General features: G+C 51.6%; 4 protein-coding genes and 1 non-coding gene across 9 annotated transcripts; 3 read left to right on the top strand and 2 right to left on the bottom strand.

Annotated features, from left to right (window-relative positions):
• Positions 1-15,520: 15,520 nt before the first annotated feature.
• On the bottom strand, positions 15,521-34,681 carry RPL3 (ribosomal protein L3). 2 transcript variants are annotated; one of them, XM_064454079.1, is made up of 10 exons: positions 34,674-34,681; positions 21,557-21,749; positions 20,796-20,964; positions 19,760-19,895; positions 18,404-18,590; positions 17,829-17,989; positions 17,503-17,604; positions 16,915-17,010; positions 16,318-16,437; positions 15,521-15,629 (listed from the first exon to the last, which is right to left on the bottom strand). In XM_064454079.1, the coding sequence occupies exons 1-10, from the start codon at positions 34,674-34,676 to the stop codon at positions 15,585-15,587; spliced, it is 1,212 nt and encodes a 403-aa protein (XP_064310149.1). In that variant the 5' UTR covers positions 34,677-34,681; the 3' UTR covers positions 15,521-15,584. The 2 variants fall into 2 exon arrangements, with proteins under 2 accessions (XP_064310149.1, XP_064310159.1); XM_064454089.1 differs by lacking the exon at positions 34,674-34,681 and adding an exon at positions 23,095-23,117.
• On the bottom strand, positions 18,196-18,287 carry LOC135311680 (small nucleolar RNA U83B). The gene has a single exon (XR_010371293.1). It is a non-coding gene; the product is annotated as a small nucleolar RNA U83B (small nucleolar RNA).
• On the top strand, positions 26,560-46,133 carry SYNGR1 (synaptogyrin 1). 3 transcript variants are annotated; one of them, XM_064454112.1, is made up of 4 exons: positions 26,560-26,823; positions 38,379-38,616; positions 40,054-40,199; positions 43,046-46,133. In XM_064454112.1, the coding sequence occupies exons 1-4, from the start codon at positions 26,725-26,727 to the stop codon at positions 43,196-43,198; spliced, it is 636 nt and encodes a 211-aa protein (XP_064310182.1). In that variant the 5' UTR covers positions 26,560-26,724; the 3' UTR covers positions 43,199-46,133. The 3 variants fall into 3 exon arrangements, with proteins under 3 accessions (XP_064310182.1, XP_064310172.1, XP_064310190.1); XM_064454102.1 differs by having other exon boundaries at positions 26,561-26,823; positions 42,980-46,133; XM_064454120.1 differs by having other exon boundaries at positions 26,563-26,823; positions 41,709-43,116.
• Positions 46,134-53,133: 7,000 nt separating this feature from the next.
• On the top strand, positions 53,134-62,044 carry TAB1 (TGF-beta activated kinase 1 (MAP3K7) binding protein 1). The gene is made up of 11 exons (XM_064454066.1): positions 53,134-53,259; positions 54,081-54,217; positions 54,410-54,563; positions 55,194-55,280; positions 55,814-55,952; positions 56,435-56,548; positions 58,877-58,988; positions 59,097-59,241; positions 59,642-59,864; positions 60,152-60,308; positions 61,349-62,044. The coding sequence occupies exons 1-11, from the start codon at positions 53,227-53,229 to the stop codon at positions 61,554-61,556; spliced, it is 1,509 nt and encodes a 502-aa protein (XP_064310136.1). The 5' UTR covers positions 53,134-53,226; the 3' UTR covers positions 61,557-62,044.
• A 22,822-nt stretch (positions 62,045-84,866) lies between these two features.
• On the top strand, positions 84,867-103,374 carry MGAT3 (beta-1,4-mannosyl-glycoprotein 4-beta-N-acetylglucosaminyltransferase). Of its 2 annotated transcripts, none has more exons than XM_064454044.1 (2): positions 84,867-85,123; positions 101,809-103,374. In XM_064454044.1, the coding sequence occupies exon 2, from the start codon at positions 101,810-101,812 to the stop codon at positions 103,316-103,318; it is 1,509 nt and encodes a 502-aa protein (XP_064310114.1). In that variant the 5' UTR covers positions 84,867-85,123; position 101,809; the 3' UTR covers positions 103,319-103,374. The 2 variants fall into 2 exon arrangements, with proteins under 2 accessions (XP_064310114.1, XP_064310123.1); XM_064454053.1 differs by lacking the exon at positions 84,867-85,123 and adding an exon at positions 100,492-100,712.
• The last annotated feature ends 1,679 nt before the right edge of the window (positions 103,375-105,053 follow it).

Raw genomic sequence — 105,053 nt, 5'->3', positions numbered from 1 at the left:
CCTGAGGGCTTCCGGCGTGGCAGAAAAACAGTAGGAAGGGCAAACATTCCCTGAGGAGTGATGAGGAATAACCACCGGAGAACAAGGGTTTCCCTGCCGCATTGTGTGCCTCCACATCTGGGAATCTCATCAAGCCCACGTGACAGAGTGAGCTCATAGCCAGGGTGGGAAGGCAAACCCCCAGGCTTTGTCCGCCCTGAAGTCCCCTGCAGCCATTGCTATGGCTCCCTGTTGTGCTGCCAACACTGGTAGCTGAGTTACTACTGCCTTGTCCCACCATAAGTGGGTTGGGGGTCCTCAGCAAGCATGCTCTTGAAGGTACAGACACACTTTCAATAGTACCAGTCACCTCCCTGCCACAGCATGCCCCGTGCCAACACCTCTAGAGACCAAGTGCTATGGGGCAAGTGGGGTGAGAGAGCACCCAGGAGAGAAGAAAGAAGGGAGAAAAAGGAAGAAGGTATGGTTGAGGGCAGAGGAGATGGTGGCCCAGGCAAAGGAAGCTGGATCCAGCCAGGGAAAGCTTGGGGCTGGGTTTTGGAGAAGTAGGTGAGATGGAGGTGGAACCATTGTTAATGAATACTGTATGCGACCTGGCAATTGAGATAGAGTGTACAGCAAGATTAGAGGTCATGGAAAGTGTATTACAAGCTCTGCATTGCTTTTAGTCACTGGAGACTGTTGGAAAAACAAGCAGGAAGGCAGCACAATGGGTCCCCCAGCTACGGACATCTCAGCACACATTTGAAAGACAATGGAGAAAACTATTAACTCCAAGAGTCCTCTATCCTGTCTCCAGTAAGATGCATGCCTTGTTTTGCCTGGCTAGGAACTAGGGATCAAACGGACAATGCCAATTAAAAAAAAAAATCTCTTAGAAATTTCTTCAGGGGAAAAAGGGGGTGGGGAGAGGGGAAAGATGACGCAGCTGCCAGGATTAAGCACAGCCTAAACTGGGCCTTCAGCAGATGTTGACTCACAAGGGAAAGCAGGTTTGCACCTAGCCTGTCCTGTTGCTGTGGGATCCCTCAGTCCTAGATAAGGGGTGCTTTGTTTTGTGGACGTGGTCTGGCTACTGGTTCCCACAATTCCCCAAGTGCTGATGGCCTGCCAGGCCTGCAGAGGTGTCCCACCTGGCCACTGAGACCTGCAATCAGTGACTTGGTCTGCAAACACCATGTCTCCATCCCAGCAGAGACGAGGGCTAGAAATCCAAGCGCTGTAGAGGAGAGGGCACTTCGGGGAGCAAGGGCCTCGGTAGCTCAGAAGTGCCCAGCTCCCACAGAGCTGCAGCCAGCTGGCCATGCTGGGGGGTCCGTGTCTCATCTTCCCCCCCCCAGACAGGAGGACAGCCAGGGGGGTCAGGCACTGGGGATCAGCGCAGAGGGTGCTGGGGACCTGCAGCCCCTCTTCTTCCTCTGGCACTCGGCCTTGGCTGAAAGGACAAGATCAGGAGCATCCTTGCTTGAGATCTCTCCAAAGGTCTCTCCAGGAGGAAAATTTGCAGCCTGTCACCTGTCTTAATTAGATAGATTATCTAATTAAATTGCTCTTTCATTGGTATTCCTCTTTCTGGTAACAGATGGTGGCTTCCTTTCCCAGGAACCGGGAAAGCTGTGCATCTCTCCTCATGTTCTGCCACATCCCCACTCATGACCACATCCCCCCCTCTTTGGATAACCATTGACAGTTCACGGGGCTCTGCTGAGGATTTTAATGTTCAAACAGTGACATTTGTCTGACAGATGAGTGGAGGGACCCTGAGGTCCCGTACCACCTTCCCTGCATGAGGTGACTTGAGTTGTTCAGCAGTGACTAGTTTACAAAACAGAGGCAGGCCAAGGAGTGTCGTCATGGCCCCTCAGGACTTCTGATCCCCAAACTGGCACGGCTTCCCTGTACCTCCCTGGGAAAGCACTACCACGGTTCACAGCTGACTTTAGCAATGGCAAACTCCCACTCAGATGGGCGGTGGAATTGGACAGGCTGATGTGCTTGTGAAGTCCCTCAAAGATGAGAAAGGCCTGGCATGAAGTTCAGTCTGGCCTCTTGCTTCTCCTGCTGCCATGACACCAGCCTGTTTGCTCTTCCAGACCTCCCAAAGCCCATTGTATTGTCCCCATGGCCTCTCCTGGGTCAGTAATCTCAACCCTCTGCCACTAGACCACTCCCCACTCAGTCCTGACCCATGTGCATCCTGTTTGCGTGGGCTTGGAAGATTTCAATCGCCAGTTCTCATTTCAAAATTAAAGGGGGGGGGACGGGGACGGAGGGGATGGACACAAAACACTACTGGTGGAGGAAGGCTAGGAGAAATGGGGGAGGTGGGAAGAGGTGTGGGGCAACCCCTCCTGCTAACACCTGCTGCAAGTGACCCCCTCACCACTGCTGTCCATGGAGCCCTGGGGAGGTACCGTCACATCTTGGCTCTGGAGGAGAGGGGATATCCTTAACATTACTTCTTAAGGTATTTTGGCCAAGCATCCGGTCCCCTCTTCCTCTCCCTGAATTCCGGTCTTCTGCAATGAGCAGTGACCTCAGCTCGCTCAACGGGTTGTTGAATTCAGAGATATGAGGCCTCCCCATGGTCCCTTCTGGGCCAGTGGGCTACTTGGTTCACTTCCTAAGTCTAGAAATAACCTGTTATTTCAGAAGATCCTTCCCCATCTTGAAATTAGCCTCCTCAAGGGTGCCATGTTTGCTGCTTTGACTCATATACCCCCTTCTTCCTCCTCCTCCAACCTGGAATGGTCTCAGCCCCTAATTTAACCACGGTTGATGGGGTGCTACGAGGTTGCAAAGAACCAAACAGTCTCCAGTTGAACAGGTCCTTCCTGGAGGAAAACAAAGCTTTACACAGGGTGGGGAGATATTGCTGCTCCCTACCTTCTCAGCTCTCCCTGGTATACCTCAGCAGTCCATTCCCATTGCCCTCTTATCCCTCAAGCTTGCTTTTGGGGACACCTCTGTCCCTGGAGGTACTCTGAGTATCTATTCCCTTGCCAGCATGGTCCCTGAAAGAGAAGCCTTCCCTGATCCCAAAAACATCCGTGCTCAAACCTCCATTCAGCACACGTCATTGCCAATCTCCCTCCACATGCCCTTCCACGTTTCCTTTCCCAGCCCTGCTCCTGGACACGTGTGACAGCCCCCAGGTCTGTTCTGCAGCAGAATGTGCCTCCATCCCTGACTTCGAGATGCACCAGCCCCTGGCTGTATCCTACTCCCTGGGAACATCTTAGCTTCGTGATTCCCAGCCCTCCTGTCCTCAGCAGCCTTACCCCTTCCACCACCTGCCCCAGGAAACACTGTTCAATATGAAGAGCAGCGGTGCTGGATCCTGCTTCCAGATCAGCATTTATCTCATGCTGGGCTCCATCCCTCAGTATCCAACACACATCCTTAAACCTTTTGTATTTTGTATAAACATCTTTGCCCAGATCTTCTAAAGGGCCAGGCAAGAGAGGAAGCAATAGTCTACGAAGAACGTGAAACCTTTGCGTCATGGTCTTATCCACTCATCCTTCATGGATGCCAACAAGTCTGGCTATGCGACACTGTGTGAGGCAGGGGCTGCACAGGGAGCAAACTGAGATGCGTAGGGTCTGAATGCACTGCGAAAGGCCAATGTGTGTAAGTGATAGATGCAAAGCCCCAATTTCCTTCTTCCTGAGCCTCCAATTTCCAAGCTGAGTCCCACAGAGCATCCCACAAGCCACCCTGCACCTGTAGCATCCTCCCCGCAACTGGAAGCGCACGAGCCACCCCACCCACTATGGCTTTCTCTGGCAGGTAGAGTTGGGCTCCTGGATCCACATACAGGGAGTGAACACGGTCCATCCAGGAGGAAGAGCAGGTGAAGATAAATTTGAAGCATAAGGAGGCAGAAGAGGACTCACAGCCTGGCAGAAACCAGCTGCCAGTGCCAGGGTAGCTCAGAGGAGGGGCAGCAGCAGCAGCACAGCAAAGGGCAGCGTTGTAGGAGCTGGGGGGAGTCTTGAATGGGGAAAGGGGGGTGAAGCCAGTGAAGAGCATCCGCAGATGCAAGTGAGGTCAGGTAATTCCTCATATAGCAGTTCCTGTGCTGCTCTGGGAACAGACAAACAAGGCCTTCCTTCCTCCCAGCTTCCTCCTACTCAGCAGCTCTCCTTTTCAGGAGAGGCTGATGGACCTCTCCTCCTGCATCACTGGCTCCATCCCTTGGGATGACTCACCTGGCCCTTGCTGCACTCTGCGGCTTCACACCTCTCTGCCCCATCACGGGCAGCACGGGCAGAGGGGTCCTGCCTGGCAGGGCAATCGCTGGTGGTGGCCCAGGGTGGCACAGAGCGGCTGGGCAGCAGCTGGTGCTCCTTTGGGCAGAGGTTGCAAAGCACCTGCTCACCTCCGAGTGCAGTGAGGTCACGGCTGCTATTTTAGGCTGGGAAAGCGCAGGAGAATAGACCTGAAATCTCCCTGCAAAGCCGCGATGGGCACTTGACCAGGTGTCAGCTCCAGCATTGGCAAGCCTGAGTGGCGGTGCTATTTTAGGGATGTATTCTTTCCCTCTGCTGGGGCTATTTTTGGAGTCTGAGTGGGTACCAAAAGGACCCGGATATGTTGCAGATAAGGGGCTGATGACATTTTGGTGCTTGCGTTCCAGCCACAAACACTGCTCACGAAGGCAGACCCTGGGAATAGCAGCACTCCCGCAGCAGCAGCATCCTGGCAGGCGGCAGGGTAGGGTTGCTGAGAGCTTCCCCCCAGCAGTGCCGCCCTGCACGGCTCCGCAGGCCCCAGTGCTCTCCCAGGCATCAGCAGTCCCCTGCAGCAGCATGGCTCACTGAGGGGCGATCCTCCCCTCTGGCTCTGGAGCAGGCAGTGCACGCGCCATGGGGACAGGGTTATGGACCAAGGGGATCTGCATCTGATGGGGCTGGGATGGGCTCTTGCTCCTTATTCACAGAAGGGTCTGAGATGAGTGCTGCCCCCTGTAACACAGAAAAGGAGGGTCTTTGTTGCAGGCAGCTGTGGTACATGTCCTTTTCTTGGAATTAGGGATACAGAGACTGGATGGGGAGAATTTCCTTGGCACGAGTGTGTCAAGGGGAAGGGTGTGACTACTGTCATCACTCTCCACTGCTATGCACAAGACCAGGGTTTAGCAAGCTCCACAGCCCAGCCTGGCCAGGACACGTGCATCCCACAGGGCCAGGGGCTGGGAGACCCAAGGGCTTTGCCCTGTGTGCTGGGAGAGCAGCTTTCCTGTCCCAGAGTCATGCAGTCAGACATCCCACTGAGGCTGGTCTTCTCTGAAGGTGAGGGGCTGGGACCAAGGAAGAGCCTTTGGCACTGCTGACCCACACCTTCAGAAGAGGAAGCACATGGGGGCTTCCTTGGGACCTGAAAGGTGCCATGGATGGGTCTGTGGACAGGGGTGGCTTGTGATTCTGCAAGGCAGAGGCTTGCACGCTCCTCCCTGCCCTGGGTGAGACCAGCGGTCAGGCCCTCCAGCCTTTTTACTCAAAGTTTCCATTTGTGCCCGCGGGACAGAGGGCCCGTTGTGTGTGCAGGGTGCAGGGACAGCCCCCCTGGCATTTCAGGGTTGTGGAGGGGAGAGATTTGAGACAGCGGCGAAGCTGGCGCCCACGCCACCACTATGCACTGCTCTATCCCCATGGCTGCCTTTGCTCCACTGCAGCAGCTGAAGCTCCACCAGCTGGGGCCAAGATAGAGGACATCCCCCTGAGTTGCCCTCCCCAGGGCTTCTGCATGCCAAAACCACCAGTGTTGGCTTAAAGATGCCTTCTCCCCCCACCCTGGGCTCCCCCAGGTCTCCTTGCACCCCAGAATTCAGCATGGGGGACCTGGGCTGGGGGAGAGAGAAGTGCAGCGTGCTGGAGGGGAGGGAGCTATGCCGTAAGCTGGGACTGAGACAACTTGTCTGGGCCGTCTCCAGCACAAGCCTGTGCATAAGCCCTTCTGAATCTCCGTCTTTGTTCCCTTCAGTGGCGTCAGCAGCTCTTCACTCCCTCCAGGAGATGATTCTGCTTCCGTCGCTGCTGTTTCCTGTGTTTCTCTCTCCCCCCTCGCTCCTGTAGAGCCAGGCAACACCGGCACAAAAACAGGATTCAAGCTGCTGGAGAATTACTCTGATAACAATGACCAAGGAGACAGTCCGCTGGACAGGACCCTCCCTGGAGCCAGACTGAGTGGGGACCCTGGCTGGCTCATGCCAACCTTTGGCACCGCCTCGTCCCCATCCCCTGGGACCACTGGTGCATGGAGGGTATTTCAGGCAGGGGAATGAGCAGCCAGAAGGGGGAAATCCTGGGTGATGTGCTGCCTGCCAGCAGATCCGTCCATCCTCGCACCTTGGCCAGCGTGGCCAGGCAAAGCAGCTCTGACCATCCCCACTGGTGGTCAGCAGAGCAGCAGGGTGAATGCCACGCTCTCCCTTGCCAACCCAGCTCCATTTCCCAGAGTGTTTTCAGGGACCAGCCAAGGGCAACTGTGATCCAGCTTCATCTGTGAGCAGAGGTGAAGGCAGCTCTGGCTTGCAGGGAGGACCAAGGCATATAATGCCTGCAAACATGCTTCTGTACAGCAGTAGCCTTGGACCTGAGCATCCATCCATCTGCCCCAGGCATGCCTGAGGGCAAAATGGGATTTCTTAGCATCCCAGATGAAGATCTGGAATTTGAGGAACCCCCACCCATGGCCCAAAATCCTCTCCTGGATCTAGCTGTGCTTCTGGAGGAGTTCTCATCCCAGGCTGCTCACCACTGCTCCCTCCCAAGGAGCTGTCATCCTCCCAGCACGCTGGTGGAGCCATGGGGGGAGGCATCACCTGCTTCGCTTCGTGCAAAGCCAGCCGGTGCAGCTGAGGCAAGGAAAGAAAGGGCCTGAGCGAGCCCGGCTGACGTTGCCTGAAGCGAGCTAGGAAGCGCATGCACAGACCGATCCACTGGCAGGTCTGGAGGCACTGACAAGCGCTGGGAAGGAGCTGCAGAGCGGGAGCACAGCTGGAGCCCGAAGACGCGTCTGTAGCCTCGCACTGGCTTGTTGAACAAGCTGCGTCCATGCACGCGCGGGTGTGTGTGACGCCCTCCCCCCTTGCAGGTGCTCAGTCACCCCTAACCAAGTGCTCCCTCCGCCTCGCACGGCAGTGATCTGCAGGTTGGGGGGCAGCAAAAACTGACTCTGGGTGACAAAAGCCACCCAAGTGACATCCCCCCTGGCTTTATGGCCTGGAAACCACACTGCTATGCCCCACTTTAACAGGGCATCAGCTTCCCACTGGGTCTGTGGGTGTCTTGGAGGTGGTGCAATGAAAGGGATGTCCTGGACATGGAGGAGCTCAGAGAAGCCTTGCCTGCTGCAACACTCAGCAAATACCAGCCTTGTAAAGCAAAGCTGGAGCACGCTGTCTCCAGCCTTACCGATCCCTCCAGCCTTGGCCCTGACCTTGCTGCTCCAAGGGAAGATGACCACTCCTGCAGATGCACAGCAGATGCACAGGACCTTGGAGCAACTGGTGGTACCAAAGCCAACTGCAGGCGTGAGTCTGTCCAGCCAGGGCCAGGGGGTTGTAATCCCCCAGTTACCAGTGGTGCTGCTGTTCCGTAAATTCCCGGCAAGGGAGGAAAAGCTGACTTTTGGCCAACACAGGAGGTCTCTGACCAACAGAGGCAGGAAATAGCTACGGTGAGCGAATAAATAAATGGTGCAACTGTAGCTCTGCCTTACATGGGCTTCATGGTGAGTTTTCCTTTGTTTTTCAGGTTGGCTATTTATACCGTGGAGCGTGAAAATGATGTCAGCGAAACCTCTACCCTTTGCTGCAAAGAAAATCAGCCCTGAGAATTTTTACAGGGCTAAGACACCTCCTTGAGCAGCAAGACTCAGAGATGGTTTGCAAGGCTTGCGGAGCTGGCAGGAAACCCTGACTGCTGTGCGATTCCCAAGGAGTCCCCTCTGCTTCCACACACCCAGCTCAGGGGGCCAGTTGTCCCAAACCCATCTAGGATACGGCTCTGCCCCTGTAAAAGTCTGTCTTGTCTAAGATAGACTCATAACCCCTTCCTAGAACATCTCCAACTCCCTCCCAGCCTCCCCTTTATTGCTGTCTTTCTTTTTTTGCCCCCTTTTTCTCTATCCTGTTCTCCATCGCAGCCTTTAGCGGTTTCAGCTCCAGCCTGCTCAGCCCGCTGGTATTGCCCCAGGTCTGCCCTGGGGGAGAGGGGAAGAGGGGACAGAGCATCCCTCTCCCTGTGGGCCTTTGCCGCTCCCAGGAAAAGCACAGGAGGTATTTTGGAGAGCTGAGCTCCCAGCTGGGCCATCCCCATTCTCACATGAGGTGGGAAAGCATACGTTCAGCCTAGAAGAGGAAAGTCCATCGAGGTCAAGCTGACCCTGCTCAGCAGTGGATGGTGGGCAGCAATGGCCATGCTTTGGGAAAGGAGAGGAGGAATACACCCCCCCTTCCCACAGCACTTGTCCCCTGCAGTTAAGAGTGGCAATGACAAGCCCACACGAGCTGTTCGGCAGCCAGAGAAAGCTCAACCACAGCTCCTGGTGCCTGCGGGCAGGGGTGGCCGGCGACGGGGTGGGAAGGGAAAAGCCAATGCAAGTTCAAGGGTTGCTGGTGTACTTGAGACGAGAAAAACTCTTGCTGGTGACACATGCATCAGGTGTTTCCAGACGATAACAAAACCTGCCTGAGGTCATTGATATTTAATTAGCAATGGGCTTGGTTAAACATTATCCCGGGGGCAGGAGGGAAGGGAAAAGTGCTGAATTGAAGAAAGAGATTTAACTCTTTGCAGAGAAAGGGGAGGAAGAGGGAAGTTGCCTATAAGGGGAAGGGGTCTCCATGGTTGGACCCCATCAGGTTCTGACATTAGGCTGGCCAGAAGAGAGGAAAATCTTTGGGGTACACGTGTCTTTTAGGTCTCCAAGAGAAAGAGGTGCTTTGCCCTGTGTAATCAAAATGAGCTAAATTTAGAAGCTCAGCACTCCTGCACCCCAATGGCCCCAGTGCGGCCAAAGTATTTTGCTGGAGCAAATCTCTGGTGAACGGCGAGGCTCGTGGCTTGTCTGGTTTCCTCGCTGGAGCCCTCCCGGCTGTGGCCGTGCCAGCAGCTGGGGCACCGCGGCTCGCTCTTTCAGAAGGCTGAGTCATGGCCTTGCTACCTGTGCGGGTTTGCACCTGGGTCACCGCTTCACCGCTGTCTCCCCTGTTTCCTCTGGTGGCTAGGCCCCTGGCACCCATCCCATGCCCCCACCCTGGGGAGACCTGCTTAGCATCTCCAGGGTGAAGAGGAGGAGGAGGGAAGCATGGGAGGGCTTTACCTAGGATTTCCCCTTGGGAGAAAGGTTTGGGCTGAAGAAGAATGGATACTAAAAGCTCAGAGTGGGGGGGATGTGGGCATTTTGGCCCTCCAAGCACAGCCTGACAACCTGGCATGCTCCAGGAGGAGATGCTGTGAAGGTCTGGGACCAAGAATCAAAGGATCATGTGATGGAAGGGGAAAGACATGTTGCCAAGGGAAGGGAATCACCTTGGGCTGCAGCTTTTTTATCCTCACTCTCCCACCCCAGCCCTGGCCAGTGCCAGGCGGGAGCTGCGTGTGCACAGCAAAAGAGGGGAGCAGGCTGTGCACAAGCAGCCACAATTAATAGAGCTGGAGCATCCCAGTCTCCACAGGCACTGTGTATGGTTGTGAGGGGGAAGCTGCAGGCCCTGAAACAGGGTCAGCACCCGACTGCATGGGGTGAAGGGCTGCTGTGGCAGCCCAACATGGAGCACGGCAGGACCCAGGTGAAATGGCACCGAAATCCCACTAGCACCCATCCTGCTCGCATCCACCCCACTCCATCCTTCCCTGGGCCCTCACCGGCTCCCTGCTGCTCCCTGCCACCTCCCCCCTCCAAAATCCCCTCTTGGCTGCCCTGAACCTGACACCCATAATTACCCCGAGATCACAGGGACCTGCTGAAAGAGTGAGCGTGAGCCAGGCCGGGGAGGGGGGACATGAAACGCAGCCGCAGCCCCTGCCCACAGCCGGGCCCCCCGCCACACCAGCAGCCTCCCGGCACCAGGGACACCTGGAGAAGGCGCTTGCCGGGAGACGGGAACGGGAACGTGCTCAGCAGACAGACAGGACAGCACAGCCTGACTTGGGATGTGGCCAGCTGCGGCTCCCGCCGACCTGACCAGCCGGCATCCCAGGGCCTGCTCCTACCTGGCAGGGAAGCCCCTCTTGGAGGGGAGGAGGGTGAAGCTGGGCTGGCGTTCACCCACCACCCCCTTTGCTTGTTGGTGCCAGGGGGATGCTCCCACTCTGCCCCAAGCAGAGCCTGGGGGACAGCTGGCCTTTGCCAATGCTCTGTGTCGCCTCACCAAGGATGCTGCACACTGTCTCCTATGCCTCCCTGGAAGCAGTGGTGGTGGTGTCCCACGGGTCAGCCCCCAGGAGGTATCCCCAGAGCAAAATGGCCTTTGGGGAAAGGGTTTGGGGAGAACCCCAACGTGGCAACATGGCAAAGACCCATGGCTGGGATGGGGTCAGCAGCAGGAGGTTCCCATGGCAAGGATGTCATCCCCTACTCCATATCATGAGTGATGCAGATAGCCAGCCCAGCACAGCCGTACCACACTTCTGGGCCCTCACCCTCCCCTTGATCCTGCTTGCCACCAGGGCCAGGCACCAAGGAAGAGGATAAAGGTGTGGGACAGAGAAACAACTCCTGCTGGGTACCTTCCCCTCACCAGGAGCAGGCATATTCCTGCTTTCTTGCCCCCAGCCGCAGTGACATCCATGGGTGCAGCCTACACACCCTGCACAGGAGCCATCAGACGTGCTGTGGGTCCTCGCTGAGATCCCTCGGAAGTGGGAGAGGGGATGAAACTGAGGTGGGGAAGGTGCCACAGTTGCAGTCATCCTGCACCCCTTGCCCATGAGCTCTGAAAATATGGAGGCAGGGGGAAAATTAGCAAATCCCCCATTTGGAGGCAGGAGAAAGAGCAGCGGTGACCATCCAGGTCTTTGAGTGAAGGAAGAGGCTGCAGCCCTGGGCAGGGCAGAGCAGGGAGGCAGATGCAGGGATTTCATCTGCGAGACGCAAGGAAATGTCCCGGTGCTGTTTGATCTTATTGTATGGAGGGAAGCGGGAGTGGGCGTCCAGCCTTGCTGGAACCAAACAAAGATTATAAATACCGTCCGTCACCGACAGCTCCTCACTGACCCGGCCCGCCGGGGCCCCAGTTGCTGGCCAATTCCCAAAGAGAAAAATGAACCTTGGTTTCCATCCAGCCCTTGAAGGTGATGGCGGATAGGAGCGGAGCATACAGCAGATTGCTCCAGCCACAAAGCTGGGGGGGATTTGCGCTGGTGGGATGATGTGTGTGCGGGTAGCCTCTCCCACCGGCTGCACGTACAGTCGCACACAATGTGAATGGCCCTTGCTGGCTTAATTCAGTCTCTACCACCACTAGTGTCAATAAAGAAGTTAAAAAATATATATCTTTAAAAAGCCCTGTGATGTGGTGCCTGGGCATGAAGTGATGCCTAAGCCCGGTGACAGTCTCCGAGAGGTGCCGCTGTGTCCCTTACGGCACCAGGCTGTATCCGAGCATACACCTTTTCCCACTTCAATCCTTGGGTTTGAATTTGATGCCACACATGCTACCAAGAGTGCTACCCAGCATCAGGGTGCTTTGGGGCTCGTGGCGGGGCTGAGCCCCAGCGCTGCCTCTCAAGCAGCACCTGGGAGCCCCGGGGACCCCAGCACAGCAGCTGTCCCCACCAGGAAAAGAAGGCAGCCCCATGCCGTATTTTGGGGAAGTTGGGAGGCAGTAGAAGATAAATTTAGTCTTCCCCACTTGCCCAGCAGCCGCCACAAAAACACATGATTCCCCAGCACCGTGCTGCAGAGGGGATGAGACGACTTCCCAAAACTCATGTGGGATCCCTTAAGCCCTGTGCCTGGCCGGGGAGCAGTGCTGCACTGGGACCACTGACACCCAACAGCAGGGAGGCAGTGGCGGCCATGGGGATGGGGGAGCTTCAGCTTTGGCTTTGCCTTGGCCTGGGGAGCTCTGGGTACTCATGGGGCTGTGGTCCTGGAGCAGGGCTGCCTGCCCCCTCCCTTGTTCCATGCAGAGAGGGCCTGACCTCCATGGGGACCCGTATCCCCACCGCATCCATCCCCCCTGGGTCCTGCAGGCACTTCTAAGAGTTGGTGGGAAGCCAGAGAGCTGTCAGGTACAGAAACAGTTCTTGAGCTAGGAGGGGCTGCAAATCAAACACACGCCGCACTCGGTAAAGCCCAGTGGAACTGCTCTGGCAGAAAAGCCGCCGCACAACGCACAATGCATGAACCCAGCCGCAGCTCCCCTGGGGGCACCTTCATCAGCCCCTCTCCCCCATAGAGCATACTTGGAGCTCCCTGCCTGTCACTGGGATCAAAGGCAGGGGCCGGGGTGGGAGGCAGGGGTGTCAGCTGGGCCACTTGTGAAGCTGATTGCGGGAGCCAAGACCTCCGACTTGAACCTGCTTTTTTTTTCCCCCTCCCAGGCATCCTTACACGCTTCTAACATCTCCACTCCAGCATCACAGCTGCGCTTCGTTTCATCTCCAGTGAGGGAAGGAGGCAGCACCAGAGCCAGATGTGCCACAGGAAGGCTGGAAAAGCAGCCCCCCGCCTGAGGAGCGCCAGGTCCTAGCCCTTGCACCACTGGCAGCTGGGGAGCACCAGGTGCCAGGGGTGAAACCCAGCCCTTCTTCCCAGCCGCGGCCCTCCCGGCACCAGCTGGGACTGGTGCGTTCCCTCGGGCGCTATTTTGGCGGGGTGAGGGCTGTGCCTGTCCTCCTGCGGCGCTCGGGTTGGTCTGGGCATCACCAGGGCGCGGGATCTTTTCTGAGCAGACAGGGATGTCACTGGCCATTTTGGAGCACGGAAGATGCACTCAAGCAGCGCCACCACAGCACTCAGGGAGCTGTGGGGGGATGAGACAACTGTGCTAAAGAGAAAAAACTCAATGTTAAGAGAAGGTGGTTTAAAAAAAAAAAACAGAAGCCACCCTAAAAACTCTTTCTGGGCTCTCAGGAGCTGCTGGACCGCTGTGTGACCTGCACTGATTGCTGCCTATTGTGCTGGGGACTGTCCCCAAAACAGAGGACAGATGATCTGCAGGAGCGGGCAGGCTGTGGGGACAAGGACTGCCAGGTGGACTCAGGAGTGGGAAGCTTGGCCAAAGCCAGCTTGGCATTCCCCCGGCTTCACACCCCCAACCCGCATGGCTTGGTGAGAACCTGCCAAACCCGGATCCCAGGAGCTCCCCAGCAAAGCATCCAGGCAGCATCGCAGGGCTTCAGGGAGCCCTTGGAGGGGCCGAGAGGGACCACGAGCCCTGGGCGACCCGGCCTCAGCTAGGCAGGGTTTTTCTCCAGGCCAGCCCCACCAGCAAGCCCTCGGGGACAAGTGTCCCAAACACCATCTACAGAGGGAGGAGCGCCACCTCCTGACGTTGGGTGTCCTCTTGTTCCCAGGATTCCAGGATGGAAAAGGATTAAAAACTGATTTTGTGGGCTTTTCCCCCCTATCCAGTGTTCTATCAGTCAGCAACCACTACTTCAAGAATAAACAAACCCAAGTCCAGCAGCGGGTCCCAAGCTGAAGCAGCTCCTCCTGCTAGACACCCACTGCGCATCTTCAAGGACAACGTTTCTTCAGGACTGCTTCATTCTGCTTAGGTGCTAATTTGACTAAAAATTCTCTCCACTACCATTGCTGCTTCAAAATACACTCACCAGCCCTCCAGCCTCCACTGGAGCCTTCACCACAAGGTTTGATTCGATAGAATAGGGTGCCTTTACCGATTTTCATCAAGGTGGCACATAGTTCATCATGGATGCCCATCCCCAACCCCCCACCTTTTATCCCAATAAACCCAGTTCCCCCTGACACACCTGACTGGTTTGATTGAAGCAGCAGCAGCAGACAGGGCTGGCTCAGAGCCGGGCACTTACTAGCTAGCACATACGTGGTTTAAAATGTCCAGCTCGGAGCCAAGCAAAAAAACCACCTAAGGCTCCTGAATGGGCAGGAAAACCTCCGTCTCCAGAGCTTCTTGTAATACTCTGGCCTCAAGATGGACCAAGGTTGGAAGTTCCACTTTCCTGCATTGGGGGGAATATTAATTTGAGGCTCTTCTCTACCTAGCTGCTGATTTGAGACTTGTGAAAAAAACAAAACAAAACTAGTGGGTGAGACCTCTCTGGTTACACTTGGCTGAAATCAAGCAGCAGGTTCATGTGTTAAGCAAGGCTGTCCGGGAGCCAGCCTGCTTGTGCAGTCACGGAGTCTGGTTTCTAAGGGAACAAGGTAAATGTTTTTCCTCCTTCTTGCCACCTTTTAACACTTAAAAGGTTCTCACAAATCACCACAGGAAATATTCTCTACATCCACCTTTCCCCATTTCAGTTACAGCAAATAGCATCAAACTGGGTCGGTCTCGGAGCAGCACTACACATCGGTGCGTAGATCTGGAGGGTTATTGCCTCAGTCGCTGCCCTGTGTCTCCAATTATGGTCAGGGAAGGATACACCAGCGCAGTTATCTAAATTTACACAAGCCTCAGCCAGGCTATGGCCCGGAGCACAAGTGATCTCACTATTGCGGCTGGAGGCAGACAAACGCTTGGGGCCGCCACTGCCTTTCTTGGTATAACGCCTCAGCGGCCCCCCTGACTGCAAGGCTTCAGTCAGGACTGGCGCTGCACTGAGCCCGTCCCACGCACAGGCGCGGCATCTCGCCTGCCCTTCACCGTCAGACTCTGCGGGCAACACCACACCCGCCAAACCACCTCCCCAGGAGCTGATGGAGCATTTTGAGCCATGCAGTACATACCACCAGCGGCACTCACAGCTCCTCCTTGGAGGGTGTGAGGAAGAGGAGTCACCCTCCTCCCTTCCCAGGCAGAGCCTTTCAGGCAGGCTGGGAAATGGATTGAGGAGCTCCGAGCTGTTGCCAGGTAGGGATTTGTCACTTTGCTCTCAAGAACAATAACAAACTGCATTTGCAGACAGCCTGCAGGTTACATGCCCTCTGACATACAGACACTGGAGGGTTTCCATGGCAACAGCCAGCAGCAGCCACCTACCTAAGATTTAGTGATATTTCAACTGTCTGAAGTAGTTTCATGGATTTCAAAACCTGTTCGATTCAAATGAGCTCTCTGGCCACCCAGCAGAGGGTTAACATGTGAAATAATACCTCAGTAACTGCAAACATATTGAGGACTCCTGCTGCTTTACTATTTCACACAACCAGGGGAGCCTTGCTCTGCCCCAAATGTCTCTGCACGCCAAAACCAGCAATGGCAGCTTCTTCCTCATTACAGGAACCCGACTAGGAGTTGGACGCTCATGAATCTGAGCTTTACTTGCTGCTTTGGTTTGGTTGGTCCCATGCATAGCGCCTGCAGGGAGAGTACCAGGCTTGACACAGCTATGTATAAACCAAGAGGCAAAGGTAATGTCTTTAAAATATTTATTTTTTGGTCTGGGAGCACACAGGCCACAGGACTGTTCCACACATTAAGCCGTCTCCTCTTTTGCAATACGATCTTTCTTGAGTGGTCCCTGAAAAAAAAAAAAGAAAAGAAGCTATGTGAACAGCAGTCTGGACCAAAGACCGCATCACGTCCCAGTTACGGAGCTGTAGTTCCTTCTCTTACTGCAAGGAAGTGAAGGCAAAAAAAATCCCTTCAATGTTACAGCCCATTGGAAATCCCAAGCCCCATCTCCACAGCTACAGGGTTCAGGGGAAAGCTGAACTTGGCACAGCCACGCTGCACCAAATCGATGACTTCACATGCAACTGAGAAGCAATGCTGGTGCCACCTGGCGGGGAAGCTCCGGTGCAGCCCCCAGGCAGCTGAACCGCGCTCTGACCCGGCGAGGGCCTCACACCCAGCACCCCCCACAACCCTCCGGAGCGGAGAAGCGCAGTGCAGAGCCACTCCCTGTCAGTGTCAGATACGGTTCAGCTCACCACTTGTTCCACACCTCTTCACTGAATGGCTTGTGCCCAAACGTGGCAACACCCCTCAGGCATCAAGTACTGCCAAGGAATGCGAGACCCCAGCCCCCCCTCCATGGTTATAGCCAAGCTGGCAGGACCAACCCTCTCGACTGAAGCTACACACTTGGTTTCACAGAAATTTTGGCCCTGTGGCAAGCCCGAAAGTCAAGCTTCCAACTGCCATTAGCTGAAAGACAATACAGAGAGATGCAATACAAAGCTGCCAGCTTCAGAAAGCATCCTTACCATGAAAGCCTTCTTCTCCTCGGCTGTCTGGAAGCGGCCATGACCAAATTTGGAAGTTGTGTCAATGAACTTCAAGTCAATCTTCTCCAGGGCCCGGCGTTTGGTCTGCACCAGCAGGGACTACAAGAGAGGTGCCAGGTGAGCAGGCGGCAGCAGCACCCTTTCAGCCTGCCAGTATGCTGGCTACTTCTTATCACCTCCACAGCTAACACCTCCCAAGTCACCCCAACCTCATACTTCAGCTGCTACTGTGCGCAAGGAGCACTTGCCAATAAGCCAGACTGCACCTTCGGCCTTCGAGGCTGAAGACTGGTCAGCTCATACCAAGCGAACCCCAGGCTGCCTGCCAGCATCCTTATTGTCACCGAGGATTCCCAATGCTAAAGCGTGTCCTTACAAACCTACCTGGAACTGAATTAACCAGGGAAAGTACCTCAGGCTACCCCCGAGGTCATTAATATGAGGTGGGTTTCTGTGCCCGTCTACAGCAATGGTCTTCCGGGCTTTTCTTTCTAGCTGACTACGTGAATCCCCGCAGCAGCAAGCAATACCTGCGCCAGAGGTAGTGCAGCCAACTTAAGCCGCTGTGCTACTCACCTTGCGCAGGGTTAGGACCCTCTTCTTGGTCCCAACAACACAGCCTTTCAGCATGATGAAGTCATTGGTCACCTCACCGTAGTGGACAAAGCCTCCCTGAGCAAGGAGAGAAGAGTCAGTGCTCTGTATAAAGCAGGACCAGTCATCACATCTGCCTACAGCCTGATGTTCTCACAGCACTTCTGGGTCTTGGGCCTTCCCACATTCATTGAAGTCCCCTTCCCAGCACTACCTTTTGCTGGTCAAGTTTCTTGATATGATTTACTTGCTGCCCTAAGACTTTTGCTAAGAACAGCAGCCATAAGAGGAGGCCGACAAAACAGCAAAAGCTGCTCTCCCTGCTAGGTTAGTCCTTATTTACAAGTATAATTTCTAGGTTTGTAACATCCCTCTATACTATTCCCACACAAATGCAATTAGCAAGTTACACAAGTCAGTACGAAGAATGACTAAGCACCACCACCTCCCACAGCAGCCGAGTCTTTCCTCAAGAGCTCTTCATTCATTTTTCACCTTGTACCAGGCTGATTCACCTCTGAAGACAGCAACTCACAACCAGGCTCTCACCATACAGCTGCAAAAACTCACCAGAGGGTTAATGCTCTTGTCAGACAAGTCATAATCAGTTGATGCGTTGTTTTTAATCAGCTTTCCATCCTTGATTTGGTAACCCTGGCCAATCTTGTATATCTAGAAGTGTCAGAGTGGAGAAAAATGTCTGTTGCACTTTGAAAACACAAGGCCATGCAAGAATTTTATGGTTATCCAACATAACGGACTATGACTGCTGCCCCCAAGATTATATCCAAACAAAGAGAGCAAAACTGCCAAAGCAAAACTCTCCATTTATTCACTGTCATGCAGCAAATGACCTTGGCCAGCTCTCTTCCTCCCAGCGGTTCAGAGACACAAACCTTCTTATTGATTTCAGTCCGATGATGATACCCCTTCTGACCAGCCCGGGCCACCGAGAAAGCCACACGAGCGGGGTGCCAGGCGCCGATGCAGGCCACTTTGCGCAGACCCCTGTGAGTCTTGCGGGGCAGCTTTTTGGTGTGCCAACGGCTGGTAACACCTGAAAGAAACCAAAGCAGTGTTGCAAACTAATGTCAAGCTGAGATGTTGCCAAATTGTTTAACCAGAGTTTAAGCCACCTTTCAAGCTGCTATCCCTGGGCAACAAAAGGGAAGCCCAGACCCAGCATCCCAGGAACTAACCACATTTCCTGGTGAAGCACCCTGCCCCTGAACCGCCCATGCTCCCTCCCCGCTGTCCCTGGGTTGTGTTCTCAGAAGGAAGGCAGCATGGAATGACTCCTCACGGATGTCAGGCGCTGTGCCCAGCGCTCATTCCATGGTCTCATCATTGAACCATGACAGCACTATGGATTTACCTCCTCAGCTCTTAGCCCACACACTTGCCAAAACTCAAGGCTTGGTTTTCATTAACATCTATATCCCAATCACAAAGAGAACTTCCATGTGTTTACCTTTGTACCCTTTGCCCTTGGTGACACCAATGACATCTATCATCTCATCCTGGCCAAAGACAGATGACACAGGCACCTGCTGTTCCAGCTTCTCCCGGGCCCAATCCACTTTCTCAGCAACAGTGCCACCGTTCACCTGGATCTCCATCAGGTGAGACTTCTTCTGCCTCAGGGGAAGCAAACGCATCTAGGAAGCAAAGGTTAAGATTTAGCTCATGCTCTTCCAAGAAGGACCTCATTAACTAGCCCAGTATCATTCTAGCCCTGCACTAATCTGTTTTTCTTACTAAACATACCATTTTCCAAGATAAACAACTTCAACATACTGAAGTATAAGGCCCTACACTAAGGGGAAAGGCTGTGCTGTGGCTTAAATGACAAGTCACAGTATCTGGAAGTTCTTCAACACCCACAGGAATGCAGGATTAACAACTGTCTCTAACCCCAGAGCCTCCAACCAAACTCCATCCAGGAAGGACAGAAGATAACATGGGGCAATGGTTTTAAATTGAAAGAAGGTAGATTTAGATTGGACATAAGGAAGAAATTTTATTATGTGGGTGGTAAAATGCTCTAAGAGGCCACCCAGAGAAGGTGTGGAGGTCCATCCTTGAAAGCATTGAAGATCAGGGTGGATGGGGCTTTGACAAACCTGATATGGTAAGACATCCCCACCCATGGCAGTGGGTTGGACTAGATGATCTTTAAAGGTGCCTTCCAACCCAAATCAAGCTATGATAAAGCCTGCTACAGTGAAGGACATGTTGGGCAGGGTCATGTTTACAGTTACTTGACCATATTTAGCACAGAGGGGCTGATACAATGAAAATCAACAGCTGCTACAATACTACCTTTGCTGGCTAGTATGGGAAATTAATTCTAGTAGTATGTCTGGCAGAGAACTGGTGTTTACAATAGACACCGCCACACCACTCAGCAGCGATACTCCTCCTTCAGCTGAGCAGAAGCCACCAAAGGCCTCTGAGTGTTTGCAGTCCCTACAGGACACAGCCCAAAACAATGCTGACCACACAAACCCGAGTTAAAGTTCAGGATATTAAGAGAGCCCAGGTCTACATGGTATCAGCATAGGACTGAGTCCAAGAAGTTCCTATTATGGTGCAATCTCTCTTGAACTCTGCTTCAGAGGAGTGCCAGCAGTTGCCCTCAAGGCTCCTCAGGCATCCTGTGAGAACACGCTTTGTATAGGATGAACAGCATGATTATTTGTATAGTGTTTAACAGTTCATGTGAGGCTGCAGGTGAGGCCAGAAATCTCCCTGGATCATTGGATTGAGCTTTATGCTTGCTGTCTTAGTTTTTCCCACTGTACACCTCAGTCCTGCAGTTGCTTACCTGAGTGTGAGCCATGACTCTAATAACCTGGCAGTACTTCTTCATGCTATTGAAATCTTTCTCCAACTGCTTTTTGCCTTCCTCATCCTGCCATTTCTTGCAGTACTTGGTGAAGGCCTTCTTCTTGGACTTGTGCCTTCAGGAGCAGAGCAGAGACAAGGTTTGGCTAAGCCCTTCATCAATCCCCTGGGAAGTGGGGATGAGCGGAAGGAGCTGCCACCTCAGCTGGTTTCGGCTCATTGCCAGCTTCTAAAGACTCTTTTCCACTGGCAAGCGGAGCCTGGAGCTCATCAGACAGAGGCAAAGTTGCCAGAGCTGAGCGGAGCTGCCATGAATTCGAAAGCACATTAACATTCACAGTACAGAAGACAAAAGACTGTAGAGAGATGTCAAACAATAACAGAAAAAAAACAGATCTTTAAAGCAATTGTCAGATGACTGCTATCCACTTCAGAATACTGTTATTTCCCACCTTATAAGCCCAAGCTATCCCTGACAGTAAGGTTGTTACTGTAACGCCCTTGAGATCATTATTGCTCTGCTCTGACGTCTTCTCAGCCTGCAAAGTTCATAAACAGGCTGTAAGCTCTAGACACGCTGGAGCCACACTTGGGCAAATGCACATACTTTGATGCACAACAGTGCCTGGAACAGTAATCAGAAGGAACACTTGTCTTCCCCTTTCCTGAGAAAACAGGGCTACAGTCAGGACTCGACATTCAACAACAAGCGCCACAGGCGATTTCCTTATGTCCGCCCGTCGAAGTATCATCACGTGTAGCCTCTTAAGCAGATCTCAGGCAAAAACCAACACCACCACCCCCATGCCAAGAAAGGCACTAAACATTATGCCGTCACCCTCCCAGAGCCATTCCTACGGCCTATCCCATTATTAGGACAGTTCATCAAGGCCAAACACTAATTGCTGAAAAGCCTCTTCAAAAAGCTGTACACGGATAACCTGCAACCCAGCAGACAAAAAAAACCCCAAACACCAGGGCACGAGATTAAGGCAACAAAAGCCCTGATTTCTTACCAGTTCTTGTAGAAGCGACGCTTACACTCATCGCTGATGTGCTCAGCAAAGATGGTCTTGAAGCTGCGGAGACCACGAGGAGTCTGCACATAGCCCACGATGCCCACAATGACCATGGGAGGAGTCTCTACTATTGTGACTGCCTCAACCACCTCCTTCTTGTTCACCTCTGGATAATGAGGACAGAAATACAGCACAACAATTAACACCTGCATCATCTGTTCTTTCTCACTCACAAATCCTTCATGTGAAAGTTAAATGGCTCAAGGTCTTCTCACAAAGGCAAAGACGACGCATGACAAAGTGACCAACTCTTAAGTTATAATTTAATGCCTTGCAAAATTTGAGGCTGGCTCAGTGGGAAGCACAAAGCCTGATACGCAAAATGGATGGTAGTAAGAGAACCACATTCAGGACTCTACAATCAGCCAAAAAAAAGCCAAAGGTGATTTACTTATGTCTGCGCATTGTAAGCAGCCTGTTACAGTGTGGGTAAACCAAACCACCAAGTCACTGCGCATCTCAGAAACAGGACCATTAACAAAACAGCCACCGCTAGACATGAAGTCTTGCTGCTAGGACATCGCTCACATTGAAGAGGGAGGGGTTTGGGTACTTTATACCCCACCACTCAAGGGCTTTAAATAGGCTGAAGTCAAGCCAGAATTAAAATCCAGAGCTACTAACAAACAGGTCACCTTCCACCATTCATAAAGGAAAACAGAACTACCTCCTCTGTTCAGAGGAACATTAATACATACTGGATCCAGGTCTGTCAACTTCACGGACAATATGGGTCATGCCAGCTTTGTACCCCAAGAAGGCAGTGAGATGGACAGGCTTGCTAGGGTCATCTTTGGGAAAGCTCTTCACCTTGCCCCTGTGCCTGCTGCTGCGCTTGCGGGGCAGGAAACCCAGAGACCCGTGCCTCGGAGCTGAGAACTTGCGGTGAGACTAGAGAGGAAGAATAAACATTTAGTGTTTGCTACAGAGATTCACTTATACCCACTTAAGGGCCAAGGCCAATTTTCTTCTTGCCTTGAAGCACGAATACCACATATATACAAGACATTTTCTGTTCTAGAAATTCTTCTCAGCATCTGCTATTTGGCTTCCGATTTCCATTATGTTTAAGAACATAACCCTCATGCCTCAACCACATTCCTCCTAGATTACTTCAATGTCCCTTCCCTCCCTTTCAAGCTTATTTTAAGACATCACCAAGTCCCATGCTAGTCAGGAAACCACACAAGCTGTGGTTTGGCCACAGCATGCCACGAGAATTTCAATGCCCCCCAGAAGACTTGAAAATGGACATGGCAGAGATAACTTTACAAAATGTTTCAACGAATCAATAACACTATGAAAACAAGCGTTATAAAAACAATCTCAGTTTGAAAAGCTGCAGTATTCCAACATCCACCTTTGCATCAGTCACTCTGGGTGGAAGCCCAGTTTTGCATCTGAGCTGTTCTCTTCAACTACCAGCCCTGCAGCCTCCCTCTGCAACCTGAGGGCCAAGGAAGGCTGGGCTCTGCCCAGAGAACTCTCAGCCCAACAAAGAATTACCCAGCCAAACTTAAGACAAATACTGTACAGCTAAGCACGGAGCTAACAAATAACAGCTAAGAGATGTCTTAGTTTTCAAAAAATACTCAAGTTGCCTTAAGCAGAACAAGTTTACCCGCCCAGAAAGGGCGTTTTGTTAGGATTATGCATCTCGTGGCAGGGCCCAGCAGAACTAAATTTTGACAGCTACATAAGACTGATGGCTGCCAGCACCATACCTTATCATCTGAGTGACGTAATTAAACACGAAATTGGATCCTACAGATGAAAAGCGGTTTACTGCCTTATGACACTGGCTGCTCCGCGCCCCGGCGCCCCCACCGCCCCGGGCCCACCACCCCAGCAGGGCCGAGCAGAGCAGCCGAGTCCGCCCCGGCCGCGCTCCTGGCCTTCAACGCGCCGTGCCCCAACTGCCAGGGCCTCTCGAGAAAAGACACCCCCTCCTCCTAAACCAGGGGAGAGCAAACCCCGCCGGGGACAAAGCGCCCTTCTGCGAGCACGCGCCCGCCCGCCCCACCGAGACCCCGAGCGCCCAACAGGCCCGGCCGGCGCCCCCATGGCAAAGCCTCGCACACCCACGGCTGAGCCCCGAAATAAGCCCCGCGCCGCCTCCCGCAGGGGTCGGGGGACGGCGGGAGCGGGGCCGGGCAGCGGGCGGGGGCGGGATGGCGCTGATACCCGAGGGATGGCGCGGCCGGGCCTGGGCGGCGCCGCCGGCTGTTGCACCCACCATCTTCTCCCCGCGCCGGACCGGAAGGACCGATAGCTCCGCGCTCCAAGCTTTTATATGTGCCCCGCCCCCGGGCCGGTCTCGCGAGAGGTCGGTTGGGCGGTGCGCGCGTGGCGCTACGGGTGGGGAGCGGGGCCAAAAGAGTGCGGCGGCGGCTGCGCCGGTGCGGCTGGGCCACGGGATAAAACTAACCGTAAAAATTACTCGGCGGAGTTACTTGAAAATATAAGTGTCTGCACTTACAGGTCGTGACGGATACCGTTATAGTGGAGTTTAAAAAAGAAAAAGGAAAGGGAGAAACGCAATAAAGTCCATGCAGCTCCTTACATAAGCGTTTAGCTGCAGTTCTTCATTGTGTTACACAAAACCATGATGTCCCCATGTCGTTGTTCAGACATACATAACGTCAGAAAGTGTCTCCTACTGCGGTCCTCCTCCTTGAGTAGGCTAGTTGCTTCCATTCCATGACAGTGATGTGCTCAATGCAAGCCAGGGGTGAGCACCTGCCCGGACAGAGCAGCCCAGTGCGGCATTTAACTGGTTTTATTAAACTGCTGCAGGTGGTTGAGATGGTATTAGATATACTCACGAGGCTGTCTGTGGAAAATAACCAAACTGCTGAATAAAAGGATCCACCCCCATCACATCCAGAGGCTGAATAAATTGAGAATAAGTAGGTAGTTTTGTGCTATTATAAGGAATTTAATCCACCGCTGCCTGTGGTACAGAAAGGGCTGCAAACCCGAGGCCATGAGGATGACAGTACCCGCAGCTGGGTGGGCTGGAGCTGCCCCCCAACACACACACAGCACCCAGAGTTTGCCCTCAGGATCTCCTGGGGCGTACAGAGAGGGATGTGTTGGACAAATACAGCGCTGTGGGGGAGATGGGTGCCCCCTGGGGACGACTCCTGCCCTGTGTCCTCCCTCCCCGCCAGGGACCGTGGCACCGCACAGAAGCCATCTGAATTCCCGATGTGGGGGTGCTGACCTGTAACGTGCGATGTAAGTGCCGCACATTATGGTTATATCAAGTTATTGCAAACATTAATTAAACAGTTCAAGCAAACACCTACCTATAGAGCCAAATCCTGCTGCCAGCTGTGCAGCTGTAATGCAGCTAAGCCATTCAGTGTGGGGAGGCTAGTTACCCAGCTAGCGTGAAATAATTAAGGAGGGCATATCTAAGAGTTAAACACGCTTAATCAACTCCCAGAAACCTTCCACCTCCCCTCCCCAACTCCAGTCCCTGCAGGTTAAGTAAAACCCAATGCTGGAGGCTTTGCTGGAGGGGCTTTGTGGGCAAACCTGCGTGAAAAAGCCCATACAGACCGTGAGGGCTTCGTTTGGAGGACATTTCTTTGCCTGCCCTAACCTGGCAGACGGTGGGAAGGGAACCAGCACGAACTGGAGGGCTGAGGGTCCAGCTGTGCTGGCGCTGCAGCTCATCCTCCCAAAAGAGAACTGCCCAATCCCTGGAAAGATTCCAGGTCAGGTTGGATGGGGCTCTGAGCAACCTGATCTAGGCAAAGATGTCCCAGCTCACTGTGGGGGTGGGTGGGGGTTGAACTAGGTGACCTTTAAATGTCCCTTCTAACCCAACCATTGTATTATTCTATGGCTGGATGTGATGGGGAAGTGCCCAACCCCTACCTCCAACCTGCCCTCTCAGAAGACACCCCACAAAGGATGGCTGCTCACTTTTTAGGGTGCTACTTCTAATGGGTGACCAACGGTGGGCTTTAAATGCTCTTTTATCTCCCCCATGCATTTGCCTCTAGCTCCTGCACTGAGATCTTGAGGAGCTGATTCATAGACTCTGCCAAGAAAATGAATTCAGACTTGGGCAGAATGAAATGGTGCTAGAGGGGGTAGAACATATTCCCCATCCTGCTCTGCCCTTTGCTCCCTTGCTGCTAACCTGACTCTCTGCATAGGTGTGACCCGGAGGCGAGCAGGATGTAAGCCACCCAGCCGGTCATTCTGCTTCGTCAGCCTCTATGCCAATGGTCGGGTGCAGCACCATCACCCCGCCTGGGTCTGGGGCGGGAGCAGCTGGTTTTGCTGCGTACCTGGTCCAAACCCTGTTCATCCAGAGCACCGGCGCATTTCAGGCACCTATTCAGCAAAACCAAACCCCTCCGCTCTTCATTTATCTCCCTTCTTCCATTCATCTCCTCCAGTTCATGGGGATTTAGCTTTCAATGGGGGGACTTTTGTATTTCTGGGTCCTTTGAAGTTGTCCTGGCACTGTAAGACTTTACAGAGTGCTCACAGCGTTCCCACCTCACCTTTTTGCTGGCTGCTTCCAGCAACGCTGCTGCCTGGTTTGAGCTGAGTATCCCCATAATGAAGAGATGTCCTGTGGTATTCCCGGTGGAAATCCGGTGCATGCAGAGCATCTTGCTCAGCTGAAGCATCTGAGCAGTTGGGCTTCAGTTGTGTTCAAGCTGAAGTGGACGAGCAGATTCAAAACAGTTTTGGCTTCCATTGCCAAGCTTAGGGAACCATGTTACAACTCAAGGGTTTGCTTTTCATTTCAGTCCTATTGATATAGACTATCGGAGACTGCAGAAGGCAGCGGACCACTGGTATGGAGCTACGCTGCACAAAAGGCACAGGCCAAGGAGCTTGAGCCACCCCTCAGGCTGGATGGCCTCTCCTCAGGCATCCCTTCCTGGTTGTGCCAGTGGCCATGGTGGATGCTGGGAAGCCCAGGTGACTCCCAAGGCTGTATCCTCAGGGATGTGAGGTGCGTATCTTGCAGTCTCTGCCTCACAGAGTCAGGGGGTCTCCCTAAAATCTGGACTCCCATGTTCACAAAGGACCTTTTTCCTGCTGCCCCCTCCCAGGGATGTGGTGTCTGGAGGATGAGGGATGTTAATAATGACAGCCCAAGGCTTTGCTGCAGCGTGATTTTGAGGCTCACCAGGCAGCGGTGCCCGGTGGGGGTGCCTGCACCCAGGGAGCACCACTGGCTGCCCCCTTGGATAGCTGAGTCTCACCCAAGGGTGCCAGCCTTACCCCTCTATGGGGGCTGCAAGTAGCGAAATACTCATGTTGGGCTGCGTGGCAGGGGGGTGATGGGAGTAGAGGGTGTGAGTGGGTGGGGGGCAAGCCCTGTACTTCTGCTAGGCCCTACTGAAACACAGCAGGGCTGAACACCTGCCTTCCTCTCCCTTTGTGGTGGTGGTGGGGTGCCTTTGTACTGGGTGCTGTTCACCCCCCCAGAGCACACCCCACACCCCCATGCTGCACCCGCCGTGCCCTCACCCTCCCACACCCCACGCACGCCCCCCAAGCACCCCTCCTCACATTCCTGCCCCACGGACACCCCACGCCTTCCCCTCCCACCACCCCCAGACATGTCCACTCCTTTCCTCCCTCCCACCCCCCGCGATGTGGCGTGGGAGGTGGCGGCGGGAGGGAGGGGGTGGGTGCGCGCTCCCGGCGCCGCGCGTGGCCGTGGGCGGGAGCGCGCGGCTCGTCGCCGCCGCCGCCGGGCTGCCAGGCACGGCTCGGCTCGGCGCGGCTCGGCTCGGCTCGGCTCGGCTGGGCTCGGCACGGCTCGGCGCAGCCCGGCACCGCCCGCCGAGCCCCCCGCCCGCCTCCCGCCCACCCCCGCGCCGCCATGGACGGGGGCGCCTTCGGAGCGGGGAAAGCCGGCGGCGCCTTCGACCCGCAAGCCTTCATCCGGCAGCCGCACACCCTCCTGCGGCTCCTCTCCTGGGTAAGGCCCCGCCGGCACCGGGGGCTGCCGCCGGCACCGGGGCGGGGGGCGTCCCGCCGGGCTGCGGGGGGCGCGGGGCTCCCCCGGGGCGGGCGGCCGCCGCCGGCCCTACCCCGACCTCACAACATACCTGCGTGTGTATATATATATATAAATCATTGCGTTATATGCCATTATATATTATTATATATTATAATAATTCTGTGCTATCATGTATTATATATTATTATATATTTTATATATGCTTGTGTATGCATATGTATCCACATATATAGCCGTGCATATGTCCATTGATATGTTTCCATGTACCCAGATCCGTACACACACAGATACATATGTAAACACCATAAGCATTTATGGCTATATCTCCATATATATATATGCACATATGTTTGGATATATGGATCTATCTCTGGGTTTGTATGTCTCCATATGTATATATCTCCATATATATCCACATACATGTGCACACAGATGTGCAGCCGTGTGTACGTGTGTATCTGCGTGTATGGATATAGGGCCATATATATATAGGGCCATATGGGCTGAGAGTGCTCTGGTTTGGGGGTTCTTCCCTGGGGAGGGAAGGGGTGAGCTGAGTTGGACTGTGACCCTGCCTCCATCTCTGCTGTTTTGGGGGTGGTGGGTCTTCTCCCCCACCCCATGTCTCCCCCATGCCGGTGGGTTTATGGCAGGCACGGGGAGGCAGCGGGATGTTGGGTGACGGGGGGAACTGGGGGTGATGCTGCACTCCTGGTGTGGTGCTCTGGCTGGTTGGGGCTTGGGGGGCGCTGGTCTCTGGCCCTGCTGGGGTGAGCTGGGGGGGCTGCAGGGGCTGGACGTCACTCTGTGGTTTATCCTCATCCTTCCCCCCCCCCCCGCCCCAAAGCCTCCTTTCCCTGTAATGCTTTCCTCCCAGTAATTTGTCACGAAGGCGGGCAGGGGAAAAGGGGGGGTCTAACGAGGGTGGTAGGGAGGGTGCGGGGTGCCAGTGGGAAGGTCTCTCCCTCTTCCCGTGACGCTGATCCCATGGCTGCCCGTGGGGCCGGCGCGTTTGTGCAAGAAGGTCATTGGGATTAAGGGAGCGAGAGCTACAGCGCAGAGCCGAGCCGGTGGGGGAGAGATTGAGGTCTCGGCCTGGAGCAGAGAAGGGAGGGCAGAGAGAGAGAGCGGAGGAGACACATGCGCACCGGGGCTGGGAGGAGAGGCGTCAGGCTGGCTTTGGGAAAATAAAATAAAAGCAGTGCCAGGTGGAGGAAATGAGGAGGGAAAGGGAAGGTGGCCCGGCTTGCTGCTGCTGGCGGGGAGGCAGCCCTTGTGCTCCTGGCCGGGTGGGTGGGTGATGTCCCCTCTGGGTGATGTGACTCGGAGGGCGGCTGGAGAGCCCCAAGACAGCTGAGGACGTGATTAATGTGGACAGGCTGTCTGTCTGTCCATCCACCCGAGCTTGTTTACAGTACAGCACATCATGCTAGGAGCAGGCTGGCCGTGCCAGGGCTGCCGCTGCACGCTGGGTGAGGGGGTACGTGCGGCCCCCACTCCTGGGCGGGTGGAGAGGAGCCAGCCTGCATGGCCGGGGATGATGGACGTGATGTGACCTACAAAGGCTCTCGCGTTTCTAATCTCTGTGGCAGAATTTCCTCATTCTCTCTCTCCTTCTCAGTCTGGTGGTTTTTTTTTCTTTTGTCCCCTTCATCTGAGCACTGCAGGATTTTGGCTTCCCAGAGCTGCCAGGTGAGGGAGAGAGAACAGGAAATATGTTTATTTTTTGATTAGGCACCTATTCTGCTTTGGAGTGTCTCAGACACTATCGGCTTGCTCACCAAGCTCAGCTCTGCACCCTGCAAGGTCTCCCCAGGCAAGGAGAGCTTCCTGGGGACTGGCATCTCCTTGGGACCCAGTGTTGTATAGCCCTGCCCATCTGACCTTGACAGAGGACAGGACGGGATTTACTCCAGGCACTTCACTTGGCCATGGAAATTTAAGTCCTTTTGCAGGAGCTGGAGGCGCTCCAGGTGAGCGGTCCAGCACAGGGGGCTGGCCTGGCCGTCGTGACACAAGGCTACGCACACACCTCTTCCCTCCCGAAATATTAGTTCCTTCTGCTTTTCTTTCTCTTTTACTGGCTTGGTCTTGTCTGTCCTCCTGAACATCTCTCCCTCTGCAGAGGTGGAGAGCCACAAGCTCACCCCAGATATTTAATTGTGGTGTTGGTCTTTAACTTGGGACCAAGAGGGGTCCTCATGGGTATTGAAGTCCTATCTCAGGCTGTCACAAGCATCAGAACCTTTATGGCCCCTTCCATAAATTGGTTGAACTTTGCTGAAAAAAAAGACTAGTTCATGGGGTTTTTGCCCTTCTCACTCCCTCTGGGAGAGGGTTCAGTGGCTCCATAAGTCAGGGCCTTCCACCATAAATCTATTCATGGCTGGGTTTTTATCCATTTGCTTTTGTGCTCTTGTGCCCTTCAGTTTAAATGGTGCTTTTCCCTCCCTGGTGTTTTCCCCTGGGTGTATTTATAGACTGCAGTCACATCCGCACTTACCCTTTCTATCTCCAGGCTCTAAAAGCCAAACTCTTCCAGTGGCGAAGGGCTCTCCCTCCCCGTGGCCTCTCTGAGAGTCCTTCCTTTCACCCACTCTGGCATGCACTGGAAGCACCTTGCCTGCCATCTCCTGAAATCTCATTTGCCTTTATCCTGCTTGTGGCGTGGGTGGTCCATCGTCTTCCCAGGGCAAGCTGGAGACTCCTTTTGTCATGTTTCACGTGATGAGCTTTCACTGAAATTCTCGTGATCACTTCCCCAGGCAGTGACCTTGGGCTCAGGTCATGATGCCTTTTTGCAGACTTTATGATGGCACGGAGGTGCATATGGCTTTCTACCAACAGGCAGCAAAACTGGCTCCTGCCCAGGGAGTTTGCAACCCAGTTGAGGTGGTGGCAAATCTCCAGGGAGAGCTGCAGGATCAGGAGCAGATGGGGTGACCAAAGATTGTTTATGTTGCTCCTTGCTGAGGAGGATATGGGATAAGTTTGACAAAGAGGATGCTAAACTATGGAAAGAGGTTAGCAATTCTGGAGCATCTGTCCACTGTGACAGTGTTGCAAGGCAGCTCAGGTTTCTTGGGTGCTTCAGAGGCTGGGCACAGCAGAGTAAGTATGCATCTCCCCACAGAAAGGTTGCCTCGCATGGGTGCTGCCGAGTGGTGACGGTCCTGCGGAGCACTTGTTTCAGGTTTGGATGTTCTGGCTCACTGTGAGCCATTTCTCTGACGCTGCCAGCTCTGGATGCACTTGTCTGCATGAAGCAGCACCTTGTAGCAGAGGGAGGCAGCCCTAGGGAGCAGTCCCTCCTGAACATCTGTGCTGAGGATGCCTCCAAGGGCATCTGGATCTTGCAGTGAGGGGACTTCTCCAATCCGGCTGGACTGAGGCTTGCTGACGAAAGCAATGCGCTGCTGGAAGATCCTGGACACTTCTCCGCTTGTCTGTGGGAAAAGGCTGAACAACTACCTCCCTATTCCCAGCAGCAGCGAAGAGAAGAGAAGTCAAGCAACTTGCCCTGTTGTGATGGGTGGTTGGGGTTTACTTTCAGTCCTGGTCTTTCAAGGCATTGCTCCACGCTGTGCCGCTTTGGTTGCCACCAGCTGCAACATGGATGCGTGTTCTGAGCTGAGCTGCATCGCACAACTGGTGCTCCACAGTAGACAAGACATGGGTGCATGGGTGGATTTTTTACCACCTTGACTTGCAGACTTGCCTTCAGCCTTTTTATGTGACCCAACAGCTGGAGCTAGTGGTGCTACAGCTGGAGCTGGTGGAGCTGTGACCCACACTGAGCTAGAGCTGTGCTACAGTGCGTGGTTCCAGGATCAATCTTGACATAAAGCAGGCAAGCGTGGGCACATCCCTGTGTAATCCTGTCACGCCCTGACCTGCAGTGGTCTCCGCAGCCGGCGCGGGGAAGCTGGGAGGCTCCTTTGCAACCCGCAGGCGTTGGATATACTGCTGGCTCCATAAATAAGTAAAATGCTAATTGAAACAGGTTGTTCCAGGCACTCCTGACTGCTTGGAAACCTGCTTGCTGGAGAAACTGAAGCGCTGCTTGATGTAAAAGCCTAACAAGGCAAAAGTAACTTGCTTTTTTGAAACAGGCCCAGCTAGGTGGCTTGAGTGAGAGTATTTCCAACCACAGCCACGCAAGCAAAGCAGCCCATTAAAACTTGCCACATAGACTGAGACACCAAATCTCTCTCTGACCCCAAGGGCACTGCCCCTCTGGAGGGAGGTTTAGTGAGGAGAGGTGCTGCCTGCCCTCCATCTCCTCCTCCATCACCTGCTGCCTTTGCCACCATGTTCCCTGGCTGGTGGGAGCACGCAGGCGTTTTGAGCTGGGATGAGAAGCACTGTCCCGTCTCTGCAGGGATGGCACATCCCAAGCAACTCCAGCTGAGTGGACAGGGCAGGTGATGGATTGGAACCGCGTCCCTGGCCTTGCCATGACAGGTGAGGATGGGGACAAGCCCCGGCATGGAAGGGAGCCTCGTCTCCTGCCTTAACAGCGGGTCCTGACTTGCCGCACTGACGCTTTGCTTACGACACCCTTTGCCTCTTCCCCCCACACCACCTTTCACCGTATGGAAAGGACACCGGTGTGGGCTTGCGGTGGCAGTTAAACCGAGCCTTAGAGCTCAGGGGCCACATTAGTCTGAAACCAGCTGCAACTTCCACCTTCTTTCTGTTCCAGCTAAATTTAGCTGAGACATTCCCTGTGTTCGGGGACCACAGCTCATGCTCTCTGCCTCTGCTCCTCCATGTGATTTTTGCCCCAGCCACCATGCTCGTTGGCTGCATGCTTGCAAGATACGTTGGCGCTTGATGAAAGAAACGCAGCTGTTCAAAGCAAGTGCTTTTGGTCAAGTCCTAGGCACAGTTCTTCATGGGATCCACTCCCTTGGGTCAGCTTCAAAAGAGTTTTTTTGGGGTCGCTGTCACTAGGATTGGCTGAGAGGCCACATCAGAAGTCGAGCAATAGATGTGCAGAGCCAGGGGGTGATTCAGGGCTGGATACAGCAGGTCATGTTGTTTCCAGCATAGCATTTCCAGGAAAGATCTTGGAGCGGGAACAAATCTCTCATTAATGACATTTGCAGGTAAAACTCTCAGAAATAGCACACAGGGACCAAAGGCAGTCAGAAATATGAGAAAAAGAATAAGATAATTGTATGTAGTCTGCTATTTCAAAACATGAGAGGGACACAGGTGAGGAACAGAGAAACTGCATGGAGATGAGACATGGCTAAGGCAAACATTTGTGGCAAGACAAGGCAGCAGAGAGAGCTAGTGTGGCTGTGAGAGGAGCAGATGCAGGTGGCAGTTAGATGTGGTCCTCCAAATAGGTTGGCACAGCCAAACCAAGGAGGGAGAGATGTGTTGCTAGGAAGAAAATGGAACTCTTCTTTATGGAAAAAGATGTGACTTTTGGGTGGTCACTTCGCTGAGCAGCGACATGGTGATGTAGGGACCATCTGGAAAGCACAGAAGGAGCTGGATATCACTGCAGAGGTGTGGCCATGGGGAGCTGACACTAGCAGTGGTGGGACAGAAGAAGCTGTTTGACCACAAGAAGAGCATGAGACCTGCGGGACTGGACAGAGCTGTCTGAAGTTGCCCTCTGGGACACAGCCTCCTGTTACACCAGTGGGCATCTTCCCCCAGCAAAGCTCTTCCTTCCTCCCTGGGGTGGCAGGCAGCGCTGCTCAGCCAAGACCTGCCTGTCGTCAGAGGCTTCCCGACTCCTGGCTGCTGGGGTGCCCCAGCATCACCCGGGGCTTTGGCTGCTGTGGGAGGGAAGTTTGACCTGGGTACAGGTCTGGCAGCAGGCGGAAGGGTTAATAGTCAGCCTGTTGGCTGCCAAGCCATGTGTGAAAAAAAGTGGGCCGGCCAGGAAAGCCTGTCCCAGATCCCGTGGTAGGAATTAGGGATGCGGAGCCTTTCTCCCCTCCATCACCTGCTCTGGCTCAGCCCTGGCTGGGGGGCTGGTGCCACGTGGGCTGCTGGCCTGGGAGGGAGGTGCTGGTGTACCCATGCTCTTCCCCTGTCTCTTGCTCAGGGGAATTGGGTACAGATGGGTACGGGGAGGCTGGCCCCCTCCAGCACCCGCACAGGGCTCAGACACGCCATCCAGACCGTGGGAGTCGTTTGCTGTCTGCATGGTGCCGGCTGGAGGGAATAAATAGAGGCTGCCTGTTTCCAAGCTGCCAGTCCCATGTGTACCAAAAGCTGCATGTGTTTTCTTCAAAACGAACTAAATGCAAGTAGATATAATAATAATAATAATAATAATAATAATAATAATAATAATAATACATGTCTGTGCAGGGCTCTCAGAAGCTTTCCAGAGACTCCATTTGCAAGTGGCTGAATGAAATTGAAAGCCAGATCATCTCTGCCAGTTTATCGTCTGCACTCTCCCCTGCTCTTCCTTTCTTTTTAAACAGATTTATTCCTGGTCATTACCAGATCAGACACAGAAGAGGTTATTGCTTCATTCTGCCTGAGATGGATTTGATTTGAAGTCCCACAAGGACTATTATGTCACCAAACTATTTCCTCTCTATAACAGAATAAAAATAGGGTTTGGGCGAGGGAGAGGCAACATGCAGTGTGACAGAGCCTGTGACTGGAGGGCACTGCAGTGAGCCCAAGCAGGAGGCTCGACAAAAGCCCTCTTCAGCCTTATCCCTGCTACACCATTGTGAGTATCTCGGGGATGAAGTCAGGAGGCAGTGTGACAAACTCCTGGGATGAGGTGCAGGAAAATCCTAGTGCACTGCCGGAGGCTGGCTGTGCTTTGCATCCATCACATGATGCTCAGGAGCATCTGATGCATGGCAGTGTGGCGGAAAGCCTCACATGATGCTCAGGAGGTTTCGCCTGGTTTTCTGTGGGGCTGAGCCTGCAGCAGGGAGGTGGGAAGGGACCAGAGAGCCTCTCCTCTGAGGGCTCATCTCTCACCTTAGCCTCTGGCAAAATCGGATCACCAACAATGAGAATCTCTCAATTCAATGAGAGGAAAAAAAAAAAAAGATTTTTTACAGTGGGATGCAGCCTTTTGCCTGATCTGCACTTTTCTTGCTGTAGTGAGGCTTTACATGCCTGTAATGGCCAGCATGAGCCACTTGAGAAACGGGTACAGGGAAACTGTCAGCCTCTCCCTGTCTCCTCCCCACAGTGCTTAGCATTATGTTCATTTCGCCGCATCTTTCAGCAAGTTGCTCTGTCTCTGTCAGCTTTGCAAAGTGCCTGGCTCTGGGCTTCACTTGGTGTCTCGGAGATCTTTGATGAAAACAGAAATCTAGGAAATCATTGCAACAACTTGTGTGGATGTGATGTTTAAGGAGCGGTGAAGTTGAGAAAAGCCAGGTCCCAGCAGCAGCGCTGAGTTGGTCAGATCTTCTCTACATGCTGTTTTCTGTCCCTTTTTTCAAACGTAGCTGAATATATAACTGCTTATTAAACGTGCACCTCCAGACAGGCTGCACACCTGCCCAATTAACATTGCTCTAAGGAAACCCTCTCAGCCTAAAAATCTAGTTATTTCAAGTCCTGTTAACTGACTTAAACAGCCTCACTGAAGAAATGAGGCCACTGAGGTGCACAAAGCTGGGGATGGCTGGCTGGTTTTTGTTACCGAGCATAGGAAAGCGGCTAATGATCTACCTCTGTAGAGTGGAAGGATGGGCTGTGTTTGGGGGTGTTGGGATGCAGTGCTTTGCACCCGCCTCCTGTCTGTCTTCCGACAAGCCACTTCCCCGCATCTCAGTCCTCAGTCAGGAGAAGACTCCTGCCATCTTCTCGCCTCCTCTTCGCAGCTGATACGTATTTTGGACCATTTTGTTAGTGGCTGCAGGTGAGGCCTTGTGCAGCGAGGATTCGCAATGCCAAACAGGTGGAAGGAAGAAGCGGCGGTAACACAGAGGGGCAAGAGGCTCGTGCCTACCAGTTCTGCTGGTAGCTGGCATTTCTTCAGAAGTGCTGCAGATGTGGTGGGGATGGGAACGTAAATGCTTCATCCTTGGAGACTTGGTGCTTTGTTTATAACCCAAGCAGCATTCATACTGCACCTGCTGCCTGGATCATTTTTGCACGGAATCAAGGAAATAAAAAATACTTGCTCTTTCTAAGATGACTTGCTACGTCAGTGAGCTTCCACCCACCTGCCCCCTGAACTACAAGAAGCAGCTGCCATGGATTAAGTGTGCAACAGTTCTCAACCCTCTCTCCTGAGGGCTGCAAGATCTGGGCTGTCATAATTTTTTCTAGAAAACTGTGTGCCTGTGCACCTGTCGCAACAGCTTCTGGTTACAGGCATCAAGGAGGTAAAATGGGTGACGCTGCCTGTAGGCAGCAGCAGTGATTGCCTCTTCTGCTGCTGTCCAGCTCTGCCTGTCGGACTGAAACCTCTGGTTTGAGCCTGCCTGTTCTTGCCCAGTCTCTGTTATTCAGTCCAGCTCAAGGCTTCTGTGCACAGCAGATCCTCACAGCATTTTGCTGTGCTATGAGGGTGGTGGTAGGCTGGCAAAGGGAGCAAACTGCCACTAACCTTGTCCTCTCTGCAGCACCAGGCAGCGGAGCATGGACCAGAGGTGACACCAGTAGTGAGGAAAACATGGATAGGAGACAACCCTTAAGCTACTGTGCTTTGGTCCGTAGAAGGCTTTCCTAAGGACAAAGAGTACTTTGGGGTGGCTGTTTCAGGGCACAGAAGATAAGCATCTGCAGTGACTTGTTCTGCTCACAAGTGAGAATACCCTGAGTGGAATCTCCCCAGAAAAATCCTAAGATCAGATGCTTGCCAGTAAATCATACCTTGGGCACCTCCAGGCTGTAAAACGTTTTTCTCTTCATAGGAGAGAAGTTGTGGCATCTTGGCTGACCGAAGATGGAGAAAGGAAGTTAGGAATGCCACCTCTGCTTGAAATTTTAGGGAGAGGGAGATGTCCCTCTGATCTATGACTCTGAGCTGTGTCTTCACAAAGGGCCAACGTAGCTAGGTATAAAGGGACAAATGCAAAAAGGAATTATTCTGCTTCTTCACTTGTAGATAAGAGCCCTTACAGGCCAGAAGCAAACCCAAAGATAAGAGCAGAAGGAAGATGTGTATCGGGATATGAACAGAGTAAACAGAGGTGTCTCTGTGGAGAGGCCATTACAGCAGTTCATTCATGCCAAATGAGTAAGCAGAAACTTGCAAAGCAGCTTGTTGCAAGGGTTGACCTGGCTCAGGGAATCGACATGTTACCAGTTTTGAGCCCTAAACCAAAACTGAACACCAGGCTATGCCACTTTGAAGGCTGTTTCTCGTCTTCCAAAGAGAAGCTACATTTTTGATCTAATGCTGTGGAAAACGGGGCACCCACTTGGTAATCCCAGTACAAGGAGGTTGGCACTTCAGGTGGCAGCATCAGTGCTGGTCACAACCTCACATCAGATGTCACTTCAAGGAGTCTGACAGCTCCCCCTCAGGTTAGAGGAACACGGTGTTACTGCCAATGGTCCTAGGCAGACCTGTCAGCCCAGCCTGTTGAGAAGGTGTGTGAGACTTCCCACTGAAAAAGCCTGGCTATAATTGTGTGCAATTTTGCTGCCTTTCCCAACCACGTGGGCTCAAATTTTGAAGACCAAGCCTTTGCTTCAGGCAGAAGAGATTTTTATTTAATTTTGTTTTTCATGGGTAATTTCTGCAAAGTATGATCAATCTTTATTCTCAGGAAGAAGAAGGAGAAGGAGGAGAAGTCAGTTGGTTTATTTCCAAGCTTAAAAAGCTCTTGTGAACTTTCAGAGAACCCATACAGTTCCCATGCTCACCAGCGACAGCTTCTGGCTTTTTTAGTTTGCTCTAATGTGTAAAAAATAAGCCCAATGTCAGCAACCCAAGTGTGACCCAGTTATGAGCCTTGGGGTGAAAAAATAGTATTGGTGTCAGTGGATACTTTTTGGAGTTTGGCAGCTGAAATTTAGTCAGTATTGGGTATCTGCCCAAGGGCTGTTGAGGACCATGAGTAAGGTTTTTCCTCTGGTTCTTGATGCCACAGAGGTCTGCGCTGTGGATCTTGGGCATCCAGCCCCAGTGATGATAAATGGTATATCAGGTTGGTGTTAATCAACAGTTTAGTTTTCCCAGCATTCACAAAGCTGCTTCTCCACTTTCTCGGTTGTCTGCCTGTGGTCTCCTAGTGCCTGGCTGGTTAAAGTGGTACTGGGGTCCTTCTGACCTAGCAAACCCTCAGACTTATCTGTGCACCCTATGGGCCACGTCACCTTCTTGTGTGCTGCTTCTCCTTGGGGTGGTGGTTCCAAGGGTGCCAGGCTTCTGTTGTGCAGACAACTCCCAGGCTAGCAGAGTGCTCCGGTGACGTCCTAGTGCACGTCATATGTATGTTCACCCCATGCTTGAGGTCCTATTTCCTGTCTGCCTGGGGCCCTTACAGGCAGCCTGCAGACGAGCTGTTCCTGCGAAGGGTCTCAAGGTGCCCTGCAAAGAGAAATCTGTACATGGTGCCTTAATCTTCCCCTCTTTCTCCTGTGGCTGTGAGGTGAAGCAGTTTATTTGAGATGCAGGACTGGGGCTGCTGTAAATAGCTCTCTGCTTTGGTGAACTTGCTGTGTCAAAGAGGGATGGCCTTGTGGCAGGTGTTGAAGGCTAAGCCTGTGAGCAAAGATTAGACAGGCAACTGCGGATTATGGCATTTCTACCTGGACTCATCCTTAATTCTACCTGATTTAAAATAACATGCAGCGGCAGTGGCAGTGAGGGGTAGGAAAGACTCATGGTGGTCCTGCCAGGTGGACCTGGAGGAGGGATACTTGGCTCATGAAATCCTTGGGGAAGGTTAGAGGGTGTCGGTGTGCAGGTGAGTGGGCAGAAGGATAGGTGGTGTCATGGGCTGGGCTGATGGAAAACCGGTGGATAGAGAGGTGTGTGATGCGTAGGGAGATGGGAAGAGCGGAAGCACGGCAGAACGGAGCCACAGAGCTGTGGATTGTGGGAGGGTGGAGGGGAAAAGAGTGTGGTAGCTGGATAGACAAAATTAATGAACAAATGCGTGGTAGAAACAATAAATTCCTAGAAGGGAAAGGAGTGGGTGGGAGAATAAGTGTAGACTAAGAGGATTTCCACTACTTGAAGCCCCAGTAGGCAGGCACCCGCACCAAAACCATATCCCAATATACACTCCATGTCACCTCCCTGTGTGTCTGTGGGAAGCTACTCTTACTCCAGATTGCGACTGCTGTACATCACTTTAGATCAGACGGATAAAAAGTCTCAGTCTAAAAGTGTCCTATTTTAAGTTAATCCTCAGAAATAAAATGAGACCGTCTCCCCAGTAAATTCCCTGTGGCTAAAGCCCAGGCACGGCAGTGGGACAGGAGCTCAGCAGAGCAGAGGGTGCCCATGAAGGGCAGCTGTCCTGCGCAAAGCTCAGCTCCTTTGTGCTGGACCATAGAGATGGGGCTTGCCCTGACGTGTCTCCTGCCTCCCTTCCCACCAGGTGTTCTCCATTGTGGTGTTTGGCTCCATTGTCAATGAAGGATACGTGAACCGCCTGGACGAGACACAAGAGCACTGCATTTTCAACCGCAATCGCAATGCCTGCAACTATGGCATTACCGTGGGTGTCCTCGCCTTCCTCAGCTGCCTTCTTTACCTGGCTCTAGATGCCTACTTCCCGCAGATCAGCAGCGTCAAGGACCGCAAAAAGGCAGTGCTCTCAGACATCGGAGTCTCTGGTGAGTTTCCTGGCTGCTTGGCCATAGTGCCCCTCTCCTCTGCTGCCAAGGGAGAGGGAGGGGGCTTCTGCCACCTTGCAGGCCAGGTTCCTGCTAACAGGAAGGTCTTTGGGTTCTTTACTTCTCTCAGCCAGCCTGGCTGATGCCTCTCTGCTGTTCTCCATAGGAGAACATAGGTTCTCAGGGAGCCCTTTAGGTTCAGCAGGTGTTGCCTCCCTGCACACTTGTCCTTACTAAGGCCAAGTGTTGATGCCTCTGGAGATAGTACTTCCTTCTTTTCCAGCTCTAGGTGATTGAACCCCATATATTTTAACATAAAAAAACGTTGAGGATTTCATTCAGGCTGACTAAACCAGTCCTGCTAGGTTACCTGGGGTCCCCACATAAATAGCTGTGCAGGACCTCATTAAGCCCTGAGGCTTATTCTAACTTACAGTCAGGTCTCTCCATTCCCAGTAGCGTGTTGAAGTGACAGACGGAGTGATGGTACGTGTGTGCATGTGCATGTGTAAAGCCAGCAGCAGCGTGAGGAGGCACTTTGCTCTCATGCTGTGATCCTGAATCGTGCTCTCGGCTTACTCCTGGCATACAGGTAAAGTTCTCCACATCACGCTCCCCCCACAGTTTGTCAAAGGGGCCACGAGTGGAGTGAGAGCAGGATCAGGTGCAGCATCTGAACTTGTATAGGACTTCTGGCTTGCAAGTTTGTTCACAGTTAGACACTTCCCTAGCAGTCCTGTGTACAGCTAACAAGAGGAGGGGAAGGACTGAGCCCCATTTTCCTGCCACTTAAGAATGCCCATTTCCCTCGCTGCCAGGCATCTGGGTGCAGCTGCCAGAGAGGGTGAGTCCCACTCCTCCCCACCAACTGCCAATCTGGATTTGAGGCCCCCCCCACCTTAACCCCTTCCCTGGAGGTACAGCATGTTAATGATCCTTCAGCACCTTTCCTCAGTGTGAGTCCCTTAGCCTGTGCTGTCCTGAGCAAAAGTCGGTCTCTGTACAACTGCAGGCCGGCTGCTTCCCGTTCTTCTGCAGCTCTCTTGGAAGGAATTGCGCTTCGCAAGACAGAGTTGCAAAGCAGTGGCTGTTTCAGAGAGCCCAGGTGATTGCTCCTGTACTGAAAGCCCTTCAGGCTCCCTCCCAAGGCCAAATGAAAGTCCTGTGATCGATCCAAACACAATCAAATTAACTCTCCTGAGGTACTTTCTGCAGACACCTATTGTCACCTTGACAATTTAGCCATCAGTGAGCCTGCCAACTTGCTTGGGCTTAGACAGGCTGTGCAATCAGAGTTTGGCCCAGTCTGCAACACAATGGTGGGTCTTGTAGGGTTGAAGCTTCCAGAAATATGTGATGTGTTTATGTTCTATTCACACATACCTTCTTGATGTCTCTTCTCTTCCCGTTTGGCATGCTGGTGGTGTTCCATCCCAGCCTTTTGGGCATTCCTCTGGTTTGTTGGCTTCTGCTTTCTGACCAACCAGTGGCAAGCTTCAAAAGAAGAGGACAACCCAATGAATGAGGGAGGGGATGCAGCCCGAGCAGCCATCACATTCTCGTTCTTCTCCATCTTCACCTGGGTGAGTACAGAAGCCATGATGTTGGATCAGGTGTCCTCTGCACTGTATTAGCTTGCGGGGAATGGAAGGTGACTGGCTAAGAATGATTTCCTCTGAAATCTCAGTTCACATGGCTTCTGAGAGGAAAAGCAGGAGGGGAGGTAGTTAGGAGGTAAACCTGGGAAACAAGTACTCAAAAACTTACATGGAAGAAGGTGCTAGAGCATTAATAAGCACAATCAGAGTCATAGAATCATAGAGTCATTAAGGTTGGAAAAGACCTCTAGGATCATCAAGTCCAACTGTCAACCCAACGCTACCTTGTCTCCTAAACCATGCCCCGAAGTGCCACATCTACAGGTCTTTTAAATACCTCCAGGGATGGTGACTCTATCACCTCTCTGGGCAGCCTGTTCCAATGCCTCACCACTCTTTCAGTAAAGAAATTTTTCCTAATATCCAATCTAAACCTCCCCTGATGCAGCTCGAAGCCGTTTCCTCTCATTCTATCACTATTGACCTGGGAGAAGAGACTAACACCCATCTCAGTACAACCTCCATTCAGGGAATGGGAAAGAGGGTCCCATATCCCAGTAAGGAGTGTCCTTGACAAACCTCTAATATGACCTTGGACGAGCCAGCTCCCCAGACATCATTTTCCCTGTGCATCAGAGGACCTTAACAGCATTTTCACCTCACAGATGCTAAGCAGAGAAGGGAGCTCCAGACTGAGGGTTGCACTCATCTCCCTCCCTGTTTTGCTCCCATCATGTGAAATGTCATCAGTGGCCACAAGAGGCTGCAATTGGCATCCCTCTGGGCTCTCCGCCTGCACCCATGACTACAGCACCGCCTCACTGGGTCGCCTCTTAGGAAGGTGATGGCTCTGTTTCTTAAGACTGCCCTTTCCCCAACAGTTCTTTATTGCCAGTTTCCTGGAAAAACTGTGGTGTGCAATATAAATATCCCCCATGATTTCCTCCCATCTCTGAAAGCACCAAGCCTGAGTGATTTTTGTATGAAGTGACAGGATAGTGCCAAACAGGAAAGCATTTTAGGCCAGTCTCCATGTGTAAGTCCTTGTGGCTTTATCTTCTCCTCTCCCTACAGGCCGTAACACTGGGCAGGGGCCAGGTGGGAAGGGTGCTGTAAGACCACAAACTTATCAGAGAGGAAGAGGGGCTGCAAAGGGTTGTGCGGTCAGCACCCTCGCCAAGGTGACACCAAGGTGGGGCAAGGGACGGCAGCATGTGTGTGTCCCCACAAGTGGCATTCTGCACTCGAGTGCTCTGAAGGCCCCTTGCAAGCTCCAGCAGATGGTGCGATGAGGAGCAAGGCTTTTTGCAATGGGTCCCCCAGGACCCTTTCTGAGGTGCTACCACCTGCAGTGGTCCTCCACGATGTATGGGCTTGCAAGTGCTAAATAGGCATCCTCTTCCTCCAGTTCCTTGGGGTTTTTATTTCAATCAAATGCTCTGGTTTGCTCTTCCTTACTGATTCTCCTCCCCACACCCCTCTCTCTCCTCACAGGGCTTGCTCACATTTCTGGCTTTCCGGAGACTCAGAGACATTACTTTTCAGGAAGAATACAGCACCTTGTTCCCTAACTCCCCATCCTTGCTGCCTTAGTGCCCCTTGCTGACAAGGGAATTTAGGGGAGGAGGTGGAGGGATGCAGCCGGAGGAGGTTACTGAGCTCAGACGGTTCCAATGCCCCAACCACAGGTGTCCATGTGTGGTCACAGCAGGGCATGGCGTGGGAAGAGAGGAGCCATCGAGCTGGAGTGGGCCAGGTTGTCCACTGAATGGGGGATCTCCCTGTGGGGAGTTGGAACTGGCAATTTCTCCTCCTCCTCCTCTGCCCCCTTCTCTCCCTCACCCACACCCTAACTAATGCTGCGTTAACACCACTGTGCCTTTCTTTTGGTGACTGCTCAGACCTAATACTTCAGCCAGGAGATGCCCTCTGCCCCTACCTTTATATCTCCCCCATTTTGCCCAGACCTCATTCCCCCAAAACCTCTAACCCATCACCTACTAGACCACTTACCTCTATCAGGGATGCTCTGGGATGACGAGCTGTGCCTGCTGGGGTCCGTGATGCTGAACCCTGTGCCCGGACTCCCTCAGTCCACCAAAGGGCATCCTGCCTGCAGTGCCTGGGGCAGGAAGCAGCAGTTGCTCACCGTCCCCTGCTCTGGGAAGCAACCACCTTGTCTCTTGCTGCTCCTTCCCAAGGTCTGTGCTGCTGGATGTTGGCCAGTGAAGAGGTTACAGGGGGGTAACCACTACCTCGCTACTCTGGGTCAAATCCTGCTCTCCTTCCTGTCTGCTGCAGGCAAAATGGCTGCATACATCCAGCCTGGCAGGCGAACCTTCTGCAGTAGAGCTGAAGCAGATTGCCTTTCTCAGGGGCAGGAGGGTCTGAATGGGATTAACCACAGGCTGTGTGAGCCTCTGCAACCTGCGCCATGTCAGTGAAACCCCACTGCCCGGCAGGAGGTGCCCAGCGCACCCCAGAGGCAGCAGGGAGCCCCGGCAGGCTGCATGCAGCCAGCTGGGCTCGCAGCCACCCCTGCCCAGCCCTCCTCTCTGGGTGGGCTTGCGCTCTCTGTGGGGCAACCTGAACCTCCATGCTTTCGGGGCTTTTTCACCAGCAATCTTCCAGGTGGGCTTCACACACTAATCCGTAACCACTACTAACCCCACTTTTGTTTGTTTCTCTTTCTCGGTATGTTCTCCCTCTCTTTCTCCCCTCCCCTCTCTGCTTCCCATCTCTTCCCTCCACCCCCTCCCTTAAAGGTGGGCCAGGCATTCCTGGCGTATCAGCGTTTCCAGCTGGGTGCCGATTCGGCCCTCTTCTCCCAGGACTACATGGACCCAAGCCAGGACTCCGGCATGCCTTATGCTCCCTACACGAACGAGGAGGATGCTACAGATGCGGTCGGGACGTACCAGCAGCCCCCTCCAGCAGATGCTTTCGACACCGAGACACAGGGGTACCAAACGCAGAACTACTGAGCCACCGACGCCCCTTTCCCTTCTCCCTTCCCTTTTGCCCCCTTTCCCACTGCCGGCAGAAAGCCGAGGCACAAACCAGACATGTGCGTAGTGGCACAAGAGGTAGCTCTCAGCTATGCTCCGGCCTTCTGGGTCATCTGTTTTTATTTATCATTTGTAAAAAAGGAAAAAAAAGAAAAAAAGGTTTCCCCATCACCTTTTCCTTCTCCTCCCCCCCAAAACTACCCGCCAGAACCAAATTCTTCCCAAATCTGTCACCATGTTGCAACAGGAAGGTTCCACCTTCCCTCCTCTCCCTCCTGCCTTGCTGTGGAGGGCAGAGTCTGGCTGGTGGGCAGGAGAGGGGCAATGGCACCAGCAGGGCAGGGGAGAGGGTGCTGGAGCCAGAAGGAAAGGGGTGAGAGGGACTGGGGACCTTCCTAGAAGAGACGGTATTGCTAAAGGCTGGAGTAGACATGGGAGCATCCAAATCGGGCCAGAGGGCCTGGTGGCTCAGGGAGGGGGATGGTGTTGGAGTCAGCATGCAGGCGTGCAAGGGTGGAGGGGGGCTTGAGGGGAGCGGGAATGTTGTTCCCTGTGCAAAGATGGGGGGACTTTTCTCTCCCACTCACTAGTGAGGGAGGGGCGCTTTATTTTTAGAGGGTTTGGGGAGAAGTGGTAATGGGGAGGGAGTACAAAGAGATAAAATGGGAAGGAAAGGAGGAAGATTTGCAGGTACAATCAAAAACCACAGGCATGTGTGTAGTTTGTAGCAGGAGACTCAGCAGAGCAGAAGGGCAGTGCCATGACAGTCACTCCTTCCCCAGCCCCCTTGGATTGAGGTGGAAGTGGTTCTCCTCATCAGTATGTCCTGCTTGCCCCTCTTCTCAGACCAGTGTTTGGTGAGGCGGGAGGGGAGCTGTGCCCAGTCCCTGGCCCCCAGGCACAGTCCCTGTGGGAGGAAGGATGGGCTTCTGGGGGGCCATGAGAGCCCTCATTCTTGGCTGGACTGGTTCGAGGGGCAGAGTGGAGCTTTGCCATTTCACCCTGGGCAGGTGGAGGAGAAGAAAGCCAGTTTCGCTTCTTGGATCCTGCTGAACCCTCCTCTGTTCCTCTGCTACCACAGTGCAAAACCTCTTGCTGACACCATCTTTGTAGCACACAGGAACGGAGCAGGACTCCTCCTGGAAAGAAATACCGCTGCTGGGACAGCCAGCATGCATCTGACTCTTGCACAGGGGTGCAACCAAGCGGGGAAGGGTCCTGCCCTGCATGGCTACACTTTGCCTCCCACTTGGATGGGGAGGAGGTCTTAGTGTGCAGAGAATTGTTTGGGACCAGACTGAGCTCTCTGAAAACTGGTCTTACTGTACTTGCTATAGACTATACCTTAGTGCATCTTCTGCAGCGTCTCAAATCCTGGCTGTCTTTAAAGCCTCACCTAGGTGGCAGTAGTGACTCTTGGATAGAGCTTGCATGGACATCATTCCACACTCCTCACAATTTTGCTTCAGGTAAAGACACAGCTCTGGAAGCACACTGTTTAATCCAGGATAGAAGTAATGTCTCTGCATGAAGACAGTCCCTAAGGGGAATAATTCAGCAATAGCCACCTGAACAATTCTCCCCAGCACAAGACATCTCTCAGAGCACAAGAAGCAGGGAAGGCCTTGCAGCAGTGAGGAGCTCCATCCCCTGGGCAGCCATCCTGCTACACACAACGCTGGCCCCAGTAACGAGATCGGGAGGAGATCCAAAAACCATAGCTGCTTCTCTTGAGCATCCAGCCTATTCCCTGTAGCACCCTTAGCAATCAGGAAGATGGGACACAGGTCTGGTCTCTGGTTGTGTAAACATCTCATCTGGAGGACACTGAGGTTACCAGTCCTTCCCCTCATCCCAGCACAACTCCTCTGCACCTGCCCCACAACGATAGGGAAGGGGTAGAAAAACATAGCACTGCAGGCCCCGAAGGGAAGGAGGGGGGCAGTTGTTCTCTGCTGTATATCGGCACCATTTCTACCTGCTCCCACCAGCAGACTTGTGCTGCTGGTGGCTCTCCCCATGGCTTGGCCCGTCCTCTCCATGGCTTGGCCCCCCCTTGCCAGTGGTTAACCACTGGTGAGGTTGGATGAAGGGGACCAGCCAGCCCCATGGACACACCAGGAGGGGCTGGGCATACATCCCTTGCTCTGTGGCTACAAGTGAAAGCAATACTGTAAATAGGAGGGGTATTTTTTTGGAGGGAAGCCTCAGGCTTCTTTTTCTGTGTGCTTAGCCTAATATTTAGGCTTGGGAGGGGTTTACTTTATTGAGAGAGGTTTGTTATGGCTGTGGAGGGAGCTCCCTCCAGTCCGTCTCTCCTGCCAGGGGAGAGAAAAGAATACATGACAAGGTGGAGGAGGAGAAAAACTAGTTGTACTCACTCAGCCTCACCTGTGTAATCCTTCATGCTTTTGTTTTGGGTGTGTGGAGGGAACCAAGAGGAGGAAAAGGCTATAAATAGCCAGCTCTCAGTACAAAAATGTGTCGTACTTTTTGGGAGGAACTGTCCATCACCTGTCCCGTCTCCTCAGTGAGGGGGTGAGGGACCAGGCATATGAGGGGAGGTACGAACCATACCTGGGAGGTCTACCTGGGGCTCTGTTTTGGGAAGTAGCACAGAAGCATCTTACATGCCACTTCTCCCATCAGAGCTACATAGATGGCTGAACACCATTTGGGGCTGTCTAAGGAGCAAGCTTTTCTTTATCCTCTTTGGCTTGCTTCCCTCATGTAACCAGCTGATCAGCTGTGGTGGACTGGAGGTAGGAATGAGCCTACCCCTCAGATCCAGCATTTCAGTAAGAGATGACCCAGCTGGCTTCCTCCTGGGTTACTGCCCTTCTCTCTGTCCCTTTCCTCCTTACTTTGTGTCATAGGAAAGGCACTGAAGTGGCAGGGGACACTGTAACAGTAGATAGTCAGGCAACTTCTTGCTTTTGCTCATGGGAGAAGGCTTACTCTCCTTGGGTTGACTTGCTTTTAGCCTTTGCAGTGGAATGTTGGTGGTGACAGACCTGGGGGTGGGACTCTCCTTGTTTGCATGTAGCTCTTTAAAATGCAATTTCCAGAGGCATTTGGCTGGTTCTGCAGCTGATGAGAGATACAGACCTACCCAAAGGGTTGCTTATCTTATCTTAGGCACTTCTGATAAGGTGCTCTCTATTTCTGGTGATCATAGGCAAGACCTGAGCAGCTGGCTGGAACATGTCCCTTTTAGATCCTAAATGTAGGTGAGATCAGCCCCACTCTAGGGATTAGGAGATCAGAGGGAAGGCTGTATAAGCAAAATGATAAGGCGGCTTTCTTGCCCTTCTGCCATTTGTCCAGATTACAGAGGATTACACATCCCCTGTTGGGAGAAATGGCCCCTTGATGTCTTCTTACCATATGAAGCCCCCAAGTAAAAGACTGTTTTGTGGAAGCAGGGGCTGTGAAGGGCAAAGGGATGATGAAACTTTGCCCCAGTTCTACCTGTGGCTTCAGTCTACTGATGTGTCCCCATCCCTGGCTTATCCACATCCCTACCACACCGTTCATCACCTCATCACACACCCTTCCCCCGCCTGTTATTCCTGGCCGTTCCCTTAGGGGAGGAGGTGTCTCTGTCCCTGCACCCTCGCAAGCACTTGGGAGGACCTGGGGAGGCAGCATTTCGGGGTGGTTCCCACAGGAGTCTCGGCTCCGGTCCCCAGAGCAAGTACAAGGCAAGTAGCCCAGTGAGTCCACCACATGCAGCAAGTCCAAACCATCCATCCAGACAACTCCCTGCTGCCTGCGTGGCATCTATAACACCACCTGGGCTGCCCTGCCCCTTCCCCTGCTGCATTACTGCCTGTGTATAGTATATATATTATATATATATATATTTAAAGAGATGTATAATATAAAGCTATACATATATACGTATATACGATGACTCATGGATGGCCTGCCGCATACAGGGTCCCCTGAGTGGTCTTGTCTAAGCCCGAGTGTCCCTTCACCCCTCTTCCCCTCCACCCCGAGCCCCGGTCCATTCCGAAATCCAACTACAGCGAACCCCGCCAACTTGGCACCTGTGTTTACAATGTCCTATATATTTGTGGTTAACAAAGTGAAGGTGGTAACTACTGGTGTCTCAATAAAGTTATGACGTTCAAAATAACCAAACTATATGAAAAAAAATGGTCTGGATTTTCTTCTTTGTGGGAGGGTTGGCTTTTATAACTTGGTTTGCTATGATAGCATGGCTCCTGTACTCCTGCACGGCCGGCCAGTTTAGTGACAATCGGTGGCTTGAATGGAGGAAAGAGACCTCAAGAACTGTCCTGATTGAGATATATATTTTGAGGTGGGACTAATGGTTGCTTGTTTTGCTTGGCCCAAGTTTTGAATCACACACACCGTCAAATGTCTCTTAACTAATCAGTAAGAAAACATGAGAAGCGGCTTAACGTGCCATATTAGAAGTGGACTCTTATTGCGAAAGGGATATGGCTATAGGAGGTGTGGATGCGGGACATGCAGGAATATAGGATACAAACCTATATGAAAATAAACATCAGTATTTCCACACTCGGGGAAGCAGATCAGTTTATTCCTTTGATGTATCTTTAACTTTATTCATCTATGTGTGATCATTGCTCAGGTGTCTAACATAGTACACCTTTTCAAAACATAATGAAATTCTGGGAAACAAGAGCTCTTGGGGCACTGCTGACAGTGGGTGTCCGGCATTGATAGCCCACCATTAAAAAGGATCCCATTTCAACTGGCTCTGCAATAAAAATAAAATTCAAAATCCCACCCTGTGCTGATGCTTAGGTAAAGCTTCCTTCTCATCCCTTTTTAATGAGCCTGTCACCTGAGTGCATTTCCCGACCCTTGTGCAGTTTGGGGATGGGAAACGGACAGTAAGCGGGCTGTATCCAGTCCTCCAAATTGCCTCTCCTCTTGGGGACACCACTGAGCGCATACACACCATAGCTTCACATCACATTATATGCAAAAATGTTGAAATACCCATTTGTTTCTTGATTAGTCTTTGTTTTGGACAAAGACCCTTCCTACAGTCCCAGCTTTTGGGGTGGAAGTGTTGCGGAGGTATCATGCCCACAGAAAGGCAAATGTCAGTGTTGGCGACAGGTGGAGTTAAAAGCTGGTAAGACAAAATGTTGCCAAAGCAAACATGTAAGATGAATAAGACTCCAACACCACCAGTTTGTTTGTTTGTTTCTTCTAATCTGAAATCTCTAATTTTGCTTTCTGGTATTTCAAGCTCTTATGAGTCAAGTTTTGAAGCATCTCCCTGCAGCCATGACATCTAGAAACATAGTTCTATTATAAAGTTGTTTTTTTAAAAAAAGTTCACATGATCCCAGGACTAAAGATGAGACATTGTTTAGTGTATCATAGAGTTAAATAAAATCATATGCTTTGTCATAACTGAAACAACCCCATTTCCTGCCCTCAAAAGCCCAACTGGCCTAAAGCTCTGTACAAACTCTGTTTTGCAGTGATATTTGGCTCTCTCGTGGGGGGATCAGCACCCCCTCACCACTTCCCCTTCCCCTGGCAGCAGCTCTCCCTGTTGGCTCTCTGACTCTCTGGAGGGTGCTAGGGGAAGGAAGCTGCTGTCTCCTTCTCTGTCCTCAGCTCTCTTTCTTCCCTTAATGCGTTTTCTCTCTACTGCTCCATCTCTATTCCTTTGCCTTTCCAGCCCTGGAAGCAGTAGCCTGTAGAGGAGCCAGGAGCATCAGGGCACCTGTGCCTGTGGGCAGCATCAGGCCGAAGTTGGTGGAAAGCTGAGGAGAGCTCGGGACAGAGCTGTGTGAGGGTTTGCAATGCCACCCCCTCCACCGCCCCTTTCTGTAGGGGTCTACGATAGGAGCGGAGCCAATGCAGCAAGCTGGCTTCGTCAGAGAGCCCCTTCTTTTTTCCCGTATCACCTCATGCGAGCCCTGCCAAAAATCATTACTTTCCTTTCCAGTCCCAGCCTCCATTATCATGAAAACAAGGCAGAAAAAAAATCTCCCAAAACATATTTCACTTGTGATCAGTAGGGAGAAACTAAATGATGTGATGGCTTCTGCCAGCGATCCTGTAATTGCTTCCCATTGTGTGTGGTTTCCCAGTGCCTGTAAGAGCCCTGCGCTGGCGCTGCCCGATGCTCCCTGCTCCCCACCGCACCTTGTTCGATCACATTGTTCATCTTTTATCCAGCAGCCCAGCGGAGTGATCATACTTCTTCCTTTTCTAAGGAGAAAACATTAGTGAGAACAGGAAGGCAGCAGTAGAGCTTGGCACCTGAAATACCATGTGTATAATCCCTAGCACCGGGGATGGAGAAGCAATAAGAAGCAATAAATATACAAAGGCTGGAGGGAGGAATGAGAAATATGGGAGTTTAACATGAGAGAGGGAGCTGTGGATCTGGTAGTCACTGAAACGTGTAATTCATTTATTGGTGAGTGGATGATGAGGTTCAGTGACCGATATCCTGCATTCTCTGGCTGTATGAGAATACAGCGTGGTAATTTCTGAGAGGATTTGCTGAAGGTAAGAAGCATAAATAAAATGAAGGAAAAAATAAGCTTGATCAATACAGCCAACAAAAACCCTGTTGGTGCAGTGTTTCATCTTGCAAGTGCTGCATAAAGCTGTTGGTCTCTGTGAGCGGATATTCATAAAGCAGCACACAGCTTTGGTAGCACTTTCCTTTGGAGGGCTGCAAAATGCCGGATAAATAATCATTTAGCACTGCAAGCAGCCTCGTTTGGTAAATCTTACCATTCACTTTTCGCAGACCAAGTAGCTAATTGCTTCGCTCAAGGATAGGGCAGAGGCTCAGTAGCAGAACCATAGGAATATCCAGACAGAATCTGGCACAAATATTTTCACCAAGAAAAAAAAATGTTTTGCACCAGGTCTGTGTTCCAGCCCAAACAGGCATGAAAAAGATGAACCAGAATGACAATGATTAGTGACTGTGAGCTGAACCCAGATATTTAAATTAGGAACAGGGCACATTTTTAACTGCAAGAGGTGACTAGCCATTGTATAAACAAGAAAAGTGGCAGCTTTTTCTCTCTCATATCTTTAGGAAAGTTGTTTTCTTCTCTCATTGAGATCACATTCTGCCCTATCACACCCACACACGCACTCGCTCTTGTTAGTCTCGGACTCACTTATGGGTAGAAGAAACAGAAATTAATCCTGAATTCCCAATCCTGCAATGCGATACACACTAGCAGTCTCCGAGCTCACCCAAAGCCTTGCTGACTTCAGCAGTGCTCTGAGCAAGGACAGGGTCTGCCTGCGCTCATCAAGGTGCACAACTGCAACCTTGAATGTCATTAAATAAGCATCAGCTTCTGCTGCAATGCTGAAAAAGTGACATCGTGTTTTAAAGCGGAGAAACTCGCCTGTTGCTTTTTAATGACATGAACAATGCTGTCCTACATAGATTTCTGCAGCACTGGCAATTCTTCTTGATACTGGTAAGAAAATAAATCTTCATTAGTGCTAAATCTGTCCATCCTACTTTTGATTTTAATGCAGACTCGAGATCCATTCCTGTAATTACTTGTACCCACTCACAGCTTTACCTACAGGAACGCTCCAAATGACATTGGTGAGACCAAGCTTGTACATAAAGCTAAACATGTGGAAACTTGTTTGTAGACTGAGGCTCTAAAATTTAGCATTTTCTTCTATCTTTGGCCAATATCACCTTTAAAAATGTAATTCTGCCTGTGTCCCTAAGTCTGCTTGGATGACTGAATATCTGTGAGCCTTGCACGAAGGAGAAGGACCTGGAATCTTTGTATTTTTGGAAGAAAGATGTAACAAAACAATAGAAAAAGGATTTACAGGAAAGGGAGCTGGAATCGTCTGGCAGGAACCCCTGTAGCAAAAACCATCGTTCCATAGAATAAGGTTAATTAACTGGCAATTATTTCTGAAGTGCATCTGAATCTAATATATTTGCCACAAAGATGTCATTAAAAGAGCATCAAGCCACTGCTGGAAGTCAAGACTACTTAACGCTCCCACCCTCACCACAATTGCACTGCTACACATGACTGAAACGGCACGCCTCTCATGTTGGATCCCCTTCAGGCTCGATTCACACAGGGAAACATGCTCTTCCGCAAGCCCCCCGCTGCTGCAGCCTGTCTGCCAGCCAACGCTTACTCCAAGATATGCCACTCACACACCTGGAGGGCTCTTCAGCTGACTTATATGAAAGCAGTAGCAAAGATTCTTGTGTCTTCCTTCCTGCTCCAGCTGAGCTGGTTCAGGAGAAACTGTTCCTCTAAAACAGCCTACCTCAGCCTAGAAAGGTTCTTAAAGAAGAGTAAAATCAGTTCTCTCTGGTTTTGTCCATACCATTCATGCAGGCACACAAGCAATTTTGCTGTTGTGCCTGACTCTAGATGACCATGTACTGCTGCAAACTGCTGGCCTGAGGGTATGGTCCTACTACATCCTTGTTATGGCCTTGCAAAAAGAGGGTGGGAAAGGGCTGTGGAGTACCTTGGTGGGAGACTAACTCCAAGCTGAGATAAAGGGAGGCCTCTTGTTGTGTCTACAGAGCAGCAGCGCAGCGGAGAGCTGGTATCTTCGGTTTCCTGGGCTTGGTCTTATCTAGAGGTTGTACAGAACATCTTGTGGTGCTAAGGAAAACATTTCAATGGGAACTCCCTCAGGGCTCTTTGAAGGTGACCCCATTTCACTTGATCATGGGGACCCTGCGCCCCTTCCCTCCCCCTTCACAAATACCTGCTGTGGTGGTTCTCAGGGAACTGAAGGCATCAAGGTAAGATATGGAGATATCTCCATCCCCCCTAGACAAGAGGAAGGGGTAACAACTGGGGCATTTTAAAGTATCTGTCACTTCGGTGGGATTTCTCTCCTCACAGAGGTGAGCTGACCACACTTTGTGCTCTGGCCATGCAGGTAGGCTGCAGGGCACCTACACCCAACACCCCTGGGCCTGCAGGGGGGTGCACACCTCCCCAGGGTATCACTTCGGGAGCCCCAGAGGGCTCCACAGCAACGCTCTGTTATCCCAAAAAGCGCGTCTGTTTGCCCAGCATGCAAAATGTCAAACTACACACGGAGCAGAGTTATTTTATTTAATTCATTTTTGCACACAGGTGGGTGCTAGGTGGTAACCCCACAGAGCCAGCATGCTGCACTGAGAAACTACGAAGTATTTATACAGCTAAATGTGTTGGTCATAGCTAATATTAACACCCTCAGCTAATAATTGGTTAATTTCTCTCTCATTTCAGCTTAAAGGTACAGCTCCCTTTGAATTTACCATGCATGCTCAGAGAATGAGTGGCTCATTTGAGTGCGGGGGGTTTCTGGCCTATGGGTGTGATTTTTAGTCTTATGAGGATAGTTCACCTAAAGAGCACTTAAGTTTTAGTTCTTATCAACATCCCAATTATTCTCCTTAGCTATACACTTTATCACCCTGTTCTCAGCATCTTCTGAGGCAGGATGTTCCCTTCTATCAGTCTCTCAGCTCTCTTCAAGGATATAGTTGCAAAACAAACACTTCCCTATCTCTCAGCTCCTTTCTCTGGCCGCCACGTTCTGTTTTTCCAGGCTCACGTGGAGCACTGTTATTACTTAGAAGAAAATTCTATTTTCTTTGGGATATCAGCTCCGGGCACGTTAGAAACCACCTTCAAAACCCGGCCGCCATCGCGGCTCCACAGCTCGAACCCGACACCGCCTCAGCCCGGGGGCGGAGCCTAGAGGGGGAGTGGGAAATGTACACACGCGCGCATGCGCCTAGGCTCGAGAGTGCCCCGCCGCTCCCCCTCAATGGGCGAGGGAGGTGTGGTGGGTAGGTAGGGGCGTGGCCATCCCGCGCTGGTGGGTGGAGCCGGCCGCCGCCAGGCAGCGGCGGGGGGGGAGGAGGCGGGTTTTTGAGGAGCGGCCGCTCTATCCGGTGGACTCTGCTGCTCTGGAGGAGAAGGGAGGGAGGAGGTGGCTCCTGCTCTAAGATGGCGGCGCAGAGGAGGAGTCTGCTGCAGAGTGTGAGTGGCACCTTTCCCCCCTCCATGCACACGCACCCCCCAGGTGGGTGCGAGGGGACACCCAGGCGTCTTCCTCGTCCGCCCCCCGCAGTGCCCTGTGGGAAGGCGGAGGGTGGGGAGCGTCCCCCCTCAGCGGGGAGGCGGAGTGCTGCCCGCCGCCCCTTGCGCTGCCTGAGGGCAGGGGGTCCCAGCTTGCGGGGGGAGAACACGCACGGCCCTGCGTGCTCATCGATCCGCAGCCTGGGCTGGCTCGGCAGACCCGTGGGGCTGGTTTGGGGCGGCAGGTGTTTGGGGGGGTCCTGCCTCTGCTCCCTGCCTCGGGGTGCTGCGCTGCGTGAGGGGGCAGCTGGCGTTTGCAGGCTCTGTGTGTGTGTACACGGACTGCGTGGGGGATGGCGGCCCCAGGGGTGCCCACCTCATGGCTGGCAACAGCAGGGCCTGGCCCCCTTGTCCTGGGTGAGCGTACTACAGCGGGGAACCAGAGCCTTCCCTGTACTGCCGTGCCACGGATGCGTGAGGGTCTGATTCACCACAGGAATAGCTAGTGCTGTGCTGTATCGAGTGCAGAACTCGGGTGCAAATTTCACTTCTTGTCTCCGGTTAGCAAGAGCTGGAGGTGCAGCCAGAGCTCAGCTTCAGAGGGAAAGGAGGTGCGAAGTGATCCAGTTCTGGAGCAGGGAATATGAAGTTATTGGCTGGGGTTGTGTGATACCCTGTTAGCAAAGGGAGAAGGGTTGAAAAGAGGGTGGAGATGGACTTGTAACCCATACTGGACCAGCATCCTCCCTTCAGGCTGCACGGTCTCTTTTTCTGTCTCTCAGGAACAGCAGCCCAGTTGGACAGATGACTTACCATCCTGCCATCTCTCTGGAGTGGGCTCAGCTCCAAACCGTTCCTACAGTGCGGATGGCAAGGGGACAGAGGGTCACCCCTTGGAAGACAACTGGTTAAAATTCAGGTAAGTGGGTTGCACCTGGGACATGGACTCCTGCAGACACAAGGGCAGTTAAAAGTGATATTTAGTTTGTCACACAGGACTCGGAGGAAGAGGGTGGGGCGTGAGCATGCAGGAGGTGTCTGGAGGAACTTGTTACGTACATCTGTACCTCACAGACATCTGTGACCTCTTTGCTTCTGCCTTCCTTCACAGGAGTGAGAACAACTGCTACCTCTATGGTGTCTTCAATGGCTATGATGGCAATCGAGTCACCAACTTTGTGGGCCAGAGGCTTTCTGCAGAATTGCTGCTGGGCCAGCTACATGCAGATCACAGCGATGCTGATGTGCGTCGAGTTCTGCTGCAGGTAAAGAAGCTTTGGCTGAAAACAGCTCCTGCTTCTCACACTACCCACCTCCTCTTTTTGTCACCAGGGGAGCAGCATCTGGTTTCTGTGGGGGTTGGAAACATCTGCCAATGGTTGTGATTGTACTCATCGTGATCGGCTGTAGTGCTTTGTTTCACTCCCGCCTCATACCCATCTGTCCCCCTGGCTCTGTCAGCACACTGCTGAGAGCTCTCCAGGAAGCTGCAGCTGGCCTTCACTGGACATGTAGGAACAAGTCAGCCTGTGAAGGAGATGGCAGTGAGTGAAAGGGGGAAATTAATGTGTGGGGAGATGGATTTATGAGTGCGCTTTCTTGAGTGATAGACAAGTTCTTGCAATCAACGCACAAAATCAGATAGGTCTCTGACATCACTTTGAATGTAATTTTTATGTATTTGTCTCCTGTTTTGAATAATTGCAGCTTGTTTTTACAAGGTGTTAATTAGTTGTGCTAAAGTAATTGTGTTTCAATGTGACGTGGTGATCCTTGAATGTCTGTATGTACAGTGATCAACCACCATAAGCCAGTCTTAGGGAGGTGGGGATGGGTAGCCTGTAGGCCTGTAGATATTGGATAAGAGCTTAGTTGCTTTTTATGGCCTTTTTTAGGCTTTTGATGTGGTAGAAAGAAGTTTCCTGGAGTCCATTGATGATGCCTTGGCAGAGAAGGCCAGCCTGCAGTCCCAGCTACCAGAGGTAATATAGCCGTAAGAACAGAGATTGCTGGGTGCATCTTGGGCATATTAGTCAGTCTGGTCCAAGGGATGCTGTAACTGAAAATTTTTTCTCTGTGGTTATCTTCTGGGAGCTTGCATGAAATAAAGCAAGTGCCTTGGTTCATTTCCCAGAGTTCCCACTGTTCGCACTGGCACTAATTAGACCCATCATTAGTAAGCAACGGAACATATCGTGGAGAGGATTTCAACCTGTACGTGTGGCTCTTCCAGGACAAAGCCATGTGATGCAGATGAGAGGCAAGGCCTCAGGTTTGCATGGCATCTGGGCAGATGTGGATTCTGTTCATCAGATGAACGGGACTGTCATCTCCAGAATCTTATTGGAGCCATGTAATTTGTTAGGATTGAATAAATAATTGTTTGTCTTGCACAGTCTTGGCATGAGGCTAAGACATGCCAAGACGAGTCCCCTCTCAACAGAATTTTGATTCCAGCTGTCATTTCTGTGTTGTGGACTGTGTGTTTAAGCTTGCCCCTCATTTTGGGTTCCAGGGTGTCCCTCACCACCAGCTGCCACCTCAATACCAGAAGATTGTGGAGAGATTGAAAGCTGTAGAACAGGAGATCTCTGGAGGAGCCATGGCTATCGTGGCTGTTGTTCTCAACAACAAGCTCTATATCGCCAATGTGGGTGAGTTGTTTTTTTGTCAGCACCTCAGTCTAGGTGTTTCCAAGGATGGCTGGTGTTCTAGGAAGTGAAAGAAATTTGAATGTGGGGGACAGTCTGCTTGGTCTGTGGACAAGGAACGATCTGCTTGTTGCTTATAGGAGCACGTGAAATCAGCCTGGCTCTTTATCTCTGCAGATGTTGGCTGATGCAATGTGTATGACCAAAGAACTGAGGGAAAAGGGGTTGCGAGGCAGTAGTGCAGGTTCAGTGAGAAGTGGAGAGCTTTCATGTGAGGTACCAGCTCAGGCCTGGATGAAGAGCTGCCTAGCAGGCCTACTGTGCTGCTAGCAAGGCTATGTTTTGGAGATCATGATGAGACAGTACATGAGCCTTTCTCTTCTTTTCTGTCTTTATTCCCCTCTCCTGTTCCTTTTCCATTTGGATATGTTCTCCCCCTTAATGGCAGAGCTATCTGGTGCCTCATCTCGCTGCTCCCACTGCAGGTACCAATCGGGCACTGTTATGCAAGTCCACGGTGGATGGGCTGCAGGTGACTCAGCTCAATGTGGACCATACAACAGAGAACGAGGATGAACTTTTTCGCTTCTCCCAGCTGGGTGAGTGTTGGATTTCATTTTCTTATCTGAGCGCATTGTATACCTCCATTTATCTGGGGCATCAGGAATGACTCAAGCCACTGGAAACAATAAATGACCACAAAAAGAAGCTTACTGTGGTTTCAGATGACAAGTTCAGTACTGCCTTTTCCTTCATAGCTAGCCACTGTGAGGCTACAGAGTGAGCTCAGCTCACTGAACCAGCAGAAAACTGTCTTTCCCCCCCCCACCCAAGTTTTGAGAGTTAATTTTGTGTCCGACTGCCAAGCTGACATTGATTTGCCCTCCAGCTGTGTGATTGCTGGAGTTGATAGGAAGGCGGGCATGGAACTACGCAGCCAGAGGGTAGAAGCGGGATGGACAGCGTATGACTGCTCCTTTGGAGGCAAACCACAGTTATGCTGGGTTAAGTTCTGTGTGATGCCGCACCCTCAGGATGGTGCGCTTAATATGCCTTTATACAAGCTGCTGCAAAAAAAAGCAGCTATGCTTCAGACAGAGCCAGGCCAAGCACTGACATTTACTGCTCTCACATTGGTAACTATTGAACTGTAACACTGGCATTTTGCTTTAGGCAATTTCCCTTTTTCTTTACAGTGTTTGACATATTTTCTTTCTTGGTCTAGAACTAGCCCAGGCCACTTGTGTGATTGCTAGTCCTGAATTATTCTTATTGAGGTACTTCTGTTCTATACCTTTGTTTAGGTAGATCAAACTTGGCATTCTTCATTAGGTTCACCTGGTAGATGTATTCTTATCTGCTGAGGCTGTTGACGTGGTAATTTTCTGCTGTTGGGTCTTGTTTTATTCTATTTCTCTTCAATTTCGTCTGTTATTCATACTCTTGCAGTAGGGGTATGTGCTATGAAACAGAAGACTGAATACAAGAATTCAGGGAAAGAGACCCTTTGGCTGCCTTTCTACTGCCAAAAACGGGGAATTTAGCTGCAGTCCATGGCAGAACAGCGATCTGCTAGAAATACCAACCTTAATCTGGCACAGCAGCAGCTCTCCTGCTGGCAGTCCTATCAGAAGAAAGAGCCCGTGGAACAAGCCAGTGTGCACAGGCTGTTTTGGGGGCCCAGAGGGGGATGTTATAGGGCTAGGTTGAAGCACAGTGATAAGAGGTAGTGGGGATAGTGTTTGTCATGATGGTGCCTGTGTCGTGCTCTCCTGGGGGAAGGGAGGGAGAGGTCTTACGCCTTCTTTGCACATTGCAGCTTGTTCAGTGCTCCAGGAGAGTTGCTGTGATTTAGACACGACCTCTCTGGCGCACTGCGAGCCTCCCTGTGTTTGTGTCTGTCGATAGCGTGTATCCCCCTGCCAGGAGCTGGCAAATGAGCCAGGCCATGTTGATGACTCAGCTTTGGACTGCAGCAGATGGCAGAGTTGTGTCTTACTGCTGGGGTAGGTGTGGAGCCATCTGTGCAGTGAGGCTTTGTTTGACTCAGAGGGAGAGTTTCAGTTGGACCCCTGCCTTCACCTTGTACTGAGGACAGTCATCCCTAGATAAAAATCTCAAAATAACATTTTCTGCCTGCTAGCACTAGGTATAAGCAGGAAAGGGGAATTGCCAGACTAGACCAGGTAAGTGTCTTGTCTGCTCTGAGTCCTGCCTCAAGTAGTAGCTGCACTAGATGGTCCCTGTTAGAACCTTCTTCAAGATTCCTTTCTAGCCCCTTCCAGAGGTATATCCCCTTAAATTTATTTAAATAAATACTTGTTTGGTCATTGTTCTTATTTTAGGCGTAGCCCACATCAGTTTGACCACCTGAGCAAATTCAGTGCCTTTTAAGACCTCCTTTTCTCCCTCTGCAATCTAGTGTATTAGTGGACTTGCCATGTGGAGTTTAGGAGCAGGGATCAATAATAGGCAGAAGAAAAAGCAGAATCCTTCATGTACATCTTCCTCCTTCCTGCATTCGCCTCCCATTGCACAGTCCAGAGCTGACAGGCGTAGATTTTTCCCTACCTTCTCAGTGAACACCTGTGTGCCCGGGCCAGCTGCTGCCGGTGGCTTTGGACCAGGATGTGGGCTTTGTCTCAGGGCCAGCCATTGCATTCAGAGTGCACGTGTCGGGCTGTGTGCATCTCTCTTCTCCTCTCTCCTTCCCAGATTACAGGTAATGAAAAGGTGTCCCTTGGAACACAGCAAACTGCTCTTCCTTTTCTTCCTGTTGGGCTCCTGATGACTTTTTGGCATCTCATTTTGGCTTAGAATTCTCTTCAGCTGTGGATATTTCTTTTCACATTCGTGATGATGTAACTAGAGGAAGTCCTGCAAGTTTCCCAAACTCAGTTAAGCTTTTTTGGTTTTCAATCTGGCAGGCTTGGATGCAGGGAAAATAAAACAAGTGGGAACTATTCGTGGGCAGGAAAGCACTCGGCGCATTGGAGATTACAAAGTCAAATACGGCTATACTGATATTGAACTGCTCAGGTCAGAAAAACTCAACTTTGTGGTTTCAAGCTCTACTTTTCTTCATGACCCCTCCCTTCTCACCTACTATGTCACCATTAAATACTAAATAACCCTGTTTCTTTCCAGTGCTGCTAAATCTAAGCCCATCATAGCAGAACCGGAAATCCACGGAGGGCACTCACTGGATGGGGTGACTGGCTTCTTGGTGCTCATGTCTGAAGGGCTCTACAAAGCACTGGAGGCAGCTCATGGGCCGGGGCAGGCCAACCAGGTGAGCCTGCTCACACGGGCAGTGTCCCCTTGGCTATTGACTCACTGAAGCAGTGGCAGCTGCTCTGATACAGACTTTCCTCCTCATCTGTCCTGTGAGTGCTGGCCAGGTTGAATGCCTGTGCCACCCCATTCCAGTTGGTAATAATACAGGAGCTGCTTTGCCAAGCCAGTTCTTCTAGGCAGCTGCCTGTCCCGTAGGAGTGGCCCGTTAAAGGGAATGGGATGATTCAAGGCACAAGGGCACATATCGGCAGGTGAGACTGGCAACCATCGCAGTCAGATGAGTTGTCATAAAAACTCTTAGATCAGATGGCAGGAAAAGGTTTCCTCCAAAATCTCCTAAACTTCCTTCTTCTTTTTTTTTTTTTCTTTTTTTCCCCCCCTCCTCCTCTGCTCAGGAAATTGCAGCCATGATAGCCACAGAGTTTGCCAAGCAGACGTCGCTGGATGCTGTGGCACAAGCAGTAGTGGACCGGGTAAAGCGGATCCACTGTGACACTTTTGCCAGTGGTGGGGAGCGGTCCAAGTTCTGTCCCCGGCATGAAGACATGACATTGCTTGTGAGGAATTTTGGGTACCCCCTGGGTGAGATGAGCCAGCCCACGCTGACACCGACGCAAGGTATGTCGGGGAGGGAATGAAAGCAAACTGAGGGTGGAAGATAAAATCTCTGGATCAATCCATCACTGACCTAACATTGGGAGAGGAGATACTTGGTGTAGAAGGAATTTTCTTATTAAAGGGATTATTGGCTTCTGAGATATAAATTTGACAGAATACAGTACAGCATCTAAGAAAGGCAGTTTAATATAAATTCTTGGGTTCTTTGGCCCTTTCTTTGCTGCTGTGTACACCCAGTCACTCATGTCTCAAGCAGATGATGTAACTGTTGTTTTCTCCCCTCTCAGGAGGCCGTGTCTACCCAGTGTCTGTGCCGTATTCCAGCTCTCAAAGCACGAGCAAGACGAGTGTCACGCTGTCTCTTGTCATGCCTTCCCAAGGCCAGATGGTCAATGGTGCCCACAGCAGCTCAACTCTGGATGAAGCCACCCCCACCCTCACTAAGTAAAAGTCCTGCTCTCTTGCTACCCACGGTTTTTCCCTGCACCTCACACTGTGTAAAGCAGTTGAAAAGCAAAGAGACACCTGTCAGTTACCTGTCAATCATTCCCTTATCTGGAGTGTGGCCATCCTGACTGCAGTATTGACAGCCAGCATAACGTGTTAGCTGGAAAGCGATTTGTGTGAGGAATGGGAATGAGCAAAGTGAGCAGCTCTGAAGCCAGCTCTGTGAACATGCCTTGGGAGCAGCATCTGCTGCTCTTTGCGGAGGGCACTCTGGCAGCGCGCGGCCCTTCTCTTTGGATCTGGTGTGCCAAGCGTGTTGGGTGCTGTGCGTGGGGCGAGTGTGGGTGCCTTTCATTTTAATAAGGAAGAGGGGCTGTGCAAGTCACCTCTAAGGCTGCTGGAGAGGCTGTGCTGCACAAGTTGGCTTGCTCAGAGGCTAGGGTAGAAAAAAGGGTAAAGGTTAGAAGTGGGTCCTGTTTGGATCCAATTTGCAGGACCATACTAGTTAGCGGCTCTGGTTTAGGTTCAGACTTTGGCGCAGGGTGGGGGGTGTACACACTGCAAAGTGAAGAAGCTCTCTGGTTATTGTGTTCTGGTAGCTCCAGAAACAATGAAGCTGACGCACCAGAGCTTTGGCTGCAAGGCAGGTCACGCAAGAATAGCTTTCGTTGCTGCCAGACTCTTCCTGTAAAGCTCATACTGTACGGGTATGGGGAGGCCAGCAGAGTGCATGCCTCTCTCTTTCTTTTTTTTTGTTTTAATCCCTGCCTCCTCTCATCTGTTCCTTAGACGCCTGGTTGTGCTTAAGGCCTTCCAGTTAAATGTGAATCAGATATCTTTGGTGTTCAGCAATTCCAAGCAGTTCTCAACACTTTTAGTGCTCTGATAGAACAAGAGACTGCAACTTTTTATCTGTTCACTAAGGGTAGCTTGATCCGTGAAGAAGCTGGCACTTGTTCTGGTGCTTTTCTTGTCCAAAGCATCAGGTGGGGAAAAATAAAGATGCTTGTGTTCTCTCTCTCTTTTTCTGTCCATAGCCAAAGCCCAACTGTGACGCTCCAGTCAACTAATACTCACACGCAGAGTAGCAGCTCAAGTTCAGATGGGGGTCTCTTCCGCTCCCGACCCACCCACTCGCTCCAGCCAGATGAAGATGGGCGTGTGGAGCCCTACGTCGATTTTGCAGAATTTTACCGGCTTTGGAACATGGACCATGGCGAGCAGGCAGCACTGACTGTGTCCTAACGTGGAAATCTGCCTCCTCCAAACACCCTGCGCTCGGCTGTGTGAGCAAAGACTGAGGCAAGAATGAGAGCGCTCCACCGAGGGCTGTGTTCTGCTGAGAGTTAACTCCTATCCAGGATGTGCTGAACGCTGGGCTGGGGAGCGCGTGCAGCGCCCTCCACACACGTGTTGCCTGTGCCATCCACCCGATCCTGACCAGCCTTGTTTCCTCAGAAGCCCTGTGAATAGGGGAAGGGGTCTTGAATGCAACCCTCACTGCAGGTTTTTGCAACTAAAGATGCAGAGAGGGCTCCCTCCGGATGATGCAAGAGTAGGGACCTGTACAAAGGCTGTGTGTGTGCGCGTGTGTAGGTGTACGCGTGTGTGCCTGCGTGTGTGCGTGCTGTCATAATGTTTCCACAATTCAGTTCATAATGCTGTGATTCCAGTGTTCAACTCCATAGAAGATACCTCTATTTTGCAGAATAAATAACTTATAGCTACACTCAGTGGCACCTATGTGGCTTGCTCTTTTCCTTACGATGTTGTGTGTGGGTGTGACAGCTCTTCCTGGTGAAGCCCTCTGTTCCTCTAGAATAGGGGGCTGCACCTTGTAGCAGGCAAACTTCTGTTGTAAATGTGGCCTGAGCCCTTGGAGGTGACTTAAAAGCGTAAGGTCTTTGGCTGATGCTTACTTATTCGCTGAGCTTTAGCACTGGATTATGGCTAGGAGTTAATCTATAAATTCAGATTATTGGTTTTTGTAGGCAAAATGCACGTTGTTTCCCTTTAATGCAGGCCATCTGGGAAGTTGCAGAGGGCAGGTGGAGTTTCTAACACCGTTTTCCTGTAGAGGCTTCTGGTAGTCACGTGGATAGAACCACAACTGTGTCGTGATGCAGCTGCCTTGAAGCTGCGGATGTGCACCCTCATGTCGGAGCAGAGAGGTGGGGGGCAAGGAGGGGTCCTGGTGGTCAGCCGTGGGCCAGCCGAGGCCCGGACTAGCTGGCGGAGGCATCGGGATCACTGCGGTCTCTTCAGTTCAGGCTTCTGACAGCAGGCGGCAAGCGAGCCTCTTCCCTCCCTGCTCCAGCCTTCCCCTTCAGCTTGCCTCGCTGGTTCCTTGGGGAGGGAGCCTGCCTTTCCCCAGCAAATATGGGGAGGCCTCGGGGATGATGTCGTGCCACAGCGCTTGATGCCTCTGTGGGGAGTTAACATCAGGCAAAGCCACAAGATGGCTAGAGGAGGTCACAGGAGACAGGGCAAGTGAGGGAAGTGGCCCGGGTTCTTTTTGGGATATGTTTTTGCTTCCAGGCTAGTTACCTTAGAGAGGAAAAAGGGAGTGGGAAGGGATCAGGATGAAGTAGCAGGGAATGCTACAGTCAAGGCCAGTGTGTAGCTAAGCCTTGGTGCGTGTGGGTTCAAGGCACTTGTGGTGTGCGGACTTGGAAAGAGCTGAGGGGGATTTATCCAAAGGGATAAATCAGACAGCACTGAGGGCCCCGAGGCAAGATCCGAGTTCACTGAGAAATACGTGGGCAGGATCAGCGTGGTGAGAAACGCCTGTTTTCTCGGAAGGCACAACAGGGTTCCCTTGCACATGGGTGGGTGCCGCTCTGCTGCTGCCGCCTCTAGGTCCCACTGGCACAGCTTTGCCCTGTGGGGTTTCCTGTGAATCGTGTGGGGCTCTTGGCTGCTGGGCTGCCTGCAGAAGCTCGCATCTCCCTGACCTCCTGTAGTTCCCAGGAAGGCTGGGTGTGCTGAACGTGCCGGAGCGGGAACCTACCGTTGAGACCCTTCCAATCCTGCCAGGGAAGTGGTGTTTAGTGGTGTGGAGGGAAAGGCAAGAGAGTTGTGTGAGGTTTGGTGCCTTGTCCCCGAGGCTGACCGAGGCAGGGGTTGGCAGTCCCTCGCCCTTGTCCTCTGCCCTTGCCTCTGCCCTGTGAGGAGCAGAGAGTTCAGGTCTCTGAGCTCAGCCTGGCCGTGTCCAGGACTGCTCCGAAATGTTGTTTGACCTGGGGATCCTATCCTTTCCTCCAGGTTGTTTTGTGGCTATTTAATAGGATGGTGCGATCCTGGGATGAACTGAAATAGAGCTGAAGAGGTTTTATCCTATTCTGCGTTCCCTAACCTGGCACGGATTTTGATGGCTGTATAAACAAGTCTTTCTTGCTTATTCCCCCATCCCATTTATCTATGGTATTTGCTAACTTATACTGAGAACAGTTCCAGTGGGAAATGTTCCAGCATGTGGATGCTCCAGATAAAAGTTTAAGAATTGCCAAATGCACTTATATAAAGCAGATCACGCAAAACAAACTTACTCTTTGGCAAAATTACCTGTTTGTGGAGTTTGAAAAAATAAAGTGGATAGGAGCGGGTGGGTCACACTAAACTGTGTCTGTACAGCCACTGGAAAAAAGACGAGGAAAATAGGTTTTCTGTACACACTATGTAAACCATGGCTTAGGAGTCTAGGTCAAAGAAACACTGAATGTTGTGTATGGGGGAAGGGGACTCGTGAGCGAATGTCGGTATTAAATATTGTCCTTAGGGAGCGATAGGAAGATGCTGGCTGTAACGACAGTGGAAAAACCTCCTCTCCCCTGCCCCTTTAAAATGAAGGAGTGGATGGAAGAGGACAGAACCAGAGTGATTTGGAGAACAAGAGCAGGGGCCTTTTTGCAGTGTAGTGAAATTCAAAACCACTAGAAACGTAAAGTCCTAGGCAGAAAGAGAGAAAAACAGTGCAGCTATGCACCACAAGGCTGCTGGAGAGGAGCTGGCAAATTAAGATCTCAATATGCAGAATAAGTCTGCTGTAAAGGCAGCTAATCTTATTTCTGAAGAGCTATCCCCAAGCCTGATGGGTAGAAATGAGAAGCCCTATCCCTGGAACAGGAGCAGGGGGGAGACTCTGCATGTCCCTGAGCTGCTGGTGCTGGCTGAGGGTCGTTAGCTGGTGATACAGGCTGAGAGAAGGTCCCAACCTCTTGGGCAGGCAGCTGAGCTGAAGCACTGTGCTGAGAATTCGGCAGGGCTGAAGATGATGGGAGGGCTTCAGATGCTTTTGGAGAAGACCAAAGCCATGTGTGCCTCGCTGCACACCAGGGGCATGGAGAAAACCCAGCAAAGACTGGAAAGAGATTTGTAGGCTCCCCACTGCCTTTGAGAGCCTCTGGAAAGAGCTGACCGAAAGTGAAGGCCGTGTGGGAGCTGGGTCTTGCATTGCTCCAGAGTCAAAGTTGTGCCCCTGTCCTGAGCCATCCCCAAAAGCCTTCTCTCGGCTTGTACTCTTGCTCCTCCCCAAACCACCATTATCCCCTCACCAGGTGGAGGTGCCTGAGTGGGAGACAGGAGTTGCCCCATTGTCCCACCCATCCTAATTTTATGTCCCTCCTTGCTTCTCACACCGAGAAACCTTTCCAGCAGCCCAGTGGGGAGCATCCAGCGCCAGTGGAGGGGACTCATCAGGTGTTGGTGAGATGCCCTTGCTGGCAGCTGCCTGCCTTCTGCCCCCCCAAACATCTTGCGGTCCTAGGATAAGCAGGGGGGTCTCTGCAGCACTGGGAAAGGGCGGTTTCCAAAAAATGCTTGGCAAGGTTGTGTCTACTCCAGCCTGGGGTGGAAATAATCCATCAGAGGGAGACCTGGAAACTCCTGAGCTGCCTTGGAGTATGGGGGTCTGTGGCCATAGGGGACCCTTAAAACTGAGGTAGGTCTTCACCATCTCTGCCGCTGAAGGATCATAAGGGATTTTTTTTATTTTAAGCTCTCCATTAGCTGAGCAGCTCACCCATTTATAACAAAATCTTTAAATAGCGGAAGGATAGCCAGGCAGGGTCATGGCCGGCAGTTAGTGCTGAGCTCTGGTACACAGTCTGTGGGCAAGTCATGCAGGGCTTGGGTTTTCTTTATCAGCTGAGGCATCAGCTGAAGCTAACATGGGCTGGTTTGTTCCCAGTCACCTCTTCACACTTGGTTGCTTTTGGCACACATGGACTTTATGACAGGGAAGAAGCACATGGTGAGTAAGTGCTTCTCGGTGCTGCCAATGCTCCCTGGACCATGCAAGGGAAGTGCAGCATCCTCAGAGTCACTCTGCTCCCTCAGCTGCCATGCTCTGAAGAGGAAGGAATGTGTTCCTCTCCCCTCTCCCTTTTTTTTTTACCACATTAAGGTTTTGAGAGTGTTAGGAGATAGCAGAAGGGTTTGTGGCACTGCTAGAAAAAATGCTGCAGCTGGCTTCCTGTCATCATGGGGCAGAGGTAGCCACAGCTGAAGGGTGAAGCTGCCTAAAATATTTATATATTTTTAATTTGATAGTTAATAGATAGTTGTTTATATTAATAGCCTGATTTTTCCTTCCCTAGAAATTCTGAGGAAGGGCTTTAGAGTTACCTTGTATAGTTCATTATTCAAGCTTTCCTCCAGTTAAGAGCATTGCTGGCATCCTAAAATATCAGTGCTGTTAACGTGAGTTGTAAGTAAACCACCAGGGATGGGTTAGGTATTTTAAATCCTATAGCTCTTTCTGTAAGCATAAGAATGCTATTTGGAGTATTCTGGCTAAAATTCAGCACGAGTACTTATATTCTGCCAACTCCAATCCCCTCCTGGAGTTTCAAATGGATACGATATTTATCTTCACTTCCTGTCTTAACTATTGTGTGTTGTCGCTGTAGGTTGCTAAACAACTGCTGTCTCATCGGTGGCTGTATTTTGCTGGCAAATAAACTGAGCCCCATGTGCATATGAACTGTAAAGCTATTTGGAGTCCTTGCATAAGAACCCCAAGATACATGTAAGCTGTTAATATTTATTATGTGGAGCTGAGAACATCACTGAAGATGGAGGGATTAGAGTAACTGAGTTCAGGCTGTTGAACAGCCAGACAGAATGGAAGAGAAAACAGATGCCCTGGAGGAACAACAGCAAAAAGCATGAGGAATTTTTTGCATGCAGGATTAGACTCCAGTGGAGCATGGAAAGAAAATGCCTGGGAATGCTCCGGAGAGCCAGAGTGGATAGGACGGATGCAGCATTACGGCTTCTCACTTGGAGGTGAATCTTCCCCTCTCTGCTTCCCCAAACAAGCAGCAGCTTAACCACAGGCTTGCTGGGCCGCAAACGGCAAGAGTCCTGGGAGATGGGATGTGGCCACAGCAGGAGGCAGGTCGGATGAGGTGTTTCCAAGGCGCATGAGAAAGGACTGGATCTTCTGGGCTATGCAATGCTTGGGCCTGACCCTCTCTCTGCTAGGTGTTTCAAGAGTCTCCTGTTTTCTCTTTTTGCCTCATCTCTCAAGAACAGTGTGACCTAGAAACTCTGCATTTCTTCTGCTGGTTTTGCCTGAGCTGGGCGAAGAGCTTTTCTCTACCTTACAAAACCCAGGCGGCAGCGGGGAGCAACATCAGCCCCTTTCTGTGGAGCAATGTCCTCAGCAAACCAGCTGCTTTGATGCCCAAAGAACTGGTAGCAAGTAAAGGCAAGGCTTGGAGAGTCAGAGGCTCTGGAAGGGTGGCCAACCTTACACCTCTGCATTCAGAAGCTATGGAAATGCTTCTCCAGAAAGCCCTTCTGGTTACTGTGGCAGTAAGGTGGCCAACAGCCACCAAAACATCTTGGGAAGCCGCTGTGGTTTGTTTCCAAATGCACCCACAAGCCCAGTCATCCAAAACTGAGGTTCCTAGAGGTAGTTGGGCATTTCCGAACATGCAGTTCAGAGCTCCCAGCCGAAGCAAAATCGGGCAAACCTGGCTGCCTCCAACCTCTGTTGAGTCGGTTGCTTTGGAGAATTCAGGACTCCTTTCAAAGTGTAGGGATCAAAGTCAAGCTGTTAGTGGTTTCATGCATCAGCGGTTCGGAAAGTCCCTTGCTCCAGCCAACAACAACTGGCAGTCGAAACAAAACAGGTAGCCGCTCTCATTTGCCTGTGTGCTGCAGGCTCCTCCTGCCCTCATCACTGCCTCAGCCACTCGACACCTGTCCTGGCTGCAAACCTGCTCAGCGAAATGGCCAAAAAACTAGTGTATGCATCACCTTCAACGCAGCTGGGCAGGGTCCCTCTCCCATGACCAGGGAGAGGGTGGTTTCACATTGCCATCATGCAGATGGAGACTGTACAAGGGAGGGGAAGAGCCCCAGTGTTTTATCGTGACCAAATCTCAACCCCAGAGTGGCTGTGCGATCCCTGTGCAGGGGGCTCCAGCCGCCCGTGTCAGGAAAGGGATGCCTCTGTGCCTAGTTTTAGGCAACGCAGAGCAAACCGGCCAGGCCACCCCGTTTAGTCTTGGTTAAGGGTTTGCTGTGTGTGCCCGCCACAGCAGGGTGTGAGGGCAGAAACGAAAACTTACCTCTGAGCAGGGTTGCTGGGCGCTGCTCATCAGTTCAGCATGGGGGCCTGGCCTCAGCCGGCCCTCCCGTGACACACAGCGTTTTTTACCTGCAGCCATGTACTGTATGAAAAGGGAAGAGGCTTTTCCCTCTGAAGCAAGAAATACACAGAGAAGCAGCTTCAGAGCTCCTTCCTAAAACACTAACAGCTCTTAAATGTAAATAAGAGTCAGGCACTAAGGTGAAATAGCTTTTGGATATGAATTTTTCATCCAGGTAGTTCAATAATTCACTGCCCTCTCCCCCCTAATCCCAATGTATTCTGGAGCCAACTCTGCTTTTCCTTATTGCTCCTGTCATTAGCTCTTCCAGGACTTCTCAGCTGCTGTGGTGAGAAATATCCAAAATAGCTCCACAAGGGACTTCTTGGAGATCTGAAGCCTTGAAACAACAACAGGGAAAAAAAAAAAAAAAAAGGCTAGATGGGAAATGGAAAAGGTGAGGAGACAAAACCAACATGCAGTCAATAAAAGCTTTCAGAGAAGAGATAAGAGCAACAAAACACAGAACGGCTTACTGCTTGCTAAAGGTGTGATGGGAATGAAAAGGGCTTTTGCAAATGACTGGAGGGGGAAAGAAATTAGAGGCAAAGCGTATCCATTAGTAAATGAATATGTCAGTGTATTATTCATGGCTACAAACATCTGAGCTGCAAAACTGTGACATTTTTATTTTTATCTGCCTTTAGTGGCAAATTTAAGAATTTTGGATAGCAAGGAAGTAATTAAGACCTAATAAAGCAGCTTGTGCCTGCCGCTGCAAGAGAGGAACATGACAGCATGCCTCCCGAACTCCACAGGGCTGTTCACCTGGATAAAGTTACTCCACGTTTGCAGAACTGCAGCTTGAGTCAGCATGAAAAAACCCAAACAGATACAGCACCTTGACATAAATAAGGTGCAATATTCAATGATTTAGCTGAGGCACATATCAGCAGGTGCCCTTGACCATGGGACTTCATTTTTGGTAAGTCACTGAGGTCCTGCAGCTGTTTGACACCAAGGTACCCTCCCTGTCATCTCCTTGACCCTTGGAGGGGTGCAAGAGGACTATGCTGTGCCTGGAAGCAAGGTGGGCGGCCAAATGTGCCTGCGATTTGCAGCTGCCTTTGCCAATCCCACCACAAAGCGGCTGTTAATTGTTATGCTTGGCACCTCCAGACAGCCTGGCTACATCTGGTCGGCCGCCTGCCAAGCGTGCGAGCAAATGCGTAGTTCTGGGGAGACACGTTGTCGCACTAATGGTCTTATGCAGAGCTTTAAGTAGGCTGGGGACCTGCAGCTCTCCAAGCAGGAGAAGCATTTTACTCTCCTCTAATTAGACCAATTTCTCAAACCAGGGCATTGGAGCGGGGCTGTGATTCCTGGAGAAAGGGATGGCTCCGCAGGCTGTTAGCCAAACACTCTGTGGGCAAGGAAGGGACGTGACTTAGCAGAACCCCCCGTGCAAGGGAGCTGGGAGGCAAGCTGCCACACTGAGCCTTTTGCCACAGCCTCTCCCACACCCCATGGCTGGACGCATGCCAGTTTTGTGGTTTTCAGAGCAGCCAATACCCCATGACACAAACCAAGTCATGGGGCAGGGGAGAGATGTGGGGTCCAAGTGTTAGCCAGGCTCTGCATCCACTGGGAAAGCCGACTTCATGCCAGTAGCAGAGAAATGACGGTAGTTCCTAGAAAAAGAGCATCCACAGCTAGTGGAGGTCAAGGGATGAGAGAAGAATATATTGTGACAAACTTTGTTTGAGAGGTGGCTGATGTTTATTGAACCACAGGAGCGTGGCAGCTTCTATAGGAAATGTCAGTAGAGGATATAAGTATTTCTGTATTTCTGAAAAAAAAAAAAAAAAGGAAAATTGGCATGGCTATAAATACAGCCATGCAAAAGCACGCTGCCTAGAGGTCCTGGACTACAGTGATAAATGACTGCTGAGCGCTATTTAGGGCACAGAGGCCTAAGAAAGTGCCAGCAAACTAAATGTCTAGTCAAGTGTTGGCATCTTCACTAATAAGTTCAAAGGAGGATGGGAAAGGGAGCTGCTCCAGGCTCCCTACTTATCTGGGGCTGGTGAAGTCCCCACGCTGGAAAACAGCTCTGAGAGGCACAAGCTGCAGCAGTGTCGCTGCAGAAACTCCCCCAGGCAGCAACACCAGGGTCATGACAGCCTCATTAGAAGGCATGTTCACTAAACTGCATTAAGTGGATCATCTCAGGTAGGGGTAGGGACGAGGCCAGGAGGTAGCACAAAAGCAGGCTATGCGGTGTGGACTTGGTGGGGACAACCCACAGAAATATTAGGGAAATACAATAAGCATCAAAACCAAAAGGGTTTGGTGGGTCTCACCGCGTCGGACAGCCCCCAGTGAGAAAGCCCTATGGAGCTGGGCTCTCCAAGCAGCCTGGTCTGCCAATCGCCCCATGCCTGTTTGAGTCCTCCTATTTATTTCTGCTAGCATGATCAAAAAAACAAGTCATGGAAGTGTTTTCAAATCGGAATGATTCCCTGGCCAGCAGGGAAATTTTGACTTTTTATCCCCGTCTGGTATGTAAACATATTTCAAAGGGCTGCAGCAGGGGAGGGGAAAGAATCTCTGCTCCAAGCCAGCTCCTGCTAGCCAGGAGCAGTGGCCACGCTCCCCAGGCACCTGCCCTTCTGTGGGAAGGTGCCAATCCTGGTTTGTGGGGCAGGAGGGAAGGAAATGGCTCCGGAGTTTGGTATTTAAACTTGCCTCAGACCGCTGACGTTGCAGCTTTATCGCTAGCGGACTGAACTCTGCAGCATCCTTGTCGTCCGCCTGCTCCCGGGCTGCCCTTCAGCTCTTTTGGAGGAGCCAGAGGAAACCAGGTCAAGGAGCTGAGCTGGACAAAATAATAACCCAAGGGAAAAAAGAAATTTTTTAAAAAAGTTATTTTTTCAGGCAGATCAGTTCCCCAGCTGGGCTCGGCGAATGGACTCACATGCAGCCGAGCTGCTTGCGGCACTCAGTTTTGGAGTCATTCCCACCGTGGGGGTTGTACTGTGGACAGAAGACTGGAGAGGTGCAAGGGGAGCCTGAGAAACACAAGCAAGATACAGCAAACTCCACTCAGCCTTGCCAAGCTGGTACGTTGCAGGGTCCACTTGTGGGAGGAGGCAGAATGAGATACTCGTCTCTGAGGAGCAGGGAAACTAGAGAAGAGACAGCACGAGTGATGGCAGGGTGGTGTTGTGAGCAAAACTGGATTTTGCTACCCTGAGGGTAGGAAAGGGTTGAAGAAAGGGAGGGTAGAGAGGGATAGCATGGGCACAGAGAGCAGAGGAGGGCCTGAATGACTGCACTGCTTGCCCTGCTCCCAGCTGCTTTTGGCAGTAGCTGAGGTGCCCAGAGCTTCCTGATCCAACAGCTCCGAGAGCCGGTGCTTGCCTGGAAGCCAGCAGCTGGGGAGGACTGCAGTGTGCTAGCATGGGCTTGGCAGGTCGCGGACTATAAAATGGATCCAGTCCCTTTCTAACAGCTGAGATCTGAGGAAAGATATGCAGACCATCCCATCAGTGGTGGCCCTGTTTCTGCAGAGCCAAGGACAGGGCTCCCTGGTCTCCTGAACTTCTCAGCTCCCATGCATTCTTGGTGTCTCTTCGCAGCGATATACAGAAATGACTCGCTCATCCCCAGCTCCTTTGCTCTTTTGAATCCCCAAATACCTCCAGTTTATCACTCCAGCAGCAGTGGCGTTCCCACGAGGAAGCAAGCGTCATCGTTTGCTAACTGAGGCATGTCAGAGAGACGCTTTTGCTCCCCCTTGCTTCAGCTACGCTGAGTGCGCGGGCTGGCTGGCAGCGAGAGGGACCAGGGGAGATGGGCCCCGTGGGGAGCATATCCTCCCCACAGCACTGACCTGCTGCTCCTGGGGAGGATCGGCAACAGGGATAGTCAATTCTCCATTATCCGCGGAGCGGGGAAGGCAGCCGGGGCTTGCGGGGAGCTGACAGGAAGATGGAGGAGCTGAAGGCATACAGCAGAGTTTGCAATACGTTTACTAAACATTTCTAAAACATGAGGCCAAACCATTTATTTATGGTCTGGCTGATGTGCAAAATTTTGACCACAGTGACTGCTGCTAGAGAGACACCAGATGCCCTTAGAAAGGCCGCCAGCGTAAACCCGCTGCCACATCCCTCCTATGCCGGTGCAAAAGGCTGCTGTGGCCTTACAGGAGCGGCACTGCTGCACGCAAAAGCGTGGTGCAAAAGCATGAGGGTGCAAGCACCAGCAGAAGGAAACTGCTCTGAGAACTGCTTTCAACTGTTTCGCAGGAGCCTAAGCCCGTGTGCGTGTCCCGCACCAAAACGTCATTGCTTTTTCCCAAGTACCTGCAAAACACCATACCTGGCCACTGCATTAAGCAGATACCTGAAGGCAGAAGAGGATGATCTGTGTAAGGGGGGTATGTGGGTGGAATGAGGGAGCCATAAAAACAACAACAACAACAACAACATGAATCTTGCTAATTTAACTAAGCCTCTATATTTACTCACTGATCCATAAGGCCTTGATTAGAGATTGGCTAGGAGTACATTTGTTTTAGATTATATGCAGGGAAAATCTCGTGCCTCTGACAAGGCTCTGCTGTGTATCACTCCCAGGTGTTCAAACACCATGATGCAGATCCCTTAATATTCTTGTGTTTGGCTTAAAATAGAAAGAAAATAATACCAGCTACTTTCCATTTGTGTTCTGCTCTTCCAGCCTCTGAGGTGCCTCGGGTGGCTTCTTCAGCTGGTTCTTTGCAAACCCTATGGCCCAAAGCATCCAGAAAAGCAAAAGGGCAGAGCAGGGAGGCTGCAGCTGGGGGACATTGCCTCCTTGCCTTCCTCCCCGGCTCGGCACTTTCCCCCATCCCACCGATGCTGTAGGCAACTTCACCAGGCCTGAGCTTCTTCTGTGTGTAAGGCATCTGTGGTATTTTGGACACATGCATGTTCCTCTCATCCTCCAGTCCCTGTGACCCATCTAAGGGGCTGGGGAGGGGGCTGCAGCGCTGGTTGGCAGTAGCTCCCGCAGCTGCTGCTTGGCCCCGGGTCAGTGAGGCACCAGCACATCTGCTTGGCCTTGGCTGTGAGCAACGGGCTTTGCATGAGCGATCCAGCAGCCCGGGGGGACCGAAACTAAAACTGAACCACAGGAACATCCCTCCGCATACTGACCAGCCACAACCAGGGGAGCACGGGCTGGGGAAGACCTTTTTAAATAGTCTGCTGATCCCTCTTTAATCTGGAGGAAAGTTCCGCCAACATCTAAAACCTGCCTCCTTTCACCTGCAAGGATTGTTCACTACAGGAAAAACAGGTTTAAATAAGCAAAATGAAAAATAAAAGAGCACTTGAAAGGGAAATAGTTCTGCAAATTGAGACCCAAAGAATCCCGGAGGTATTTGATGCTTGAACGGCTGAATGAGATGCCATTCTGCAGGGCGAAGCATTCGGACTCATTTATTTATTTAAATTGGCATCGAGATGCTGCTCAAATTTGCTGCCTGCAGCTATCCGTCAGCTGGGATCCAGCGAGCTGACAAGGCCACCACAGCTATGGTGGATGCAGAACCCTCCTTGCTCAGTGTCTTCCTTGGGAGGCTTTTCTTCCATGCGGTGGGCACTGGAGTGAGGGTAGGTGAAGCAGGGGACCACATGCCCCCCAGCACCTCAGAAATGCATTGCCCTCTACTCCAGCCACAATTTCCCAAGCTGGACACTGTGGCATGGGTGGCACTGGGGTGAACCATGGGGATGGGACCATCCTTTACTCCCTCAGGCTGTGTCATTTCTGATATCACGGTGGATGGTGTTAAAACAGCCCAGCCGCAAGAAGAGCAATAATTCACTGAGTGGTTTGGCCCTCAGCCAACAGTATGTAAGCACACCAGGGAAACCCAGCTCTGGGGTGCCTGCAAGATGGGGCCGCCTGTGGCCAGTTGCCCCAAATGAATTTGGGAGAGGGAGTTAGCAAAAGGCAGGAATGGCCTGTCAAACCAGTTCCTCCTAAAGGTCTTTCTTACTTATAGCGCTGGTAACACCCATATGTGCCCTGCCAAGTTGTCAGCAGGCGCTGGGATGGGATGTAGACCCCATGCAGTGACATGGGCTGGTGCTGGTGCCTCAAGCACACTGCTGTCTCCCTACACAGGGTGCACCCACTTGGGATAACTGCTTTTTCCTCTCCGTGGTAAGCAGGGACAGAGCAGTTTTCTTTTTTTTTGTTGTCCCTGGCTTGGGACGACAGCTGAGGGAAGGAGTCAATAGCTCTCCCGACCATCTTTGCTTTCCAGGGGCAAGACCCCTTGCCAAGCAGGAGAGCCCCCAACACCAACCTGCAGATGGATAAAGTGCTAGTTTGGAGGTACCCACCAGCCCCTCTCCTGCTCCATGACACAGACACAACCTCTGCAGCTGGTGAGGACAAATGGCTGTTGGGGCAGGAAGCAGCAGGAAATGGGAATTAATTGCATGAGGTTTGATGGGTCCACACAGGACCAGACCACCTAATTTTTGGCCGCCAGCCTCTTCCTGGCCTCTTGTGGCTCAGGATGTATAAAACAGCCCGTGGGTTACTGCAGCCTGTCAGGACCAACCCGCAAACCAGGCAGCTAAGAAAGCAAGGAGAATTTTGTTTCCCATCTCCAGCGGGCCCTGAGCTCAGCTGCATCAGAGGAGAGATTTGGTGGTTCAAGGTAGAAATAAAGGTGAGCTAAACCCAGTCCAGGCTTTGTTTAACCATGTTACGCTCCTCTCTCTAGGGCTTTGATGACATTGTACATTGTTTTTGGAACTAGTGCCAGATATTTTCTGTGGACACATTCCCAATGGCTTTCCAGATGAAGACCTGTGATAAAAACCTAACCTATTATGTTGTGGGGCACTTCCTCTTCACTCCTGTGAAAGCAGAGAAGCGTATTTATTTGGGATATTTACAACTGCAAAGGAACAGCACCCGGGTAGAACATCTCACCAAACAAAAAGGAAAACCCCATAATTAAAATGCAGCTAAAGAAAACACGTGAAACCCGAGATATGGAACAAATCCCAGCTTGAATCATCTGGTTCCAAGACCTGCATGGAGCCCATTCAGCTTGAGTTAATATCTATTCACAACATGCAAGAAGCAAAGACAAATAGGAATGGCCCGGAGCTAAAGTTACACGGTGCTGCATCCAGAGATGATACCAGCCCCCTCTTCTGCTCCAACACTCAGTCAGGGCACGGGCCCCATCTATGTGCCTCCAGGATGCTGTCACTGTGCTGTCCTTGAACCTCAAAGACTCTCTCCAGGGAGGGCAGGAGCACCACCAACAGGAGCACGCAGCCCTCTGCAAACTCGGGAGCTTTTTGGCGACTAGACCTCAGGCTTGGAGGTATTCCTGGCCCTTCAGCAGCTCAGCAGTGCTGGTGCAAGTTGCACCCAGAGGGCCGGCGGCTGCCCGGAGCGCTTTCTGCTGTCCCAACCCCCAGCTCATCCCCACCAGAGAGCTGGCTGGGGACCCAGCAGCTCCCAGCCAGGTACCACTCCTGCAAGGACTAGCCAGAGGGGTAAAATGCAGCACCTTCTTAAGTGTTGCTCTCATGGAGGTGGCCCCAAGCACACCGTTTAATTCCTGTGATGACACTGTGGGGAGAGACGGCACAAGCCTGGCAAGGCTTCACAGTTCCTAATGACAGGCTCATGGGGTGCTTTCCCTGCACCCTTCTAGCTCTGCTGCAGCATAAAATGAAAGTAGGTTGTGCCCATCCCCTTTTTTCTTCCTCCTGTATGCTCATTTGGTACTTTGGAGCATACATACTACCAAGGCCTTCTCTGCAACCCTAACTCACCCACAGGACTCCATCTGTGGGCAGCTGTGCCCTGACAAAAAGTTGCTGCTTCCTCTCTCCCCTTGGCCAGGAAGAGCACTGCTCCTGGCTGCCCTCCCCATGCAAAGCCCTGCCTGCACCCGTGCCGGCAATGCCAGCTGGGCGAGCGAAGCCTGGCTCATGCAACGGTCACACTTAACCTGAGTCACTTGAGCAAAATGGGTTACGGAGAGGCTGAGCCAGTAATTTTGAAAGTGCCCAGGAGAAGGCCAAGCCTGCTGGCAGGGAGGCTGGTGGTCACAGCTAGTCAGGCTTGGTTACCTTTTAACCTCACTCATCTGCAGGCAGCTCAGATGTGAGCAGACCTTTAGGTGTTTCTTTTCCAGCTCTCATTTTGCTTTCAGGATGTTTTCCTAATTTTGCATTTCTGGGCTATCAGGAATCCAACCTGGTTTGGAAGATGAGTAAATCTCCGGCGAGGGCTCCGTGAAGGCTTACAGCATCCCAACAAGCTCTAGGGGGTTGCAAAGCCCCCCCACAGGCATGGACCGGGGGTCCTCGCAAGAGGGTGCCATGCTGGGCAGAGTGAGCAGCTCACTGCAGTGTAACATTAGCCCTGCAATAAGCTGTCACCCCGAGCAGGGTGTAATAGTTTAGTTAGATTAATGAGCCTGGGATAGCTGATCTGGTTCACATCCTAGCCACGTGGTTCAGTCACTGCAGCCAGGGTGAGCACCACAGTTAAGCCAACACAGCCAAATTTTACCAAATAAGAGGCTGTGGGGTCAGGGCAGTCCTGCTGATGACGATCCCACTGGCTTTCCCGCCTGTGCCTGTCACTCCTCCCAAGACAGTCTGAATGGTTATCTCTGGGATGCTTTGATAAGCCTCTGTATCTCATGAATACTTCAGAAAAGAGCAATAAAATAAGGTGGGGGCTGACAGGACAGGCACACAAGGGGAGAGCAAATGACGCACATGTTGTAGTTGCCGGTTGCCACACGTAGGCAACAGTCTCCTCTTCAGGGTCCCCTTTGAAGGGCCAGGCAGCTTTTTTGCCTCCAAGGTGTTTCTCTGCTCCATGTCCCCATCTTCTCCTGGGATGGAGGAGCCATGAGTGAGTCAATATGACCCAGGTGCAACCAGGGATGAAGCAAGCAGCATACCAGCACAGCGTGGGACAGGCTGAGGTCTCCCTCCTTGTCCTGACCACTGCCTCAGCCCACCCACGGGGCACTGGGCTGCCCTGGCTGCTCATTACTTGCAGTAGATGGTTTTTGGGTGCTGTAAACACTTGCTGGTACCTGACTCCAGCTCCCCTCTGCCAGCAGTGAGGGAGCCGTAGCTACGAGACAGCCCTTTCCAACATCGATAACTCTTCTCCACAATGTTATCAAAGGCCTTATCAACACATGCAGCTGGTGCTGGTTGCAATGAAATTGGTTTCAAGCCTGTTTTCTTTACAATTCCCTGGCTGGACATGCTTGTATCAGTTACAGGGGCCGGGGAAATCAATCCAGCCCCAGCTGAAGTGCGTTCTCAGCAGCATTTTAACTCGTTCAGCTGCAAATCCCATGCCTTTGCCCATGTCAGAGGTCAGACAAGGGAAGGCAGGGGTGTCAGCACCCACTGTGCTCCCAGGGGAGGTTGGCTGCAATGTGAACCAGCCTCTCCTTGCACAGAGCTGTGCTCATGGGGGCTACAGTGCTCCTGGCCCTACCCTCATCCCCTCCCCAAACCCACTCGGCATGTCTCTGCATGGCTGGGTGGGTTAAAGTCCAGCCTGTGGCTTTTCAATAGACGTAATCCCAATGAGATAAGAAAAGATGCCAAATAGAGGGAACCTCAGATAATACCAAGGGCTAAGAGGGGAGGGCAAAGGAAAGCAGAAGGGATAACTGCGCTGGTGCCTCACCTGAGACCGCCGAGCCAAGGACGTGATTTCAGGGAGGCTGTGGTAGGATCCACACCATAGGAAAGACTTTGAAACAAACTCTGGAAAATGCCATCCCAGGAGCAACTCTGCAAGTGGGTGGTGATGGCTGTGGTTTAATATGGCTCCCCCTCCTTTGACTCATGGGAGGAAGAGTTGCAATTCAGAGGTGTTGGGGCCATCCCCGCACAACAGGCAGCCAGAGAAAATCCACCAGCTGAGGTGAGCCCACCTGGTCCTGGCCAACAGCCCCAACTCCCACAGAAAATGCCCAGGATCCCTTCCTGGGTGCCCCAAGGCAAACCCCTCCCACTCTCTGTGCTGCTGGTGAGCACTTCAAGTCCCTACAGCAGGCACCAAAGAGTTAAGTGCTGCTTCATGCAGCCACAGCAAGCTTCCTGTGGTTGCTCGGATTTTGTGCCATCCATCCCTTCACCACTTTTTCACCCGCTCGCTGACCCAGTGACTCTCCACATCCCTCTGCCTGCAGGCTGAGAGCGTGCTGCTTGCTGTGTGGCTTTGCGGCTAAACGGACAAGTTGCTGGTACATGCATGAGTTTTGCTGTGACTCAGGCTTTGTGTAATGGGGAGGACGTGGGCTCTTGCGTTTGGGCACCTCCAGTCCAATGGTACCATCGTGCATTTCCCCAGGTTTCCTCCTTCAGCCTCACAAGCTACCGGCTGCGTTAAACACTGAGATTGGCCCCCTGCCCCAGTTCAGGGCCCCAGGGAACAGACCTGCACAGCACTGCAGTGCTGTGGCACTGGGGCTTTTTCTCCTCTGTGGGTGCTGGTCGTGGCCAGCATCAGCAGCACCAGGGGTCACCCCAGAAGATGATGGAGGTGAAGATTCATCCAGAGTGAATGGAAACAATAAAATAAAACACCTCCAGACTGTGGCACCAGGCAAAACACACCAGCATGCCATTTTCCTTCCCTCACATCATGGTAAAGTGACTCTAAGCCATGTCTCAGTACGCCCAAGGACACAGCTGCTGCTGCACTGGATGGGACTTGGAAAGAAGGTGTTTCTCAACATATCGTTGTTTTAGCTGTGGTTATTGCCTGGGAAACTGCTGGGAGGAAATGATGTGCCTGGAGACACCACGTCCGTTGAGTAATGTGACATGGAGATGCCAAAACTCAGGTCTGGAAGGGGCCCTGGGGAGGATTAAGGATGGCAAGGCTGGGGAGAGCATGTGCTGGTTTTGTCTTCTCCCTCAGCATCCCTGTGGGACCAGCACTTCCTTCTCTGATGTGTAGGCACTGCTCCATTTTAGGGGATTTGGAAACTATACCCAAGTGACAAATGAGAAAACCCCCTTTGCTGCATCGTGCTGCCCCTCCTTTCCCACAGTACTTCTAAGCCCTCCCCAGGGAGCTCCCAGAGGGCCAGGACAGCAGCAAAGCGAGACACAAGGGGCACACGAGATGGGGAGGCAGCAGGCTCAGAGAAGTGGGGAGGTAGGTCAGTTTGTCCTGAGCCTGGTTAAGCAGGGAGAAATACAGCGTTGATGCCTGCAACACTGCGAATTGGGGTCCAGAGAGGGGTGACAGGTGACAGCTGAGGGGTGGTGTGTGTGAGGAGTGGGAAGCATGATTCACTTTTCTCCAGGCTTTTTTTCCCCTCATGTTGTGATAATTATGTTTGCAAGACCAAGTTAACACTCTTAAGTGTGAAGAACAAAACTCAGCCTTCCGAAGGAAGGAGCAAACTGCATCCCTCCAGGAGGACACCTGCTTCTTGTTGACCACAGCAACCCGCCAAAGGAGGGCTGCAGCACCCAGCATCTTCCCAGAGCCCTTCCACCCCCTGTCATTGCATCACTCGTAGAGGTGCATTCCTTTTGACTTCTCTTTCATCTTTGTTTTGGCCAATTCTGCACACTGGGAGAAAAAAAAATCCTCTGGTTTATTTGGTTTCCAAGGCTGAATGGTAATGATTTGTTGGCTCATGTGTCCATCAATGGGACAGGTGGCAGGGACCGACCCCCCCTGCAATCTGGAGGGTGCAGGCTAACCTGAGCTCAAGCAGTGACAAGAGCTAGAGAAGCAAAGGCAGGTGACGTTCTCCTTTTCTGTTTGCTGTTGCTCCTGAGGGGAAGACACCAGAAAACGCCCAGCCAGGCAGCATTTCGTCTGCAAGAAGAGGTTTGCTGTCACATTCAGAACAGGTGAGTCAGAATAAGAGTACCCAGCGGCACCAGGGCCCTCAGTACCCTCCACTGCTTATATGCAATTGCAGTTAGAGACCTCTTCTGCCTTGCTGCAGAAATGCCTCTGAAACCATTTCTGCATGTGCTTTTTCTTGACTGCATGGTGGGGTTTTTATCAGCTTTATGTAGAAACATACTCTGTTGCTGCCAGGCCAAATTTTTGCTCAACTTTTCCTCACCCTTCTTCTGACAAGCCACCACCGACTTGCTATTATTTATATCACAGTTGTTCTTAGAGGAAGTGATGGAAGCTCCAATACATCAAGTGGTCTAAAACCATAGCAAAATATAGCTCCACGCTAAAGAGTTTGCGGTCTGGAGAGGCCTGACGTTAGCCGGTACAAGTGGCATGACCTGGGCCAGGCAGGACACTGGTGGCAGCAGCCACCCTCACCTCCATGTCCACCACCCAGGGCAACCGTGCTGCGGCTGCTGCTGTCCTTTGCCCTCCCAGCTGTGGAAAGATCAGATCTTTCATGCTGCCCAGAACTGCTCTGTAGTAGGAGATGAGGACGAAACTCGATCGCTTTGCCTTTAAGATTGCAAACTGAAAAAAAGCCAAATGCATTTCAGAAAATAATCCAAGGAGCAGGGCTGCCAAAAACCTTGAGTGAGAGCAAACAATCCTTATCTGGCAAAGTTTTACATTTCTTAACACCAGTGCAAGTTTAAAGGCATTTTTTTGTTTCTGTTACACACAAAGCACCTTTTCTGGGTGGCTCCTGTTATTAAGGTTAGTCCATGAGTATTTGTATTAGCACTTGCTCATCTTCCCACTTGCTCAACTACAGCCTGATTGCTGGAAATGGTGATTGCCAGTGACTGTAAATTTTTTTTTTTCCAGATCTGAGGCCTCAGAGAACTCAAGGAGGAGATAAATATCATGGTCTTATGCCATTTGCCTGGTGACCGATGATAGAAATGTCACTTTGTTATTTTCCTCCCCGCCACCAGCAGTGCAAAATGAACAAGGGCATCGGATTTCAAGACTGGTTGGCTCAAAGGAGGACTTTGTTTGCGAAGTCTAGCTCCAAAGGGTGTTAAAAGGACTGTAATCCCAAAGAGGAGGGGAAAGAGGTGACCTTTTGGTGATCTTCTGGGGAAAGGGTGACAGTGAAAGTTCAGCTCTGCGACCATTAACTCGGCTCTGTAACTGGGTGTGATGGAGTTAACCAAATGTCAAATGACTTCCACACAGGGAGCCCGAGAATCACTTATCAGCAATAGCCACATGGTGGAAAAAAAAATCCAGGAAGTGTTTATAATTTCTCTTAGGAAAGGGACTGGCAGAATTACCTCTTTCTGTAGGAGCAAACCCTTAGGTACAGCTTCTTAGATGTGCACCAGGTTCACCCAGAACCGATGGAGAAGCGCCATTACACCCCCTGCCTTTGGCTGGCAAGTTGGAGCTACCCGGCTCCACTGGGGTTGGTAAAGCCCAGCACACGCCTGACACCCTGCCCAGAAGCTCTCGCCCACACCACCCACATTTGGTGCTGCTCAAGAGGAAGAAAATAGGGCCATGTCACAGATCCCAGCCACTAAAACCTAAAAACCCACAGAGAACAACGTTTTGCTTCAAAGCCTTGCACCTGGGAAGGCAGTAGCACGGGGTGGGGAGGTGCAAATCATCATGGGGCTGAGCGCATCAACATGGAGTCCACCTTGGCTTCAGTCGCAAACACACAAGTGTCTTGGTTAGCAAACAAGCTGAGCTGAGGGCTCAGTTGTGGCTGGGCGGTGTTTTATCTCACTCCTTCCATCAGAGTTCATTTGCATGCAGAGGTCTGGATTTTTAGACCATTTAAGGTTAACTCATTGCAATACATTAATCAGCCGCTTTCCTGGAGGAAAGTTGGTGCAGGGTTAGGGAGCACAGACAGCAGAAGTTGATCTGCCAGCGGTGGGACGAACGGTCTCTGCCACATTCGTGGGTCGGGTCGCTGCACACCCAGGACATGCCCGAAGTGCGCTCAACTCCTTTGCAGCCTTCTCAGCCCCACATGTCATGCCCTGAGCTCAATCCCTCTCTCTCACCCCAGAGAGGGGCAGGAAGCGTCACATGCCATGCCAGGAGCAGTGTCCGGCTGCCCCACGGCCCGCAGGGGCAGGCTCTGCTTTCTTCCTCTCTTCCCTCCCCTATTTCAGCTCATCATGGAGCTCATCCGAATTGCTTTGCTTTAAGATTATTCCTTCCTTGCTGCTGGGTTTGGTTGAAATTGGCCGGTGGATTCAAACTGTATCGTGGGCGGCTGATAGACAGGCAGATAGACAACATGATTGCAAGAGCTTCATTTCTGTAAGAAATTGGGCTAAAAATGACTCCTTATCCCAAGGGAGCTTGTCCAGCATGTCTCAGACTGAAGTATGCAAAGCAGAGAGAAAACACTACAGAGACAGCAATGGTTAGGGTGCTAATTCAAGACTCACAGTCAAATTTCTCCCCTACCACAGCCTCTCTGTTTGGCCTCCAGCAAATCACATAATTTTTCTAATCCTCTGTTCCTTTTACATAAAACAGAGCCAAAGGTTTGGGGTTTTTACCTTTTGGAGAGGGTATGACAGCTAAGTGAATTAGAAATCATGAGGTGTTTGGATACTACTTCTAAGCCTACAGCCACAGTCTGGTGCCATCAAAGCACATAATACCATTCAAAAAAAAAAAAAAAAAGAAAAAAAAGACTTCTGCTGTCTGGGCCCAGCCCACAAACCCAGAACCACATGGGTCTGGAAACAAGGTCCCGCTTGGGAGGAGGTACAGATACGGCTGCGCTGGGGTGAAGGAGGTACCAGCATTCTATTGCATTTGGTAAGGTACTAGGGCACACTGAAACAACAGCCTTCTGCATCATTCTGCTCTGGGGGTAGCCTGGGGAAGAAGAGCAAAATCTTGTCTGTCCTCACACAAGGATTTAAAGGCGAAGCTAAAATCCCCACACACAATTTTTGCAGGGTGTAATACAGGGGCAAACACCTCCAGGGAGATTGCGAGAGCCTGTCTCTCTAGTTAGGAGTGCACGGTGTGGCAAACACTGTTTGTCACAGGACAGGGGAGCTGTGGTATTGCAGCTGCCTCTCCATGCGCAGGGATGTTATTCTGCCTCTAGATTTGTGGTCTGATGTTCCTGAACATTTTCAATCTCTGGGTGAGCCCATAACCTTTCAGTTTTATCAGATTAACATGGAAAACTGTTGGCTGTCTTCAAACCTCTCCAGGGATAATACTTGAAGCAAAAGGATAATGTTTTGCATGAGAAGGAGATCCAAAATAGCAATGTTTTCTTCCCATTAGTGCCAACCACCCTTTCTGTAATGGGTGTTTGCTGGCTGGGGGAAATGAATCGGTGATTGCTGCCCATCCCTAATAGGATTTATATTCCTAGAGCTGAAATCACCCACACAAGTAAGGCTAATGCCATCACTTGCCAGCCCTTTAAAAAAAAAAAAAAAAAAAAAAGCAGCTGTGGACTCAATGCAAATTGAATCATGGCTGCCAAATTCCCCCTGGGGATGCAGGAGCTGAGGGCTCCTTTCAAGCCCAGTTTTTTTGGCTAGTCCTGGAGACCATCATCCTGTGGGTGTGCAGCGACTTCGTCCCGGACCCACAGAGATGGGGATGATGTTGTCTTGCCAGCACGTTCCCACAGATACGCTATTGCTGTCATCGAGATGGAGCCTTTTGGTGCCCTCAAGGACTTGTGCAGGTGTGGTATTGTGTTCTGCCACAAAATGACCTCCCTCATACGGTAACAACTTCACTTGCTGTATCATTGTCTTCCTCTTCCATCCTTGCTCCCTTCCCTCGGTACTTGTGCAACACTCCTGAGGCACTTCTGAATCCAGCTGATCTCTGGCTGTCTTTAGTCACCCTTCTAGCTGAGCTTGCAAGGGGCAGAAATTCCCCTTCACTTATGCTGTCTCTTTGCCTGAGCTCTGACACAGTCTTCATCTTGGCCTTAAAACTCAAAATTAGGGTGGCCCTTTCCCAAGAAAGCCCTCTCCGGTACCAGCTAGGTAAGATGAGGAGAACAGGCAGAAGATCAGGCCGTAGGGCAGACTCTTGTGCATTCCCATTGGGGTGCTGCAAGTGCTGCTCAGGAGAATGGGTGGCAGCAGTTTAACAGAGCCACTTCTCCCCTTCTCCCCAGCAAGCTGCCCAGCTTGCCCATCTGGTAAATGGCAGGATGGAGGGGTGTTGGCACCAACGCTTTGTTTTTAATGTGCTGTTTTTCTAAATTCCCATCAAATCACAAGGAAGGGTGTACTCTAGTTCTGCTTCCTTTTGACCTCTTGTTAGCTCTCGGCTGCGTGGGGTGAGGTCCCACACTTACATTTCAGCATGTTTGCTGCCATGCTGTTCGGCTGGGGGTGTGCGTGCGTGTTTTGGTTTGGCTTGCCTTTGTTTTCCTTTCCAAAGATGGGCCCGATGAGGAAGAAGGCAAGGAAAAGTTGAATTAAGGCAGCTTTTGCGGTTGGGGAGCAGGATCGAGAGTCAGCAGACGCAGGTTCTATTTCTGGCACCGCAGCAAAACTTCCTGGATGTCGCTGGGCAGGGCAGCTCGCACATCCCCACCTCGCCTCTCCTCCCTCCCGCCAAACAGCGAACGCTCCTGCCCTCCCTCGCCCCCCGGGGCACGGAGAGGGATGCTGCCCCGCCGGCGGGGGGCGGCTCTGCCACAGGGCTCCGGGGCGGCATCGCGGCTCTGCCTCGACCCCGCAGCATCCTTGGGGGGCACCGCCTGGCCCGGCACTCGCTACCGCAACACGCTCGATAAAGGAACCCCGGCCTCCCCCCGGACCACAGCTCCCACCCCCCCGGATCCCCCCTCCAAGGCGCTCCTTTGTGCGGGGAGGGGGGGGGCGGCCGTGCCGTGCCCCGGGGGGGGGCGGGCGGCGGCGGCGGCCCGGGGGGGCGGGCGGGCGCGCCGGGGGAGGAGACAGGCGGGGAGGGCGGCACAAAAGGGGCTGCTGCAGCCCTGCCCGCCGCTGTCGGCGGGGCTCGCCTCGGCTCCGCATCGCATCCTTTCCCGCGGCCGGGAGGAGGTGCCGGGCCGCTCCGCTCCGAGGAGGAGGAGGAGGAAGGCGGCGGGGGGCTACGGGCTCGCCTCGCCTCGCCGCGGCCGGCGCCGAGCCATGCCGGGGGGCGGCGGGCGGGCCGGGGGCGAGCGGCAGCCTCGCCCCGCCGGGGGCCCGGCGGGCACCGACGCTGCGCCGGCCGGGGGTGAGTGAGTGGGAGGGAGGGGGGGCGGCGGTGGGGCTGGGGGCGGCGGGGAGCAGCGCACAGCCCCCTCCATCTCTCCCTCCCCCTTGGAGCCGCCCCGGGGCGGTGGGCGCTGCGGGCAGCGGCGGGACCCCCTCCTCCCCCCACCCCCCTCGGTCCGCCCCCCACCCGCCGCCGCTGCCACCTGCAAGTTGTGCCTCGGGCCGGGGGTGCGGCGTCATCCCCTGCCGGAGAGGCTTCCCCTGCCGAGCCCCCACCTTCCCGCTCCTTATTTATTTATATTAGTGTTATTTTTTTAATTCTCTCCCTCCGCCCCCCCCTCCCCCCCCAGTCCATAATCCCGGCATCCCCTGCTAGGGAGCATCGGCGCTGGGGAGGAGGGAGGCGATGCTGCCAGCCCCCTGCCCGCAGATGCGGGCTCGCCAGGGATGGAGGCACCCTCCGGCCGGGGCACTGCAGCGAAGGCCCATCTGCTGCCCATGCTCGGCTTGTGAGGAGGGCACGGGCTGGGGATGTGTGCCAAGCCTGCAGCAAGCGAGAAGGAGTAACAGGAGTGCGTGTGTGGGAGGGAAAACACATACAAATAGATGTGTATGAACATCATCAAACGTCCCCTCTCCCCCTGCTCCATCTCCATGTCAGATTGCTACACTCCCCTTGTTGGGGGCTGGTTGCAAAGGGATGTGGGCAACCAAGTTCTCCCCACTCGTGAAGGGCTGTCGGGTTGTTTGTGGGCTGAAAATAGCTGTGTGTCCTGCTGGAGTGGCACAGGCAGGCGTAGCTCTGTCCTTGTGAGAGTTTCACTCCCTGGGTGAGCGTGACAAGGGTGATGGGGAACGTTGCATCTGCTGCAGCTCTAGACTTGCTCAGACAGCTCAGCAAGGGGAGGGAGTGCAGAGTGGGATGGAGAGAGGCTCCTCTCAGTGCCTCAGACCGTAGTTTTCCTCTGGGAATTTCCGCAGACTGCGTTTCCGTAAGCTATGCCTGGAACACTCGGGAGCCCTGCCTGTTTCCCATAGCTGAAGCTGGGGTCTTGCACCTCTCCCTTCCACCCTAGGACAGAGCTTGGGTCAGGAGAGAGTCTGCCCTGTCTCCAGTACAAGGTATTGGTTTGGAACACCTCCCCTCCCAGAGAATAGCCCTCCAGTTAACTCCAAATCCCTCCCCTTGAGTGGGAAGTTTAAGCCAGTGAAAACACTTGGTGGCACCACCGCTAACAAGTGTGACTTGAGTCACCAGGAACCTGCAGCCCCCTGCAAAGTGAATTTCAAATTTCCGCCTACTCCTGCCCCTGTGTCCCCCACCCTGGCAGGGTGTGAGTCAGCAGGAACTCTTCGGGCCCCCTCCTCAAAAGGTGGCTCTCATGCTCTGTAGATCCCACCTGCAGAACTGGTGTTTGAGTCCAGATGCAGCCTGTGACTTAGGAATTAGTTGCAAGTTCCTGTTGCTGAAGCCTACTTGTTGCCAGCTATTCTGGGAAGAGCTGAAATCAAGCAGGACCTGCCATTGCTTGACCCTCAGACAGTGGGGAGCCATCTCAGAGAGGAGGGAAAACCAATGGGCTCCCCCCCCCCCCCCCCAGCATACCTCCAATTTCCAAAGCTCTCCTAAACACAGCTGTAGTGCCTGTGCTGGTTTTTTTCAGCCTCAGAGGTAGTGCTGGGGTGGGAGAAGCACAGTCCTGTAAGCTGTTCCTGGGGAGCCTCCAGCCTCCCTGTGGAGATACAAAACAGATTTTAAATGAAAGCTGTTGTGAACCGCAGAACAGGAGCGGAGCTGTGATTCTGCCACTGCGTGTCATAAAAGTCCCTGGAAGATTTATAGCCCCTTTACACCCTCAGGTGATTTTGCAGTAGTGGTAAGAAATCCACTGCAAGGTATAACATTCCCTCCCTGTGAGGAGTCTTGGTTATACCTGCATAGCTTGTTTATTAATGCCCTGGATATGGCAATTATATCCTTAGGAGAGGGGTGGGATTCTGGCTAGCTGCAGGTGAGTTTTCTCACCCTGCTCCTAATGTGATGGCCCAGCTGCTGCCTTTTGTGCTCACACACGTCTGGTGTGAGGTGCTGCTGATCCTCATCTCCCTTGGAGGTGCCCAGAGCATGAGGCACCATTTCCAAACTCTGTTCAGAGACTGAGCTGCTTTCTGCCTCCCTGCAAACGCTAAGGTTGGAAAGAGGTGCGTGTGTGGTATGCAGGGGTTGCTTCAGCAAGGAGGTCAGGAAGAGGAGGTGGAAAATAATGCATGTATTTGTATGGATGTTAGCTTCAGGGGATGCTCATAACTGTAAACATCTATCTAGAGTCCTTGTGCCCAACACGAGGCAAGCATAGCTGGTCTGGAGGGTTGCTGGGGCTGCTCTGTGGTTGCAGAGCCTGCTTGACCTCAGCCAGGTGCACAGCAGCAAGCACAGATACACTCGGTATGTTTGCCTGGGGAATGTACCTATGAAGCTTGTGTGCTCATGCGTTTCTCATATGCCTTGTTTACCTTTCTCCTTCTCCCATGTGCAACTGGTTAAGTATGGTGTGACTCTGTGGCCTGCCAGGTTGGTGTAATGTGCTTATTGCCTGTCTTAAAGGGATGCTTGTGTGACAAATGTGGGTGGGTGTTTGCTGGGTGCTTGTTGCCATGCACATAGGGTCCTGCCAGGTACACTTACCATGGAATGCATGGACTTTTGTAGAGTTTATGCTTAAATAAATCCAGTGTTCATTAGCAGTCATTCGTTCAGGAGTTGTTCAGGACAGTGTGTGTAGGTGTTATTGTGTGTGTTCAGTATGTGAAGGGCACCTTAGGACAGGCGAGTTTCTCTCTCTGTCCCTTCCTTGCTTTTGCCTGCTGGTGAACAGAGATAAATTCCATCTCAGGGCAGGGTTCATAGCTGAGTTTTCAGCTTGCTCTGTCTGAGTTTCCTCCTATCTTGAGAATAGTATCTTTAAGGTGCACCTGCTGTCACAAATTGACGTTTCCCCCCCTACCCCTGCATTGGATCACAAAGGTGGAGGAAGGAAGTGGGGGAATTGAGTGATGGATAGATGGAGCAAGCTGGGCCAGCATTCATTCCTAAAGGCTGATTAGGTTTTAGGTGGGGTTAGTGGCTCTAAAATGAGCCCTTTGTACATTGTTGGAATCTGTGACCCAGTCAGTGGGATGTAGCTGGAGGAGGTGGTGCTAATGAAGGCTGGTACAGCTGACAATAGCTCCAGCAGAGAAGGATGGCAGAGGGGGTACTGACTGGCACAAGAGGCATCTTCACATCTTTAGGTCAGTGTAAGGTGTCTGAAAGGGCTGGTTCACACTATCAGCCCTGACTGTAGAATTAGAAGAGTGTGGCTAGTTGTCCCCACTTGCTTTTCCCTACTGTTACCCATCGGCTCTGCCACAAAAGGTCAGGCTGCATTGCATTTGTCCTGATGGTAGGATAGCGTCCTGTAGTACTACCACAAAATGTTACAATGGCATCAGAAATTTGGGGAAGGTAGGCACACGGGGCAGTGCAATGCAAGGGACATGGGGGTATGCCTGAGGAACGCCAGCTGTTCCTCAGGCATTTTCGAAAACATTTTCGATGTTCTTGGAAAGGTGGTGATACATCTGCAGTGCACACGTGGACTGTGCTGTCAGGTCAGTGCTGCAGACTAGCCTTGAGGAGCCTTGGCAGAGCTATGTGGAGGGGGCAAGGCTGGGATAGTGGGCAGCTCCAGGTCAGGTTTGGGGTGCTTTGGTAGAGTTAGGCAAGTGTGTTGCTAGGGCTGGGCTGTGTGGGTCAGGGTTGTGCTGCAGTAGCAATGCTGTACAGGGTGCCAGGACTAGATGCTTGTCTTAGTGGCTAGGGCAAAGTTGCAGTCACAGAGCTGCTGAGTTCCACCTTCTCTTGGACAAACTGGAAACAGAGGTCGTGTGCTGGAACAGCAGCGTAGGGTGCACAAGAGCACTCCATGCCTCTGTCCCTGTGAAATAGACTCTGGTTATAGCTCTCAGGAAGGCAGAAACATGATTTCTTTACCTTCCCTTTCTGGCTTTGTGCTCCTCAAGCTCGTCCTGAAGCACAACAGGTACCTCTTGCTCTTCAGACCTCTGAATATCTGGAACAGGACAGGTGTATTTGTGTGCTCAGAAACTTGCCTGGTAGAGCTGATAAGTGAAAGGGAGTGTAGCACTGTGCTCTGAGCTCTCATCAGACAGGTTGAGGGAAGAAGCATGAAGGGAACTGGCCGCTTTACAAAAAGCGAGGGCTTGTACTTGAGCCATGACCTAGGAAGTGATTATTCTGTGCTTCAGGATAGCAAAAGTTACCTGAGCTGCTTGCTGTGAGGGCCTTGGCCTTTCATACTGAGTAACCCAGCCCAGCTGAACAGGCAGCTTGATGAGCTCAGTTAACATTCCCTGTTTCCCCAGCTAGGGCTGTGTCTAAATAGGTGCTTTTTTTCTTCCAAAAACTTGTCCATGGCTGTGGGGTATGACCAAACTGAGCTCTGTCAGCAGTCTTTCAGCCTGTAATGCACAAGCTGCAAGCAGCAGGAGAGGTGGATGTGGCTGTCCAGAGGGGGAGAGGCAGTGGGGGCAACCCTTCTTCCTGAGGCTCATCTCAGTGCGTTGCACTTTATGGCAAGGTTTTTTTCCAAGGGCCTCAAAGTAACCCATTAAGCTTCTTTTAATTAGGCAACACCTTACCTGGAGGTAAAAAGTCTCTCTCCCATTTCCCACCCAGGGAAACTGAGGCATGGACAAGGCAGCAGCATGCCCACACAGGGGCTCAGCAGGGGAGCAACAACTGAAGCATGACGCTTCCTGTACTTGGTTTGCCGCCGGCCATCTCGGAAATCCCAGAGAAGGGCTGGGTACAGGTACTGAGCCAGGGGTTATCGATAACTTTCTAGTCACTGCTTGGGTCCTGCTGCCTTTTTCACTGCAGATACTGCCGCCTCCTTGATCTGCTGCCCAGTCTATGATCCCAGTTCCCTGCTGCCTTTCCCTAGGAGAGTGCCGTTTCCCCCTCGGTGTGTAAATCCTTACAGGTTGGGCCAAGGTTAGTAAGCAGAATCAGACTCCGTCATCTCTTTGAGGCTTTGGTTTAATTTTTATCTTGGGATATTGCTGCATGTGTCTTACATGATACCAAAGCTGCAGCAAGCAGATTTGAAGCATACCGAAAGACTAATGCAAATTAGACCCGCTGCATAACGGCTTCAGCAACTGTGAAACCTGTGATCTAAAGGCAGGTATGTACTACGCTGACTTTATCTGTGTTAGGATCCCCTGTCTTGGCATACAGATCCTGGAACTAAACAGAAAGCAAGAGAGACAGCGTGGTAAAGAGACATGAAAGGGAGTCTCTCCTAGATGCTGAGCCCTTTAAGAAAGAAGAGGAAGGTAAGCTAGAGCCCTGATATTTTAAGCTGGTTGTGCTGAGGCTGGAGAGAGGGCTATGGCAGCACTTTCTATTCCCCCTTTCCCTGGCACAAATGCTTCTTGCTGGGCAGCAGGGAAAAGGAGGACAACGGAGGCCTGTGCAGACTGAGCATGTTGGTTATGGACAGCTCTCAAGGCTGCAGGAGCCAGGAAAGGTAGGGCTTTGGAAGAAGGGTTTGCCTGTGCAGGGGCTGAGAGCCGATGGTGCTCACGCTATATGAGGAAGTCCTGGTTTTGTGGAGCTTGTAGTACAAGGGCCAGCTCTGAGGCAAAGAAAGGGCAGGGTAAATCAGGAGAACGGTGCCCTAAAGTGATCAGTGTGAGCTGCAAGCTGTTCTCTAATGACCCCATTGCTGAGGGAAATCTTGGTGGCCCTGATATTCAGGGAGGCAATATCTCCCAAAGGCAAAGAGTGGGGCAGAAAAGCAGACTGAGATTCTGTCTGCTTTCAGCTCAGCCTTTCCTGTATGTTATTTGTGCTAGCAAGACTGTTCTTTCTTTACTGCCTCCAGAGCATTTTCAGTTCCATTTTCTCCTTCCCACCTGTACCAGCAGTCTTCTCCCTACCTTGCTGTGCCAGTGCTGTCCAGCTGCAGCTTTCGCCCACTAACCACAATTGACGGCAGCAAGATGTACCAAGCAGCCTTGCCTGAAGGGGACATGATTTGCTTGTGTGTTGTTTTTTTTTTTTTTTTTCTGGGGCCATGTGATTGCTCTGGAGAAGAGGTGGGTTACTGGAATTGCTCTTTCCCCATTAGCCCTGTGTCCCCAAATACCTCCTGTCGTGCTGGTGTTTGGTGCAGGCCTGACTTAGGAAGTAGCCATTGTGCTCTCAGATATGTGCTATTGGCACAGAGCCTCCATGGCCTCAAAAACCCTATCCAGCAGCAACTCTTGGAGCAAAGGTTGACCACACCTGCATTCAGCTTGGCCAGGGGGATGATGGGATTGCTTTTGCATAATTTAGCAGTCTCTTGAATTATTTATAGTGCAGTTGTGCTCTGGAACAGAGTCTTCTTGCTTCCCGTGCATGCTGGGGGGGAGGGAAGTTTGTCAGGCATCCAGAGTCTATCACTTAGTATTGAGGAAGTGCTGTGGGCTTCCTTTCTGCCCATGTTTGTTCGCATATGCCTCTGTGTGGCTGAACTGCCCTAAAAATCCAGTTCTGGTTTCCATATCACTCAGGAGTGTGATACTGTGGAGCATTTCCATGGCTTGGGACTGTGCAAGAGGTTTCTGAGTTCAGAGCCTTGTCTTTACTGTAAAGAGATGGTGTCAGCCTGGAGACAGTGAATCTGGTGTTCGGATTTGTTCCCCAACTCAGTTACAGTGCTGTGCTGTGGGTCTGGGGCAGGGATCATCAGGACTACTCTCTAAAATATTCAGAATCTTGAGCATTTTTTTCTTTCAAAGGCCTGTCTTGTCATGTCAAAGTGGTTTTTAGCTTTGGCATGACACAGTCCATTGGACTTTACAAGAGATCATCAGGACCTGAAGACGTGAAAGATCAGGTGGTTGAGCAGCAAACTGTGCAGCAGAAATTCCCATCATTTCTCAGTGATTAAACCGTGAAGAGCAACCAGTTGAGGGCAGAGGGAGACTGGGGCATTTTTTTTACAGATTCTTTCAGCAGAGTATTGTGAAGAACTGGGTGGGCTGAGCACCCACCCCAGCTACATATGAGCTTAATGCGCTTTGGCCCTCTGCCTCTGGCAGATTGCTGTGCCATGCAGATAGGCTGTCCCACTCCTGCCCTGCTTGTCTTGGTGACTTCAACATGACCACAGCTCCCGCCCTGCATTGCACATCCTTCTTGTTCATCACGAGTTTTCATGGTGTGCTTATGCATTGTTTTGTCTTCCTCATCTCCTTTCTTTCTTACATGTCTGTGGCAGCTGACTTATCAGAAACCATTAAGAGTTCAAGATAAATATTTGTACTGAAGACCTGAAAGTGGAGGGAAAGGGCTGAGGGTGGAGAAGGAGAGGAACTTGGCCTCTAATCAAGTGATCGTGGCAGTAAACTGCTGTCTACTGTACTATTAAGCAGAAATGCTCAGTTTCCCTGTTTATCTGCACAGTGTTGGTTTGTGGCTTTTGCATTTGGGGAACAGTTGGTCAGACAGTCACCATGTGTCCCTTCAACAAGCTGTGCTGTCCCACCTGGCCCTGACCTGGTTCTCAGCTTCAGACTGAAACAAAACCCATTCTTTCATCAAATGGTTTTACCTCTTCTCAGAGATGCCAGCAACTGGTTAAATGCAAAATTCATCCTCATCCTTCTCAAGAAATAAGACAATCTAAGGAAATAATGTGAAGACAAATGGTCCCAAAACCTGTGTGATGTCTAGGCTGGCATTTGACTTCACTGATGAATACTAGCTCTCCCTTTTTCCCCATAGACCTGCTCCCAGTCCTTTCTGCTTGGTTTAATCTGGAGATCAGGGTACTGCTTTGCTTAGTGAAAGGGAATGTTTGTACAGAAGTAGTAAACATATTGTTGAGACCCAGGCCTGCTGCAATGCCTGTAAACACGATCCAGCCGTCTGTGGGAGGCAGAAGAGAGATCTATGTGACCCTGAGTTAAGTGCATTAGGAGGCTTTTGATTTCATTCTGGGAAACTGCCCCTTTTTGTGGTGCCATATGCCTGTTACTGGCGTAGAGCGTTACTGAAGATTTGATTTGTGTGGATTTAATCCGAGGGGCTGTGATGCTGCAATTGGAAGGATTACATAAGCAGGGGGTTGACTCTGCAAGCCAGAGCCTGAGGTGCTCTGCAGAGCCCCCGAGTCTGTGCCTTTTGTCCACCCCAGAGGTGGGAGTCTAGGCTGATTCACTTCTGCCTTGGGGCAAGGCATTGAAGAGCTCTGCCCATCAGTGCTTTCTTTCTGAAAATAATAACAAAGTGAAGTGGCAGCGGGGAATCCAGGCGGCACTGTGTCGAGGTCTTGCCTAAGTCTTGAAAGAGGAAATGAAGAACAAAGGCAGAAGTGACAAATAAATAAGGGTCTGTTCTTGGTCCAAGAAAAATTCCCAAGGGTTTGTGCAATGTTCTCAGGAAGACGTGACACTCCCAGGGCTGGAGTTAGCTTTTGAGAAATAAAAGGAATGAGGAAAGAGGAGAGAGAATGGTGGGGAGGAGAGAAAGAGGGAGAGACACCCTAGAGAAACCTCTCAGCATGGAGTCAGGTTTCTCTGTCTGTTCCTGGTGAAGAGGGGTTAATGTTCTTTGCATGGGATTGGCTGGTCACCAGACATTCAGAGAAGAGGGGGATCTGGGGGCTGCCAAGCAGGACCCCTGTGGCCTGAAAGGAGGGGAGGAGGGGAAGGAAGAAGCTGGGAAGGCTCTTCTAAACAGTAATAGATCTGCTACTGTGGGAAAGTGAGTGCACTGCCAAACCCCAAGTGGTTGGTGATGGATGGGGGAGGAAAGAGGGCGGGGATGGAGGGCCAGCTCTTCTCCATGGCTGCTAGGATCTTGCTGCTGTTCCATGGCCCTTCTTTATTGTCTTCCTGGGGTTTAACTAATCCCCTCCTCGATCTGTCTTGGAGAGCTTTTATCCTGGGGATGCACAAACAACTGCCACCCGCTTCAAAAATAGCTGGAGGCAACGTGGTTTCTGCCTGCCTGCGTGGGTCTGTGCTCTCCACCCATCACCATGGCATCAAGTGCTTCTTGCCTCCTTCCTCCTTTAACGGCCTCACTCTGGGCCCATGTGGCACCCACCTCACCTTCTTCTGGGCTGTTCAACCTGCATCTCCCTGTTGCTTAGGTTGTCACCCAGTCCCCAGTCTCCTGCTTCCCTTTGCACAGGGTTTATGTGCATGGTCTGGCTCGTGTCTGCCATGTGCTCTTCACCCATGGGCCCTCAGCTCCAAGGGTAATCTTGATGGCCCATTTTGGTGCTCTTCTCAGGATTTGTGACTTGTACTCCACTTGCTTGGCATAGGTGGCCTGCCTGCCAGGGTCTGCTTTGAAAGCAGTTACCTGCTGCTGCTTCTTCCAGATCCCTCCTTGAGATGTGCTCCTTCCCTGATGCTGCTGGGAGGAGTTAGTGAGCTCATGGTAGTTGAACAGTGCTTAAAGTCCTGTAATTTTGAGTGTCTGAGGATGTATCAACATGATACCACAGTTTTGGTAAGAAGCGAATGGGTGAAATAATTCAGAAAGTTTCTGCTGGTCAGCTGCTTGTTCCCATGCCTAGGCATTTTTCTTGAGGTTTATTTTTAACCCAGTTAGATCTGCTGCTGATTTGGCTTTACAAAGAAGACTTTCATATGATTGACAACTTGAATTCATACAACTGACAACTGAGGGGTGGTGAGCTGTGAAGGTGGTGAGTGAGGGGAGAGAACCTATGAAACAACAGCCTGTGTTACCACACGCCTCACTTGAAGTCTCTGAAAGTGTAATTTTCTTTTATCCTCAGACAAAATGGTTTTGTCCTATCTCTCTCTGCAAGACACCAAGACTAGCTGGGAGTTCTTGCATGCTTCTTTGATTACCCCATGGCCTGTCTGAGGACATAAATTGCCTTCTTGTGTAGTTTTGTCCCTTTTTCCTTTCCTATTCCTTGTCTCATGATGGAGCATTCCTTCCCTGTAAGACATCAAAGCCAAGTAGCAAAAGAACTAGCCAACTCCATTTTGCAGTGCTGTAACCACTGCTCACTTGAAGCAGTGAGCAGCAGCAGTGTTGTATTTGCCTGAAAGGCCTTGCATCCTTGAGGTGTGTGTGTACTGCAGAGTGCAATGAGCAATGCCTCAGCTCGCCCTCTGATGTCCTGAGAGACCCCATCTTGGAGCCAAGTGGTGATGCAATCTCCAAGGCCATCACAGCAGTCTTCGTGGAACCAGATATTTTGAGGAGAGAGTAAGCAGGGCTGAGGAAGAGTCATTCCAGGATATCGGGCATAAGCAAAGGAGAAAAGAGGATAGAAGAGCTGCTTCTCCTTTAGTGGAAAGAGCACCTAGACTGGTGGTGCTGAGAAGTTAAAACTGGCTTCTGAGAGCATCTGAAGGATTAGTGTTTGAGGCATCCCTGGAATCATGGAAATTCCTATGGTGAGTCTGGCTTTAGCTGGAGAGAGGAGATTAGTTACAAGGGAGCCCAGTACAGCTGAAAGATACTGAGAAGAATATTTGTTAGATTCCAATGGAGTTGGAAATCCAGCTTGAAGTTTTCTTTAGCATGCAGTACTGTACCCTTGTGATGTCCAAGTACTAACTGGATAAAATTAAATTGGTGTTTCATAGGCCATTATTGGATTTCAGCAGAGTTTTCTAGTCTTCTCTGAGCAGATCTTTTTAAACTGGGGGCTGGAGAATTATATAATTATGCTGCTATTAGTATTATGGTAGTTATAGTAAGAACAATCTGTTCAAGTGAAGGGTTCTATAACGGACTCTGAAGGTGTTCAGATGCTGGTCTATTTTGATGACTTCTGGAAGTCTTGAGCCAAAATACTGTCAACAAAGACCACTCTATCTCCAGGTCCTGTGTGCTCTGTATGGAGGGTAAGCGCTGCTTTGTCCCAGTGTGTAGAGCTATCATCTTGCTGTGGCTGGTGATGTGGCATCTAAAATAACCAAGGCTTAATCCACCAAAGAGCAGGACAAGACGCTTGAGAAAACAGTTAAAACAGCAGAAGCCTATGGAAAGTGTGGAGTCCAAAGGTACTGTGCTTCCAGGAATTGAAGAGGTGAGATGCCACAGTGCTTAAAAAGCTGGAGGCTTTGTATTGCATCTGTCTTGGTTTTTATATGCAGCAGATTGTAGCTATTGGCATGGAGCACTTAGGTTTCCTACAAGAGCATGTGTGAAGAGAGACACCTGTTTTCTCTTTGACCACAGATGCTTCTGGTCGGTTGAGGCCTAGCAAGGCCTTGCACACAATTCTGAGGTTTGTAGCTGACATGATGTGCATCATGTGTCTGCCTTTGGTGGGAAGGGGAAGGCAATGCCTTGGTTTCTCAGCTGTGCTGCCAGCCTCATATTATCCTCGTGTAGATTCTTGGCTTGATGACACCCATTAATGGTGTGTGGGTGGCAGCTCTGGAAATTAAATGGATGCTATGGTGGCACCCTATTAAATGTGCTTACCTCCCTGTAGGAAGGGAGGAAAGATGCTTAGGGCAAAGCCTGGCTCTCCCTTCTCCTGACCTTACTTGGAGAGTAACTGTGCTCAGTGTCTTGCCACAACTGGTGGTGCTGGCAGCAAGTCAGTGGCACCTTGTGCTCAGCTTGCCTTGAAGCTGCAAAGGAAATGCATAGCATGAGGTATTGCTGTTTTGCATTAGTGCTGTGGACAGCAGCTCTTGAAGGTCGCAGAAGAATGTTGTATTCCATCCTTGAAACTTGAACGGAAGCTGATATGGACCTGCTTTTACTGTTACTGCCAGAACTTCCTGCTGACATCCTCCTAGAGCCTGGAAACACCATGGCATCATTCAAGTGAGAGAAATGCTGAGCCCTAGCTACCACCTTCTACATCCAGTTTCATTCCACTTTGCCTGCTGTCCAGCTATGTAGGATAATCTTTTCTTCCAATCCTTAAGCAATGCGCAGTCCCGCTGTCCCTGAGCTAGTCACATGTCAGTTGTAGACAAATAGTAGGTTTTGTAGTTTCTCTTTACCTCTGTGGGTGTTTGCAGGACAAAAGTAACTTGAGATTTGAGTGTTTTGAGGTACTGTGATCCTGATGCATGTTGTAATTCCTTTGCTCTCTGGATGGCAGGTAGAACTAATACTTCCAAAGTGTGGAGCCTGTTCATTTGCCTCTAGCTGGAGCAGAGAGAGAGTTTGGCCCTCAGTGTGGAGTGGGGGATGGAATTCATGTTGGATTTTAATCTGCTGTGAGAAAGCGATTCTAATTTGAATTATTGCTATGTGTTGAAGTGTCTGAGTGATGGGCAAATATGTAACTGCATGGGTGTTGTGGGGTAACTTTAGGCAAAAGAAATTAGCATCTCTGTATCAGGGGAAAAAACCAGAAGCTTCTACTCTGACTCGTCCTCACAGCAGCTTTCCTCCTGTAGCCACAGGAGAGGTCTAGGGAGTCTTGAGTCCCATGCCCTAATGAGACGGAATGTGGGATATCATGCATCCAGTTGCCTGTTGCATGGCTTCTCGCCAGGGTCCCCCAGAAAAGAACACTAGGACTGGTGAATGCCAGCTCTTAGAGGTACATATCTTTCTCTCTGGCTCCTTGAAAAACCAGGAGATTTCAGAATGGTATAAATCAACTGGTCACTTGATATAATGGCAAAGTAAAATGGTAACAGGTGCCTGGGGATAACTCGTATGCATACCACTTCTAGCTTTCCTCCTTCTGTGAAAGCCCTTCCCTTGCATGGTAGATGCATACTTCAAGCAAGGAAATATCAAAGGGATCCCTTACAAAAAGAAGCTTTCAGCTTGTCTTGCTGAGACTGAATGTTGCTGAAGTGGTTTATAACTGTGTGTTCCCTAAAGAGCTTTGTCTTAATGGAGCTGACTGTCCATGCTCCTTCTGGCTTTTTCTTCTACTTGAACATTAAAGCATTTCTTGCTGTTGTTTTTAACCTGACAGCAACTTGATCACTCTCCCTGAGATAAAGTTGACTTTTTTCCCCCCTCCTCACTCAAAATTGTCAGAAGGGAAATATCTTTTCTTGCTATTTTCTGTGTTCCTGGTAACTGATGGCTGCTTTGTGATAGTGCAGCTGGGTTCTTTTATGACAAGCTGAGATGTCTCCCTGACTGGTACCTCCTTTCTCATTTCCAACACACGTAAATATTCTGGATGGGGAAGGTGGGTAATAACATCTTCCTCCTCTGCTGGCCTTTGTCTCCAATTAGCTACTGCTCAAAGACACATCTTTCACTGCAGTGCTGATCAGAGGATGTGGGAAAGGATACGTGACTGATGGCTTTTAGCATCTCAGCCCACCCAAGGGTGCATGAGTACTCTCCACTCCCTGGTGGAAGAATCCATGGCATGTGAGAATGGAGGTGGTTCCCAGGGAAGCAGTTTTGAAGAGGACACAGCTTGCTGCTTTGCTTCCCTCCTTTTAGAAGGGGATAGGGAATGTGTTCATGTCCCCACTCCCTAACAAAGGCAACTGAGCAGTGAGAATTGCCTCCTGGGACATGCCAGCAGTAAAACAGCAGAGGGTACTGCAGGGCCAGCTTGCGTTGGCAGAGCTGCAGGGGAGGGCTGTGCGCACCAGCCTGGCTCTCCCAGGCACAGACTGCAATAGCAGGGAGGCACTCAGCTGTGCATGGGCTGAGATTTGCCAGTGGGTGAAGAGCTGCGTGCTAAGCCTGACAGATACTCATGTATGCAAATGTCAAATGAGGAAAACATGGTTTACTTCCTAAAACCATGTGTCCTGCTATGTTGACAAGGCAGACCACATCCCAGAAAGTGAAGCAGTTTGCTGAATGTCACAAGTTATGACCTTTTGTGTGGGAATTTACCATGGCATGCGGACAATTGCAGCCATCTGGGAGGATGATGTGCCTTGTGCAACTCCTTTAGCACCTGTCCTCTGTCCTGGGTTGGCCTGGAGGAAATAGGCTACCCTGCATTTGTATGTCCTGTAGGAACTGGAGTGAAACCAGCATTACCTGGCTAGTAATTACCATTGGGATTGCCTTATTGGAGCAGGCCAGCCGTTCATCTTTCCAGGGTTTCAGCATCTGAGTCACAACCCGATGTCTGGAGGTAATGTCTTAGAGAAAGCGCAGGACACCTGATCAGAGAAACATGTACTAATTTACCAGTGAGGGACATTTTCTCCTGACAGCCAGTCACTGCTAATTTAGTGTTTTCAGCTCCCTTGTGCCCTTCTCTTCCCCACACTTCAAGACAGAGCAAAAACTGGTGACATGCAAGGAAAAGGCAGCGGATGCTCATCTACCTTGCAAGTGATTTCACTGCTACAACAAGATGTTAACGGAGCCTTAAAAAACAAAAAAAAAACCAAACCACCAAAACAAACCTGGGACATGACGAGATGCTTCTTGGGGGCCCCCTGTTTTTTCCCCAATGAAGAAAGCTTGACAGCAAGCCCCAGGATGGTCCTTTGGCTTTGACCAGGAGAGCATCCAGCCCCCAGAGATGGCCTCCCACAACCCAGGCCATGACTAGGCATGTGAGGACAGGCTGTGGGGCTGTGGCAGGTGGGTGCAGGAGGCAAGGGCCCTCCCCCTGTGTGGTCCCCTTAGGAGAGCCTGCATTTCTACTTCCCAGCCCACCTGGCAAGATGGCCTCCTGGGTGTGCACAAAGCCAGGACCCTGCCTTGTGTAATGTCCAAAGTACAAAAAAAAGTAATAAATATTAACAATTAAGATCATAGTCTCCCTTTTGGTTTTTTGGTTTTTTCTTTTAATTTTTTCTCATTCCCATGGCCATGTCATAACTCTTCCACCAGCTTCAGGCCCACAGTCCCCCTTTTCAGAGCTTGATGGGGGACTCCTCATGGTGCCACCTGAGTGTAAGACACTGCCTTGGTGGACAGTGGTTTCCACTAAAAGGTGACTGCAAAGTGTCCAGAAACACTTGTTGCTGAGGTGTAAGGCATAACTGCAGACAGCTACTCTACCAAAGCCTGTGTTGGAGGCATCTGTAGAGAACCGGATATATTTTGTTTTCGGGAGTTGCTATCTGTCTAAATGCTTTATGACTTTTCACTTTAGTATTACATTCTCTCCAAGTTAATCAGTAAACATGCTTTGCTGTATTTCACTTAATACCCACTGAAGCGATGGGAGTGGACTGGGTGCTTCTTCCTTCTGCACCTGCCCCATGACGTGTTGGCTGTGAGGAGCCAACAGGGAGAACCCCTGCATAGGGACAGGTGGCGTGGGGTGGCTCCCTGTGCCCCCCCCAGGAGCAGGGACTGCCTCCTGTGAAGGCGTTGCTGGCACTGTTACATGCTGGGTGGGAGGGTTCATAAGTGATGGCACAGGGTGTGTGGTGCCTCTCAGGACCTCTGGCCCCAGGAAGGGGATGGTGCCAGGGTGGAGAGCTGCCATGGGGGAGCATGTCATGGAGGGAGCACGGCGGTGCATGTAGTGTGCGTGGGGCTTGGAGGGTGCCTTTGCTGATTCACCTGCTGCTGCATGGAGGGTTTAATGCTACAGGGAGGAGAGGATAGCCTCTGCATTGCAAAGGGCTTTCAGGTGACCTTGTTCCCCTTACCACCTTCACCCAAACCTTCCCTTCCGTAAACTGCAGGAGGCAAGCACCTTTTCTCTTTTCCTTGGCAAAACATTCGGTGAGCTTAATTTTTTTCCTCTCTTCTCCCCCCCTTTTTTTTTGGGCTGTAGTCTTCAATTACTTCTCTACCTGACAGCAGCTCTATGTTCCCTGCCTGGGCTGGAGGAGGGGAGGTGGTGGAGGAAGAGGACAAAGGCAATAAATTGTTTTGTTTGGAGGGAAGGGCTCTGCACTGCTGGTTTACTGCTGGCCTGACATGGGTCTGTCATGAAGGCACAGTGTTACCAGTGGAGACAGCTAGGTGTTTATTTTAGCCACCTTGATCCAGATGCAAAAAACCCTCGGCATCTGGTCCACAGAAAATGAAAAGCAAAGGGCAACATTTGGAGATAGGGTGGGCTTTAGAAAGATGGGAGAAGAGTAAAAGTGACAGAACCTTAATTTTTTTTTTCGTCCTGTTCTGTGTGTGAGCTTGGGTAGCATTTCCTAGGAACAAGGGGGTGTTTTAGGGCACGTGTTGAGCAAATGCTGAAAAGATCTGGGGAGCCTAGGTGTTTTCTTGGTTCTGGCAGCCTGGCTAATGATCTGTCCTTTAAAATTGCCCCTCTCACACCGGATATGTTTCAACCCTGTACCTCCTACTCCCTCTTGTCCCTCCTGCTCTCTCTTAATCTTCCTCCAGTCCCCTGGTGATGCAGGGTATGAGGAGGCTTACTTTCATTTTTGTTTCCATCAATGAACAGGGACGAATCTGCCAAGTGCAGTGAGTTCTCTAGATCATGAATTCCTGTTATTCTTTTTACCCTGCCACCAGTGCCTTTCTTGTCTTTGTGAGTTTATAAGACTGATCTAGCAGAGATTCAGTTTAGTGTAACCCAGCAGAGTATAAAAGGCCCATGGAAGGGTGGGGGGAGTAGTTCTTGGATTCAAGTCTCGAAAAATGCATGCTGAATTTGGACCAGCTTTCTGCCATCCCCAACCTGTCGTCTTACTAGTGGTAAACTTTTTACACCTCAGTAACTATTGAATGTGACTTTCCTTTTCATGGCTTTTCCACAGGATGAAGATGAGACGCCATAAGCTCTTTCTGACTCTCTGCATGGCTGGTCTCTGCCTCATCTCCTTCTTGCACTTCCTCAAGGCCCTTTCCTATGTCACCTTCCCTCGGGAGCTGGCTTCGCTTAGTCCCAATCTTGTCTCCAGCTTCTTCTGGAACAATGCCCCCGTCACACCTCAGGTCAGCCCTGAGCCAGGGGGAGCAGAGTTTCTCCGCACACCCCTGTACTCCCACTCCCCCTTGCTCCAGCCCCTGCCTCCTAGTAGAGCCAGTGAAGAGCTGCACAAAGTTGAGTTTGTGCTGCCAGAAGACACGACAGAATATTTTGTCCGTACCAAAGCTGGCGGCATTTGCTTTAAACCAGGCACCAAGGTGTTGGAGAAGCCACCTGTGGGAGGGCGGCCAGAGGAGCGAGTGGATGGTGCAGCCTCAGGGCGGCCAGCTCGCAAGCCACTGAGCGCTAGTGGGACCAAGCGGCGCAAGTGGGTGGAGTGTATGTGCTTGCCAGGCTGGCATGGCCCCAGCTGTGGGGTCCCCACTGTTGTCCAGTACTCCAACCTGCCCACCAAGGACCGCCTTGTGCCACGGGAGATCCCCCGGCGGGTCATCAATGCTATCAACGTCAACCATGAGTTTGACTTGCTGGATGTCCGCTTTCACGAGCTGGGAGACGTGGTGGACGCCTTCGTGGTGTGCGAGTCAAACTTCACAGCCTACGGAGAGCCGCGGCCCCTCAAGTTCCGTGAGATGCTCCTCAATGGCTCCTTTGACTACATCCGCCACAAGGTGCTCTATGTCTTCCTGGACCACTTCCCCCCCGGCGGCCGCCAGGACGGCTGGATTGCTGATGATTACCTGCGCACCTTTCTCACCCGGGATGGCATCTCTCGCCTCCGCAACCTGCGCCCGGATGACGTCTTCATCATCGATGATGCTGATGAAATCCCGGCCCGTGATGGCGTGCTCTTCCTCAAGCTCTATGACGGCTGGACGGAGCCCTTCGCCTTTCACATGCGCAAGTCGCTCTATGGTTTCTTCTGGAAGCAACCAGGCACCTTGGAGGTGGTCTCGGGCTGCACCATGGGGATGCTCCAGGCTGTCTATGCTACCGATGGGATCCGTCTGCGGCGCCGTGAGTACTACACCATGCCTGGCTTTCGGCAGTATGAGAACAGCACAGGACACATCCTGGTGCAGTGGTCGCTGGGCAGCCCTCTCCACTTTGCTGGCTGGCACTGCTCCTGGTGTTTCACCCCAGAGGGGATCTACTTCAAACTGGTGTCAGCTCAGAATGGGGACTTCCCCCGCTGGGGTGACTACGAGGATAAACGAGACCTCAACTACATCCGGGAGTTGATCCGAACTGGTGGCTGGTTTGATGGTACTACACAGGAGTATCCCCCCGCTGACCCCAAGGAGCAGATGTATGCTCCCAAGTACCTGCTCAAGAACTACCAGCGGTTCCGCTACTTGTTGGAGAACCCCTACCGAAAAGTGGAGGGTGCTGGGTGAGGCCACAGGGACTTGCGTGGGAAATCAGAACTTCACAACAAAGGGAAAGAATCGGGTGTTTTTGTCTGTTCCTTTCTTTTTTTTATTTTCTTTGGTTCCAGATGGGGTGTGTCATTTCTCCAGGGTCTCTGCCCTCCCTCCCTTCTCTTCTTCCCTTCATCCCACAGTGATGCCTGGGGACAAAAATTCCTCAGTCATGTGAAGGGAGGCCTGGGCCGGAGGAGAGATGTTAGGGACCTACTCTGGTAGTAGCCTAAAGACTTTCCTGCATCTCCCAGACCTCTCCTGCTGGCTGGAGAGAATCTCTGCAGCCAGCTGGCAGATTTTCCTCCGGGGGAGGCTGGAAGGGTCCCATGGGGAGAGAGGGCAGCTGTTCCTGTCCACCCTCATCCTTTGTGGATTGGAGCAAGCACAGATGCAAGCCTGGGCTATTCAGTGAGCGTGTGAGTCAGCAGGCACAAACCGATGCAAGTGGTCACGTGTGCAGATGTGTGTGTCACAGGCATTTTTTGGATGATTGAATGTGCAAAAGCATCTCAGTATGCGTTTATTTTTTGTATACCTCTATATTCAAAGAGTATTTTGGGGAAGGGAAATTCTTTGCTTCCAAAGTGTTCTCCCCAAGATGCAGCCTCCTCCCACAGGCTTAATGCATCTGTCCTGGGCTGTATCTTGCCCTGATGCTCTACCAATCCTCGAGCAGGCAGATAGGAGGCAGAGGAGAAAGCTGATTTAAAAAAAAAAAACCAAAACAAAAAAACCCAACAAAAAACAAACTCCTTTTTCACCCCAGCCCCCACAACACTGCATTGGCTTGGCCCACAGAAGCTGAAGCATATTCCCTGCAGGACATGCTTCTGTTGGGGCTGGAATAAGCTGCAGGGGAGTTAATCAGATGGTGGGAGTGTATGTTTACAAGTGCATGGTTTCCTATGTGCATGAGTGCTAACATGCATGGTTTTGGTATGCATGTGGGCGTTTGTTACCAGTATTGCGGGGGAAGGGAACATAGCTGGGCTTGGGTATGCGTGCTTGCAGGAAATGGTGGGATCCAGAAGCTATGATCTCTGTTTCTGCATGGATGGCTTTTTGGGGAATTCATAGGAGAGGGCCAGGGAGAAAATTGGCTCTGCATAGCAGTGCTACACACGTGGGACCATTGCATGCCTCTCTGGCTGCCTCTGCTGCTGCTATTCCTTCTTGCTGTGGGGCAAAAGGGAGAGGAGAAGGGCAAAGCTCCGAGCCAGTGATGGGTATTGTGGGAAACACAAAGCCTGTCAAGGCACATGATCTATCTGTCTGTTCTTAGGGTGAGGGAGCTTGTGGAGAAAGGGGCCATGGGCAGACTCCTCCTGGGGCCAAGAGACTGTTTTGGGACCATCATGCAATCTGGAGAGCACGTGCAGCCCACATATGCAGCCTGGCCATGCAGACAAGACCATGCAGAGGAGAGGGGAATCTATGAGGATGCAAGTTGCAGCTGTTTGGGCCAGTGTCTGCTCAGAGTTTGCCAGTGATGGGTAGTGAGGATATGGCCTGTTGTTGTATTGGATTGATTCAGCTCATGAAGAGGCAGATCCACATCTCTACCCTTATCACCCTTCCTTAGCAGATGGCTTGATGAGGTGCCAGAGCCTGGGCTGGAGTGGGTGGAGGGTGAAAAACATGATGAACTTGCTCTGTTAGCCTTGCAGTGGAAAGACTGGCTCATGTTCCAAGAGGAGAAGTGAGGATC

This window comes from Phalacrocorax carbo, chromosome 1 (genome assembly GCF_963921805.1).
Source record: "Phalacrocorax carbo chromosome 1, bPhaCar2.1, whole genome shotgun sequence".
NCBI classification, from domain to species: Eukaryota; Metazoa; Chordata; class Aves; order Suliformes; family Phalacrocoracidae; genus Phalacrocorax; species Phalacrocorax carbo.
The sequence above is the reverse complement of the archived record's forward strand: the minus strand, read 5'-3'. Positions and strand labels throughout refer to the sequence as shown.

Coding starts and splice junctions, on each gene's coding strand:
- RPL3 (XM_064454079.1), bottom strand. Junction 16,438..16,914: donor GGGTCCTAACCCTGCGCAAG/GTGAGTAGCACA, acceptor CCTCTCTTGTAG/TCCCTGCTGGTGCAGACCAA. Junction 15,630..16,317: donor AGGAGAAGAAGGCTTTCATG/GTAAGGATGCTT, acceptor TTTTTTTTTCAG/GGACCACTCAAGAAAGATCG.
- TAB1 (XM_064454066.1), top strand. CDS start 53,227: ATGGCGGCGCAGAGGAGGAGTCTGCTGCAGAGT. Junction 55,953..56,434: donor GCTCTATATCGCCAATGTGG/GTGAGTTGTTTT, acceptor CTCCCACTGCAG/GTACCAATCGGGCACTGTTA. Junction 56,549..58,876: donor TTTTCGCTTCTCCCAGCTGG/GTGAGTGTTGGA, acceptor TCAATCTGGCAG/GCTTGGATGCAGGGAAAATA.
- SYNGR1 (XM_064454102.1), top strand. CDS start 26,725: ATGGACGGGGGCGCCTTCGGAGCGGGGAAAGCCGGCGGCGCCTTCGAC. Junction 26,824..38,378: donor TCCTGCGGCTCCTCTCCTGG/GTAAGGCCCCGC, acceptor CCTTCCCACCAG/GTGTTCTCCATTGTGGTGTT. Junction 40,200..42,979: donor TCTTCTCCATCTTCACCTGG/GTGAGTACAGAA, acceptor CCTCCCTTAAAG/GTGGGCCAGGCATTCCTGGC.
- MGAT3 (XM_064454044.1), top strand. CDS start 101,810: ATGAAGATGAGACGCCATAAGCTCTTTCTGACTCTCTGCATGGCTGGT.